This window comes from Bombyx mori, chromosome 17 (genome assembly GCF_030269925.1).
Source record: "Bombyx mori chromosome 17, ASM3026992v2".
Taxonomy (NCBI): domain Eukaryota; kingdom Metazoa; phylum Arthropoda; class Insecta; order Lepidoptera; family Bombycidae; genus Bombyx; species Bombyx mori.
Window position 1 is genome coordinate 2386294 of NC_085123.1, and position 125235 is coordinate 2511528.

Below are 125235 nucleotides of genomic sequence, written 5' to 3' on the forward strand. Positions count from 1 at the left end.
ATTATTATCGCACAACAATATATTTTTTATGTGATACATTTTATCTGCTGACATAAATCGGAAAGAACTCAAGTCGTGCCATTACCGAACTTTATTTACCGGAGGAAGGTAATTATTATTTTCATTTACACGTGTTTATAAAATGGTCTTAAAATATATTATCGTTGAGATTTTAATGAATGGGATAAAAATTAATCTCGCTTTTATCTCTATATTTTTATATTAAATAAGCATTGATTTAAAATCGAAATATTTTGGTCAAGCGGATACGTCGATAGATCGACCTCAGATCGCCTCCCTACTTGATAGTAGACGGACGGACATTATGACGTACGGATTTCATGTCACAATTTCAGAGTTCAGGCTCAGTTCAAGTCAGTTCAGTTGAAACTGCCACGAAGGGCGAAACTTTGAAAGTGGTAGTGGCAGTATACAAAAACTTTTAAATTAACACTTAAACTTTATGAAACTTTGAGTAGTACAAAATTTTACTAAAATAACATTAATTTCAGAAATTAAATTCATAGTAAAGTAATTTAATCACTCACTAACATGGCTAAATTGTTATATTTGTTTATGATGTTGTGTTTCGCTTTCGGAAACTCGGATAAAGGCGACCTTAAGTTCTACCAAGAAAAAGTAAGCATAATTTTAATATATATCTAACACTAGTTAAATTTTGTACTTTTACTTGTGAAGGCCATAAATCATTTGAAAAATACCAACAAAGAAAAATGTTTTTTTATCATAAATTTACATTGATCTTTTTACTTAGATGTTTATAAGCTTTTTAAATGATCTTGAATATGAGATAAGCTAGTATTTAAGTTGATATACCCTCGAGTATGAATAACAGCTGTTATACCAAGAATTAAAACAAAACATGAATATGGTCTATATATTATATTAACAATATTGTCATTAATATTTTAATTTATTAAGTGAATTTTCACTAGCTATTAGTTACTGACAAACCAAACTAGTTAACACAATATTCAAATGTCTACACATAAAATTTTACCAAGAACATTGAAGTGCTAAAAATTATAGAAATAATCAAATGAAAATAGTAGTTATGCAAATGCATCCTGCATTAAACAGTGAAGGTAGTTTGGTAGCCACTTAAATAATAAATAAAAAAATAAAGACAAAACTATTGAAGTCATCATTAAAATGCTTGACATACCAAATATAGACAGTATAAATAAAACATGATAGGTATATCAATAATATGTATGCAAATTATTAATTGATTTGTTCTGTTGTACTTTTAGCGCATAATAATATGCTATTGTTCATTTAAAAAATATTTTCAATTGTATGAAGCAATATTATTGCGCCCAGTGATTTTTATATATTAATAAAAACAAACTACAACTCAATCAACTACCTTTTTTTTTGTTGCTTAGGTCGGTGGACGAGCTCACAGCCCACCTGGTGTAAAGTGGTTACTGGAGCCCATGGACATCAACAACGTAAATGCGCCACCCACCTTGAGATATAAGTTCTAAGATCTCATTATAGTTACATGACTACCTATTAATAAAGTCTTATAAAAATATCCAATACGAACATATAATTCTATAATATAAAAAGGATAGTACAACAACATATCGACAGTTGAAAGACTAGTTTTAAGCGACGTTTCACATAATACGCTACATTAATCTTTGTAATTAAAAGTGCATTTTATTTGGTATTAGCATCAACAGTTAGATATTTTTAATTGAAATTCAATTAAGTTTGCTCCTTGAAATTGCTAAAGAAGTTTTTTTTGGTTATGATATTTTCTCCTAATTTTAAACTTTAAATGGCTCTCCTGTAATATCGAAAAAATATCGCTTAAACCAAATACCCTTTTACCCCTCTATATGATATAGTAGGGGAGCCCACTATGCTAAATGGGGATGTACTTGAGCGTCATAGATACCGATTGAGTTGCAAAGCTTTGATGATAATCTATATATATAAAAATGAATTGCTGTTCATTAGTCTCGCTAAAACTCGAGAACGGCTGGACCGATTTGGCTAATTTCTTGAATTATTTATCGAAGTCCAGAGAAGGTTTAAAAGGTAGATAAATATGAAAATTCTCCAAATTAAATAAAGTTTAGGTCTTTTATTTATCGATTGAGGCACTACGAAGTCTGCCGGGTCAGCTAGTAAAAAAAAAATGACATAATGTATACCTTTTCATAGGTGGGGGAAGCAGCTATAGATTTCCAAATTTGTAAAAAAAAACTGTTGCATGGACATACTCGAGCGCGTCAGATATTGATAGCATAAATGTCCTACGTATTTTTAATTATGTGTGTATGTTAATCTGATCGTTTGCAATGATGGGGGTGGTCATAGGTAAGGGTTGAAAATGAAAAAAAAAACAAAATTAATCGATCGCGTTTTTTTTGAGGGTTCTTAAGTGAACCTTAAATAAAGATCTCATGCAATAATTTGACGATTTCGATGTGACGCAAACTCGCGGCCGTTATTCATCATCAACATCATCATTATCCTGCCCTTCTCCCAGTCACCTGGGGTCGGCGCAACATGTTTTCTCCTTCCATACTCTTCTATCATATACCATTTCATCGCTCACTCCCCTCCTACCCATATCGTCTTTCATACAATCCATCCATTTTTTCTTAGGTCTACCTCTTCCTCTAAATCATTCCACATTCGTAGTTAACACTCTCTTAACAACCTCATTTTCATTTCGTCTCACCACATGTCCATACCATCCTAAACGTGCACTCCTCAGCTTCTCTGTTACAGGTGCCACTTTCAGACTTCCTCTAACATATTCATTCCGTATTCTATCCATTCTCGTTACTCCAGACATCCATCGCAACATTCGCATCTCTGCTGCATGCAATCGCCTTTCATCCGCCACTTTCGTTGTCCAACAAGCTGATCTATACAAGACGGCAGGCCTTATTAAGGTCTTATATATCTTCCCTTTTAGGGGAAGAGGAATGTGCGAGTCACATATGGTGCCCGTGACCTGCCGCCATTATTATGATATGAAAAAAAATATCGCAATTTTAAAATACTCAAGCGCGTCAGAATAAGATATATATGGTTCATCTTTATGTCCTAGACGTGCTGTCTCATAATCTGACGATTATCTAAAGAGATTTGCATAATCGGACAAAAAAAAATTTTTTTTTAAATCAATGATCCTAATTAATTGAAAAGCTCAGGAAATAGCTTGCAAATAAAAAGTTTATGTTTTTTAAGTAACATCCTTGTATTTGCAAGAAAATAATTTAAAAAAACATGCTCAAAAAAACGCGGAGAGGGGAATATAAGCATTACGACGCAGCTGCACAAATTCAACTTTAACGACGAATTTTTGTTATTTCAGCTTGTGGTAATCGTCAGATTATATATTTTTCCTTATTCTTCAATAATTTCCTTCAAAATAAAAGAAAATTGAGCCAAGCTCGAGAATGTCCACATGACGTTTGTTTTTTTACAACTTTGTAGCCCTCCCCTTTCTTTACGTCACTCTCAGTCTTCTTACGTCATTGTCAGATTAGTGGAATATACACTTTTTAGCATGTAATTAACTCACCCTACCTTAATCTGACGCGCTCGAGAATTTCAGATGATCAATTTTTTTTTACTAATCTGATCCTTTATCCTGGACGCGCGGCCTTATTTATAAGGTTCATATTTGGTGGAGGTACTTAACCGAGTACAAGGTATCTCCCTGTATATTAATCTGCCGCGCTTTAGTAAATCCCGAATTCTCCGCTTGGGCTCCCCTACTAATGCGTTTGTATTCTATGCATGTGCATCAATCAACTTAATTGTGTACACCAGCTCTGTATTTACTTTGTAGCGTGCTAACAATCTACTGATCGAAAAGAGTTATAGGGTACGATTCAATTAACTCAATCAAGTGCCGATTTTCAGAATTTCCACGAACCGCACGATTTTACCGACGACGACATAAAAGCAATCGCCAACCTGTCCGATTTGGATCACTTTAAGGCTGTACTTAATGAGATATTAATACCGCGAGTGGTCGGTACACCGAATCACGAGAAAGTCGGGAACTACATAGCCAACGAGATGCGGACCATGGGCTGGTCAGTGACCGAAAACGTGTTTCCCGATCACACGCCGGTGTTCGGAACGTTGAATTTTAAGAATATTATCGCTGAATTGAATCCTAACGCGGACAGATACTTGGTATTGGCATGTCATTATGACAGTAAATATACTAGGGAACATGTTTTTGTTGGTGAGTGTTTTATATTGCTTATGCAAGATCTTTAATGCTATCAGACATGTTATGCTCATCCTCGGAGTTTATAGACAGGATAACATAACTACCCAGCCTGGGAGACGAGCTATGAATGCTTTCGGCAAAAAGTCTTACGTATCATCTGCTCACTCGATCTCGTGTGAGTCCAGCATCGATAATGACGGAAATTCGTCCATATTGCCGATTTAATTTTGTTAAACGATGTATCTTTTTAGCATGTGGTACGGCGTAAGCCCTCACGCGTAGGTAGCGCCATCTTGCCTATTTCTACCGTGAAGTGGACGGATAGAAAGTACGGTGCTAACAATGGAACAACTATTAAACGACATATTATTAAATTTTAATATAGATATTTTTTTAAACAATAAAACCTTTAAATTTTGTTAAGGTGCAACTGACTCCGCGGTGCCCTGCGCCATGCTCTTGAACCTGGCCAAGATGATGAAAAAACAGCTGGAGAGGCTGAAGGATGCCAACCTCAGTCTCATGTTCATATTCTTCGACGGTGAGGAGGCCTTCCGGCAGTGGGGCCCCACTGACTCCATCTACGGCGCCAGGCATTTGGCCAAGAAATGGCACGAAACTCCGTACAGGGATGGCGCTAATAACTTGCAGAGAATGGTACGTACCGAAATTTCCAAGTCCTTACGGATTAATCAGATCCAATAAACCTTGCATTAGACGCCTTCCCTTCTAATACTAGGAGTAGAGACCCCGGTAACCGTACTCGTCGAACTCCGCATTGAGTTGAGTTTCTCGCCGGATCTTCTCAATCGCGATTCCGATCCGGTAGTAGATTTATTAGCGAAGCAGCTACTCTTGAGTTCTTAGATCTCCCTTGGAGGCGCTCGTGTAGCTGTTAGCAAATCCCGCCCCTCCTGGCTGAGCCCTTGCTCGCCCACCTGTCCTTGTGAAACTTGAAAGGCCTCAGGGCCACCAGTAAACTCCCAATCATAAAGAAAACCTATTTCTCAATGCCCATAACTTACTTAAAGTAACTTAAAATTTTCAAAATATGCTTGCGTCTTTAAATATTTATTTCAAATCAGATAATAATGACCCAATAATGAATGATATACCTCGTAAGATTAACGTTTTAAAAATGTTATTGTAGTAATAAAATTAAATATGTATATAGTAGTTTAAATAATAGATTGTTATTTCGATTTGTTCATTCAAACAAATCCACATTATTAGACTTCATTTTTTTTACATTTTTCACTTACCAAGCTTATCTTTGTAATTAAAGGAAATTATAATTGAGAATTGTAAGTTTAACCACAACATGTAAACGAGAAATGGGTATTTTTAAATTATCCTCTTGTAATTTATATACACGATTAGACTTTCTTAAAGTGTATTGGCATTAAACGTTTGTTTACTTATTATTACGTATAACGTTGTAATAACTTTTTAATGACGGCATCTTTATTTTTAAAACTATATCTTCTTTTTGGTCACAATAATAAAATCGTAGATAACAAAGAATTCACCCTGTTTTAGGAACATTATGAGAGTTGTTTTGCTGTTATATTTTTATTCGAACACATTCAAAGCAATCAGTGTCGTGACCTTTTCATTGGGCCTATCATAATATGTACGTTTGAAATAATGAAAACCCAGATACTTTATCTGCGTTATAGTTTTCGATGGGCGATAAACAATTCCGAGAAAATTGCTCATATGCATTAAGGAAGATTTTGTTTGTTAATCAGTCGGTTTTTTCGAACTGCAATTAAATTTATTTTCCTTTCTTAACCGAGAGAGGCGTCAAAGCAAATACGTTTCACTCAAAAAACATCGACAGTCAGTGATATTCGTGACATTCTTTTGTCGTGTATGTTTTTTTTTTTTTTTTTTTTTTTTAATTGCTTAGATGAGTGGACGAGCTCACAGCCCACCTGGTGTTAAGTGGTTACTGGAGCCCATAGACATCCTACAACGTAAATGCGCCACCCACCTTGAGATATAAGTTCTAAGGTCTCAATTATAGTTACAACGGCTGCCCCACCCTTCAAACCGAAACGCATTACTGCTTCACGGTAGAAATAGGCAGGGTGGTGGTACCTACCCGTGCGGACTCACAAGAGGTCCTACCACCAGTAATTACGCAAATTATAATTTTTGCGGGTTTCATTTTTATTACACGAGAAGATTTTGAGAAGATTTGGATTGCCTGTCTACCTGAATACCTAACTTTGCTTTATTTTGTTTTTAACGTATGCTTTAGTCTTAGGAATATGTAGATTAATTCTCAGTATCTTCGGATTCGTCTTTCCCAGAGTACTAGATATTCCGGCGCCTTAGTAACAGAAATCAACATAATTAGTTCAATTCACCACCATCCGTCACCGTTGTAGCCCGTAGACACAATCCAGTGAGTCTCTCGCCAAATCTTCACAGTGACTCGCGATTCTGATCCGTCGCTAGATTTAACCAAACATTGCCTTTGCTTGGGCCAATGTTAAAAAGTCCTCCCAAGTGTAGACGCCATAAGCTCAACTACCAATTCGCGCGATGCTATAATGGCTCCTTAGGCTACCAACGATGACAGAGGTTTTTTTTCAAAAATATTCTGTTTCAAGTACACAATACAGGACAACTCATTTGAAAAGTACACAATAAAACCGTGGGGCTTGGCTCCGACTAAATCAGTATCGCTGTGAATGTTTAGCATTCGATAATCGCGGTCTTAGTCAAAAAAATCGTCGTGGCTTAAAGGGTAAGACGTCCGGTGCATTCGTATCTGTGCCAGTGTTCGAACCCCGCAGGCGGGTACAATTTTTCTAATGAAATACGTTAATGCTCTCAATTGATTTCCACGGTGAAGGAATAACATCGTGTAATAAAAATTAAAACCTGCAAAATTATAATTTGCGTAATTACTGGTCGTAGGACCTCTTCTGAGTCCGCACGGGTAGGTACCACCGCCCTGCCTATTTCGGCCGTGAAGCAGTAATGCATTTCAGTTTGAAGGGTGGGGCAGCCGTTGTAACTATACTTGAGACCTTAGAACTTGTATCTCAAGGTGGGTGGCGGCATTTACGATTGTATATGTCTGAGTTCCAGTTACTGCGAGCTCGTCCACCCATCTAAGCAATAATTTAAAAAAAGAATGGTCCGGTAGATTAGCAACGTTTAAATCTGTTATTCGTTTTTAACATTGTTTTAGGACGTTATGGTACTGCTGGATCTCCTCGGAGCACCGGATCCGGTGTTCTTCAGTTATTTCCAATCGACGGAGAAGTGGTACGTCCGTCTCGCCTCCGCCGAACAGCGCTTAGCCGAATTAGGAATGTTCGATGCGTACACGAGAGGGAAATCGGAGCAGACCTACTTCAGGCTGATGAGTTCGGGGGCGGTCATCGAGGACGATCACATTCCATTCATGAGACGAAGTAAGCGACTTCTGTTTTATTATTTTTAATACGCTTTTATTAGCTTCAGACGTATGTATGTTGGTATGTAACGGAATCTTTGAACAGCTCACCATCAGGTAGGCTGTACGCTCGTCTGCCTACAAGGGCAATAAAAATAAATAAATAAAATATGATTTTGATCCCCCTTCAAAACGTCGGATTAACGAAATTTGGAAAATTGAAAAAAAATATGTAGGTAATTAAGGACTAATGACAATTCAATAAAAAAAAATTAGTAAAAAAAATGATATTCTTTTAAAAAATTAAAAATAAATAATAGTTTTACTATTAAATACTATTTTTAGTGGGAATCAATTGTGTGCTCGTAATCGTATATAATAAACAGTTTACAAATAATGTCCAGATGCGTTAATAACGCTGCCACTATCATAAGCCAAATTAATAAAAACAAAAAATAATAGTTTATAAAAACTAACCAAATACGCTTTACGTATATGAATGGTTACATAATGAATAAACTTGTTTTAATTATTTTACATTAAACATGTGACAGAATTTATGACCTGACTAGGTATACATATAGACATTTTGCTAAAATGGGTAGACGAGCTCACGGCCCTCCTGGTGTTAAGTGGTTACCGGAGTAAATACCTTGGGACATGAGTTACTCTCTGTTTTTCCAGTACGATGGCTACCCTACCCTTCTAATCGAAACGCATTACTGCTTCACGGCAGAAATAGGCAGGGTGGTGGTACCTACCCGTGCGGAAATGTCGCAATTCCTGATATTGGGGCGTATTCTAATACCTGCACGACTGGATAACGCCATCCTCTGTATTAATATCGCGAAGCACTGGTGAGTTCAAGATTGAACGATGGACCGGCCAATACAATACAATTAACACATTGAGCGCCGTGTAGGACACCGGTGCCCTACGTAGCGCACTCAAGTAATTATGTCAATTTCTGTTACTAAGCCCCCAGATTTCCTTACTTTTGCCTTCTATTGTATTTAATTAAATCTTCTATGTATATAAAAATGAATTGCTGTTCGTTAGTCTCGCTAAAACTCGAGAACGGCTGGACCGATTTGGCTAATTTTGGTCTTGAATTATTTGTAGAAGTCCAGAGAAGGTTTAAAAGGTAGATAAATATGAAAATGCTCGAAATGAAATAAAAATAACAGTTTTGTTTTTCCTTTGATGTCCCCTCAGTCGGACGGATTCAAATCAAATAAAAAAAAAATTATTCAACATAAATGAAAGTGCATTGGTACTTGTTGAACGTCAAAAGAACTACCGCCAATTCACAAGAACTAGCCTCCGTCCTGAGAAGAATTGGCAAGAAACTCAGCGGGCATGTCTTTTTTTCTTTTCTTTTGTTCTTTTGTTTGTTTTAAGTTTATACAAAAGTTTAGGTATTTTATTTATCGATTGAGGCACTACGAAGTCTGCCGGGTCAGCTAGTGATCGATAAATAATAAAACATAAGCCAATTCAGTGATAACAGTCTTTCAGACTCCATTTACTAAAGGGTAAAATCACGAAGTGGAACTTACAATTTTGGTCTTTTAAGGTCTCTTAGAAATTATTTCATTCTCAGTACATTCAGATTCGTCTTTCTCAGAGTCTACTAGATATTTCGCCACTTTAGCCACAGAGCAGGTATCCCTGAAGAGTGCGCCACGCAAGGTACCGGTGACCCTATATACTGAGAACTATATGAGATTCTATAAAAAATAGAAAATAAATTTTATTAATTTTTAATTAAAAAAAAGCGTGGGGTGCATGGTATCAGTAGTTATAAATATTTTATGAACAGATATGAGTAGAAAGGTTATTTTTATAATATCCTGAAAAGCACCCCACGATTGTTTTACAATAAAATCATTTTTTCTTATATTAATTTTAATGCAAATTTCTTAAAATTTATTGTCTATTTTTTAGTTGGATTTTCTATAAAAGCGTATTTTGTTAGTTTTTTAAAACTATTATTTATTATTAGTTAAGTAGATGAGGTCAGGGCCGATATGGAACAACAATAGCCTGGGCGGCACCACCGATCTTGGAACAAAAGGAGGAACTCTTTAACCCTTTGACTGCCATGTAGGTTTTTTTTTATTTGCTTAGATGGGTGGACGAGCTCACAGCCCACCTGGTGTTAAGTGGTACAAGTAACTGGAACCCATACACATTTACAACGTAAATGCGCCACCCACCTTGAGATATAAGTTCTGAGATCTCAGTATATAGGGTCACCGGTACCCTGCGTGGCGCACTCTTCAGGGATACCTGCTCTGTGGCTAAAGTGGCGAAATATCTAGTAGACTCTGAGAAAGACGAATTCGAATATACTGAAAATGAAATAATTTCTAAGAGACCTTAAAAGACTCAAATATAAATTAAATTAGCTGACCCGGCAGACTTCGTAGTGCCTCTATCGATAAATAAAAGACCTAAACTTTTGTATAAAATAAACTTAAAACAAACGAAAGGAGTCCATCCGACGGGGGATACATCAAAGAAAAACAAAATTGATATTTTTATTGAATTTCGAGCATTTTCATATTTATCTACCTTTTAAACCTTCTCTGGACTTCCACAAATAATTCAAGACTAAAATTAGCCAAATCGGTCCAGCCGTTCCCGAGTTTTAGCGAGACTAACGAACAGCAATTCATTTTTATATACATAGAAGATTTAATTAAATACAATAGAAGGCAAAAGTAAGGAAATCTGGGGGCTTAGTAACAGAAATTTACATAATTACATGAGTGCGCTACGTAGGGCACCGGTGTCCTACACGGCACTCAATGTGTTAATTGTATTGTATTGGCCGGTCCATCGTTCAATCTTGAACTCACCAGTGCTTCGCGATATTAATACAGAGGATGGCGTTATCCAGTCGTGCAGGTATGAGAATACGCCCCAATATCAGGAATTGCGACATTTCCGCACGGGTAGGTACCACCACCCTGCCTATTTCTGCCGTGAAGCAGTAATGCGTTTCGATTAGAAGGGTAGGGTAGCCATCGTACTGGAAAAACAGAGAGTAACTCATGTCCCAAGGTATTTACTCCGGTAACCACTTAACACCAGGAGGGCCGTGAGCTCGTCTACCCATTTTAGCAAAATGTCTATATGTATACCTAGTCAGGTCATAAATTCTGTCACATGTTTAATGTAAAATAATTAAAACAATTTTATTCATTATGTAACCATTCATATACCAAAAAGAACTTAACAAAACATAGATTCTTATGACACTAAAGTTTATTCAAAATGACCTCCGTGATTTTGAATACAGGCCTTCAATCTGCGCGGCCAGTCGTCTATCGCAGCACGAACGAGGTCCATGTCAATATCGGCGGCTGCCTTAATCAAGGATGTCTTGAGTGACTCCAAATTGGGATGAGGCTTTGAGCACGCCTTTTCCTCCAAGTGTTGCCATATCTTGTAATCTAACGGATTCAAATCTGGACTGGAGGAGGGCCAGTCTTCGTGCCGGATGAAGTCGATTTCACGCGCCGCCAGCCAGTCTTGTGCTCTTCGCTCTATGAGCTGGCGCCGAATCTTGTTGGAATACCCAGGGCCTGTTATTGAACATGGTATGAGAAACAGGTTCCACAAGGTTCGTCAGGACTGTATTTTGATACACAACTGCATTCGTTTTTACACCTTTCTCACAAAAATGTACCTCTGTTAAGCCCCAATAAGAAACTCCCAACCATACCATGAGCGAGGATGGAAAATGACCTCGTTGGACACGCGGAATACAGTTGCTCGCTTCTTCACTACTGTGTGCGTACACCTTATCATTTTGTTTGTTGTAGCTCTCTTCTACGGTAAAAAATTTTTCATCCGAAAAAATAATTTCCCGATATTTTTTTCCCGCGTACCGCTTCAACAAAGCGCGGCATCTCTTCAGTCTCAGGTCCATTAGACGAGCATTCAAACGATGTCCTGTTTTTCTTCGATATGCCCGAAGCCCTAAGTCTTCATTTAACACCCTTTTCACCGTGGTTCTGCTTAACCCCATCTGAAGGGCCAACAGTTTCTGCTTACGTTTGGGATTTCTTTGAATTCGCGCCTTCGCAGCTTTTATCACAGCTGGAGTCCTAACAGACCGAGGGCGACCACTTCTTGACCTGTCATCTACACTAGAGTCTTCATTGTATCGTTTGATGGTACGATAAACGAATCTTTTGGTTATATTCAAAATTTTCAGTATGTTAAAAATTTGAATTGGCGCGTAACCGCAACGATGCAACGCAATAACTGCAATACGGTCTTCTTTAAGCGTCCACTCCATATTTAAAAATGAGTAAAATTCTAAAAGTATACATTTTTATTTTCATGGACAATTCGAAATTCGAATTCAATAAACTTTTTTGTGGCCAGCATTCTAAAAGAAAAGTTTTTACTGTGTGACAATACTTATGACCTGACTAGGTATATCGAGGGGTGAAACGGTATTTGGTTTAAGCTATATTTTTGCAACTTTACGGGAGAGCCATTTAAACATTACAATTTGGAAAAATTATATAAAAAAAACGTCCTATTTGAAGGGGGTATACTTAATTGAAGTTCAATTAAAAACATCGAATTGTTGACGCTTATACCAAATAAAACGGACCTTTAATTAGAAAGATAAATGTCGCTTAAAGCAAATAGCTGTTCTCCTCTCGATATATAAATAAAATGTATGGTTTTCATTATTTGTTCATCACATAATATTTTTCTTTCATCGTGAAAGTGGTTTTATAATTTATACTTTGACCGTTTGCCTTCAGTGATGGAATATAAAAATAAATCAACGAAGGTTTTTATACTTACAATTCGAATTCCCACAACCTGAGTTTAATTCGGTTTTCTACAAAATTTACATTACATTATACATTTATATTATACTTCGGTTTCATTACGTCGTAATAAAGAATCACAAACAAGTATACGGTTCATCAGGTTTCTTTCAGTGAGCTCGTGAGGTACCCAAATATTGAGCTTTTTTGTGTAGCCAGTTTTTTTTTCAAATGCACCAAAACTGTTTTGTGGTCAATTCCCAGTTCTTCAGCTACGTCGTAACTACTGATATGCCTATCTTACTCCTCTTTTTCAAAAATGGCATCCATTTTATCCGTAATGCCCTATTATTAGTCTATCCATTAAGTACATGTATTTTCAACATGGATACCAAGTTTCAAGTCAATCGGATGCATGGTTCAGTAGTTATAACGGAACATCCGTAAAAACCACTGTAGATTTGTATATTAGTATAGATAAAGAATGTATTTATAACTAGATTGTTGAGTTTGGAGGTCAAGTTTTTTTTTTTTCTAATCTATATTTCCTCCTTTCTTAAATGTTAATTGTGTGTTTGTGTGACCGCGTCACCTCAATCACCTCTCGACTAGTTATCTACAGGCTAGCGATTGGCGACTGTATACAGCTGAAACAAGGCTGCGTATTTAACCGGAGACTGTTTCAGTTGACATATTGACTGCTATGTATGTCACCGGTGTCCTACGTGGCGCGTTTCACTTTGAGAAGGCGGCACGACACGAAAACCCTCTTGTCGTGGCCGCCGGGAATTACATACCCGATCCTATGGACCGAATGGTAAACAGTCGACTTTGCCCTAAACACGTCATTACGGATCCTCTCGATCCACTAATGGTGCTTTTAGGTACCACAAGCACCGGTCACCGTCCTTTTCGAACCCGTCGCTTGCGATGAAGGGCTCGGAGAGTAAATTAACCCAGAGACACAGCCCACTGAGTTTCTCGCCGGATCTTCTCAGTTTGTCACGTTTCCAATCCGGTGCTAGATTTTGCGAAGCACTGCTCTTGCTAGGGCCAGTGTTAGCAACACTCCCGGTTTGAGCCCCGTAAGCTCACCTATACGTCAAGGAGAAGCTGAAATAGCCTCTCAAGGCTATCAGCATAGGTAGGAAAAAAAAAACTCTACCGTTTTTATCTAGAGAAATTCTGAAAAAGATACGGTAGATAAATTCCGATGTCCTACAACTACCTACCTCTGTTTGACCTCTGGGTCTGCGGAGGGACTTCGGTTCCCTCTGTATTTTGTACCGTATGTTCCATGGGGAGTGCTCTGAGGAATTGTTCGAGATGATACCGGCATCTCGTTTTTACCATCGCACCGCCCGCCACCGGAGTAGAGTTCATCCATACTACCTGGAGCCACTGCGGTCATCCACAGTGCGTTTCCAGAGGTCTTTTTTGCCACGTACCATCCGGCTATGGAATGAGCTCCCCTCCATGGTGTTTCCCGAGCGCTATGACATGTCCTTCTTCAAACGAGGCTTGTGGAGAGTATTAAGCGGTAGGCAGCGGCTTGGCTCTGCCCCTGGCATTGCTGAAGTCCATGGGCGACGGTAACCACTCACCATCAGTTGGGCCGTATGCTCGTCTGCCTACAAGGGCAATAAAAAAAAAAAAAAAAAAAAAAAAAAAAAAAAAAAAAAAAAAAAAAAAAAAAAAAAACCTAAATTTTTAGGTTCTGTGACCTGATAAAATGAATTTTCTTTTTTTTATTGCTTAGATTGATGGACGAGCTCAAGGCCAGCCTGGGGCTAAGTGATTACCGAAGCCCATAGACTTCTACAACGTAAATGCCGCCACCCACCTCGAGATATAATATGAATTATAAGGTCTCAGTTTTAACAGTACAACGGCTGCCCCTCCCTTCAAACCGAAACGCATTACTGCTTCAGGGCAGAAATAGGCAGGGTAGTAGTACTTACCCGTGCGGACTCACAAGACGTCCTACAATCAGTAAAAAATTTTAACACGCCGCGTTTGACCGTGAAGTCAAGTTCCCTCCCATAGATCTTAAGTCAGTACATATACCTATTAGTAACATATTTGTGTATTGATAATTACGTGTTCAGGACAACAGTTAATTTTGTCATTTCGATTTTTTATTGCCCCGATAGCGCGACATTGACGCTGTAATTAAAACAATAATATTAATTAATTACTCCACGAACACGTGTGCAACTTGTTTCCTAATATTCGTTATCTATGGTTTTAGTGCTCTAATAATATTGTGCATTTGTAAACATTGCCACAGATGCAGATAGAATTGCTGAATGCCCGATAAAGACACATAGCCAAGTGTTTTTTTTTTTTTGATAGCGTATTTCATATCCGCGTCCGCGCGGCCTATCTTTCTAAACAAATTTGACATATTTAATTGGCCATTAAATTTTTAATTTAAATTAAAAATTATTTCCTGCATATAAATAATTGAAACAAATTATTATTAATTGAAACTTAAATACTAAAAAATAAACTATACATATGTACCAACTTTAAATCATTTTGACTGACTCGGTGGCGCAGTAGTTGCGGGTGCGCACCCGACTGTGGCGCCGAGGGTCGTGGGTTCGATTCCCACATCAGGCAAACATTGTGTGATGAACAGGTCGGTTTTTAATTTTGATCTGGGTTATTATCTAGATACGTATATATATTTAAACGTATATAAGTATGTATGGGGTTGATTGTATGGGGTTGATTGTATATATATTTAAACGTATATAAGTATGTATGGGGTTGATTGTATGATAGTATGGGGGGTTGATTGCTTCCCGCTTCCGTAGGTTTAACCCGCGATTCCCTACAAGTAACCCCTGGGTGGTGCAAAACGGGAGCCGAATACGTAATCGGTGGTAGGACTTGTCCGACTGGCTGGCGACCACCCTCCAACTAGAGTCCGCCGCCAAATAGCCTAGCTGTGTTCCGGCGTGTGGGTTGGAGAGCCAGTGTTATTCCTACCCTTTCCTCTTCCTTGTTGGGGGTGAATCTTGGCGATACCTGGAACATGCGGAGCAGACGTGCGTGTGAGCTCGCGGGACGTGATTGTTTGACGGGGGTATAGGGAGACCCAGTGAAACGGTGTTCGCCGCCGCCCGCCGGTCAGTTGGGGACCTGAACCCGGGTGTCACTACTAAACTCCGCCCCGGGAAGCTGTCCCACCAACCGGTGTAAAATCCTGTCGTGCGGTCGTCGTGCCGGAGTCGGAGACCGGAGTGGATCCCGGCGATCGCACGCAGGGTGGACTGGGGGCCCTTCCATGCCCTGCGTCAGTCGCTCACGCAACCCGTGGTCGAGCACGTACTGTGCTCCGCGCTTTATTCAGGTATTGTCACGATTTCGCCTCGAACATCCTACCCCGCCCAATCCCACTCTCCAAATAAAAAAAAAAAAAAAAAAAAAATGAAAGTTCGAAAAAGGAAAAGGGTTTTGTCGGCGACTCCCCATTCCACATTTAATGTGGATTTCAGCAATGTAAGGGGTCTACATAGCAACCTCGACGCCGTACACCACCATCTTGAGACGGCGCAGCCTGCCCTTCTTTTTCTGACGGAGACGCAGATATCTGCTCCGGATGATACTTCGTACCTTGAATACCCCGGCTACGTATTGGAGCACAACTTCCTGCGTAAAGCCGGGGTGTGTGTATTCGTCCGGGCTGATGTCTGTTGTCGCCGTCTACGAAGCCTCGAACAACGGGACCTGTCCCTCTTGTGGCTGCGCGTAGATCACGGGGGCTGTACCCGAGTCTACGCGTGCCTGTACAGGTCCCACAGCAGTGATGCAGGTTCAGCTCTGATAGAGCATGTGCAAGAGGGGACTAACCGCGTGCTTGAGCAGTACCCATCTGCGGAGGTGGTGGTTCTTGGAGACTTTAACGCTCATCACCAAGAGTGGTTGGGGTCCAGAACCACTGACCTCCCGGGTCGGACTGCCTACGATTTCGCCTTGGCCTACGGCCTCTCCCAGCTGGTGACACAGCCCACCCGTGTCCCAGATATTGAGGGGCACGAGCCTTCTCTGTTGGACCTTCTGCTGACCACCGATCCAGCCGGATACAGTGTGGTGGTCGACGCTCCACTTGGATCGTCTGATCACTGCCTTATCCGTGCTGCCACACCACTCTCTCGTCCTAGTCGTCGAACGACGACCAGGTATCGAAGAGTTTGGCAGTATTTGTCAGCAGATTGGGATGGATTGCGTGAGTTTTACGCATCCTACCCATGGGGGCGGTTCTGCTTTTCCTCTGCTGATCCTGACGTCTGTGCGGACCGTCTTAAAGACGTGGTGCTCCAGGGGATGGAATTGTTTATTCCCTCCTCTGAAGTGCCCGTTGGGGGTCGCAGCAGACCCTGGTATAACAATGCCAGCAGGGATGCTGCACACCTCAAGCGGTCCGCATACGTTGCATGGGATGATGCTAGGAGACGTCGGGATCCTAACATCTCAGAGGAAAGGCGGAAATATAACGCCGCTTCCAGGTCCTACAAGAAGGTTATTGCCAGGGCGAAATCGGAGCACGTTGCTAGAATTGGCGAGCGACTGAAGAGCTATCCCTCTGGGAGCCGTGCTTTTTGGTCGCTCGCCAAAGCTGCAGAAGGTAACTTTTGCAGGTCTAGTCTCCCACCACTACGCAAGTCCGATGACAGTCTGGCCCATAGTGCGAAAGAGAAGGCCGACCTTCTGGTCAAACTCTTCGCCTCGAACTCGACTGTGGACGACGGGGGTGCCACACCACCGAACATCCTCCGGTGTGATAGTTCCCTGCCGGAGATCTGCTTTACACAGTGTGCAGTCAGGCGGGAACTCCGACTCCTGGACGTCCATAAGTCGAGCGGGCCAGACGGCATCCCTGCAGTGGTTCTGAAAACGTGCGCCCCTGAGCTGACGCCTGCGCTAACGCGTTTGTATCGCCTCTCTTATTGCGCTAACAGGGTTCCGTCTTCATGGAAGACTGCCCACGTCCACCCTATCCCCAAGAAGGGTGACCGGTCGGACCCATCGAGCTACAGGCCTATCGCGATAACTTCCTTGCTTTCCAAGGTGATGGAGCGAATAATTAATATACAACTCCTGAAGTATCTGGAGGATCGCCAGCTGATCAGTGACCGACAGTACGGTTTCCGTCGCGGTCGCTCAGCTGGCGATCTTCTTGTATACCTTACTCACAGGTGGGCTGAAGCCTTGGAGAGCAAGGGCGAGGCTCTTGCTGTGAGCCTTGATATTGCGAAGGCCTTCGACAGGGTCTGGCATAGGGCACTTCTGTCGAAGCTACCATCTTACGGAATCCCCGAGGGTCTCTGCAAGTGGATCGCTAGCTTTTTGGATGGGCGGAGCATCACGGTCGTTGTAGACGGTGACTGTTCTGATACCATGACCATTAACGCTGGCGTTCCACAAGGTTCGGTGCTCTCCCCCACGCTTTTCATCCTGTATATTAATGACATGCTGTCTATTGATGGCATGCATTGCTATGCGGATGACAGCACGGGGGATGCGCGATATATCGGCCATCAGAGTCTCTCTCGGAGCGTGGTGCAAGAGAGACGATCAAAACTTGTGTCTGAAGTGGAGAACTCTCTGGGGCGAGTCTCCAAATGGGGTGAATTGAACTTGGTTCAATTCAACCCGTTAAAGACACAAGTTTGCGCGTTCACTGCGAAGAAGGACCCCTTTGTCATGGCGCCGCAATTCCAAGGAGTATCCCTGCAACCTTCCGAGAGTATTGGGATACTTGGGGTCGACATTTCGAGCGATGTCCAGTTTCGGAGTCATTTGGAAGGCAAAGCCAAGTTGGCGTCCAAAATGCTGGGAGTCCTCAACAGAGCGAAGCGGTACTTCACGCCTGGACAAAGGCTTTTGCTTTATAAAGCACAAGTCCGGCCTCGCGTGGAGTGCTGCTCCCATCTCTGGGCCGGGGCTCCCAAATACCAGCTTCTTCCATTTGACTCCATACAGAGGAGGGCCGTTCGGATTGTCGATAATCCCGGTCTCACGGATCGTTTGGAACCTCTGGGTCTGCGGAGGGACTTCGGTTCCCTCTGTATTTTGTACCGTATGTTCCATGGGGAGTGCTCTGAGGAATTGTTCGAGATGATACCGGCATCTCGTTTTTACCATCGCACCGCCCGCCACCGGAGTAGAGTTCATCCATACTACCTGGAGCCACTGCGGTCATCCACAGTGCGTTTCCAGAGGTCTTTTTTGCCACGTACCATCCGGCTATGGAATGAGCTCCCCTCCACGGTGTTTCCCGAGCGCTATGACATGTCCTTCTTCAAACGAGGCTTGTGGAGAGTATTAAGCGGTAGGCAGCGGCTTGGCTCTGCCCCTGGCATTGCTGAAGTCCATGGGCGACGGTAACCACTCACCATCAGTTGGGCCGTATGCTCGTCTGCCTACAAGGGCAATAAAAAAAAAAAAAAAAAAAAAAAAAAAAAAAACCTAAATTTTTAGGTTCTGTGACCTGATAAAATGAATTTTCTTTTTTTTATTGCTTAGATTGATGGACGAGCTCAAGGCCAGCCTGGGGCTAAGTGATTACCACTCACCATCAGGTGGGCCGTATGCTCGTCTGCCTACAAGGGCAATAAAAAAAAAAAAAAAAAAAAAAAAAAAAAAAAAAAAAAAAAAAAAAAAAAAAAAAAAAAAAAAAAAAAAAAAATGTACTATCGAGAAACTTGTTGTTCAAGGTAGGGTCAATGGTAAAATATCTCGTGGACGAAACCCCGTGCGCCTGATCAGATGAAAATCCCTATCAATATCCCACTTAATGAGTACGTGCGCTCAAGCCTCGTTCGTAAACTATGGAGAACATCTGGCAAGGCAAGCCTAGGCTTTAATAATCAAGAAATCCACGTTCCGCTCTGCCAAGACTATGATGATGATGATGAAGACAGAGTAGACCTATGTAACACAGGTATTCCTAATTGGGAGCCCGATGACCGTGTCTGATCTGTTTCCAGTGATTATTATTTTATTTTAAAAAACACTACAACACCTTAAATCTCGCGTGTTTATTGTTTCCGACGTTTTGAGTCCTTTACAGTTTTCGTGGTCACGGACGATTGATAAGATGAATGAAGATATTAAAAGTGAGATTAAAATGTAAAAGTAGTTCTACGTTTATAAATCGCGGAAACCGAAGGATTAGGATTTCCTTCGGTTTAATATATATAATAAAACTATTATTAGACATTCTAAAGCAGTGTTTCCCAACCTTTTTTGTGCCACACCCCACTGTAACATTTCTGAAATTTTTATGATCTACATCCCTATACATCATTTCAATCATTAAAAAATTTATTTGTTTACTTTAAAAACATAAATGATAGCTTTTAGCACGAAATCACTGTGAAATTGTTATCAGAACACATATTTCAAAACATATAATAGAAAACTGAAATTCAAATTCAAAATAATTTTAATACAGATTTTCTATATTAATTTAGTGCGATTGCTCCCCTTAATTATCAAATTGCCCCTTTGTGAGGCGTGGGCCCCAAGTTGGGAAACACCGTTCTAAAGTCATAGTTTCAACAAGGTTCAACAACTAGGGTCTTCATTCGCGAAGCAGCTGCTCCAGAGTTGTTAGGTCACCTTTGGAGACGCTCGGGCAGCTGTTAGGAAATCCCTCCCCTCCTGGCTGAGCCTTTGCTCGCCCACCTCTTCTTCTTTGGCTCCACCTTATCCCACTAGGTGGGGTCGGCACAGCGATTTTTTCTATTCCATTCTCTTCTATAAGCCGTTACCTCTCTCTCTCTCTCTCTCTCTCTCATATCATCATTCACACACTCCATCCATGTCTTCTTCGGTCGACCTCTTCCCTCTCTACCTTGCTCTACCATTTTCACACATCTCCTAGTCACATGCATTGCTCGCCCATCTGTCCTGGTGAAACTGGAAAGGCCTCCGGGGCACCGGTGACCCCCATTCATAAAAAAGTCTAGGTTCCATGAGAATTTATCTTGCTTGTTTATAGTTATGTAGAGCCTATTCCTTACAGTGTTTTAGAAGGTCCCTTTCCTACCGCATTTTGAAGTGCTTATTTTCTACGGCTTTTTAGTACCTTCATTAATAGGGAATAAGGTCTACTTCCCCTACTGTACCTCACATATTACCTTAAAATTCTCACTCTGATCTGCACTTCGTTTAACATTATGTAACGCAAATTTATCTTTACGATACGTATTGATATCATTGTCATAGATAAGTTTGCAGATATACAGATTTGACGCTAAATCAATATAATAATAACCCATTGTATAGAGTTCTAAGGTCTTACTTTTAACAGTACAACGGCTGCCCCGCCCTTCCAACCGAAACGTATTACTGCTTCACGGCAGAAATAGGCAGGGTGTTGGTACCTACCCGTGCGGACTAACATGACGTCCTACCGCCAGTAATTACGCAAATTATAATTTTGAGGCCTTAGAACTTATATCTCAAGGTAGGTGGCCCCGTGTTCGGCGACCCTTAATAGCAGGGTTGCGCTGATATTTATATTCTTTTTTTTTTTTTTGTTTTAGACGTGGACATCTTGCACGTGATTCCGTCGCCTTTCCCCAGCGTGTGGCACACGGCGGACGACGACATGACCGCCCTCGACTTCAACACAATAGAGAACCTAAATAAGATATTCAGGGTGTTTGTTGCGGAATACCTCCACGTCACCCCCTAACGGTACGCGAACGATTTAAAACGTATTCAAATCAATAGAAATATTAGTGAACGAAAACAAAAAAAAATTGTAACTGTATGATATTTCGTAGCGGACCGTAGAGACAAGGCTAGAAGCAGAAACTGGGTTGTCTTGATAATAGATAATATTATATAGACATTTTTATTTTAGTAATTAATTATCGCTTCATTATTGCCTTTTATGTAATGTGTAACATTAGAAACGCAAAATTATATAAAACATGTCTTGTTGTGATGTGATTTTTAATAACATATTTATTGACGTACCGTTTTTGTAGGAAAGCAACTTTTTTTTTTTTTAATGATAATGTTCAAATTTTTATTTCTTAGTTAAACTGACGTTACGTTATTATCGTGACTGGAGTACGACGTCTGGTACTAATTTGTTACCGAGGAACGATAATTAAATTTCTATAGTAAAAGAAACGCCCTGTACATTAAAGTAATTTAAAGTAAGCGGTAATAATATCGATCAAACTTTTAAATCATCCTGTATATAGATGGGTGAAAGGCTATTTGGTTTAAGCGACATGTTTGTAATATTACAGGAGAGCCATTTAAAGTTCTTTTTTTTCTAATTTGAATTCTAATGAATTACGTACTCAACAAATGTTCACTATTAACTTCCACGGTGAAGGAATAACATCGTGTAATAAAAGTGAAACCCGCAAAATTATAATTTGCGTAATTACTGGTGGTAGCACTTCTTGTGAGTCCGCGCGAGTAGGTACCACCGCCCTGCCTATTTCTGCCGTGAAGCAGTAACGCGTTTCGGCTTGAAGGGTGGGACAGCCGTTGTAACTACACTTGAGACCTTGGAACTTACATCTCAAGGTGGGTGGCGCATTTACGTTGTAGATGTCCATGGGCTCCAGTAACCGCTTAACACCAGGTGGACTGTGAGCTCGTCAACCCATCTAAGCAAAAAAAAAAGTTTAAAATTTGGAAAAAATTATCATAACAATTTCTTCTTTAGCTATTTGAATGGAGTAAACTTAATTGAAGTTCAATTAAAAACATCGAACTGTTGATGCTAATATCAGATAAAACGCACCTTTAATTACAAAGATAAATGTCGCGTGTTAAGCAAAATGGCGCTTAAGCTAAATAGCCTTTCTTCGCTCCTCGATATAATAGAGCTTGGTCAAAAGATTAAGCGAATTTCAATTCATCATCTTATTAATAGTTAATCTTTTATGCGCGTTATAGCTATATGTAATATTTATTTTAAGAACGATCTAGATTAATTTAGTTCGGCTTGCTATTGCGATGGTTGTCAAAGAAATTTTTTTTGTTCGGAACTATCTAAAATAAAACACGTGCATTCGTTAAAATGAGCATTTTGGCAAGAGAAGCGTCTAAGCTCTATCACAGACAAAAGTTGTATCTTTTATTTTATGGCATAGACAATGATTTTTATATAAACTACCAATTTCTAATATTATATTGAATGGTACCATAATCGATCATAAATTTGTGGCCTTTTTTCTATAGGTCTGTGATGCCAATTTTATTGACCACATAAAATTATATTACTGATTTGAATTATTTTTACGAATCAATCAGCTCAGATTGATATTTATTTATGGCTCTCATCTGTCATTTTTAATGGCAGATTTTGAAAACGATTGGCAAATGAATACTTATGCAAAGATTAAAATGGTCTTTTATATATATTTATGATTCAAACACATTCCCATTGGCGATTTTTTTTTAGTAGACTCTGTGTTCGAAAATTATCTTTTTTTTTTATAGATATGTTAAACGAAACCTTCTTCTTCTCTAACTGATGATAAATGAAAAATAGAAACAAAATGTGTTTTCGGTTAATATTTTTCTAGGTAAATGCTTAGCTAGAGTGTTTACGGCTATTTACAAATCGGAAAGCCCGATTGTTATACAGCGGGCGGATAAGACGTTTATCCATCGAGTTAATAAACGGATGCTTTCAGGGTCCGGTGTCAGGGCCGGGCGGGAACGCGCCCCAGTTCCATAATTTGCTGTACAACTCTGTATTTCAACTAGTGTAATTTGATTGGCTCCTTATGACAGTAATACGATTAAATGTCATTCCTTAAGTTCGGCTTCGATTTGAGAAGTTACAAAATTAAGAGACAATGTTTCGCTTCCTTTTTTTATTTTACAAAAATCGATTCTGCCTTTTATATCGATTTGCTCGGAAATATTTACGAACAGACTAAAATCGATTTTACCTTTTAGATCGATTTGCACGAAAATATTTGATTAAATATTTACATACAGACTAAAATCGATTTTACCTTTTAAATCGATTTGTACGGGCCAAAGATAACCCATAAAATGTTCGATTGAATTTTTAAAAATGGTCCGCGATGATCCCCCTTAGTTTATTGTAACTGGAAGTATTCAATGTAATATAATTTTATAGTAAGGTGACGTAAAAAGCTGTATTTTACTACAGGCTTTGAAAATGGTCAAAGCATTTATAATAAGACATCAGAAATTGTGAACATCCGACTTTATGACTCTCGCGTCGAGCATTGTTCAACGTTATTCCACGTGGCAACTAATATCTTAGCTTATGTACTTACGCATTATATTAGTCATACATTCCATTCGTTGATTATGTTAGAAACGCCTTTATAATATTATATTTTATTTTAATAAATTCTAGCAAGTAAGAGTTGAATTATATTAATATTTATACCTAAACATTCCTCGCAACTTATGATCATTTGGGAACTCAAAACTTTTAAACTATATGAAACTAATATAAAAATAACTGAATTAAATGCGATTTTAAAAATATATGAACGGCAAAACATATATAACGAGAGATCGCCTTAATCCCAGTTATTAAGAAAGTAACTGTGTGTTCATGAGTGCTCAAGTTTGGCAGCTGATTAATAACAATGATATTGTTAAATAGATTTTTTTCGGCATAAAATCTGCCAAACTGTAACTGCTAAAAATTGGTGAGCAATTTATTTATTTTTTTAAACGAATGTTAGCTAATGTGAGTTAACTTCGTGAGCAACTTGTACCTGGAAAATAGATTTTTAACTATTTTTATATATTTTAAATTTAACTGACTACTTATTGGTAGTGTTATAGTTTTATATAGTTATTATATTATATATTGACGCGGTTACAGTTAAACTATAAATTAATTCAACTAGTTTTAGTTATTAAGGGGAAAAACATATTTTTTTTATATTATTTATTATTATATGTATTATATCTGTAGCGGGTTGGGTACGCCGCTAGTGTTGTCATCTCCACGAGTGATGAAAAGGATAAATACTTTTGCAATTATACTTGCTTTTTTGCAATTAAAAAGATAATTCAATACTCAAACGAGGTTTTCCTCAAATTTGGCCTAAATATTATACATTTGATTAGCAAATGCGATTTGGTTAAAAATTTTCATTTGTAAATTAACAAATATGTATTTATATTATGTAAAAAAATCCTTTATGGATACTAGTTCGTTTTACGAGGCATATTGTTACCTAACAAATAAAACAAAAATATTGTTGATCATAGACAAATTTATTTAACAAAATATATAGATATTTAACATTACTTCGAGGGTAGAAAAAAAAAGAAAAAAAAACGTTGGCTTATTCGTATTTTAAGAAAATTGTTAAATATATTAAATGAATATAAAAGGAAGAAAAAAAACGTATTTTTATTTCTTTGAAATAAATTATCACTCATTTCTTTTGAATAATCTATCCGATGATATTTATTAATCTTCCCAGAACATATTATTACGTGAAATTTCACAAGTAGACTTGTTTTCGCAATATTTATTAGTCGTACACTCTATTATTTATTTTAAAAAATTACAAACGTTAACTATGTACTAGATATTATATTAAATTTATATTCTCAGTCGCACATCACTAGTCTACATCAAGGATTTTGTTTATCACGAGCCAGCGACGATGGGCATAGGGTATTCTTGTCTATTCCAACAATTTCTAGACCTAATTTTAATTTTTGATGCATATGTTTTTCATTACGTAATAAAATACAATTTTGTTCAAATACATACGTCATATACATAACATGAGCACTTATTATACGAACAGTCGAAGTCATTCCGTTTCACACTGCGCCACATTGGTACTATCATGAAAACCCAATTGCATTAGTACATCGGTTTTGGAAGTTCGAGAATGGATTGCGTCAGGACTATCCGAGGCGGCTGCAAATACACGATGCCTGTGCTTAAGATTGAATTTTCGACTGACATTTAGAATTTTTAGAGTTGCGCTACCCGGAATGTGTACCCCGGGTGGGTAGGCACGTCTCTCCTATTTATTTTTGCCACAACGTAAGCTTATCCCTATTTATTTTTGCGACAGCGTAATCACAATTTCTGGTGTGAAAGATCAGGCACGTTATGTATTAGGACTTCAACCCAAAATTTCTAAGTTGTGGTTTTCGTTGTAGGGATGGGATCCGGTAACCACTTAACGCCAGGTGGCCCGAGAGTTTGGCTATTCATTAAGAACAACAATAAATCTTGATTACGACCCGAATGATAGTTACTGAAGAAGATTCACAATTGTAATTGGTATTGACATAATTGCGACCAAGTACATTTTGCTATGTACGTATTATAAATTAGAAATAATGCATTCATGGTAATTTATTTCGTAAAAAATAAATTTATTTCATTATCTATATATGCAATAGCAAAAAGAGTTAAGTACAGTTTAATTTTCTCCTCTATTGTTTGTATTTAAAAATCACAAGTGCAGTTCAGTGTTTCCAAGGATTGAAACTTCGTCACGCGTCATTCGACATAATAATCCAGTGTTCTCAAACGTTTTTTGTCACCACACTACTGTTGTAACAATTTCAAATTTTGACAGCACACAAAGGAGAAGATAAGTTTAAACATTGTTTATTTATCTATAATGACACATATAAAGTAGAAAATATTATAATAATAGTATTGAATTTAAAATACTGTAAACTTTACAAACAGTATATTAATGAAATGATTAATTACAAGTTAGATAGTTCATTGTAATAATAATTTTAATGGGAAATTGGTGTGAGAAATATAATTTGAGAATCACTGCCCTAACTACTAATGAACAAATGTGAGACAAAATTATTTTCATAAAACTAAATACTTAAAATTCAATTACAAAATACTAAAATTTGCTTTTTTGTCAAATTGATTTGAAAACGGAAAAACGTCCAATAATTATAATAATTTCCTTATTTTAGGCATTCAGAGATAGCATGTTTTGTAGATAACAAATTAGTAAAAAAAATTATCAAAAACTATGTTAAAATTATTCAACTATGTATTGCATTTTTAATCTACTAACTTAAATGTTATAACATAACGAATTTTACTAACAAATATGATCTTAAAAAATTCTGTACATTATATTTGCTACTCATCAAATTAAAATACATAACTTAATTAAAAACAATACAAATACTTTATTTCCGTAGTCAAAGGAATGAAAAAAAAAAGAAATTGCAAACATTACATTATGTACTTAAATTAATTATACCTTTTAAAAAACGCATGTTTTATTTCATTAATATATCTGTTAATGCATTAATTGATTTATCTAAACCCAAGGATCGAAGTGTGAGGCTAACAGTCGCCATTGTTCGTAATAAAATATGATAATTAAAAAATGCAATAATTGTGTGGGTGAAGATGATGATGAAAAAGAAAGTTGACATTTATTGGTCACGTGGAACCACTCCGAAAATTTTGGTTATTGTTTTTCAGTTTTGGTTTGCTGAATTATATATGAATTAAATAATTTATGTGTATAATATATTAGTAATTTTGGAAAACTGAAAAAACGATAAAAAAAAACATTCGACATTTCTAAAACCATCAATTCAATAAACCATCATCAATAAATAAATAAAAATTATTATTCATCAATCAAGTAAGGATGGCGTGGATGTCCTTTATAGTCTATAAGATATAGTAAAGATTTTTCATAAAATAAAATACACAATTGACATTAAAAAAAAGTACTGTCATAGAATATTCTAACTAGTGCAATTTATTGAATGACAGTCCCATTTCATTTCCCACTTCTGTTCACCGATGAAAAGTTTAAAATGTTAATATTTTAAAATACATAAAATCAAACGGAAATATCCTTCAGCTTTGGGTTTACTGTGCACAAGCTTATCTTAATTAATTGTCATTTTTTGGACTATACTATGGTAAAAGTTTGCGCGTTCGAAAACCAATGCTCAGAAGAGGTTAAAAGAAGAATATCGTCGATTTTATTTTTAGAACTGTTTTTTTTTTATTGGCTTAAGCGGGCACAGGACGAGGCACTTGGTTTTAAGCGGTCACAAAAACTATGCGTACAATTTGTGTGCCGCAAAACGACAAATAAAATCTTTAAATCGAATAACAGCTTCTATTGAAACGAGAACTCACTATTGAATCACCGACGATACAGATAGAACAAATATTTTTAAAATAAACTATCCAGCAGCGAGCCTTTGAATTTGTCGTATATTTTATGTTCGTATTCCTTCATTATCGTGTCTATACTTTTGTGACTCTGTGTACTGTCATTTGGATCGTCAACTTCAGATTCTTCTACACTCATTTTATGATCATCAATTACTTCATTATCGTCTTTATTTAATGATACTTTATTTGTAGTATCTACTGTATTTTCTGATACTTTATTTGTATTATCTACCTTATTTAAAAGTAGATTACAACTGTTTTTAGTTTCAGATTCAATATTTTTTATTTGATCATCATTCACTAAATCACTTTCTACATTTATAATCGCTTGTTTTACATCATTATAACTAATGTTATTAAAACCTATCATTTCATCGAGTTCAAACAGATCTACCGAGTCCATATTATTAACAATCTTATCACACAATTCGGGTACTTTCACTTCGGAACATGGTTCTTTGAACGTTTCAACATCCATTTTTAATTGATCTCCAGTATCATTAACACCATTTTCACTCTTACTATTATCATTCTTATTTGTTACATCAGCATTATTATGTTTAATATCACTATTTACTTTAATATCATTATCATCATCATCGTCATCTATAATTGCACGTTTAGTACGTTTTATTTTAGTACCAGTTATGTCCTTTCTCTTTCTTGATTGTTTGACCGAAGTACTAGGTTTCTAAAAACAACAGAATGCTTTTAAAATTTTAATCTTAAAGTACGGTGTTTTCGGTGAGACTCGTAAAGATGTACACAGAATCTTACCTTATTAACAGAAAAAGGCGTTAAGAAATCCTCACTCCTCTTCAAAAACTCTTCGGTGAAAGCATCGAAGAGTATCGTTTTGGTTACGTAATCAGATGCATCACCATCATTGATTTTGAATTTATCGATTTCTACTTTTTCTTTTGGAAATAACCAACTGTATACCCCAGAGAATAGATCTAGATTTTTCTGGAAGTGCAAAATAAAGACGATTAACAGATTTGTCTATCAGACTGTCATAATTTTCGCTTAGACTCGCTGGTGTAGTAGTTAGTGGCCCTGACTGTTGTGCCGAGGGTCGTGGGTTCGATTCCCACATCGGGCAAAGATTCGTGTGATGAACAGGTTTGTTTGCTCTTTGTCTGGGTGTTTATTGTCAGTATATGTATTTATTTAAATATCTGTTTATCAGTCTCTGGTACCCATATCATAGGGAATCGTAATCTGTGGCTGGATGACCTTGAGTGATTTGTTCCCAGTTATAATATATTTATTTATACTGATATAATTAAAACTAGTTTTATGGTTTAATCGTGAGTTTTTTTTAATTATCATTTTATTATTATTTTGGACATTTCAAAGACTACAGTGATAATCTTAAATAAGGTAATGTTATTTTGATTAGGTCTACGAATCGCGAAAACCGTAGAAAATAAGATACTGATAGCTGGATTGCGGCTAAAAAACTTTATAACATTAACATTTTCATTAAACTGCCTAATAGATGAACAATTTTGCTGAAACGCGACAGTATTCTTTTGTTTTGTATTAGTTTTATTTTATTTTATTACATGTATTTTTCAATAATATCAATATGTGAGTGCTTCTATTATTTATAGTAATCAGCATTATCTACTTAACATTCTTGTAATAAAAGGTTGGGGAAAAAGTCTTCGCATTATAGTATGTATGAACTTGTAATAAAACTATTTCGGTCTCTTCAGAATTCTTTAGGCAGTGTAAGGTTAACATCACGAGAGGATTGCCAAAACCAATTGTCGCGGTATTTTGATCAGAAGGCCCAAAATTTCTATAGCAATAGGATCATGTCCCTACCTACAAGATGGCAAAAAGTTATCGAACAAAATCGTACCTACATACTTTAAGTTAAATGTAAATAAACTATATTTAAAAATGTTGAGATTTTTTTTTAAAAATGCGAAGAAACTTTTTCCCCAACCTATTACTTATATAGATTTTTTTTAAATCATATCGTTCTCGATTTAGGGTTTTTTTATTGTCCTTGTTAATAGAAGAGTATACACCCCATCTGATGGACTTCACTGATACCAATGGCACAGTCAAGCTGCAGGCAGGTAGTGGATTACCACTACTGCCTCTTGTGAAACACTATTATGTTACAAAAATGTTAATTCTTAGACTTAATATGTGACCATGTTCAAGTTGGATCTCACAGGTACGATTATAAATAACGTCAATTTTATTTCAATATTTAATATTATTGAATAAATTAATTTTGTGTTAAAAACTAATTAAAAAGATTTCAATTGTTCGATCAGACTTACTTTCATTTCTACGGATGTCATCCATATCTTGAAGTTGCATCTGTATGAAAGCTTCAACATTTCCTTTGTGACGATATCGTTGTCAATTATAATGACACTTCTCTGTCGGCTGGTGAATGCTTGAAGATTCTGCATGGTGTTTATAAAAACAAACTTCTTCTTGTAAGGATTAAAATTCTCAATACACACTTCTGAAAATAATAGAAAACTATATTAGATTAAATTGATGATGTTCTGTAATTAGATATTTTGATCTTAGATAATGCGCAATGTGTTTTATATGTCAATACTGCCACTGCTATTCTCGTTGAAATGGTGTAATAGTTCATACATGATTTAAAGCCTCATGTCTAAGGATGAGTCAGTGAATTTCATATTGTGATATGAGCTCCAGTGACCACTTAACACTAAGTTAGGCTTTTTTTTATTGCTTATATGAGTGGACGAGCTCACACACCTGTTGTTAAGTGGTTACTGGAGTCCATAGACATCTACTACGTAAATGCCGCCACCCACCTTGAGATAAGAGTTCTAAGGTCTCGGTATAGTTACAACAGCTGCCCCACCCTTCAAACCGAAACGCATTTCTGCTTCACGGCTAAATTAGGATGGGTGGTGGTACTTACCTGTGTGGACTCATAAGAGGTCCTAACACCATCGATCGATGCGATGCGACCGTTCACCTTTTTTTATCGTTGATAGCTTAAAGGGCTAATCAAAATATGCAAGGATTGGTAAGCGAGCTCGACCACCGGTTTTTCACCCGAGAGAACTGACTATAACTAGCCCTAGTAAGAGCAGTGTTTCGTTGAATCTACCACCGGATCGGAACGCGATCCACTAAGAAGATTCGACGAGAAACTCAGTGGGTTCTGTCTAAGGGATCATCTTTGAAGAAAATCGCAATCACAACTAACTCATAGCTGTATATATTTCCTATAGCCAAAGATATTTTATTAAATATACCATCATAGAAATCAGTCCACTCCCTGAAGTGTTCCAGCCAAATGACTGCATCATTGTCATTGCAGATGATCAACACCGAGTCCTCAAGAGCATGTCTAATTGCTTTTATGAATAAGACAACTTGTAATTTTTTTCCATAACCTGATGGATCATTTAATATTATACCAGGGTTTTTCTGAAAGGTGAAAAGTATATATACAAAAATAAAGCACATATCAGTGAAGATTCTCAGACTAAAGTAAGTACAATATGCAGTCTCTCTGTGATTGTTTCGCTTGTGTTCTTCAGTGCAGTAATTGTTTCATAGTAGTAAAACTAAGTGCATGATAGAATCAGGGTTTCATTACCTGGGTTAGGACAAGGTCATTTATAGGGTAGCTCCTTAAGATTGTCTTAGAAATCTGTTTAAGAATGAGTTTAATGATGATGTTATTATGTGTACAAAAAACAAAATGTTTACTGCAGTTGAGGCTGGCGGTTAGTCATAGTTCTATAACACAAACAGTATAATATGAATGTCACCACTCATCTCCAAACTTGAAGTTGAAATCTCAATTTTTATATATAATATATAACTGTCCGAGTAGAATGCATAACTCCTTTGAAATGAATATATACGAAATAGAGGAACATGTGTGCTCTCAGCATATGTAATACTAAAAATCTAAAAAATAAATAAATTTGCATAGCTTCTACTCCTGGACATGTTGGGAGCAAGCAAGTTGATCTACCACAAATAAATCTCATTATCTGGACAGATAAAGTAATTATCACCTACGAGGCTTATCTATACTAAACATCAGAGGCAATGTTTACAATCTAATATATAAAATTCTCGTGTCACAGTTTTCGTTGCCATACTCCTCCGAAACGGCTTGACCGATTTTGATGACATTTTTTGTGCTTATCCGGTATCTATGAGAATCGGCCAACATCTATTTTTCATCCCCCTAAATGTTAGGGGTAGTCCACCCCTAATTTTTTTTATTTATTTTTTAGACAAAATTTTTAATTTCTATTTTTTTATGATACAGTATATAAAAATACATACAACCCTAAATTTTCACCCCTCTATGATCAACCCTTATTATTTATTTGCTAATTAAAAAATTTAAAATTTTTTGCGAGAATTTTGTTTTTATTTTGCCATGACGTATAATAAAAAAAATCATATTACTCTGAAATTTTCACCCCTCTATGATCAACCCCTATTTTTCCACCCCGATTAATATTTCTTTTTCTATGCACAAATCTGCAATAAGGTTGCAAGATGGCAATCAAATTTTATAATTGTAGTACGATAAGTTCTTATTCAGAGTTTACAATGTCAAGTTCCTTTAATTATGATTTTTTAAAAATTGAATTTGATCTCCCGCCCTCGCCGGTCGACTACTGATCAACTATCAATTGATCAGCTATCCCCGCCAGGTGTCACCACTCATCCAGCAAACATCACGTAGTAGGGATGAGGACGAAGCCGGTCTCCTGTCTTACTTACTCACTATACATCATAGATTATACACTTAATATATAATTTGAGAGCTATACAATACTATACATTTTTCAGCCATGTTTTTTTGGTTTTATTTGTGTATCAATAGTATGTTCAGTAGGTCTGAGAATCGGCTACTATCTATTTTTCATACCCCTAAGTGAAAAGGGTTGTCCACCCCAAACATTTATTTTTTATTTTAATTTTTTGGATATTTTTTTTGTTTATAATGAGGTATTATGTGGTTAAATGAGGTTTTTTTTGTACAGTAGAATTTCCCTAGAAATCTTATTTAAGGCAACACAACGTTTGCCGGGTCAGCTAGTTTATTATAAAATTTAAGAAAGTTGAGAAAAAAATTTACAAATCTTCCGACATTAGTTTTTTTACGCTAAGACTGTTCTTATTTGCTAATTCAAAGAACAAAAAGATAAGTTTCACCATTAATACAATATAAATAGTAATATACTGTCATTCTAGGAATATAAAAAGTGCTGTTTATTTATTTGTGATCAATTCAATAAGTATCATACAAAGAATGTTAAACTTACCAGTTCAAATTGTCTGTAAATAAATCTAATACCATCTCTTTGGTGCTGTGGTAGATTACAGTTGTCTATATAGACTCCATTGCCGTCTTTGCTGAGATACAGTCTTCTTCTAGGACTACTCAAATTCATTACTAAAGACATTTTTATTTCATTTCATCTACTGTAAAATGAAAATATTCAATTATAAATTCAAATTATGTTACTTGAATTGTTAATTGCATTTTATTTATTTGAACATTTCATCAGTAGGAGTCTAGCAACATCAGAATTCTGTGACATGTGTCTAGTTATTGTAAGTTTCAAATTTATATAACACAGAAATGAGGTTTCTCAGAGAAAATTTTAGAAATTTGTAATCTTCTAAAATCAACAAAAGGACCTTGTGTTTTGTAAAATAATAATGATAAAACTTTATATTGACTCTGAGAATTTTTCACTGAGTATTGACCAATAAGGCTTAGAGTACATAAACATTCTTAGTAATTATTTTATTTAATTATGAACACATGCTGTCAAAATTAAGTTTCATAGGTTCAGGGTGTTGAACTTGGTGCATTAGTTAGTTGAAGACAAGTATTTGTTTTGTTTTTTTATTATTTATCTATTATTATTTGGTATAGGCTAAATCCCTACCTAATAACTACATATTTACTATAATAATAATATACTTGTTCAGAAAACACACTGCATGTTCAAACCTGTATTTACAGTAAAACTGACTTGAATTGTAAATTTAAATCTTGTAATAGAAGAGTTAATTGTATGTCTAATTTAGCTTGTTTATTATGGCTGTAGGTTTCATTATATGCGTTGCATATTGCTTACTGTGTACAAAAAAATGTAGAAAAAAGTTACCTTTTAAATATTATGAAGCAATGTTTTGATTCAACCTATGTAATATAGATAAAGTCATGATCAATATGTATAACATTTCTAGATAAAACAGCGCTACGAACACCGAGACACTAGTTTTGTGCACTTCAGTGTCCTGAAACTCTTGCATGATATGCCGATTACGGTAAACATGATCCCAAAACATGGAAACTGTATTGTCACGATGCACTTGTTTCATTCGATATAAATAATTTATATTCTTGCATTTAGATACTCATGATGAAAGTTTCATAACTACCATTGTTCCACGAGTTAGTATTCACTATTTACTGAACTTAAAGAAGGAATCTTGTTTGAAGTATTTTATTTTTTTTTTTTTTTTTTTCTTCTTTTTGGACCCAACACCAAGTGTTATTTGCCACTTTCAAAATAAAGGTTAGGAAGCAAAAAGCAAATCAGAAAATATAAGTTATATAAGGTTTAGGCAGGAAAATTGGATTAGGATTAATATAATTAGGAAGAATAAATAATATATATAATTATAATTTTAGTTTAAAACTGTTGAGGAATAAGATAATAATTTTATAAATAACTGGGTCTACTGTATGTAATAAATAAGGTACAGATATAGGGAAAGGAATACTAAGTGATGATAAAGAACTATATAGAAGTGAATGATCAAAAAGGGGACATGAAAGAATAATGTGATTTAAATCGCCAATGTCCGCACCGCATTCACACTTATTGCTATCCAGCACTCCGATCGTCGCTAGATGTGCCGGACTACATGTGTGGCCTAATCTCATCCGTATCAAACTGGAAGTCTCATGGCGTTTAAAATTATATTTGTAGAACCATGGTTTGGAAGGAATGGTTGGTTGTACCCTTCGGTAATATTTCGCTTTATCGCCATTATACCACTGTGCACTCCAAGCATTATTCAAATATGTTTTAGGGAGGCTAACTAAATCATGACTATAATTTTTGAAACTATAAATATCACCACAATTGATAGCCTCGTTTGCAATTCTATCAACTATTTCATTTCCTTTAATTCCGCAATGGCTAGGTATCCATACAAATGATACTGTAAGATTTTGATCCATACATCTCATTAACAATTTTCTGCAGTCTAAGAGAATAGGGTAAATAGGTTGAGATTTAAAAGGAAATTTTGCAAGAGCCTGTAAAGCACTCTTTGAATCGGTTAGTATTAATGTTTTCTTTAGTTTAAATATTAAAATGTATTCTATGGCCTTGTATATTCCAAAACATTCACCAGTGAACACTGATGTTTCAGATGGTAATTTTATCTTTTCAACTATTTTTGATTGCGAATGATAGACTCCTACACCAACACAACCTTGAGGGTGTTTAGAAGCATCTGTATATATATGGTTATAGTCATTCCAATCTTGGTCTATTACGAAATTAAAGTTAGTATTTGGTTGCGGTTGGTACTTAGAAACACCCATGTCAAGATGAATATCCGGCTTTAAAATCAATGCCTTATAGTTTACACAAAATAGAGGGAAAATATGAGAGTGATGAGTTGGAGTTTGAATAGACAAATATTTTCTATAGCTAATTATTAAACATGGTAACTGTTTATGTTTCCAAAATGAAGAGGATTCTATGAGCTCATTTAGAGTTTTAAGTTTGGTAATAATGTGATTATTTTGGATTTGTAGGGATTTGAAAACGAATTTATCAGATAAATATTGACGTCTCAAATGAAGAGGAGGATCAACACATTCTACCTGTAATGCTGTAACAGGACTAGATTTCATGGCTCCAGTGATAATTCGGAGCGCTTTAGACTGTATAGAGTCTAGTTTTTTGAAAGCATTCACATCCCCTGGTTGAAGTAAAAAAGTACCATAATCTAAAACTGATCTTACTATGGCATTATATAAAAGTTTTAAATTGAATGGGTGGGCACCCCACCATACACCGGCAAGAGAACGCAAGATATTCATATTACTCAAACACTTGTTTGTAATGTAATTACAATGTTGAATTCCATTTAATTTTGAATCTAAAATTAAACCTAAAAATTTAACATGACTGTTTACAGAAATTAATTCATTCTCATAGAATATATTAATTGGAGGAAGAGAACGTTTTCTAGAGAATACAACAATAGAACTTTTGGAGGCAGAAAGGGAAAGTCCATTATTATCTAACCAAGATTTAAGAGTTAGAAATGAATTCCTAAGGGATAAGCAAGCCTTATGTATGTCTTTATTGCAAGTGTACATAAGGAGGTCATCAGCATATTGAAGAATTCTTACTTGATTTCCAAGGGTCTCTTCCAAATCACAAGTGTATATATTGTATAAAATTGGACTTAACACAGATCCTTGAGGGAGACCTCTCCATAAAGTTCTAGATTGTTGTGAATCTGAGGAGGAAGTATTTTATTTACCCTTAGTTTATTTATGTACTGGCTCTATAATCAAATATAATCTATGACCAAACTAGTGATGCTGTTTTGCTCGGTAAGTATCGATGCCACAAAAACTTTCGTTGACCTTTATCGATATACTAGCTTTTGCCCACGACTTCGTCCGCGTGGAATAGTTCATAAATAATGCTTTATTTTAGAACAAATTTGGTTAGCATAAAAAACGTTATAGTGAGCCAACCTTAACATATAGACATGCTGTCGCGGACTTTTTTTTAGATCTGTTAAAGGGGAACAATTCTGTCATACATTATTTTAGCGAAACTAACCGTTTCTGCAGCGCACGCAGCGGAAGCTCTTAAAAGGAAAAAAAACCCGATTTTGAAACATTCTATATATCAACGATAAAAAAAACTAAAAAGTACGCTTTTTTACAAAATCCCACTAAAAAATAGTAAATAAATCTTAATAAATTTGAATTAAAAGTGATTTTATTGTAAAAAAAGTAGTTATAAATATTTTATGAACAGAAATGAGTAGAAGGGTTTGATAATATCCTGAAAAGCACCCCATTTTATTAGTTTTTTTAAACTTTTTTTTTTCATTTTTTAGTTGAATTTAAATTTTTTCATAAATATTTTTTTAACTTTTTTTCAAATATTGAATTGTCATCGGTCCTTATTAAGTATACCTTTCCAGTTAAACCGACGTTTTGAAGGGGGTCAAAATCATATTCAAAGATTCCGTTACATACTAACGTCTGAAGCCAATAATAAAAGCGTATTAATATGGCACTTTTGGATTAGTTTCAATTGTGTATTACGTATATTTGACTCTTTTGGATGTCAAGGTTGCTGACCATTGGCCTATACGTGTAAAGACCAAAGTTTTATCCTTCTCTGCTATGATATAGAAAAAAATGAAATTGCATCTCATTTTAGTGGCTGTAATTCAAAGAGATTTAAATGGGTTTTTGAAAAAAGCAAAAATCTTCGATTTTTTTTTGTTCTTCCTCCAACCTACGATTTTTTTATTTATTGCTTAGATGGGTGGACGAGCTCACAGCCCACCTGGTGTTAAGTGGTTACTGGAGCTTATGGACATCTACACGTAAATGCGCGACTCACCTTAAGATATAAGTTCAAAGGTCTCAGTATAGGTAGTTAAATCATATTAAAGCTAAATCATATTGATTAGGATAGTATCGATTTAAAAACAATATTTTGGATTCAATAGGCTAATTGCAAATAAATGGAGACTAGTTAAAAATAAATTCGTTTATTTCAGTGTATAAAAAGATTTTGCACGATTTTTTTTGTCAATATATAAAAGTTATAAACAATATTATACTTCCCACTTAATTTCACTTACTGCCTAACAAATAACAAAACATTTTCAACAACATAGAAAACTTGAAAATAAAGGAAAGATTTATTCATTCTTGAAATTCGGTGGTCTCTTTTCAACAAATGCTGTCATACCTTCTTTGCGGTCCTCCTGAAAATTAATTTAATTTAAAATGAATATAACATATATACATTATTTTAACTGATTTCAAAAAAAGAATTAGGTTATCAATTCGCCTTTAATTATGATGTATGCGAATCAATTCCTATATTCGCGATCTAATCGGTACATCGGTACATACACATTGATAAAAAGGATTCGAATACCTATGTAGGTATCCGACCGAATATCTTTTGTAAGCGCGCTGTCAAATGAACTAATAAAAAAGTAAAATAGTCCTTATTACAACTATGCCTAAAGTATGTTTTTATTTTGTCTCCTAAGAACGTATCCCCACTAATCCCATATATTATGTAAATTACAATTACATATTCACGGTTTCTGTATTCGCGGTATATTTACTGAACATATACGCCTTTTCGAGACAGCAGCACGACACGAGAACCCTCTCATCGTGGCCGCCGGGAACTGCATTCCCGATCCTGCGGACCGAATGGAAAGCAGTCGACGTCGCCCCAAACATGTCATTACGGATCCTCCCGATCCATTAACGCTGGTTTTAGGTACCCCAACCACCGATCATCGTTCTCGTCGAATCCATCGCTTGCGACGAAGGGCTCTACGAGTGAATTAACCCACAGACACAGCCCACTGAGTTTCTCGCCGGATCGTCTCAGTGGGTCGCGTTTCCGATCAGGTGGTAGATTCTGCGAAACACAGCTGTTGCTAGGGTTCGTGTTAGCAACATCATCAGGGCGAATCTAGAATAACCTCTTGAGGTTACTAGAATAGGTAGAAAAAAACATATACCCCGCGAATATAGAATTTGTACTGTACATTTTTGTAAGTGAAACGATTCGGATGACTTTTAATTTGCAAGCTGGTACTTCTTATGAGAAAGACGATATGGGTAGGAGGAGAGTGAGCGAAGAAATGGTATATGATAGAAGAGTATGGAAGGAGAAAACATGTTGCGCCGACCCCAGGTGACTGGGAGAAGGGCAGGATAATGATGATGATGATGGTACTTCTTATGAGGTCCTCGTGATTAAATTTTATCAAAATCTGACTAACGGTTTACGAGTTATCACAAATAATGGATATTTAATTTACTTCGGATATATCGATTAGATTAGATTCGGTAAGATTCTTATTTTATTTTGTTGTAGGTAGTCTGTTTTCATTTTTATCCAAATATTGGATTATGTTGTAATAAATAGCAGCTATTCTGAAGGTAAACATGAAGACCCAGAACTTTTAGTTCAGAACTGTAAAATATGGTTACAAATGTTATGTATGAACTACTTTCATTTAATGATTTGGGCGTGTAAAAGGCAAATATGAGACTAACCGTAGCAAAGGTTCCATAGAAGGTGGACTTCTCAAACTGCAAGCCCGATTTGAGGGTGGTCTCGTAAGCTTGGTTCACAGCTTGTTTGGCCAACTTCACAATTAACGGGGAGTGGGTTCCGATCCTTTCAGCCAGCTTGATGGTTTCTTCTAAAAGTTTTTCCACTGGGAATACTTTACTGACAAGACCTGAATATGAAGATTTTGTTGTTTAATTTAAAGGTTAATAAAAACTTTAATACCTAATACCTTTTTTTTTTTTTTTTTTTTTTTTTTTTTTTTTTTTTTTTTTTTTTTTTTTTTTTTTTTTTTTTTTTTTTTAACGCTGGGGAATCCATTTACGGATACCCGGTCGAGGGGGGTAACGAACCGGGTTATGTCGGACTCCGGCGCCTCCTGAGAGGAAGAAGGGGAGAAGAGAAGGGCCGAGGTCCTTCACCTCCCCCAATTTCTCACAGGAGACTACGCCTTGAAAAAGGCGCGCGAAGCACTTGCCCCGCAGAACGACTACCGACTAAACCCCATCGAGCTCCACCACACCGACTACACGAAACTTACGGTACCGCGATGCGCGCCGAAAGTCTCGCCTTAGGCGGTACCCGTACCAATGTTAAGACGGGATTTCATCCCCGGGAAAATCCCGTAGAACCTCGTCTCGGGCGACACACCGTGAGCGGCGCACAGGAGCCACCTTGCACCGCTTCACCACCGGACCAACAGTCGAGTGCCGGGAGCCCCCGCACCCGGCACTCGATAGTCCCTACGAGGGCTGAGCGGCGGCCTCTCGCACGCGCCGTCCACCCCGCCCTCTGCGCTGAGGAGCCGAAGAGGGATCCCATTCCCTTTCGCGCTCCTCAGCCTCACGAAGCGCCATGACCAAGTCACAGAACCCAGCCATGGCCTCCCACGAACTCCGGTCCTCTACCATACGGGCGACGATAGCCCTCAAAGAGAGGTATAATGATTGTTATAAATGTTAAATACTAATGGCAAACTTGCGTATATTTTATAATAAATCTTTTAGTTTTTATTCCTAGTTTGCACTAGTATTCTATCATTGCATTGTTATATCTGTAATTATTATAATGTATACTTTCAATTCACGACATGTCCCTCAGTCAGGTGGAGTAATGACGTGCAAAGGACTAGCAAGAAATAAATAAGAAGAAACGAAAACCGGTTCAGTGGTGTAAATTGAGGGAGGCCTATATCCAGTAACTGTAGCAGCAGCAGGTAGTGGGCGGCTGCTGCTGCCGAGGATGATGATACTGTACAAACTTCCAATAACATCTCAAAAGATGGTAACACTGTGCTATCTCACCATATTACTAATGAATTAATAATATTACCCATTTTCTCGGCTTCATGAGCATCAAAGAAGTTTCCTGTCAACACGATCTCCATTGCTTTCGACTTGCCAACGTATCTGGGAAGACGCTGGGTGCCTCCGGCTCCGGGGATGGTGCCAATGTTGATCTCGGGCTGACCGAATTTCGCCTTTTCGCCGGCATAGATGATATCGCACAGCATTGCCAGCTCACAACCACCTCCAAGCTGCACGGCATCAAAAATATAGATTTTAAGTAAAATTAGCAAGTTGGTGCTTACTGACTTTCTCGCCGGAACTTCTCAGGGGGTCACGATTCCGATCCGGTGGTAGATTCTGTGAAGGACTTCACAATCACAAATAAAAACGTCGTTGTGTGAGTAATAAACTGATAAGAAAGTGTTTGTTAAGCATTACGACTGCTCGTGTTCAAATCCTGTAGTAGTGTAATGAGGAGTAGGGAGGAGAGTATTTTTTTCCTAATAAATTCATAATTATAATAGAACATGTTCATGAAAGACTTCTCCAATGAATTCTAGAAATAACATCATTTAATAAAAATCAGATACCACAAGAAGGCAATTATTTATATAGATAGTAAAGGTTACAATAACGATGAATGTGATGTAACAATGCATGTTATCTCAAAACGTTATCATGTAATCACAATCGTGCACAGAAAATGAACAGGCCATTTATGTACAGTGTGTTCTTGTCGTTAACAATGTCAATTAACTATTAATAATAACTATTAATATCCTGCTAATCGAGAACACTCCTTATGTTACTTAAGACTTCTGTAAAAATCAGAAGTTCAGACAGGTACCAAGTAAGTATTAATATCCTGTCTATTCCTACGGCAGTCATGGGGTCCTGTTTGAAGGATAGTTGTAATGCAATTGAGACTTCAACCTCTCGTTTCAGGTGGATGATGGTATTCATGCTGTAATTTCTATGGCTACGGTGACTACATCAGATTGGACTATTGTTAGGTAATGTTGCCCACTATTAGTAAATGTCCTTCTTCACTAACTTGGAAATTTAAAATTACTATATACTATGAAACTAGCTGTATTCGGGAATAGCAAAACCAGTTATTGTGGTGAGTAACACATAAGTCCATCTGTAGATGTTTGTGAGCTAGATAGATGTTTGGTAGATAGATCAAACTAGACCGGTTATCTAATTTACTTGAAACATCTTTTTTTTATTGCTTAGATGTGAGGGCGAGCTCACAGCATGCCTGGTGTTAAGTGGTTACTGGAGCCCATACACATCTACAACGTTAATGCGCCACCCACCTTGAGATATAAGTTCTAAGGTCTCAGTATAGTTACAACGGCTGCCCCACCCTTTAAGCCGAAACGCATAACTGCTTCATGGCAGAAATAGGCAGGTTCAATTTTACTAACATTATACTATATATCCACTAAGAATGGTTCTGTTCTTTTCGTGTCTTTTTGAAAATCTTTAAGCCCATTACTGGTCAACAGCAAGAACCACTTCATAAATTAACATTATAATGAAATGCAACATACAGCGAAACCATTAACAGCGGCAATGATGGGCTTCCCACAGTTGGAGATGTCCTCCCATTCACGAAGGAAACCCTGTTTTGTGTTGCTGCTGTATGTATTGTTTTGCATCTCCTTAATATCAGCACCAGCCGCAAACGCCTTCTCGTTACCTGTCAGTTAAATAGTCAAAATGCAGTGTACGTGTTTCGAATGCTATTATTTGAGTGACTTCACAGTATAAGTTTATACCAGCAAAGTTTTAAATAACTTTAGCTCTTACTGTTGACATTACTAATAATATATGGCAATAATAAATAATATTTGCGGTAGTCAGCGGCTTGGCTCTGCCCCTGGCATTGCTGAAGTCCATGGGCAACGGTAACCACTCACCATCAGGTGGGCCGTATGCTCGTCTGCCTACAAGGGCAATAAAAATAAAAAATAATAATATTTCAGATCTTCGTTCAAGATGCGGTTTATTAATTTGCTAACACATAAATGTGATTTGTTCTTTAACTAAAACAATAGTCATTGTCTAATGGTTGAGATGCCTGGTGCATTTGTACCAATTTGGTACAGGTAAGACTATGACTATGAAGTCGTCGTGGCCTAAAGGATAAGACGTCCGGTGCATTCTATGTAGCAATGCACCGATGTTCGAATCCCGCAGGCAGGTATCAATTTTTCTAATGAAATATGTACTAGACAAATGTTCACGTTTGACTTCCACGGTGAAGGAATAACATCGTGTAATAAAAATCAAACCCGCAAAATTATAGTTTGCGTGATCACTGGTGGTAGGACCTCTTGTGAGTCCGGACGGGTCGGTACCACCACTCCACCTATTTCTGCCGTGAAGCAGTAATGCGTTTCAGTTTGAAGGGTGGGGTAGCCGTTGTAACTATACTGAGACCTTAGAACTTATATCTCAAGGTGGGTGGCGCATTTGCGTTGAAGATGTCTATGGGCTTCAGTAACTACTTAACACTAGGTTGGCTGTGAGCTCGTTCACCCATCTACGAAATAAAAAATAAAAAAAAAAATCATATCCTGCAGGTAGATAGATACTAAACATTCTATGCAAAAATTAAGTAAAGGGTGTTCACGACTGATTCCTACAGAATGCATAACATAAGTTCTGGAAAATTTATCTAAGTGTTGATGTTTATTTGAATTACCAGTGATGATGATGGCAGCAATGTTGCTGTCGGCGTCAAAATCATTGACTGCCTTCCCGAGTTCGACAAACAATGGTTTGCATAGAGCATTCAGTGCCTTTGGGCGGTTTAACTGAATGAGTCCGACATTCTTCTTGGAGCCGACCACCTCAACCTTGATGTTCTCGTATGATGCTGTTAAACAACCAGTTATATTTCATTATGTATGTTCACATCTCTGAGTATTGCACATGGCAATATTATCATTATATTAGAATTAACCACATTATTTCATGTAACGTCACAGATTTGCAACATGCCATTTTTGTCATATGTTTGTGTGATTTAAGTTCTACTTGTTTGCTCACACTAAGTATTTTTACCTTTAAAATACAAGTCTCTCTTAAAGAGAATATCAAGCTTAAAAATTTAGATGACATTAAATTCAATTAACTGATTCAAAGAAAAAAATATGATAAAAAGAATTTAGTTTCATAATAAAGAGGTCTTAGATTTAATAAATAAATTATACTATTGAATCTTTAATTACATTCCAAATTTGAAAACTTTAAATATTGGAGCCAGTCTTCATACTTACAATACTACACAACTACACAAGCCAAAATAACACAACAAAAGAACATGGTTAAACTTTTTTTATTGCCCTTATGGGCAGACGTGTACAGCTCAATTGATGGTAAGTGGTTACCGTCGCCCATGGACGTTAGTAATGAAAGGGGCAGAGCCAAGTCACTGGCTACCTTTATATACTCTCCACAGGCCTAGTTTAAATAAGAACATGTCATAATGGTCAGGAAGCACTGTAGAAGCAGCTCATTCCAAAGCCAAATGGTGCATGGCAAAAAAGATCTTTGAAGGCACAGGACTATAGATGAATGCATTGTTTGTAGGTAGTATGGATGAACTCTACTCCGGTGGCGGCTAGTGCAATGTTAAAAACATGGTTAAGATAATGGGATCATCACCAATAATTGCCCCAACACGAACATTTTAACTGTGTAACAGTGCTTGCAGTACAGGACATGTTAGTCCAATTTCATGATAAAGGAATGAAATTGGGCATCATCTGCCCATTTGCAGGGTTAAAAAACAATTTTTTTTTTTCACAAAACTTTCTTGTATTATCGTTTTGGAACTTTCATCTGTGTTCGTTTGTAGATAATAGTACATATACCTACCTACCTACCAGGGACATGGGTCCTGGCGAGGTGGTCGCGAGTTTCTGGTTAAAATATATATTTTATGGAATATTTTAGCTTTGGCACATGTTATATAATATTATTAAAGTTCATGTAAATAAATTTACTTTGATATTTGTGAAGGACCTTTGGTACTATGATTCGTAGTACGCAAATGATTTACAAGTTCCAAATTCATACTAGATATATGTTGTATTTAACGCAACTGCTAAATGCAAGCCGTGCCGAGTTACCTGTGCTATAAAACTTTATGGATGCTTGGCTTGTTGCGGATACCACTTTGCACTTGTTCAGTACATTCTTTCCCAGCAAAGCACGAGTTACAGTAGCGACAGAAGCCATTTTAAGAAATATGAACCACCAAGTACTAGGATTTATGCAATACTAATGATAAGGACAAAGGCACCGGCGAGTATGACACTCGTGAACTTTGATACATACGCCGGTGCGATAAAAGATAACTACAAATTGTTGCGAAGCGAAGTGATAACCATAGATTAGTTATTTGGTAGGTATAAAGGTAGACGTTGAAGAGAGTTAGAAAGGGCTTGCCTACTCTGTTAACGGAGATCTACGCTGAATTATTTTTGTAATAAGAGAAAACCTTTACTGAATATAAGGTTTTAATAAGCTAAAATTAACAGTAAAATTTGCTTTGATTACATTAGGTACATTGACAAATAACGAATAAAATAGATTGACAATGACGTCAACTTATGGCTAATAATTTCAATTAAGAAGTTTACATCATTCTCCCGCACTATTTTAAAACATAATCTTTTAAAAATCCTGGCGTTTTATGGACGCGACCAGATCTACGAAGTGTTGGCTCCGGCGGTGGTGATGATGGTAATTCTGTCTCTAGCTCTCTGTTATTATCAAGTACCACAGGTCCCGTTTCATTAGATGAAGGAATCTCCAAGTTTTGGTCTTCTGTTTCCGGAAGTGGTTCTGCGACGTTATGATAATCAATAGTGTGTTCATTATCTATTCGCAGATCTACCCTTTCTGAACCCAATGGTGCTAGATGACGATTCGACACTGTTGTTTCTCGGCCATCTGGAAGCCGAATGTATGAAAAGTCAGGATTGCTGTGTATCAATTCAACCTCTTCTACTAATGGCTGATATTTATTTGTACGATTAAATTTCTTCATCAAGACTTGTCCAGAATTTGTAAGCCACGATGGAACAGAAGTGCCGTTTGTAGATCTTCGAGGGTGTCTAAACATTCTTTCATGTGGAGTGCAATTTATGGTTGTACAAAGTAATGATCGGATTGAATGTAAGGCTTGTGGTAATACTTGTTCCCAATTTTCTACCGAAAGATTCTTCGTCTTCAGCGCCAAAAGAATCGTTCTCCAAAGAGTAGAATTCAATTTTTCTACTTGACCGTTACCTTGAGGGTTATAAGCTGTAGTTCTACTAGTGGCAATACCTCGAACATGTAAAAATTCCTGTACTTCAGCAGAAAGAAATGCTGTTCCGCGATCTGAATGAACATAAGAAGGCATGCCAAATATCATAAACAAGTTGTTAAGATGTTTAATCACTGTTTTCAAGCTTACATCTGAGCATGGGAATGCAAACGGAAAACGTGAAAATTCGTCAATCACGGTAAGTATGAATTTGTTATTATTATTTGTTGGAACTGGTCCTTTAAAATCTATGCTAAGGCGTTCAAAAGCAGCCGTCGCTTTAACAAGTTTCCTCTGGTCATCAAAGGTATTTCGGAAGAATCTAGGTTTTATTTCAGAGCAGGTTCGACAAGATTTTGTCATTGTTCTGACTTCTTCAATAGAATAGGGAAGGTTTTTAGAGCGAACCCAGTGAAACATTCTTGTTACCCCTGGATGACAAAGAGCCTCATGCAGCGAGAAAAGTTTTGCAGTACGTGTTTCTACAGTGGCACAAACTCGGGATAGTGCATCAGCAGCATAGTTCTCTTTCCCCGGTCTGTATATAATATCGTATTTGAAAGCAGCAAGTTCCAGTCGCCATCTTTGAATCTTTTCATTCTTTATCTTACTTGAATGTTTCATATTAAACATAAAAGAAACCGAGCGTTGGTCAGTTACCAACTTAAAGTGTCTACCAATAAGGAAATGTCTCCATTTCTTCAATGATTCCACAATGGCGTACGCTTCTTTTTCAATGGCGGAATGGTTTTGTTCGCTTGAATTCAAAGTTCTTGAGAAAAACGCCACTGGTCTAGAATTTTGCGTAAGTACTGCTGCAATGGAATGATCGGAAGCGTCAGTTTCCACTGTAAAAGGTATATTTTCATCAATTGCATGTATAGAAGACTTTGCGATATCATTTTTCAAGCCTTCGAAACATTTAATTTGCTCGCTTGTGAGTGGAAAAATCGTCGTATTAGCAAGTGAGTGGATCCGTTCAGAAAATTTTGGAATCCACTTAGAATAATGTGCGAACATGCCGAGTGTCCTTCTTAAGGTCGGTAAATCGCTTGGTGGAGGTAAATTAATCAGTGGCTTGAGTCGCTCATTGTCAGGTTTAATTATGTGGTTTTGAATATTATAGCCTAGAATATTAATTGACTTTTGAGAAAATTTGCATTTTTGTATACTCAGTGTTAAACCGTATTTCTTTGCGGCATTCATAAAACTTTCTAAGTTATGATCGTGTTCTTCAAGAGTACGGCCAGAAATAGTTATATCATCAAGATACGCATATGTGTTTTGAAGCTTCTCTTTTCTTATAATCCAATCGATTGTTCGTTGGAAGCTCGAAACACCATTTGTTACTCCAAAAGGAATACGCCTGAACTGGTACAAATTTCCCAGTGCTTCAAAAGCGGTAAATTTCCTTTCTTTGGGTAGTATAGGTACTTGATGGTACGCGTTTTTTAGGTCTATTAGGCTGAAAAATATATTCTTTGCCACTTTCGAAACTAAGTCCTCAATGTTTGGTAAAGGATACGCGTCGAGTTCTGTGTAACGATTAATTGTCTGAGAGTAATCAATTACAAGGCGTTTTTTATGAGTTTCGCTTTTTGTTATTAGTACTTGGGCCCTCCACGGTGATTTACTTTCTTCAATCACGCCCTCTGCGATAAGATTTCTGATTTCTTCTTTAATAAATTCACTATCCTCTTTGTTGTGCCTTCGAGACTTTATAGCAATAGGTTTGCAGTTGGGAGATACATTTGCAAAAAGCGGTACAGCTGGTACTGATGCTTCAGCTACGTTACATACTTGAAGTGGATGTTTTGGCCCACCGAAAGAGAACTCTAGCGATGAATGTTCTTCGAGGACGTCATGGCCGATAATTATATCAGCACAAAGATTTTTCACGATAAGAAGATTCACATTATCATATCTATGATTTCCGATTTTCAAGGTTTGCCAAGTTTGACCTTCTACTTGTGAAGTATAATTAAGAGAGGCCATAGAAATAGTCTGATTACAGGATTTTCTTTTAACCCGCATAGTCTTGCAAAGTTGTCATTTATAAAACTGATGGAGCTGCCGGTGTCGAGAAGTGCTTCTGCTCTTATTCCCCGAATATAAGCGGGTACAGTAGCTTTACGTAATGAAGAAGGTGACGCTGCTGTGATACAAGCGGAAAGATCTTCAGTACCTACTACCACAGAATTTGTAGATTTAGAAAAGCTTCTACAAACAGTGGCAAAGTGCCCCTTCTTGTTGCAGAGCTGACAAGTCTTTTCAAATGCAGGGCAGTTCTTACGAGGATGTATTTGACCCCCACAAAAGAAACATTTTTGTCGTCGAGGAGTATTAACAGAAGAGCAGGTCTCGTTGTGCAGAGTTTGTGATTTCGAAGAGACTAATGTTGGTTCTTTTGGAGGAACAGCATTTAAAGAGACAGTATTGAAGTTTTGAGAGTTGATCTCTGCAGTTTCTAGAGAGAGTGCTTGGTTGTAAGCTTGATCAAGTGTTAAAGTTAAGTTTTCTAAAAGCCTTTGTCTGATTTTATGCGATGATATACCGGATATGAAAGCATCACGTACGCTATCGTTTTTGTTTGTTTCTGCATCAACAGCCACAAAATCACAATCTTTAGAAAGTAGTTTCAAAGCTTGTAAATATGTGTCAATACTTTCTTCTGGACGTTGTTTCCTTGTTGCTAACATGTGTCTAGCAAAAATCAGATTTTTTGGTTTTACATACAGTTTTTGCAGTATAGTGATCGCTTCTTCGTAGTTCGTAGCTTCGCTTATATATGTGTAGATATTTGGTGATATATGGTTTACCAAAAGTTGAAACTTTATGCTGTCCCATTTTTCTGGCGGACGAACCGACTGTGCATCTGTTTCTGAAACGGCCGGCTTCTGCACGAAAATGAAGTTTTCGAAGGTTTTACGCCAATGTATCCAAGCTCTCGTACTAGAGCTATCTGACGGGTCGATATCAAACCTTTCAGGGCGGAGATATCTATCCATTTTTTATTTATTTAGCTTATTAAATTGTAATAAGAGAAAACCTTTACTGAATATAAGGTTTTAATAAGCTAAAATTAACAGTAAAATTTGCTTTGATTACATTAGGTACATTGACAAATAACGAATAAAATAGATTGACAATGACGTCAACTTATGGCTAATAATTTCAATTAAGAAGTTTACATCAATTTTGGTAGCCGGTTCTTTAATAGGTACCGGACAATTGGTTTTGAGGTTCAAATGCCGGCCACTGACATGCGCGCAAATATTCGTACATTGTACGAATGTTTGCGCACGTGTGAAGGGCCGTCAAACATTCATTCGCAAACCTAGCGGCTGTGCAAATGGGTTCGCATACTCAATTTGCGAACCCGTTTGCGCTTCCTCCTACACTTGTTTACGAATGTCTCACGAATTTCTCCTCCTTTTTAATTCGTCAATAGAACATTGAAGAGAAAAAGAGTTTTTAATTCTTTCCCAGACATCATTATCAGCCATGCTGTTTTTATGGGATTTCTTTTGATGAAGATACGCTACACAGTAGACGTCACGAACTATGAAAATGGCGTTTAATATACGTCCGTTACCTTCACAATCGTCGGCGCAACTGGGCAAGCGAATGTGTGGGAGACTACGCGAAGGTTCGAGGTTCGCGCGCTTTGATGTGAGTCGTCTATTATCAAAGGTGGCAATCTGTGCATTTGGACAAAAAAATGTTATTGATATGTCAATACAGATTGATTTGAATATAATAGTCTCCTTTAAAGAATACGGTTCAAAACCTGCATTAAATAAAGGTTAATAGTTAACCTGTTATTTATCTAAGATGTCGTTCAGAAGAGTTTTGTGACTGCCAATGGAATACAAAGTCAATAATTCGTTTTTCTGATTTACCAATCATTGTCCAAAAGTCACATTGCCGGCTTTGATAATAGTCGACTCATGTCTGTTAAAAAACCGACACAGCTTGGAAAACCACGAATGCAGCGAAAACTTTGCTCATTCGCAAATGTCGTCCTACACTTGTGGGTTTGCGTATTCGTGCGCATGTGAGTGACCGGTGCAAGCATCATAGTCAAGCTATGGAGCTACTTAGTATATCAATAATATATTTTCTATGCTATGGAAGGAGAAAACTCGAATGGGACGTCAGCTATAAAAATAATAATATTAAAATAGTAAAAGTCTCCTCCAAAAGTATGTATTTGAATTTTATTTCTTGTTCAGAAATGCGTTTCGCAATATGTTAAGATCAGAATTTGGACATTTGAAATGTAAAGGTAAATCAGGTGTCGATCAATAGAACTATAGTAGTTATGGAAGTTGAGTTCCAGAATTAATATTAAATAATAAATTCAATTCAGTTGCAGAAATAAAGAAAGATTAACTACGAAATGTAGAGATCAAAAAGGCAGTAGAAAAAAAAAATTCACAAAATATAAGTTTATAAATTTTTTCTTGTAATTAAGATATAGTCTCTGGAAGTGCACAAACGTGGGGAAATTGATTAATGTGTCTAATTAATCAACTTTATTTCATTTCGTTTCATATATTTTTTCATCAACCAGAACAAATAAAAGTTTAGGCTGTATGGTGTTTAACCTTCGCCTTTTCTATTGGTAGGTACTGGTACCTACTTACCTACTACCGGTAAAATGGGGCGTTTAGGGATTGAGAGGCGAATCGGGAAAAAACCGGGAAAATCTTTCGACGCTCAATATAAGTTTTATATTCGTTGCAAAATCTTCCATTTTTTGTAGTTTAATAGTAGAATGTTGAAAGTTCACAAAACAACTCTGAATATGCATGATAATAGCTGCTAACTTATAAAAAATCGCGTTTCAAATTAACTTCCTGTGGTGGTAATTATTTTAGTGCTAGAAACTTTGCTCTCTTTTATTTATTTGATAATAATAGAAGACGACTATGATTTATAAACGTTATTTAGTGTTTGAACCAGCATATATATTAAAGGTAAGTCCCAGTTGTTATTGGTTTTAATGTATTTGATTAAATAAAAATACATGTAAAAATCTGTTGTTTTTGGGGATATTAGGGACGTCTTAGGTACAAATAACAACGAAAAAGGGGTCAATTGGGATGAGCATACGTGAAATGGAAACGACCTAAGTATAAATAGGTACAGGTTTGTAGGGTTGTCTATGTAGTTATAACAATATTTTTTTAAATTTGTTGTTAAAATCTGGTTTATTCGAAGCGAAATTGGGAATAAGTCTTTAGTTGAAATAGATAAGCAATTTAATATAAGTAAGTCGATTTTGCAGAGACATGTAACAAGATCAATGAAATCTCAAGGTGGACAAAAATGTCTAAGTAGTACTTAATAAAATATTAAATATTTGTTCAGAGTGGGGGTATTCATCTGATTAATCCATGGAATAACCGACACACCTAATCTCTTAACCCAGATAGAAATATCAGCACTGTCGATTGCACCTATAATTGAGGTGATGTCTGCCATGTACTTTTGTCAGTTTTTAAATTTTTTTTATTGATGATCACTTTGTTGGTGCAACTAAATAAATAAATTAATTAAAACTATATATAAAAATAAAAGTAGTGCCAACCCTAGCAAATTTCTCATTTCATCCCAATTAACCGCAATTTTCGGGTAAATAGGGATTACACCTATTTTTGCATTTTTTGCTTAAACTGGAATGCTAGTTGCTTATTTTTAAATTGGACAACAAAGATGCCCCCAAGACTCAATCATTTTGATCCTGATATAGCATTATATACATCAACAACTACCTTAAAATTGCTCATAAAGTTGGAATTTGTCCCTAATCGCCCCATTTTACGGTATAGGTCCTGTAAATACTGATTATACTGATTGAGTATTTTAATATTTAAGGATAGTATTACGATAGATAATAAGTACACTATTCGTATTACAAAAATGTCTAAAAATCCTAATACAACAATAAGGTTTTTTATATTAACAGGCGATCCTGGTTAGCTTATCTATCAGCTTTCAGTATTTACAATTGATTTTACTTGTTCAGTTGTAGGTATTGCTTTGAACGAAAATTTTTACAGGCATCGGTAAAACTACTCTGACCAAGAAAATATCTTCGCTCTTAGAAGCAGAAGGTGTAAAAGTTAATGGTTTTATTACTGAAGAAGTCAGAAATAAAGGAGTAAGAGAAGGCTTCGATGTGGTTACTAGTGCAGGAGTCAGGGGCCGTTTGGCTAGGGACCAAGATCTCATCACTATCCCTATTAAGCGCAAAATTGGTAAATACGGGGTTTTTATTGAAGAGTTTGAAAATATTGCATTGCCATGTTTAAACGAGGTGAGTTCCGTGAAATGTGAAATCACTAGTATTTTCATGATATTCAATTCAATCAAGTCCGTGATCATTTATACTTTTTTAACCTTTTGCTAAGGTCGTCTTCGCTCCAAAGTATTTCGTAGGAAACGGTGGAAAGTAAGCTAACTCATGGTTTATTGTCGTTGTTTTTCAGCCGGTACTTATAAGTACAGGCGGCGTTTTGTGGGTTAACTATTATCAGGTTAACTATAGTCACTAATAGTGGCGAAATGCTTAAAAACGTTTAGTAATACATATTTAAAATGTTTTTCACCAATGAAATAAGATTTCACACTGTATTACACTAACATGCATGGAATTTTTGTAAAAAATGTAGACCATTACTTTACCTATATCAAGAATGGAGAACGAAAAATTATGTCAGTGTATTGCAGTTGACATCATTGGAAAAATACTTCTAAAGTTTGTAGCTTTCATTTATTGCTTGAATGGGCCTTATATCTCACAATTAGGCTGGTCTTCTTAAAACAATTATTGAACATTATCATACTTTTTCTTTTCAGACAACATCACAACCAAACTTACTAGTAATAGATGAAATTGGAAGCATGGAATTATCTAGTAAAAAGTTTAAAAATGTAATCGAAAATATTTTTAGTTCTGAGCAAAATTCTTACAATGTTGTGTTGGCAACCATACCTGTTAAAAACAGGTCTGCTCTTGTGGAGAACATTAGAAGTCATCCTAAAGCTAAAGTTTGGGTGGTATGTATAACTGAATACAAATTTTACCAGTGGTAAAGACACCCCAAATATATGACACTTTATGTATTGACGTCCTTTTACTTGTCTAACTTTGATCTATAGACACACTTTATTGTATAGTTATATATATGCAACAACAAAAACAATTTTTGTTTTAACTCTTCAGTTTTTAAAAAGGATTTTTCTTCAGTGTCTTTCAGTGCCATGGAGTGAAGTCTGTCATTCAGTAAAAAAGTGCTCAGTTTTGTATAATTAATTAATACTGTTTACTGTTTATTTTAATTTTTAATAGTAATTTTAAAAGAGATTTTAAAGTAGGTAGATAATTTAAGGCAGATAAGATTTTAACATAAAAAAATGAACAATGTAGAAAATTTAATCACAAGTGTTCATACTTAAATGAAAATTCAATTTTAATCAAATGAATGAAAATAAAACTGAATGTTTAATTATGAAATATATCATTTTAACAAATTATGATTACATAATATATTTATTTTATTTTCAGATTACAAAAAAGAATAGAAATAAACTACATGAAGAAGTTATAAACGAAATGAAATCTGTTTTGAGTTTGATTTAACTTTATTCAGTTGCATGATATAATGTAACAATTATATGAATATTTTAAAATTAAATAGCAGTGGTGAAATTGCAACAAATTCTTAGGCAGTGTGCTAAGAGAGCTCAAAGATTTTTTAATTTAAGGATGAGAGAAGTTTAGAGCAAAATTTCAATTAGCAGAAAGATTAAGTTTATGCTCTTGAGGCTTCTTAATTTGTCTATAGAATACAATGTGGGCATGTATGATGATTTGGTGGGATGGGAGTAATCAAAAGTAACTTACACATCAATTCAGATGTATCAAGATATAATTCTTTAGACAGTAATTAACTATCTTAACAGATCATGATCCATACCTAAAAACAGTTCTTTCAGCAAGAAAGGTCATAAGACTCACTCCTTGCAAGTGTTGTTATAAACTTTTCTGACATCATCAGAGTTGAAGACTGGCTATATCTAGTCCCGATTTTAATCTGTTTGAATATGCTCTATGATCAATTTTAGAGAACAAAGCTAGCTATAATTTGGCTCTTAATAAGATTGAATTTTTCCATATGATACAATAGAAAAAAAAAAAATTGTAGAGCAGAAAAATTTAACAGATTTACTATTTATTGTTAGAATTAATGTTGTAAATTAAAACTAAAATGGACTAATTAAAATAAATGACTTTAAACTAATGTTTGTAATACAATGCTAATTACCTATCCTACATTTATATTGATAATTATTCATGTATTTTAAATCTGCTACCTATGCCATGTTTTGATCCAGTAACATTAAGTGCATCTAATAAGACACTAATTCTTTAAATGTAGGTACCTAACTACCTACCTACTACTATGGAGGGTAGAGGTAAGGAGAACCGTCTCATATGGTGGTGGTCTTTACTGGTGGTAGGAGCTCTTGTGAGTCCGCACGGATAGGTACCACCACCCCACCTATTTCTGCCGTGAAGCAGTAATGCATTTCGGCTTAAAGGGCGGGGCAACCGTTGTAACTATGTATACTGAGACCTTAGAACTTATAGCTCAAGGTGGGTGGCGCATTTAGGTTGTAGATGTCTATGGACTCCAATAACCACTTAACACCAGGTAGGCTGTGGGATAGTCCACCCATCTAAGCAATAAAAATAAAAAATATATATTATATGGGCTTGAAAAAGTGTCCCACGTTCAGCACTAAATAACAGTTCAAAAATCCTCGAGAATGGCGCTAGCATAGGTATGGGGTATGATATGAATTGAGCAGTTATTAACTGATTGAAGTAGGCTGAGTTAGGAAATTTAATATATTTAATGACTAGAGTAGTTAGTCACAGTGTAATATGCAGGACCTCGCATATTTACGTAGTCGAAACTAATTTCGTCAATATAACCTAAAATTATTGCTGTGGTAAAACGTGGAGACATCGATTGCATTTTCTTATCAGCTTTAAATAAAATACTTTTTGTGATTTTGTAGTGCTTACAGTTCTTTTGTCCTTTTTTAATTCTCTATCCTAATCCTAATAACTTTCAGCGCCTTTTTTTTTAATTTACCCGGTTGCTACTGTAGCGCCACCCATATTTAGCAGATTTTAACGGACACTTTTTACACATAGACGGTTCTCCTTACCTCTACCCGTCATGGTCTTAATTGATAAATTATTATTTAGTTTTTTAAATCAAATTATTTCAAGGAATAAAACCCAGAAACGATATTATCTCAGTAGCAAATTTTAGGGCAAGGCATACATAAAATACCATAAAAAAATCGAAACCATTCCGAACCATCAAATCATAAATCGAATTAATTTATAATTTATATGTACATTCGGTAATTCTGTTATAATGATTTAAATTTAAAATCATTAAATAAAATCTGATAATTCAAATAAGGGTAATTGACCACGATATAATGTTAAACATTTTATTTTAGTGTATACTCCATGTTTAAGTTTTATTATGTGCAAATATGTTGTTGCCGAAATCACAACACAACACAACTGTGTTCAATTTTGGCGCGGAGTTTGAGTTAAGTACTTAGATTTAAATAATTAAATACAGCGTTATTTGGAACAGCGAACGGTTTGTCATAACATAAAGATATGAATATGGCTCTAGCCGACTTCTTTGTTTTTCCTAAACTTAAATTACCACTTCGTAGCACCCGTTTTCATTCGGTAGAAGTAAAGGAGAATTCGCGCGAAAACGAATCTCAATTCCGGAAAAGTGTTTGCATGTATTTGTTCTTTTTTTTTTGTTTTTATTACTTAGATGGGTGGACGAGCTCACAACCCACCTGGTGTTAAGTGGTTACTGGAACCCATAGACATCCACAACGTAAATGCGCCACCCACCTTGAGATATAAGTTCTAAGGTCTCAAGTATAGTTACGACGGCTGCCCCACCCTTCAAACCGAAACGCATTACTACTTCACAGCAGAAATAGGCAGGGTGGTGGTACCTACCCATGCGGACTCACAAGCGGTCCTACCACCAGTAAGTTCTGAAAGAGTATACTTTGATAGTGATATAAATTTGGATGAATAACTAAGCATTTGTGTATTATTGATCTTTTCGGTACTTTCCTGTCAGAGTAGTATTATTTAGAGATCTGACCATAATGATCATAATTTTGATTCATGATAACATTGAATTAATACATTGCAATGCTTGTGCATTCATATTGGGATTAAGGAAAAACCAACTCAATTATTTCAATTAACCGTTTTTCAAACTATTTTTCTTCTTTTTTATTTATTAAATGCTTTTCTTTTCATAATCAATAAATTTTAAAACATAATAATGTTTTTTGTAACATGGTTTAATAATTTTCATATTGTATTTTTAAGATAACACCAGTACTCATCGGTCAGCTATTGTCATCAGAATAGTCATCAAACTGTCCCTCCGATTCATGGTCCTCTTTCGGGCTTAACATGCGTTCCTCATTAATCTTGTCAATCACTGATGTAACATGCATATCTATTGGGCAAAAGTTTCCTTCTTCCATTTTTTGCTTTATGAAACAGAGCCATTGTGATGTTGAGGGAGTTGATAACTTATAGAACTTTGGTATCCAGTACTCATCTGAATCCCAGTCTTCTGGTGAGCTCGGTGGTTCGTTTTGTTTTACAGCATCTATGAATCGTAACAAATGATCTTAGAATAATTGCACATAATATGACTAGTATGAAGACATTAGAATAGTAATGACTTTTACATCATTGTAGTTTATTAATTTATTAAATTTGGGTATACTAAATTCATATCTAATATACCCAAATTTAATATGTACCTTACTAGTAGCTATTTAAGGGTAGGTTCACTAACATTACTGAAGGGGATCCTCATCATACTATGTGCATGAAACATATTTAATCATCATCCATCCATATTACATAGTATACTTGGAAAAATTTCTTATCAAATTCAATCTACATTGATAAGAAAATTTAAAACGAAAAACTAAAAAGAAAAAAAAAACAATTTTCTTTTTCGTTTTACCAGATTACATCAGGATGTAAGGATTCTTCAGCATTAGTATATGTTCAGCAAAACAATACAATACAAATTTAAGTCAAATTACTTAAGGCATTTTGAAAACACTAAATCAAACATGAAATTCCATATTAGTATTAATTCTTCCAATATTTACCTTCATCCAAATTATCGATTGGATACGAGTCCTCTTCTGCATCACTTAATGAAGAACTTTCACTTTCAGAAATTGTGATTTCTTCTTTTCTGAAAGATATATAATATTTTATTCATTTTATTATTTTAATATTTTATTAGTTTAAGTTTTTAAAGTGGAACAAAAGTGTGTCTGTAAATTGAAGATATTTCCAATAATCTTTATGGATTATGAGAAAATGTTTAGAGGTACTCTTTTATTTATAATCATAGATGGGTAGGTGAACTCATGACCTACCTGGATTTAACACTATTGACTTCTGGCATATTAATCTGGTGTTCCATCATCAACGCTTATTGATTGATAGCTTACCTCTCTTTATTGATGATATTAATAAAAAGCTTCAATTTAAATGCTATGACTTAGTCTTATATGCCATCAGTAATCATGCCAAATCATCATTACTTGCCTAACTTTAACAATAAAAAGGTTGTTTGTCTATTTGTTTGAGCATCATATAAAAACTGGAGATTTTAAAATCTTCATACATTCAAAGGTATCTATTAAAATCAATAAAACTACATATTTTCAAAAGCTGTAAGAACCAGATTAAGGTGCATTTTTGTTTCCTATCTGTTAGTAATTTTAAACATATTGAAACTATAAAGTAATTTTAGTAATCTTCAAAGAATTGTACATATTATTTATTATACCTTCCGTCAACTCGCACCAAATTTAGTCTTAACTTATTCCTTTTGGAGAGATAAATTTCATCAGTTGGTTCATCAAAATAATTTTGTGCCAAATCCAATTTCTCTATGTTCTCAATTTCTTCAGGTACCTCATAAATATCATTGTCATACAAATCTAATAATTCAAGGCTGCCCAATTTTGTACAGTTCGGAAGCATACATAGCTTGTTCGTATCCAAACGAAGCACTTTCAGTTTTTCTAATTTGTAAAATTCCTCAGGCAAATATAAAATTTTATTACATGATAATATACATACTTCCAGGTTATATAGATTGCAAAATTCTTTTGGTAAGCCTGTTATGTTGTTTAGTGAGAGGTCAATTTCAATTAAATTCTTGTGAATATCTATGTTTGAGTTGATCGTAAATATGTTTGTATTGCAAACATTCAATTTTTGTAAATTAATATATTTATCCAAGACTAAATTGGGTAGTTCTATTAAATTATTTTTATTCCTATAAGTGAAATCCAAAATACCAGCATTTAGAGTTTTTGTGTTTTTAAATAATGTTAGAATTTGTATGTTCTCTCCTATTCTACAGTTACTTACATCTACATCAGTGACTAAAGTTGAGTACTGCATTAACTCTTCTAAATATTCTTTTTTTAATGATTTCGTTATATTCGGATTATTACTGAGATTAAGGTTTCTTAATTTTTGAGGGGTGTTCGACCAGATCCAATACGGCGGGCCCTCCAGTGCATTGTTAGATATGTTCAGCTGTTCGATAGTATTGCAGAAATCGGGAGCGTCGTCAAAGTAAGTTATACTGTTATGGGAGACGTTAAATGTTTTTAATTTTGTAAGTTTTAAGACTTCACTGGGAACCTCTTTAAGATTATTGTTCGACAAATCCAAGTCATATAAATTCTCCGGGAGCGTGTAATTATGCGTTAATTCACTGATCCCTTTGTTGCTTAAATCGATTGCAGTGATATCCTTAGCCCATTCTAGGGTTGTGATAGGTTTTGTTAGACCATTCTTCTTACATTTTTTGTCTGTTTTGTCCATTTGTGAACGAAGGTTTATAAGCTTCCCTTGAAAAACGAAGCCAAATTTTGTAGTAGAAATGATCAAATGTTTAATGTCATATTTTTTTTGACGCTTTTTTTATTGATTTATTTGATAGGAAAAGCGAGTGTGGTCCATATGCGGAAGTGTTTTGATATAAGATACCGAAAGTCATGCCTTATACGAACACTTTAAATATTAGGCGCGTTTAAGCGAAAACTATCAAATAAATTAAATTTAAATGAAAATTTCATCATGAAATGACAAAATGACATCTAAAGGCACAGACAATATAATTAATATGTTCAATGTTGTAAAAGGATGGTAGGATTTAATGAATGAATGATTTATTTTATTTCAGACAAACAAGTTCATATATAATTATGTGTAGTTACATAGTAATACATAGTATCATTGAAACATTCTTAAAATTACCAACACCAATCAAATAAAAAAGACACATATATTAAAAATAATTATCAGTTGAATAAATTTAAAATATTCCATTCAACTGATATGTACTTCGAACCAACCATTATTAATATTATTATTATTTTTATTTAATGACGGTTGTACGAGAAGCGAAGGTGTGTGAATTGTTATATTTTATAAATTTAGTGTTTCTTCCAGTTCAAAATCTTAATAATGTAAGGTTATTAACTATTTGGCATGTATTTAACACAATTGCACAATTGTGGGTAAATAAAACTAAACTCGCTTAATATGGGCTTTCGGATATTTTCAAAAACTTCATTCAATTTTCTATCAATCAGTTTTACTAGGATATATTTTCAAATTAAATTTATATCGTTACGCTTCATTACTTTTCATATAATGACGTATGTAAAAACTAAAAAGAAAAAGGGGGAAAAAATATATTGAGACCTCAATGAATTGTTTGAAAGAATGCGTTAAATCACAACCCTCGCATTTTTTGAAGTGAAACTTTTTTAGGTGCATGAGGGTAAAATTTTTACAGATGTAACGTCACGCAGGTATGCAACGGAAGTATCGAAAAATTTTAATCCAGCGCCACCTATGAGATTTTTTAATACTAACGTGCGTATGAAACCTCTTGTAGTGAATTTCAATTTAGGATTATACGTGACGTTAAAATATCGCTTCACAGAGGGCGCTACCTCATACTATAAAAGATGATTTACAATTATTTACTAATGACAAAATTTTACATAATAATATACTTAGACATTTAGGTTAATTGTATTTTAATTTTTGAAGGTTTCACTCCTAACACGTGTGAATTGCACACATGTTTTTTTTTTTTATATGTCACACTTATGCACTTTAACTAAATTATTACACGTTTAAGCCCGAAGAAATAGAAAATTAACAAAATTAAACGATTCACATAATTTCACTAATCGCGTTTCCGCTAAAAAGCATTGACGTTTTGGGATTTAATTGGATGGGCTTGAATGGCATTATTATATTAAGCGAGTCGTACTCGCCCGCTTCGCTGCGCATTTAAAATTAACAATATTATTTATTGTCATTATTATTAGGGAGTCCAACACATATTAGCCTAACATATTAGCCTATCCATTAAGTACATGTATCTACATGGATACTAAGCTTCAAGTCTATCGGATGCATGGTTCAGTATTTATAACGGAACACCCGTAAAAACCACTGTAGATTTATATATTAGTATAGATTAATGGGGATTAAATGAAGTTTTTGCCTGTATTTGTGTCCTCAGAAAACCTTACAACGTACCTATTTATAAATCGTTTCCATTCGAGTATGGATTTGGTTTTGGTGTAGAACGCTAGTGATGTTTTTTTTATTCATGTGGTTATCCGACTGTTAGCTTGGATGCATAATATCACCTTAATGATGAGAAACCTTGATTGCTGTACTACGGTGTCCTCTTTCTATTTCTGGTCGAAATCAGTTACTGCTAAAAATATTTTTTACTAGTGGCCCGCCCCGGCTTCGCTTGGGAAGTAGCGCACGCGATGTAAATAATTTTAGGTAATTTTTTTACACATCTGGTTACATTATTGGAGCTTTAGTGAGGATCCCTAATTTTTTTGAAAATATAATAAATATAGCCTATGTCACCCGGAGATAGCGTAGCTATCCAACAGTGACAGATTTTTTTAAATCGGTTCAGTAGTTTCGGAGCCTATTCAATACAAACAAACAAACAAACAAATCTTTCCTCTTTATAATATTAGTATAGATTCTTAAATTAAGTAATAATATTCATGTAATATATGTATGAAAGTTCGGGGTACTTTAAGTATACATTTTGTATTGTACTTTGCTAACTTATTTAATACTAGCTGACCCGGCAGACTTCGAAGTGCCTCAATCGATAAATAAAAGACCTAAACTTTTGTATAAAATAAACTTGAAACAAACAAAAGAAATCCGTCCGACGGGGGACACATTAAAGGATAAACCAAATTGTTATTTTTATATATTCCGAGCATTTTCATATTTATCTACCTTTTAACCGTTCTCTGGACTTCCACAACTAATTCAAGTCCAAAATTAACCAAATCGGTCCAGCCGTTCTCGAGTTTTAGCGAGACTAACGGACAGCAATTCATTTTTATATATATAAATAACGGGCAGATCTTCCTCTCATAATGTTTAGGTTGAAAGATAAACTTGTGGGATTGATACGGATATGTAATATGCGTCCAGGCTGAACTTAATAATTTATAAAATCAGTTATGTCTTACGAACTGACAAAATATTCACACATTGTTAATTCTTGCGGTAATTGCTTGAATTTTAAGTTAAATCCAGCATAGCTTACAACAAAAGCGTTAGAAAAAGAAAGGTATCGATAAATTGTATTGTTGCATAATTTGTAAACAATCTTTAATAAGAATTACAATCATTGTTCGATCGAAACCAATGCATTTCCGCTCGTAATGTTTGGCAAACATATTGATAGCCAAAAATACTGTTTCCTTCTGAATTAAAACGTTGCAATCAGTCGACGTTTCTACCACAATGCTTTTGCAACGAGTTGCTTATTTAGGTATCTTTCTGTTTTATATGTTAGTTTTAGTTAACAGTAGTAAGAATTCCGATGAATATACTAAACCAGACAACGGCAGGGGTAGTAAGTCGAAAAAAAGTAAAATGGGTAAGTTTGTTTTTCCTGTTGTATTAGTACCTTTACTCCATTTCCTTTTACGGAATTGTTACAAACCATAAATTTTAATTTATTAGAGTCATAAGGTCGAATTTGAATAATCCCAAGTTTTCAGATTATAATTAGTTGTACTATTATACAGTATGTATTGCAAGCTTTCTCAAAGTCGAAAAGTGACTACTATTCAATACACGGTACCAAAGTTTCATTCATTCAATAGTTACGAAGTTATGAAAAGTTAAAATAATTAAAATGATAAATTAAATAGTATTAGAATAAAGCGCAGTAAAAAATAAAAGAACGTCAATTTTGAAGGTGTTTTTAATATATAATTAAATGTAAAATTGTAGCTTTTGAAAATATTTTCAGCTCAGAATACAGCAACTGGTACATTTTCGAACATAATCACACAAATTCAGAATTTGCCTACCATGGATCTAGGCAGGAGATTTCGAACCCCGTGCAAAACTGGAAACAAATGTGGAAAGGTGTGTACCGCTATTCGCGTTGTGATGTCTAAAGGCTCCGATCTAATGCTGAAGTGACACTTGCACAGTCACTGTCAAATTTATGGCGCTAAGATTCATTTCTGCATTTTCAAGATGAACGTCAACGCTTGTGTCGATTTTGCCTTTGCTTACAGGATTAAAAGAAATTAAATTACTTTTTGATCTGCCGGTATTGCCGGCTCCGTTCAAAATATACACGAGATCCCTGTGGATCACGGTATCCATTGTCCAATGAGGGTGGCCGTTTCAACGGTAAAATTATGGCAATAAAAATTTGGATGCTTAGAAAAATGTCACGACTTGAATTACTACCTACGAGTTCAACGAACAATTAGCTACTGTACTGAAAAATACTTTATATCATACTATATTACTGCGATCTCACCCTTTTTTTTCCTCGCGAATTTACACGTACATACGTAATCATAGATTATCAATATATATTTAATGTTCCGCCTTTAATAATTAGCTTACAATAAGTAAACAATGCACACACACACCACAACAATTAATGTTTGACTTTCGAAACATGGCTGTTTTTATTTTTATTCCTTTTAGGTTATCAAAAGGCTGATGGTACCTAAATTGGCCCAATTAGAAAATACTATAATGGGTATCATGAAGGAATTAACTAAAATGCCCCCAGGGTCTCGGCTTCCTGATAAGTTTACTAAAACTGAACCAATTAAGTTGTTACTGGATCAAAATTACAAGTAAGCTTTTGTAACTCAAATAAAAAATATTTCGTAGGTATGTCAAAACTGGTATGATTTCGCGCTTAAAATTCACCGACGCTGAATAATGAAAGTGAGGTTATGTGGTACATTTTTCAAATATGTTTATGACTGGTCAAATCTCATGGCAGTTTGGTAATTAAAGCCACTTCTATTTGTGGTTTCATTTGTTTAACATCGCAGACTCTCAATCTTTTTAACTCGTATTAGCACCTGATTAAAGTGAAAACAAATATCTGCTCATAAATTTCAGAGAAGACGTGTGTATGGACAAGCTGGAGTCCTGCTTGAAAGAAGATAAACGTCGTAAGCGCATTCTGAAGAAGTTGTTCTTTAAGAAGTACAACTCTTTGAGGCAGGATCTGATCGGATATGGTGGCAGAAGACTGTGGGGTGGCGAAGGAAACTTGTTCTACTAAAGATGTTAAAAATTAAATGAATTGAATAAATTGTTTGTATTTTTTTTGTTAAACTTTGAGACATTGGCAGTGATTAATTATTTGTTAGTAAATTCCAGAACGTAAGCCGCATTGGTGATGATTAATAAAAATATCAAAGAAAAAAAATCCAAATGATTTTATATAACTGTTACAACATTTAGAACAATATTATAATAATAGCTAGTGGTCCCGACAATTCTTAACCTATACGTAAACACGTCTTATATCTAAAAATTACAACTTTTTTGAATAAGAACTTTTTTATAACAATCGAGACCGTCTTGAAGAATATTTTATTAAAAAAACGTTATTACAGTACCGCATTGTGAATCTAAATCAGTAACAGACTCACTGGAACACAGACAAAAAAAAAAACATCAAAATCGATCCAGCCGCTTAGGAATTCCCTAACATATCTACATACGGACAGAATAATTTTATTTAATTACATTATTTCCTGTGTACTTAAATCTTATGATAGTTTGAAAAGATCCGGTTATTACCCTTTCGAATTATCCGAGGGCAAGAGAGGGCCAGATTAAGAAACTAGGGTCACACTGTTTTTTAAAGGGCTCTTACCACGATTTTCATATTTAAAGAGTTGCCAATATTTATTTCCTACCTATTCTTCGGTAGTCTAGGGAGCTATTCCTGACGAGTACATGTGCTCACGGGCTCAACTTGAGAGAGTTTGCTAACACTAGTCCTAGCAAGAGCAGTGCTTCGCAGAATCTATTACAGCATCGGAATCGCGACCCACAGAAGATCCGGCGGGAAACTCTTTATTTCTTTCAAATCACACTACTTACTATTAACAATTGTAATAGTTATGTTACAAAAGGTGCGAATAATAAATAATTATAAATTAGTATGTATTGAATATTTTAAAATTTGATTTCGAGCACTATAATATAATACCTAATACAAATATAATTTGAATAAAATCTAAATGGAAACGTAAATAGTTCAATGAGCGTACTTAATCACCTATTTTATTTAAAAAATGGTTTATTCTCTGACCTCATCATTTTACCTCGTTTATTTCTTTTACAAGTTGTTGAGCATTAGGCTTTCCAGTCGTTTATGTAAACGCCTTCTCAACTAAACCTATTGTTTCTATTGGACCGATCTGCCCAAATATTTTGGCAAACTCTCAATTTTTTTTCTTTACGCGTTTTCGGATTGAGTATAATTTTGATGACCCTTCAACAATTTAAAGATTGTGACTGTATAGTTATTTTGAAATCACAAAAAAATATATTTAAGAGAGATAGAGTGAGCGAAAGGGACATAATGCTTGAACATTCTTAATGGCTGTAGCTGCATCAATTTATTTACGGTTTTAAATTAATGTTTAGTTAAATCTAAACTCATTAGTCACGTGTTACTATAAAACACAATAATAATCTCCATTAATATGAACAATACATGCTTTTTGCAAACAAACCCATGTTTTGCAAATAAGCCCGCCGAAGGAAGTTGTTACACGAAGTCTGGAAAATTTACAAAAAGCATTTTATGATTCTAATTACAATTTTCAATTCACGTCCAACCTGTATAATGATTTACGAATTAGCATTTTCATAAAATCGTCAGGAAAATCCAATAGAATTTTAATTCGTGTTCTAATCAACTGGTTCTCTTTTTATAATTCTTATTAAGTATAAGTTTTAGAAATGAGTGAAGTTAAATTAACTTTGTTGATTGTTTTGATATTGTTTTTAAGTTTTAGAAGCATTTGGGCGGTCGATGATGGTACGTTTCTAAAGATATTTATTTTATTTTTCAATTTAACACGTTTAGATACATACATATGTATATAAGTATTGGTACATTGTCGTAAATGTTGTCCTTGGCATTGTGAGTAGGAGGAGCAAAAATAGAAAACGACTTGTCGTTGCCGAGTGTTGTGGCATCGATGTTCGGCGACGACGAGTCGTGGAAGGCGATGCTCGACTTCTGCGAGTGCACCATCTCGCAGAAGGAGGCCGCGGGGCGCGTGAGAGACGCACAATCCCGCCGCCGTCGAGCGGGGGCCAGGGAGGCGGATCTCGCCCAAGCCCTGGCCCTCTAAGTGTTTCGGGTCCCCCTCACATGTCGGTCTGGGGACCGGCGAGGGGGGCCTAAGAAGACGACGTGCAAGCTGCTCTGCACGCGTTTTACGCAAGAGCATCCGGGCTATGGAGGGCCGGCTATCCTCGACCCACGTTGGTTCTGGTCCAGCGGGGTATTCCGTAGGATAGCTCACTCTAACCGGCGCCATCTAAGCGGGCTTCGGATAGCCTGCCGACCGACAGGGCTGGTGGTCGTGGCGCCGACGACCGCCAGTCCGGCGTCCCGAGGGGGAGGGTGATGGGAGAGATGTGCTCCGCACTAAACGCTTCACTTTCCCGCCTTTGCCTCTTCATGAGTTCTGTCTCATGCGAAGTTTGGACGTTGGTTGTAGAGCGACAGGAGGTTTTAGTCAGTTCGACTCTGACATGCTCCGCCCTCCACTGGGGATGGAAGTCTGGCGATTTCATCATGACCGAAAAAAAAAAGTGGTTGGACAAGCTCACAGCCCACCTGGTGCTAAGTGGTTACCGGAGCCCATAGACATCTACAAGGTAAATGTCACCGCCCACCTTGAGGTATAAGTTCTAAGGTCTCAGTATACAAACCGAAACACATTACTGCTTCACGGCAGATATAAGCAGGGTTGTGGTACCTACCCGTGCCGACTCACAAGAGGTCCTACCACCAGTAAAAAAATGTTCTCTGGCCCGAAGAGGTTAATAAAAAGATGAAAAAAATGTTTTGAAACACTAAAAAAATCGCATAAAGAAAATAAAATGAAGGCGGTTTGAATTCAAACAGCGTAGTAGTTATTCAATAATTCGCTTAGTAATTTCCATTCAAGGGTTCTATTGCGAAAAATAACAAATGGACTTTCCTGGTTTTTCCCTCCAAAAACATTACAAGTCGTTAGTCGGTCGTCGCCTTAACTCTTGAACGAATTTGAATTTTGATGTGAAATGTGTTTTGTTTTAGGTGATTAATCAGTTCATAGCTATATCTTAACTCATCCCTAATAACGAAAGTGATAGTATGATTTTATTTTTTGTACTCACTTAAGAATTACTAGACGATGACCGATAACGCCATCTTGTTGTGACTTTAAGTTAGTTGCCCTCAATTAAGAAAAATAGTATTATTATTCGCCAATAGATGTCGGGAAGAGTTGATTATTGAAAACACGAATAAAACAACATTTTCTGAAAATAAATCGTAGCTAGATCGATTTATCGCCCCCGAAATCCCCTGTATATACTAAATTTTATGAAAATCGTTGGAGCCGTTTCCGAGATTCAGATTATATACATATAGGTATATTAATATACAAGAATGGCTCGTTTAAAGGTATAAGATATGAAATATGTTATTATGCTTCCATAGCTAATGTGCCTAACATAAAAAACAGCTCAAAATGTACTAACAAATTTCCAGGACTATTGTTTTCTGTGACTCGAGCACCGCGGTACTTCGGTATCTTGCAAGATCACAGGGGACAGCCCCTCTCTGTGGAAGTCTCAGAGGAATACATGGATCAAGACTATATTGCTACTAATCGGTAAATATGTTGAAACAAAATTTATATACTACTATCTATAAACTACGTGAAGCAAAAACTTTGTACCCCTTTTTACGAAAATTGCGCGGACGGAGGAGTATGAAATTACTCACTTATAGAGAACATAGAGAAGGAGTGCACAATGCTATTTTTTTTTAAATAATGCATAATAGATACTTTAAATCAATAAAGAAAACATTACACACACTACCATGTATTTGACACAACACCTACATAAAAATGTACTCTTTGTTTATTGTCAATTGGGAAACTTTGGTTGTTGTTTAAGGTCTGTGGTCAAATTGAAAATAGATTAATATTGTTTGTCTTTAATATTATTGATCTATAGTGCAGTTTTGGCGAATACTGTGATTATATTATCGAAATATAATAGTGTTTGACGATAGAATCATATTAATGTTTAAACTTTTAATTTCAATTAATTATAGTCGAATCTCGACTACTGCGGGGCCCCTATTTTACCTAAAATCTGTTATTTCCGATAAGCTTTTATAGACGTTTCAAGAAGCTAACATATGAAAGCGTCTAACCCGTCTGGGCGTAGCTGGAATAGCCTCCTAGGCTACCAGAGAATAGGTAGGGAAAAAGGCGGCAATGCTTATTGTTCCGAGATCAGATATATTGCATTTGGTTCATTTCATTTAATGAATGCTCATAATTACATTTAAAAAACGGTTAATTAACAGTAAATAAAAAAAAAATTCTACTTATATCTAGGTACTGATAGCCTTGAGAGGCTTTTTTCATTTTTTATTTGCCTAGAGGGGTGGACGAGCTCACAGGCCACCTGGTTTTTAAGTGGTTACTGGGGCCCATAGACATCTACAACGTAAATGCGCCGCCCACCTTGAGATATAAGTTCTAAGGTCTCAAGTATAGTTACAACGGCTGCCCCGCCCTTTAAACCGAAACGCATTACTACTTCACGGCAGAAATAGGCAGGGTGGTGGTACCACTAATAATTACGCAAATTATAATGTTGCGGGTTTGATTTTTATTACGCGATGTTATTCCTTTACCGTGGAAGTCAATCGTGAACATTTGTTGAGTACGTATTTCATTAGAAAAATTGGTACTCGCCTGCAGGATTCGAACACCCGTGCATCGCTCAACACGAATGCACCGGATGTCTTATTTCTTAGGCCACGACAACTTTTCTATTCTAGGCTATTTCAGTTTCACCCTAACGTGTAGGTGAGCTCTCGGGGCTCAAACCGGAAGTGTTGCTAACACTGGCCCTACTTCGCAGAATCTACCGCCGGATCGGAAACGCCACCCACTGAGAAGATCCGGCGAGAATTTTTATTAACATTCAAGTTAACATTTATATTATACTACATGAGATAGATATTATTGAGTTTGGTTTATGTTTGTTCAAAGGCACACGGGTTTTTTGTTTCATTCAGTAACAGATTACATTTCAAATAACGTTGACCAGAACGATGCCTTTCCATTATGCAATAAATACATGGGTTATATAAAATGACTATTATAATGAGTATTATTTAAGGAAGTTGCATTGTAAATTAAGTTACATAAAACTTTGTTTCAGGAAACGGCACAAAATGGACTGGAATAAGTGAGTTTTTCATTTATTTATTTATTAGTTTAGATTAGTAATAGGGGCTAAAGTAGGAAATTGACATAGAACCTTCATGGTTTTAGATTTTTGCGTGAAACTTTTTTCAAATGGTACCCTTGATACTTTTGAGGAATGTTTAAATGAGTAAATAATTTTTTTATTGCAAAATGCCCATGTAACATATGTCGTACGAATGATTATATCTTCACGATTCAGAAGTCACAAGCCTGATGATAAAAACATAATAATTTGAAAATAACTTTGCGATTTAATTTCATGCCCGTTTTGTTTAAATCACGGTTTAGTATGGCATCCTAATTTTTTATTTCCTCGATGGTTGAGTTTACCAGAAAAAAAAGACGAAACTTAATTCTTAATTCAAAACCACTTCTTTCATACAATATGAACAGTGACTTCGAAACTGGCATAAAGTTAAAACTATTGCCATAAAGAAAAAAAGGAAAAAAAAACATGGATTTCTTCTTTTTTTTTCCAGAAATACTTTAGACATCGATGATTTTGATGACGACGACACGGAAGAAATATTCGACGAAAAAGATAAAGACGTTAAATTACCAAATAAATACAATCTTCAAGCGGGACCAGTGTAGTCGGACATTAATCTAATATTTACTTAGTAATTAAGTTTATTTTATCAATAAATTCACTGTTGACTATTGGACGTTTAATTTAGTAGCATCAGTATTATCAGTTTTGTTACATACAACTCTTCAGACACTTCGCCTGAAGTCGCATGTTTTCATCTATCATTATGTTGCTCATGGCTTTTGTACCGCAATTTCTCTTTTTTTTTAAATACTCACCTGACTCAGATACATGATACAAGAATAGTTTTGTTTAATTGCCTTTGTAGATAGACGAGCATACGACCCACCTGATGGTGAGAGGTTACCGTAGCCCATGGACGCCAGCAATGCAGGGCAGAGCCAAGCCTCTGTCTACCGTCAAGTACTCTTCACAAGCCTCGTTAGAAGAATGACATGTCATAGCGCTCGGGAAACACTGTGGAGGGGAACTCATTCCATAGCCGGATGGTACGTGGCAAAAAAGATCCCTGGAAACGCACTGTGGATGAACGCAGTGGTTGTAGATAGTATGGATGAATTCTACTCCGGTGGCGGGCGGTGCGATGGTAAAAACGGGATGATGGGTTCATCTTAAACAATTACTCTGAGCATTCCGGAGAGCAGGCACACTCAAATATCAGTAACAAAGATTAAACTCGAATCCTATCGTACACAAATTACCTATAAGCTTATGTGTATGTTGTGTAATATTTCCCGCCTATTTCTGCCGTGAAGCGGTAATGCGTTTCGGTTTGAAGGGTGGTGCAGCCGTTGTAACTATACTTGACACCACCCACTCAAGGTGGGTGGCGCATTTATGTTGTAGATGTCTATGGGCTCCAGCAACCATAACACCAGGCGGGCTGTGAGCTCGTCCACCCATCTAAGCAATAAATAAATAAAAAAGTATATAAGTATGTTTATCTATCTCTGATTCCCAAATTTAAACGTAATTCGGTTTGATTCCAAATTGCATGTGATTTGTTGAAAGAAAAATAGCATATCAATACGCTTGACTGACTCAATGAAAAAACATTGTAATCGAAAACATTGTAATCACATATAAAAAGTATAAAAAAGATTAACGTAAAACCGTTCTATGAAGACTACCGCTTGCCATCGTTAATGTCGCTGTACATTTTATCCATGCGTTCTTCCACCGACTGTGGCGGGATGTCTTGAGGGAAGAGCGGCATTCGAGCCATCTCTAGCGACTCTTCCGAGTAGTCAGCCGTCTCATCGGAGTAAATCTCCGCTAGATGCTCTTGGTAGATTTTCTCGCACTCGCGAGGGTGCTCGCTGCTGATCGTGCTCGGGTGGTATCCGATAGCTTCGATCGGCCCGACGGTCAGGTAGGGAACTGAAGTTGTCACCTCGAAATGTTTGCCTGAAGATAATGAACAAATTACACCAATTATATTTTGAGAGGAAAACGGAGCGTACAGAAAAAAAATCACACATGGTTGAACTGTGAAGTAAAGAGTTACTCGTTAACGTTTAGCGTTCGTGGCTTAATGGGTGAGCTACACACTGTTATTTAAGGGCTATGTCATATTTTTTAAGAATATTGATACTTTTAAAACTATTTAAAGCAAGTAGGAGCATCATTTTGTTTTTTAAACTAAAAGGATCAAATCATGATTTTGATATTTTTTTGCTAAGCGCCATGGTCGGGGGTAGACTGAAAACTGCGGGTGGGATGTTGGGAGATAAATCGTGTATGTTCTTTCTAGTTCGTTATTTGTTGTGGCCGCTTTAAGTCGATGGTTCACCCGGACAATTATATGCATGATTATATATTATCCACACCTGTCCTAAGCTGTCTAAGCTGAACGTGGTAAAATAAAAGATGGGCAAAAGGCTCAGTAGTGTGGATTGGGAGAGGCCTATTTCCAGCAGTGGACGACTGTGGGCTGATGATGATGATAATGATGATGATGAGTGTAGAGAGGAAAGTTTAAAGCGATTTGTGACAAGTAATCATATTGTACAGTTGCGTAGCTACTGAGTATGAAGTAAGTTCACCTGGTACCAAAACCAGCTTAAGGACTTCGATGGGCGGACCTTGTGACGTGGTGTTAAAGTTTAAATTGCCTTGGCGAAACGAAAGCATACTGCAGACCAGCGCCCCATCTAAGCCTGTGTACTAAACTCTGACAGCGAATGAAGAAAATGTTAGCTTTCATTTTACTCACGATCGATGTGGTCCGGTATAATAACAGTAGCCACGGTCTTAGATACGTGATCGTCGTAATATTCCCCGAAAAACTCTACTTTAGCTCCTTCGTCGACTTCCTTGGCTTTAGGCTTGTCTCCGCAGTCTTCGAAGTGTCGTCTCCCGGAGGGACTGTGAGTGTGCGGTCTCAGGGGCGGTGGGATCTCAGTCAGGGGCACGAATACCTTGGCGAAATCAGGCCCGACAGGTTTCACCTTGATTAGCCTGTCAGAAAACAAATGAGAATACTTATTATATGAATTGTCGTTTTTATGCAATGTAGTGGCCCGCAGTAGTCGAGATTCGACTATAATTAATTGAAATTATAAATTTTAAAAATTATTATGGTTCTATTGTCAAACACAACATTGTATTTCGATAATATTATCACAGTATTCGCCAAAACTGCACTATAGATCAATGATATTAATGACAAACAATATTAATCTATTTTCAATTCGACCACAGACTTTAAACAATAACAAAAGTTTCCGAATTGACAGTAAACAAGGAGTATATTTTTATGTATGTGTTGTGTCAAATACATGGTAGTGTGCGTAATGTTTTCTTTATTGATTTAATGCATCTTTTATGCATTTAAAAACAAATTAGCATTGTGCACTTCTTCTCTATATTCTCTATGAGTGTGGAAATTTCATACTTCTCCGTCCGCGCAATTTTCATAAAAAGGGATACAAAGTTTTTGCTTCACGTATTAATATATAGATGTTTCCGATACATCAAAGCTTTACTGGTCGTTAGTGACCACGTAAAGTATTCGTAGCATTCGATAGTTTCTGAAACGTAAGTTTATTACCAAAACTTATGAACAATATAAAACGCGTACTTAAGCCGTAAAAGTGGTTTTGTATCAACAGCTTGTAGAAACCGTAGAAAATACTATGTTTATGACATTACGTAAGTTCAATTCCGAACCTAGCTTTAGGAAGTACTGTTGTGACGTCACTTGGCCTCTAGTTTGTTCAAAATATAAAATTGTGGTAACTGAGACGAAGCGTAGTAAATGTATTGTTTTTTTTTTTTTATGTTTGAGAGATTACTGGTGGCCCGAAGGCCTTTCCAGTTTCACCAGGACAGGTGGGCGAGCAAAGGCTCAGCCAGGAGGGGTGGGATTTGCTAACAGCTGCCCGAGCGCCTCCGAAGGAGACCTAACAACTCAAGAGCAATTGCTTCGCGTATGAATCTACTACCGGATCGGAATCGCGACCCGCTGAGAAAATCCGGCGAGAAACTCAGCGGGCTGATGCATGGGCTAGGTTGCACGTCGACCTCTTTGTCGAGTTCGACGAGTACGGTTACTGGGGTCCCTAAGCCTGCTCCTAGTATTAGAGCTGAAGGCATCTAATGCAGAGGTTATTGGATCTGATGGATCCGTAAGGACGTGTCTAGGGCGTCGACGGTGACTGGCTCCTGCATGATCAGGATTCGGTGAGTAGTCAGCGGCGGCAACGATAAGGCGATTATCATGACGCATAGCCTTATCGAAGTACCGTTCCGACGCTGACTTCATGTATTTCTGGATTGATTCAAGGTCCAGGTCGTCGTGTAGGTCAACGTTCCTCACGAACCACGGAGCCCCGACGGCTAACCTGCAAAAGCGGGATTGTAGGGATTGGAGGGTGTCTATGTGTGTGCGGGCCGCGTGAGCGAACACCACACTCGCGTAAGTCATGATGGGCCTTATGCAAGTTTTGTAAAGTGTCACCTTGTTCCGAAGGGACATTTTACTCCGCTTACAGATCATGGGATAGAGTCTGCCGAGAATGAATGCGGCACGGTCGCGGACTGTTTTTATGTGTGGGCGGAATGTTATGGATGCATCCAGGGTGACTCCCAGGTACTTAACCTTCCTGACCCAGGGTATAGGTTGGCCGAAGAGGGTGATCGGGGGAGTGATATTTCTCCTCCTAATGCGGGAGGAAATAAGCGGTGAGTTTCCCCTTTGAAATAACACTGCTGTGCTTTTCGCCGGGTTGATGTCTATGCGCCATTTTCGGAACCACTGTCCGAGGGCTAACGCTGCGCTCTGGAGTTTACTCGCGATTAGGGACTTGTTTCTACTTGAGTAGTAAACGGTTGTGTCGTCAGCGAATAAGGCTAGCTGGGTCGGCGGCGACCGGGGAATATCATTAATAAATAAACTAAATAGGAGCGGCGAGAGAACGGAGCCTTGCGGCACTCCAGCCGTAAGTGGTCGCGGGGAGGAGCGGGTTCCCTCTACTCGATATCGAAAAGAGCGGTTCGACAAGAAGTCCCGTATGATGAGCACGAGACTATCCGGCACGCCCATGTTGAATAGTTTGAAAATCAAACCGTTGTGCCAGACTTTGTCGAACGCTTTTGCGACGTCGAAGAAGAGAGCTCCCGTGTATAACGGTTTTGGTCGATTAAGTCCCACAAGAATGTGCTCCGTGAGGCGGTGCACCTGTTGTACGCATGAGTGATTTGCACGGAATCCGAATTGTTCATCGATGAGAATGCCCTTGGATGAGACGAACTCTCTGAGGCGTTTGTAGAGCAGACGCTCATACAGTTTGCCTAGAGACATGAGGAGGCTAATCGGGCGGTAACTCGTCGGATTATTTTTTGGTTTACCGGGTTTGTGTATGCCGATAACGTCCGCTTCTTTCCACACCGTGGGAAAGATACAGTTAGCCATAGCGGCATTGAAAATAGATGCCAACATCACGATGAGTTGGACGGGTAAAAGTTTAATAACGCGGTTAGATATACCGTCGGAACCGGGAGCCTTGCGAGGACGTAGGTCTTTGATCAGGTCTTTAACTTCCATTGAGGTGACGGGCGGTAAGGCGTGCAAGGGTGGCAAGGAGGCTCTGCGTTCTACCTCACTGTCTACTAATTCTACATGAACAGGGTCCGCGGATTGAATGCTGGGCATGCACTGGGCTTGCAATGTATCGGCCAGCAGCTCTGCTTTTTCGTCATCAGTAAATGTATTGTCAGAGTGCCAGAGTAAATATTACAAGTTTGATCTTCCTTTTTCTGTAATTGTTGGTTTAGGTAGGACAGAATCTTTAAGCACCGGATATAGGTTTAATTAGGAACTCTGAAATTTTGGAAGCTTATGTTCAGCTGTGGTTCGGAACAATTAGTAACCTTATAAATAGAATACAGACATCGGTAGATGACAATTCTATTAAATCTTCTTGTCATCCAAACACGGGCCCTTGTGGAATAACACTCTGCTAAAAATACAATCTGCGTGCTTCTATACGCTGTGCAGAGAGGTTTGAGGAGTACGGAGAATGGACGCGACCGTGTACCCACCGGCATTATTCTTTCGAATAATATAAGTTTAAATTGTCACGGCCATAATTATCATGTAGCACAGACACAGCCCACTTTCTCACCGGATCTTCTTAGTGGGTCGCGTTTCCGATCTGGTAGTAGATTCTGCGAAGCACTATTCTTGCTAGGGCCAGTGTTAGCAACACCTCCAGTTTGAGCCCCGAAAACTCGCCTACACGCTAGGGTAACGCTGATACATATAGCTTCTCAAGGCTATCAGTATAATCAGGAAAAAAAAATGGCAACGAAACACGTAAGACCCAACGAATTCCACAATGAAGGAATGACATTGTGTAATCAGAACAGAAATTATAAAGTTGCGTAAATACTAGAGGCTTAGTGAGCCCTTACGGGTCTAACACGATCTTAGCTATTTATGCCGCAAAACATTGATGCATTCCGCTCTGAAGCATGGATGACTGTTATATAATATACCTAAAATTCAAATCCCATGTTCCCAACTACCACGGTTGGCGGAAGTGGACTTATGGTAGGTAAGGTCACAGAGAACAGACAGGGGTTTTATATGAAACGGTTATTAAAAAACATGGTTACTTACTTGTTCATGATACCACCATTTCGTATTTCAGCCTTAACGCACAAAGCATGTAAAAAGAAAACGTATTTAACTACATATATTATACGTGAATCCATGTTTGCGAACATTTCATAGCATAGTTCGACAATGCCTTATATCGACGAAGACGTCAATTCGCTAGAGATTAATCCTTTTATAGGTTAAATTACAATGAAACGTCAAGTGATCTGAACAATGGAACAGGTGTGATGTTACTTTTTGTTTTAACTTGCCTGTGGATTACGAATGTATGTTTTCAATTAGCTATTTGCTTCTTGCTCCGATGCTGGAGTGCGTACTAATATTTAATATATTGGGTCAAGATGCGGTTAATGTGGCCTGGGTACCTAGAGATGCTAGTGATGAGGCAAGAGCGCACATGAGTTACCAATAATAGTCTTTGGTACGTAATGGACTGAGGGTATCTCATCTCTAGCCCATGAAGCGCTCGTGTGTCACTCTAGCGCTCTCTAAGAAGCGCGCGGTCAACATGGAATAAGTACAAAAGTAATAGGGTCATTGAAAGGGCTGAGACTCGCGCCCCCTAACAATGCTGCGCCCGTTTGCAAGCCCTGCATCATAGCTAAAGCCACCTCTGGGACTATGCCGAATACACCATAGAATGGTATTTTAAGTTAAGACATGCCAAAAATGAAATTAACAAAAACAAAGTCAAGGACCAATTAATTGTCTTTTGAAGATGAATTGATGCTATTCTAAGCCGAATCCATAAAGCCGTAGTGCCACAGAACCGTCTGTCTTAAGGGTATACGTGAAGAATTAATTACCAAGATCCAATTTATGCACATATAAAAGTCGTGTCTATATTCATTGTAGACTCCGAAACAGCTGGACCGATTTCGATGAAAATTTCAGGAAATCTCTAGATTGGAGTCTCTAAGCTGGAGTCTCTAATATAGGTTACCCTGTGAGTTGACACCGATAGTATCAGAGTCATAACAAGCTCAGCCATCAAGACCAAGATTTTAATCACCAGTGTGTTTGAGAAAAGAGTTCGCAGCAACGTAATTCAAAAGACTTTATATTAAATTTTATTTTCGGTAAAATCTGTATTGAACTAAAACATTCTAGATTTCTTTTTCTTGTAGACAACGGGGTCCAGGTGCCAGGTTTGGTTTCCGCCGCAGGAGACCAGCGTGTAGCATCCTCCTATCACGATCGGTGGATCGGTGTCCGGAACACAGATATTGTCTTGGCAGAACGTCGCCGTGCCTGGAATTATTTTTTAAGAACTCTCAAACTACTTTAGTATTCGTCTTTCGTACCTTCACCTGGTCGCAAGTGGGCATTGTGGCTCATTAACAGTAACAGTGGCATGGATAATAGCATGTGGGCATGGTAACGTCGCTGCACGCCTTCGAGGTGACTAAAGCCTTGATTAAGAAGGTCATATCGGTCGGGAAATAGTGAGATCAGTCCAGTGTGCTTAGTGCGAGTTTTTTAACGCTCTCTATTGAAAATGTAAAAGTTAACTTAAATTTAAATGCAGTTGGAACAGCGCCCTTAGCGGCAAATGTAGGCAAAAGTTTCAACTCCATACAAATTTGAGTTAACTTTTAAGCAATCGAGAACTTTAGAAAACTCGTTCTAGGCACACAGAGCTGGATGATACGTGGTAACAGCGGCTGTAGAGACGCGCTGTGTATGGGATTTTCACTTTAGCACTACTCGCGGACGAGGAATGATTTATTTTTTCTGTGGTCAATAAATTATTTTTGACATTACGAATACTCTACAGTTTTCGTGGCCATCGACTGATTTTAGTCTGGACTATTTCTATGCTTTGTTGTTTAAGCGCGAAATTAAACAGTAATGGGGTTTGAGATTTAAACAGAGCCTATAAAGAAAATAACGTATCCTCACCAACATATCCAGTGGGCCGTGCTTGGCGTTTATTCTTAACATAGTCTACCACGGCCTTGGCGAGCGCATAGAAGTGCTTGCTAGCTTTATAACGCATCTTGGCCAAGGCTGCGTCGCAGTCGGTTTTATCAGCGCGACAATGGTATACCAGGTTTCGGGTGTTGGCTTTGATCATCTCTTCGCGTAGTACTTGGTATTTCGTGTCCGTGTACAGCATTTGAGCGAAACGTACGTTCACTGCGAATTAATAAAAAGAAAGATTGAGAATGCCGACGCTAATAATATATACGTCTTTTTCGGAGTAGAGTTCATCCATACTACCTGGAGCCACTGCGGTCATTCACGGTGCGTTTCCAGAGGTCTTTTTTGCCACGTACCATCCGGCTATGGAATGAGTTCCCCTCCACGGTGTTTTCCGAGCGCTATGACATGTCCTTCTTCAAACGAGGCTTGTGGAGAGTATCAAGCGGTAGGCAGCGGCTTGGCTCTGCCCCTGGCATTGCTGAAGTCCATGGGCGACGGTAACCATTCACCATCAGGTGGGTCGTATGCTCATCTGCCTACAAGGGAAAAAAAATTTTTTTTTTTAAAAGCAACTAAAATTTCGCGCCAAAAATGTATATTCATTAAACATTTTATCTGTGCTTCTTCCAATTCGATTTTTTTTTCATTACTATGGGTAGGCAAAACAGTAACCACGACGGTGATAAGTGGTTACTACAGCTTGTGGACATTTCTACGTGAATGTCACCACCGAAATTGAAACACGAGGATGAAGACTTCATTGTACTTTAGTCTATAACATTTAATTCACCGCTAGAACATAAAACTGCTTCGTGATGGTAATGATACTACTACACGTGCCCCCTTCCGCTAAATAATATTAATTATAACTTAGATCCAATTACAGTGGATTTGGTATTTGCCGCAAAAATACATCATATTAATACGCTTTTATTAGCTTCAGACGTAGGTATGTATGTTTGTAACGGAATCTTTGAACATGATTTTGACCCCCTTAAAAACGTCGGATTAACTCGAAATTTGGTATACTTATAAGGGCCGATGACAATTTAATATTTAAAAAAAAGATTGAAAAAAATAATTTGAAATATTGAATATCAACTAAAAAATTAAAAATAAATAATAGTGTAAAAAAACTTAACAAAATACGCTTTTATAGAAAATGTAACTAAAAAAATATGAAATAAATTTTAATAAATTTGATTTAAAAATAGTGTAAGAAAAAATGATTTTATTGTAAAAAAGCGTGGGGTGCATGGTATCAGTACTTAGCTATAAATATTTTATGAATAGATAGGAGTAGAAGGGTTATTTTGATAATATCCTGAAAAGCACCAGCAAAGATAGGCACAGACGCATAGCTCTATACGAATGCATCGGACGTCTTATCTTTTAGGCCACGACATCTACAATCTGTCAATTGTCTAATTTTAATGAATCAGTGAAAATATAAATTTAAATGTTTTTTTAAATTCCCGCGCTGTTAAATAAACTGCCCACACAGTAACCTGTGTCTATATTAAGTAAGTTCCCTTATTCATTGATAATTTGTATGTAATTTTGTTTTTTATATTCAGCTTACAGCGGTTAGACCACGAAAAGCGTGCTCATTTGAAAGTCTGCCGTAATTGATTTCAATCGTTTATCGTGTAATTATGTATATCACGTAGCCGTGAGAAAGCTACTTAATATTTGTTCTAACAAACACTAAAACAAACTTTACGGTCAATCAATATTGTTGTTGTTTTACTGCGAGCCATTAAATATCATTGCTAGGGTGATGTCGTTACAACCGCCATTGTAATGAATACCATTGAATACTATAAATTAATTGAGCGCTCGGCGGAGTGCTCAATTTACTTAATGTTCAATTGTCTATGACGTTCTTATTTTTTTAGAATGGTAATCGATTTCTTCGGATGTCAGTGACGAGTGCTTATAAAATGCTCAATTAATATTAAGTACATAATCCTATATCTATGCCCCGGATATCACACACGATCATCTGGTCCTTAAGAAACTGATTTACGTGTTATAATATACGAGCATACTTATAATTTATACATTTAATATAAATACATAGGTCCAATAATAAATACACCATTTACTGGTGGTAGGACCTATTGTGAGTCCGCACGGGTAGGTATCACCACCCTGATAAACTTCTGCCGTGAAGCAGTCATGCGTTTCGGTTCGATACTTTAGGGCGTATTTTTGAGTACTGTAATCGCAAATTCGCGCATGTAATCGCAAATTTTGTAGTGATTTTTTAAAGACTTAATCTAAATTGGCGGCGTTATTAATGACAGCCACAAATCAACGTAGCGAACATTATTAACTAATTTATTAAGACAAATTAAGTTTTATTAAGGCATATAAAAGTATAGTCAGTTTTTTTATTTTTTATTGCTTGCACCTGATGTTAAGTGGTTACTGGACCCCATAGACATTTACAACGTAAATGCGCCACCCACCTTGAGATATAAGTTCTAAGATCTCAGTATAGTTACCCTTCAAACCGAAACGCATTCCTGCTTCACGGCAGAAATAGACAGGGCGGTGGTACCTACCCGCGCGGACTCACAAGAGGTCCTACCACCAGTAATAAACTGACTTTAAAACTTCATTTTGGAAAAAGTATCATACTATTCTTGGGCAAGCTATTTAAAAGAATAACTAACTTATTTGGCAGACATTTCAAAATGGCTAAAGACTTGACAGTTTTCTCGGTATTAAAAGTGCTATTTTGTATATTTTGCAAAGTAAGCTTATTTCGAACAACCCGATTTTTGCGAATTTTTGTAATTAAGCATTTATTACGGCATGTCGTTCACACAATTTTGTAAAGCTACTTTCTATTCTTAGGCATATAATTTTGAGAAATAAATACTGAAAAATCTTGCATTTGAAACAAAATAACATTTGGACTCGTGAAAATTAAATGATATTGCTATTCATGGTCTTTGTAAGTATACTTTAAAAATGCGTGAATTGCACTATTTGGTGTAATTTGACTTTTATGTTAGACATTAGCAACGTTAGAGGTACAGCCAAACCTCTGTCAATCCCGTTTAAAGTCGGATAATTTATTAAAATCTATTAAAATCACTCACATCCAGCCCCAACAATGTATCCATCACTGAAACCAGTATAATAAATTAACAAAAAACTTAATATTACTTTCATTTCACGTGGCTAGCTTGTTAAAACTCTAAGTTGCCAAGCTGATATACAAAATGGTCATTTCCTAGTCGTTGTAACTTAGTTTTCATTGCCCAATTAATTTAGTTCTTGATTGCTAGTTAATGGCCGATAAAAGTCGGCGGTTTGTGCTTCTAATTGGCGTTTTGGTGATAGCACTCAAAAGGATCTGTTCTGTGTTTCAGTTGGAATCGCATGTGTGTGATTTTGTGGTTATTGTACAGTTACATACACAAGTGGTTAACCAATTTTTTTAACTAATTTAAACCAATTCCACCGTATGCTGTGACTGCCTTCAGATTTTTTTTGATACTTAGATGGTTCGACGAGCTCACGGCCAGCCTTGTGTTAAGTGGTTATCATTAGCCCATAGATAACTACAACTTAAATGCCGCCACCCACCTTGAGACATGGGTTCTAAGGTCTCAGCTTTTACACTACAATAGCTGCTACCCTTCAAACGGAAACTCGTTACTGCTTCACAACAGAAATAGGCGGGGTGGTAGTATCCGCTCGTGCGGGCTTACAAGACTCCCTACCACAAGCGATATTTGTATCCATCTTATCCCACTAGGTGGGGTCGGCACAGTGAATCTTTTTTTTCCATTCTCCTCTATCAGCCGTCATCTTAACACTCACTCCTCTCTCTCTCTCTCTCATATCGTCAATCACGAACTCCATGTATATCTTCTTTGACCGATCTTCCCCCATTACGGTCATTACCAAACATGTCCTGGTCACATGCATCTCCTCTCTCTTTCATCACATGTCCATTGCACGCTAACCGTCCGCTCTTTAATTTATCAATTTCTGTGGCTATTTTCACACTTCCACCGATAAACTCATTCCTTATCTCGTCCATTCTTGTCACTCGACTTTCTATCTATCTCCACACACCCTACCACCAGTATAAAAGCACAAATCCGCGCTCCTCCGAATATTCAATAGGATTTATCGTTAACTTCTATTAAGCCCATATTGAGCACTCAGCAAGCATTTGGCCCTATCTAATCCCTTTGACACTTTACGCCTTACAATGAAATCTAGTCAAACTGTTACAGTCGGACACTCAGTAATTAACGACTGGAAACAAAGACATCGTGGACCGAGAGTGTGACTCACTATTGTTAATTTCAGCGGAGTTGTTTATTATCTGGGACATTCCTAGATAGAAACAATCGAAGATACACATATTTCGGTCTATATTTTGTTTCGAATTAAACTGGTTTCGCTGTTCTATGAGATTTATCAACAGTTTGAGGCATATTTCGCTGTTAATAAAGCGTTTGTTGCTTTAATTGAAGGCTTAAAAACCGCTTCGTGGATTTTGAGATGTTTGTACAGTTCACGTTGACAACATTAGCTGCTATGTTTTAGATTCAAATTGTTTCTTTTAATTTTATTATTATATTTTTATTATTATTATTATTTATTCTTTATTTGCACACACAGTTAATATAATACAGTAATTGCGATAAGATATAAAAAATAGCGAGCTTAACTCAACAATTGAGTTATCTACCAGCTAACCGTTCTTAAGGAAGGAAAGCTTTACATGAGTGGGTAGATGAGTACAATCTAATTAATTTACTTATTGATACACTACACAGTAACAATAACAATAATAAAAATAAAAAATTTAATGTCGTCATAGCATATTGTTTTTGAATAACAACGAATTAATAAATAATTCTACCGCCGTTTAAAAAATGCCTCAGTTCAACGAAGAACCCGTGAAATAAATTCAGCTATTTATTCAACAATTATGTACTTGTCTATATAGTAGTGACGGTTGAGTAATAATGCATATTCGAAAAAAATTAATTTGGAATGAGACATGATTTTTTCATTGCTATTGTAGACGAACAGGTATGCGGCGCATACCTGATGGTAAGTATTCAAGTAAGTAAGTATGGAATTTACAGGCAGCTAAATGTATGAAATGTTTTTTTTGGTCAGAAGTTATCCTTAATGTTTCTTCGACAGATTTCTCACAAACTTGCAAACTTCTTTTTCCTCTTCATTCATCTACACCACAATATTACAAACTATTGTCTTATTAACCTTATAATATAAGTATATAATAACATAATTATTTAATATTTTAATACTGTCAATATACATTATAATTTCCCTCGACAACAAAACAATGTTGCCTAGACCATTCTATCTCCCTGTGACATCCCTGACGGGAGCTGATTCGCCTAATGTCTATCCGTGCATATGTTTCTGTATTGTGTACATGTTTCTAAGCTTTTTACACCCGGCTAGTATCGGAAGTAATAACAACAAACCAGTGTACATTTACAAGCGCTAATTGCGACCTAAAATAATAATTCAATTTCTATTTATCCATAAACCCAAACATGGTTAGCACAGCTAGACTAACTAATTAATCTCTCTGTCAATTGTCGCGACGTATTAAGGAATCTTGACTTCATTTCGTAATGATTTAGAAGTTCTACAAGTATCCGACTTGTAATCATGTATTGTTATGAATTACTCAAAATAATGTATTATACTTAATTAATTAATAATAGATTACTTTTACGTCATTGTTGAAGTCCATGAGTGGCATTGCTGACGTCCATGAGCGACGGTAACCGCTTACCATCAGGTGAGCCGTATGCTCGTCTGCCTATATAGGCAATAAATAAAAGATTAGTCACGTACATCTGACCCCAAATTTGGATATATATAATAGATATGAAATAGCCAGAAAAAGAGGTGGTGAATCTATTCTTCACACGGATGTGGAATGTGGATGAATCCACGACCCTCAGCTCAGCAGTCGGGGGCGCTAATTACTGCACTAACGAGTCAGTCCAATGTATGTGTTTTTTATGTTTGTTTAATAATGTTTTGATAGACTAACAATTGCCCACTGAGTTTCTCGGCGGATCTTTTAAGTTAAATTTTCTACGGTTGTTTGCAGTACTCCAAAGATTTTTTCAGTCAAAATACCGTCAATGTAAGATAGAGGGGGTCCTCCTCCTCCTAGCGTCGATAATTCTTAATGCTGAGAGTCGTGGCCTTCTCTAACGACTTTCTCCTGTATTATCCTGCGCCATTCCTGCCTATCCTCGGCTGTGTGGGTAGCAACGTGGACTGAAGTATTGAGGTTGGAGGGCGTACGATTACCGCATTTAATTAGTACATGCATAAATTAAATTCATATAATATTAGAATAAACATATTCAACGAGAAATGTTTACAAATTTTATTTTCCTGATCGATCTAAGCTAACGAGATTTGCACATTAAAATTGACACCGACTGTACATTGATATCATTGCGTGGTGTGTAATCTCATTTTACTAATGGAGAAGGTATTTTATTGCGGTCGACCACCGAGGCATGTCTATGTTATATCGTTGATCATTTAAATTTTATTCAATTAGTTTCAAATGATCTTTGTTAATGTTATGTATCCACTGTGTAATTGTAATCTGCTCGTTTTGAGTTATACGACAAAAACACATTTTTTTAGTGATGAACATATTAGAAAATCTCTGAGAAGTTTTAAATACTGTTCTGTTAATCATTTCATCTGCCAACCGTTTCAGAGATTAGTCCAGAAATACAGAATACGGCATTAGTAATCTTATTAGACATTAGCCGCATTCGCCGGCTTCGCTGGACATTTAAAATTAACATATTATTTATTGTCATTATTATTAGGGAGTCCAACACTCATATAAATATTAGCCTATCGATTATGTACATGTATTTTCTACATGGATACCAAGTTTTAAGTCAATCGGATGCACGGTTCAGTAGTTATAACTGAACATCCGTAAATCACTGTTTATTTATATATTAGTATAGATTTTATGACTTTGAACGAAAATGTTTGGAAGCGCGCAACGCCTGGAAATGTCTTTAAAATTTCTATTTCCGAACTTTCAATGCGAGGACATTATTAAGAATTAAAATCGCGCAAAAAATATAGATTTTTTATTCAATTAATCATTTTCGCACGCGTTAAACGATAGTACTCTATTGTTCATGTAAATACCGTTGCCTCTGTGCTTGTAGTAAATTAATCCACAGACAGAGCCCACTGAGTTTCTCGTCGGATCTTCTCATTGGGTCACGTTTCCGATCCGGTGGTAGATTCTGCGAAGCACAGCTCTTGCTAGGGTTCATGTTAGCAACATCGTCAGGTTTGAGCCCCGTGAACTAACCTACTAGCCCGGTGACGCTAGTATGGTCTCTAGACCGTCAGCTTAGGTACGAAAAAAAAGTGCTTGAAACGTCTCTAGTGTTAGCGTTTCAATAATAAAAATAATTACGTAGGTACATTTAGATGTCAAACAAACAATCAATCTAAAAGATTAGAAAGTTAAATATACTTGAAACTAATTTATTTGCATAGATAAATCTTTCTATCCGCAATTAAAATGGTAAAAATACTAGTATTAAATTCTTTCGCACCGGTAAGAGAACCGGAATGTGCATCGACCTAAAATAATTTAAATACGCTTCCTATTCAGTAAATAATTACTGCCGAAGGCTTTGGGGTCAATCTATACCCGTCTACTTTGAGTGTTTATATTTTTTTAAATATTTTAAATGTATGAACGCTTGGTGGTTAGAAGCACAGGAAGAAGGCTTCGCTAGTATTTTATTCGTGGCCATCATGCATTCTGATTGAGTCTTCGAGAAGGTTATTTAATATTCTAATAGGTATATCATATCATATGATTTTTTAAAGCGACATAATCAAACAGCAGTATTCTGCCAGTGTGGACTGGGCTGTTATAATTGTATAAGGATTACTTCCAACTTGAAAGGGATACGAGCATGACACGTAAAAAAGTTTTTTGAAAGTTTGTTTTTAAAATATCATTAAGCCGTTTTTGACTTAATTTATCTGTATTTAGTAGGTAGCTAACGATGTTTTCGTCTTTACTGAACTTAATTTAACTGAATTGGTTGATTAAAACGAAGAGTTGGACAAGCGAACTAATCCATAGACACAGGCTACTGAGTTTCTCGTCGGATCTACTCAGTGGGTCGCGATTTCGATCGGGTTGTAGATTCTGCGAAGCACTGCTCTTGCTAGGGCTAGTGTTAGCAAATTCTCTCAGGTTGAGCCCGCGAGCTAGCCTACCCGTCCGGGCGTAGCTGAAATAGCCCCTTAAGCTACCAGCGAATATGTTTGCAAAAGTTCCAAACAGTAATACTTGTACCGCCCTTCTATTGAACAATTCCTCCCGTTCAGTGGAAGATCTTCCTCCTGTCGTTACACAAAATTAAACACCTGTTAAACCAGAAATGTTATTTAAAATTCACATTCCACATTCAATTGGGACAAATTCAACAAAACCCAATCGTTTCAGTGATTTGGGTGCCTCAAAAGCGTAAAAATAATATTGTTAATAACCACTTAACATCGTGTAACTCGTGACCTTGTCTGTATATCTTTAAAAAGAACTAAAAAGCGTACACAATTCTAATGAAATATAAAAAATTCTATATTTTTTAAATCCGTATTTTAAATAATACGGTGAACGAAATTTACACTATGAATACATCGTTTGAACTAGCAGTGTACCAAATCCGTGAGCTAATGGGGTGAGACGGTTATCGTTTCTATTGTTCAACTATTAGCAGATGTCCGCCATTTTATAATAGCATTGTTTTCCACAAATCGAGCTGCCGATAAGGCACGAGCCTCGCCAGAAACTGAGAGCGTTTTTTATTCGAAACATTTAATTTATCGTTATTTATAACGGCTATTTTTCATTAAAAACTTCAAATTCAATATTTTTTATTTAAATCTATGTGTGGCTATTTATGGCTTTTGTTTGTAAAGTATATTAAAAATGTTTGAGTTTTCGTAATTTGTCTTAAACAGCGGTATCGTACGCGAAGTAAAGTTTTTGGAATTGTGTTAAAATTTCGTAGAACGCGGGAAATATACGGCTTATAGAGGACGCTAAACCAGACCTCGAGGTATCAAAAGCTAGTTATAGTGAGTGAGGGAAAGCCCGAGTTTCTGAATTTTTTTTTTTTTTTTTTTTTTTTTTTTTTTTTTTTTTTTTTTTTTTTTTTTTTTTTTTTTTTTTTTTTTTTTTTTTTTTTTTTTTTTTTTTATTGCTTAGATGCGTGGACGAGCTCACAGCCCACCTGATGTTAAGTGGTTACTGGAGCCCATAGACACCTACAACGTAAATGCGCCACCCACCTTGAGATACAAGTTCTAAGGTCTCAAGTATAGTAACGACGGCTGCCCCACCCTTCAAACCGAAACGCATTACTGCTTCACGGCAGAAATAGGCAGGGTGGTGGTACCCACCCGCGCGGACTCACAAGAGGTCCTACCACCAGTAATTACGCAAATTATAATTTTGCGGGTTTCATTTTTATTACACGATGTTATTCCTTCACCGTGGAAGTCAATCGTGAACATTTGTTGAGTACGTATTTCATTTGAAAAATTGGTACCCGCCTGCGGGATTCGAACACCGGTGCATCGCTCAACACGAATGCACCGGACGTCTTATCCGTTAGGCCACGACGACTACAAAATTCAACAACAACAACAACAACAACAAAACTTTATATTGATAATTGTGATAATCCACTGTCTATGTAATCCACTGAAGTATGAAAAAGGTCTATGTGATAATCATATAACAAATGTCAATTGTATAAGACATTACAATAAAAATGTGAAAATACAAATTGCCACGTTAAAAATTTAACATTAAGTGCTATCAAATTCCGTATATTTTTGTAAATACAAATCACAGCTCACAACACACTGTGACTTTCGTATAAGCAAGACATAAATGCGATTTTTAAAGTAACACTTCATTTTTTAATAATTAGTAAGATTTATAAGTAGGTAGTAAGACTTTATTTTTATGGTAAGTGGTTACCGTCCCCATGGACTTCAGCAATGCCAGGAGCAGAGCCAAGCCGCTGCCTACTGATTAACAGTACCGCTGCCCACCAATCCATTGGTACCATTAGCTTTCGTCCATAACGTATACCAAATAATTATCGACAATCGAACTGTCTATAAGCATTTAAAGAGACATCAAATAAATATTAACAAAAACAGGTATTAGAAGATTGTTAATTAGGGCCACATGTTTTTTTTTCTAAGCTATTTATTTGTCGAAAGACAATACTTGCTGAAAAATTAATCACAAAATTCATAATATGAATAATACAAGTCAATAATACTCGTATTTACATGAGAACTGCATCCATTTAACGTTTCCAGAACAATAACTAGTGTTTACGATGAAATAATTTACGTTGGAGAGTTACTAGAGGTATCAGCTAACCTGGTAACTTTAGCGTTAACTTTCAAATAATATACATGAATCGAATTAACCTGCATAATAATGTTATCTCTAAAAAGTGAGAATGAAAGCGAATACAATAGAGTAAAAACAAATAGAGTATTTAATATAAATTAGTGGTCCCTCAGTAGTCAAAATTCGACTATAATTAATTGGAATTATAAGTTTGAACATTATTGTGGTTCTATTGTCAAATTATACTTGTATATCACAGATTTCCCAAGGCTACACTTTAGGCAAATATTAATAAGTGCAGTAAAAAAACAAACAAACAATATTTAATCTATTCTCAGTTTGACCACAGACTATGAGCGATAAGAAAAGTTTGACATTAAACAAATAGTACATATTATGCATGCCAACATTTTTGCTTTACTTATTTAATATTAAGATAAATCGAATACATGCACAGTTTGATATTGACTGACTCGATGGTGCAGGAGTTAGCGCCCCTGACTGTCGCGCCGAGGGTCGTGGGTTCGATTCCTACCTCGGACAAACATCGTGTGATGAACAGGTTTGTTTGCTCTTTGTTTGTATGTTTATTATCTGTATATGTATATATTTAAACGTATTTAAGTATGTAAGTCCGTCTTTGGTACCCATAACACATGGAATCCTAAATTAGGACCGGATGATCGTGCGTGATTTGTTTCCATTTCTTATTATTATTAATTAATATTATGTTTGCTCGAAGCAATCTTGAAACGAAACGAGATAGCTAGTCGTTTTTGGCGGGCTTTGTTTTTTAAAACGTTTCAAAATATTCCATTCAAAGTTCAGTTTGTTACATAAAAAATAAAGCATAACTTCTTTTAAAATAACTTTTTTTAAAAATTTCTGTTCATAAAAGTACATAATTAATAAAATGCTAGAATGTAATAATTATGTTCTGATGTGTAAATAAATGCACAAAAGAATCGCAGCAATTATATTTACTTCTTTTTTTCCTACCTATACTGATAGCCTGAGAGGCTATATCAGCGTTACCCTAGCGTGTAGGTGAGCTCACGGGGTTCAAACCGGAGGTGTTGCTAACATTGACCCTAGTAAGAGCAGTGCTTCGCAGAATCTACCACCGAATCGGAAACGCGACCCACTGAGAAGATCCGTCGAGAAACTCAGTCAGCTGTGGCAAGCCTTTGCAATGACCAGACATCATATAAGACCATCAGCGCAAAAGTGGCCTACCCAATTTTCCATATTCGTGCTTATACATTATATATTCCAATTTACAAAATAAGAAATTTTGTTGCAAAACCGGCCTATCCCTAGATTCACCCACAAATAACAGAGATGGCTTTGTAAACATTATTATTGTGCGTATTGTTTTTGTCCACAAAGCAGTGTGGAAGTATTTTTTTTATTGCTTAGATACTAGGGTATATGTTTAGGCAACTTTTGCCCTGACGGCCTCATATATAAGAACAATACTAGCCGGACATTAAACATGTTTGTTCACCTAATTATTACAAATATCTTTAGGCTGTTTATAGTAAATTTAAAATTATGGTCTACATATAATCGATATTGTTAAACGGCTCATTAAATAGAAGCTATCGGCTACGAAATAATGCAGTTGTCTATTAGGAAGCACGCGAACAAGCGACGAAATCAATTATTTCAAAGATGAAACTAACGTATAATTTAATATCGAATAGTGTTTCGAGTCTTGTAATTTGTTTAGGTAATATTTTCTCGAATCTGAAGCTTTTTTTCTCTATTTACTAGCTGGTAGTTTAAGGGACTATTCGAGTTACGCGCGGATGGGTATATTATATAAAAGGCTCACGGCTTAAGCCTGAGACAATTTGCTAACACTAGCCCTAGCAATGCTTCGCGGGATCTACCAATGGATCGGAATCGCTTTCCGCTGAGAAGATCCGGCGAGAAACGATCAGTGGGTTGTTTCTGTCAGTTACGTTGTACGTCGAACCCTTCGTAGCATTTGAAGAGTTCGACGAGAACGGTGACCGATGCTTGGAGTGCCTAAAAGTACCGGCAGTGGATTGGGAGGATCCGAAATGACGTGTTGGAGGCGACGGCGGTTATGTTGCCCGGTCGTTCGGGCTTTGTAATTAGACGCGGCTAATAAGAGGGTTATCGTAATAATTTGAAGCTGGTTAATGTTAAGAAAACTCGATTTAAGGGGGAATTTTGATTAGAGTTCGACAATATATCACCTGCTGGACCTTAATAACTTACTGGTTCAAATTCACACTGATCTTACATCGGTTTCCGTACTGCCAAAATTAAGTAAACTTTTAGAAAACAATATATTTATTGGAACGACATTAAAATTTAATTCATTTCGGTTCGAAAAATCTGATTTAAAATAAAGATTATATGGATTTCCCATGGGCCTTTGTACGACGTTGGTATATTACAGATATCTTTAGGCTTGGCTCACACCAGTCCATATGTATGTGCCGCAAAGAATTCGCACGTTCTAGTCTGAAGGCCCACGATAGAGCAGTACTATTGCACTTTGAAAGTCCCACCGGATATCTCATGATATGTGTCGAGATTCACATAGACCACGGGTCCTAGTCATTCCCGAGCTCACCAGACAATCTAGAACAATAAGAAACCTAATCTACAATCAGCGGCTGGGTGAAGTGCTGCGTGACTGTGCGACTTGTGTTGTGAAAATTTGAAAAAGGACATTTCCAATTTTATCTTTTGCTTATATTCGTCGTTCAGCATCGAAAAGACAATTCAAACGTGACCTTTAACTTCGCTAGCGGCTATCTGGATATTATTATGCCGCGAGAAATCTTCATCTCTCATAGACCTAATATAATTTCATTTATAAGAAATCTGCTATCAGTAATATACATATATGAATATCTATGTTAATAACAATCAATAAATTTTAATAAGGTGTGTTTGTCCTCTATGCGTGCCCATAAAAGTCATCCGATTGTGATGAGACTTGGTATAGTTGTGGTTGGCATTTTAGGGATGGTTCTGTAGTAGTACAATTGGCGAACGATAGATAGCGCTAGTGTTATTTTAAGAAATGTCCATATTTCAGATAACATATTATGTTAATAAATAAAAATTCGGTCTCGCGTCTTTGATTGGTTTGTACAGTTGTCAGCAACTTAACGAATGTATCAGCCCGCTGAGTTTCTCGCCGGATTTTCTCAGCGGGTCGCGATTCCGATCTGGTAATATATTTATTCGCGAAGCAACTGCTGTTGAGTTGTTAGGTCTCCCTTGGAAGCGCTCGGGCAGCTGTTAGCATATTCCATCCCTCCTAGCCGAGCTTTTGCTCGCCCATCTATCCTGGTGAAACTGGCAAGGCATCTGGGCCACCAGTAAGTTTAAGTTTAGAACTAGTTATTAGTAGTAGAGTATGATATATTTTTTTAACGGCTTATAAAAGGTGGACCATTTGAGCTCACAGTCAACTCATAGCCAACTCAACGCCATGATCATGAATATGGCTTTAATGAATAGTCTTTCTAATATAGATAGCCAAGACAGATTCAAACAATTCGTAACTAATAATCCTATCGACGAAATCAAGGCCAATATAAATAAAATAAAAAAAATTCTAAATCATCAAGCACTACATAGAATAGTGTGTGCATCACAGTCCTCGGTCCTATATTAGCTCGATGTCCGTTCTGAATCGCGAGACATCGGAAGTTCTTTCGTATCGACGATCTCGTCGACCCGCAGGTTGGAAACACCAGATTTACATCTACGCAGGGGATGTAAACTGTCGCTATCTGATCAAATTGTCATATTTATACACGTATAGCGTACTCGCTATCTCGCGACTCGAACATAATAATATGATTTTCGAATATAAACGTCCGTTTTCGCCACCGCTTTAAATACAATCATTATTATTTTCGTTGCAAGTATGCGCTCAGAAGTAAGTGCAATAATTTAGCCTATTTCTGCCTCGAAGTCATTTTTGTTTGAAGAGGGAGTAAGGCAGTTTTAAAAAAAAACTGTGCGTCTTGGGACGTCCGACCGAAGTGATAACTTAAAGTAATCTAATTTGAACTATTTAATATTAAAATTGTTTAACTTGAGAAAAGCTTAGGTTACTACTTAAAAGTTATGTATATTAATATGATAATGTAAGGAAATTTGTAATTTATAGTGAAAAAAATTATAATATAAGTAGTTAGGAGTTAGGACTAGGAGTTCTCAGTATCGCTGCCGTATGCGCGAGAGAAAGGGATGCCAGACAGAATGGCGCCGTAACGCGTTACGTAACGAAGTGGTCTACCGTCCCATAAGAAGTTATCACTTCAAAAATTATTCAGATTTTAATGTCATGTCTTAAGTAGGCATTACGTTATACGTAGTATTCACGTTATGACGTCTATTGTTTATGTTAAAATCTTTTTATCGATAACCTATCAGGCAGATTGTAAGTTCGATCTTTAGATCAATAATAAGAAGAATTGGTAATGAGATATAATTCATTTCATTTCTTGAACGTTTTAATCCTTTTTTAAATTGTAGATTAATACACCTAATAAAATTCCGTCTCTTTCTTTCCAGTTGTTTTCTCTATCTATTATATTTAAAATGATTTATAATCCTTTAAAAGACTTCTAGTTTTCAACTTAACGTATTCCATTATAGTCCTCTTATCAATCGCCATCCGTTTGCGGGTGGCATTCTTAAGCAAACGGTCATTTTCACATTACCAAATAAACTGTAGCTCTTATTGTTTAAACGATAAAAAATATAATTCTTTAAATACCATTTCAATGTTAACAAAACTAAACTTGTTTAGCGAGGAAAGTGTAAAGGCTCGTTGACTTCGGAACATGTCAAATAATTGAAGAATTTCCTTAGTGTTAAAGGCTATTATTGTTTGATAGAATTGCTGAAGCTTTAGACTGATTGTCAGTATGTTATTCTCGGCGGTGTATCCGATTTTCGGTCTTATTGTCGTATTGGTTCAGATAAAGAGGTTTACCAGATAGGGCAATTGCCGCTTTTAGTAATCTTAGCGTAGAAGGTGTTTAGTGGGATTTAATTCAATCATTTTAGCTTATAATCTGATAAACAAAAATGATTCAATATAAATCCTCCTAGATGAATCAACTGCATGAATGTTTTCATCAGGAATAATGCTGTCGTCAATGTCATTAAATATAAAAAGTGTATATTTCTCTTTGGTTTTTTTTATAATTATTACTCTTGGACAATGAACTATACTGTAATGGACTCAACAATTCTTCAATAATTAATCAAGCATTTATTATGCAGTTTTGCGTGCGGTCAAAATTAGAATAGTTTGTAAGGAAATCATAAGTTTGTTTACTTCTTTTTATTGCCTTATTATTAAGAACTAAAATTAGCTTAAGTAACTTTTGTCAGAGTTTTGTTTAAAGCACAGCTTGGTAAGTTCAAGGAGGAAAAATTACGAAATCTTTTACTTCTTGTTAGGTTAAAGGTACTTTCTAAGCTTTTGCTTAACTCTGGAGTACAATATTATTAGGTCCTTACCTACGAAATTGCCGTTTCGTTTATAGAAAATAAAATAAATTCAATAAAATATAGTAATTTTTATATTTCATTTTTGGTATTGATGCATCTCTACCAACGCAATGGTAATTGTTGGATATCCTTCTTGAAGAATTCAGTTGTAACGGAGTTTTTTTTATTTTATTGCTTAGATGGGTGGACGAGCTCACAGCCGATCTGGTGTTAAGTGGTTACTGGAGCCCATAGACATCCACAACGTAAATGCGCCACCCACCTTGAGACATAAGTTCTAAGGTCTCGAGTATAGTTACAACGGCTGCCTCACTCTTCAAACCGAAATGCATTACTGCTTCACAGCAGAAACACACCGATCAGGACTATGCTCGCTATTTATGTCTGTTCACATATTACATGTGCTGCTGCGCCTGGTACCACCTCTTTCGCCGTCTTAGCGACCGAGGTGACAGGCTCAGCAGAATCTTTTTCTCCGCACCATAGTCGGGGCTAAGCGATACGTCACGAATGACGTCATCACCCGCGATCTGGGCGTGGAGTCGCTATGGTAAAAACAGACTGAAATTTTTCAAAAATTTCCGCGTACAATGCCGAATTAGACAAACTATAGGAATATAATAACGTTTTTTAATTCGAACGGAAAATGGGGCAGAATATATTTACATCTTTTTCTATAACTCAGGTTAGAGAGAGACAGGGAATTTTTGGATCGTCACGTTCTATAATGAACTTCAATCATTAGCTACCATAGCCCACTGAATTTCTCGCCGGATCTTCTCTGTGGGTCGCGTTTCCGATCCGGTGGTAGATTCTGCGAATCACTGCTCTTGCTAGCGCCAGTGTTAGCATCACTCCGGTTTGAGCCCCGTGAGCTCACCTATACGTTAGGGCGATGCTGAAATAGCTTCTCAAGGCTATCAGCGTAAGTAAAAAAAAAAAGCTACCACATGAATACATTGCGAATGAATTTTTTTTTTTTTATTGCTTAGACGTGGACGAGCTCACAGCCCACCTGGTGTTAAGTGGTTACTGGAGCCCATAGACATCTACAACGTAAATGCGCCACCCACCTTGAGACATAAGCTCTAAGGTCTCAGGTATAGTTACAACGGCTGCCCCACCCTTCAAACCGAAACGCATTACTGCTTCACGGCAGAAATAGGCAGGGTGGTGGTACCTACCCGCGCGGACTCAAGAGGTCCTACCACCAGTATAAAAATACATCACAACCGGTTAAAACGTTAACCTCAAACATCTCGAATTCGTTATAAACTCTATTATTATGTTAAATAAAACGTTAAGCTATTATTTTATAAATCGGATTCGAATCTCACGATTCAGTTCTAGGTACCATATTAAGGAGGAGGCGGCCGTGCTACCAACATAATAGTATTGTTTAATTGTGTACAAAAGGTTGTAAAGAAAACTTATCTGGATCTCTTGGATTTGTACGATAAATATAATATGCACGTGTTTAAAATGTAAATTTGTCTGTTTGTCTTTGATTTTTATTTTATTATTTCTAATTTCTTAGATCGGTGGATGAATTTACAGCTCATCTGGTGTTAAGTAGTTACCGGTGACATCAACAACTTAAATGCCGCCTCTCACTTTGAGACATGAGTCCTAAGTCTCAATTTTTCAGTACAATGCCTCAGCATTCAAACCAAAACGCATTACTGCTTTAGAAAGTATAGGCAGGGTGGTGGTACCTACCCGTGCGGGCTCTCAAAATGCCCTTCCCCCTTAGGTACAATCACTTGGCCTATATTTTCTGCCGTGAACCAGTAATGTGACAGCTGACAACCCTTTTCACTCGACTCAGCGATACAGAGACATGAGAAGAGTCTGTCCGGCTTTTTAGAAAAAGATAGAAGATTGCGACTCAAATCAGCTCAAGTGATATCATCAAAATCAGTCATTCAGACAACGGTCCCTATCAGCTTGGAAATAGCTTGGCATTAGTGAGCTTGACATTATAAATTCATTTATGATTCTAGTCGGCAAAAGCTGGACAATTAAAACATTATTTAGTGTAATAACTTGCAATTGAGTATGTTTGATGTCTTATTCTACAGCGGATCACAGATTAGTACAATAGTTACTACGTACAGCTGAACAGTTTTGACATTTGTGTGCAATCATAGTTTTTTTTTTATTCGAACGGAATCGAAAACTTACAGCCTAAGTATTTATGCATTTGAATGCTTAAATAATCAGAAACTTCGGTTTTAAAAGAAAAATACCAAATGCAAGGGAGTCCGCAAGTGCAGCCATGTTTAGTATTTACAATTGAATTATATAAAGTTAACAATGGTTATTGTGGAGTGAGTGATGCGAGGTCTTGTCGTGAGGAATGTACGATTATTTAACTATTCATGCTTACAGTTTAGAATTATTGTGCTTATTGTGTTCGATGGTGTAAATAGTTTTATTGTTTGAAATACTCAAATGTTTCCTAGTTTTAAGCTGCTGGGTAAAATTTTAATAAAAAAATAATATTCAAATGTTTATATTATTTTCTTATTTCTTAACTAGCTTTTTTTTTTAATTCTTATATGAGTGACAGAGCTCTTAAACCACCTGATGTTAAGTAGGAAGTGTACACATTGAGTCAACTTATAAATAGAACAGATAATCGATCATCACTTTATTCATTCCGTAATAAATCGATACTTAATTCGAGCATTTTAAACTACTACAACCCATTCGCAATGCTGTAGGTATAAATCTGAACTGCACAGCGTTTATCTAAGAATCGTGTTCAGAGGAAGCAATAATGAATCGATCTAATTAAGCGATTAATACGTCACTAGTCATGGGTTGAGCTTGGCAAAATAGTGCTGTGTTACAACGGATAATATTGAGTCATTCGCGAATGTGTCTACAATGCTTTAAGCTATATGCACAAATATACTATAACCACCCACGGTCTAAATTAAAATTCATTTCTTAAAATAAAATAAAACATCTCATTAAAAAGAAAACTAGCTAGAAGTCATGTCATTTTTTATTTCATTATATAACTTAAAAAACGAGTATGTAGTACAATTAAAAATAACAATTGCAAACTGATTTTGATATGTCAAAAATGCAAGAAGCTTAAACTATGTTTTTATTTATTTATTTACTAGCTAACCGGGCAGACTTCGTAGTGCCTTAATCAATAAATAAAAGACCTAAACTTTTGTATAAAATAAACTTAAAACAAACAAAAAGAATCCGTCCGACGGGGGATACATCAAAGGAAAAACAAAGTTGTTATTTTTATTTAATTCTGAGCATTTTTCATATTTATCTACCTTTTAAACCTTCTCTGAACTTCCACAAATAATTCAAGACCAAAATTAGCCAAATCGGTTCAGCCGTTCTCGAGTTTTAGCGAGACTAACGAACAGCAATTCATTTTTATATATAGAGATTTATTTGTACTCTGTATTCCCTGTGCTGTGATTAACTAATTGTTCGAGATTATTCAGTCACTTTATTTGCCTGATTTGCCGAATCAGCCGTCAAAAGCATTCAATCCATCGATACACAAGTATAGTAATTAATGTTGTATTTAAAAACGTTTATAGGATTAAGTTAAACTTACAAAGAACTGCCTGCATCGTGTTCTTATAGTATACTGATATATCACTTGGAACGAATGCTCATTCAATACATCCATTATGCACTTTTGCGTCATTAAGTTTTGGAGTAAGCTCCCTTTCTCGGTTCTAAGCAGTGCATCTCCAAGTGAGATTTGAAGAGTCGTCTGTAGGTTGCTTACTAGACTTGTATACTTGGCGTTCGTGATGTGAATGAGTGTTGGAGGAAAATTTATAATTTATTATTTGAAGAAAATTAGACCTTGGCCTCACATTAATTCAAGGTCACCATTTTTAATGTCATCTGTTCTATTTCATTTTTCAATCAAACAATTAAAATAAATTAAAAGTCCTTTTGAATCATTCCTTTTTTTCAAGCCGTTAGAATGAAATAGATATGTACACACACGAAAAATGATAAAATCCTTCTTGTGTTGCCCGGTAAAATTATATTTATATTTATTTGAGATTTTGATATTTAATAATCTTTAAATTCGAAACATCATAGGTATATCATGTGTTAGTATTACACATAACTTAAGACCTAAAAAATTGTATTTTTTTTTAATTAATGTAAATCTAATGCGTCCCTGACAGCTTCATTAAGCAGCAATTTCTTGAACCTATCCAAGGTCGGTCCATCCAGCCTAATTCATCAAAATGGCGGAACAAAATTTAATCTGTTCCAAGTCAGAAACGAGAGTAGGTAATCTTGAATTAAATCACTATTGTGTACTTGATCAAAGAGGTTTCTTATGTTCTGCTTGCTCTCGAAAACGAAAACCCTCAAAGCCTCCGTTCAAAAATAAGATGTCGCGTAATTTAATTGCAATAGTTATAAATCACAATTCTGCCGTTTTAGAATTTCACAACGGTATTGTAAACAATACGGGCGTTGTTCTAAAATCTCGGTCGCAATACTGTAACACAAACTAATGCAAATAACATGCATATTGTTGAAACTTCACAATATCGATCCTTGCCCTTTTGCTTTTAAATTTAGGACGTGTACACACAAAAATATTGATTACGCTGTTACGTCTTTTTTTTTCTCGATGAAGGCGATTTCGGCTGCACGCACGAAAAAGTGTCACGTTTCGCCTGAGCCTGAGCGTGTAAACGAGAGCCCGGAACAAGCGATAGAGCGGCACGATCGGGCAAAGCGTTGGCTTGTCACAAATTTATCTCTCTTCTCGCGTGACGTCACGCTAGTAGTTCGAATAGTTCTGCTACTGACGTTATCACGTAAAAATATTGTCCGTAAACCCACTTTACAGACCACCAATTTTTTTTTAATTGTTAAAGTACTGGATATGACTCCATTAGCCTTCCTTAATAGTTACATTTATACAATGAGCAAAGGGAATTAGAGTGGAATAAAATCAATTTCAAGATATGTATTTTTTGTATTCTATGATTGTTCCTATCTATAGGACGCGTGTTGAGGTCCATTGCGTTATTCGCATTTGTCATTATGCAGACTCGATAATTCTTATTCTAGTATTACAAACCACGATTGAGATTAGGCTCATCACCGATCGTAACACTGCGAGAAATCAAAACACGATCGCGTGAAGTTGCTTTTGCAGGCTAAGGCAAGAAAATTTATAAATTAATTGCGGGGCGTCTGGACACGTCCTTAGTAGCAAAACTGCGAATATTGTTAGACATCATACAACCTTTCACTTCGATTCGAACAAAGAGATTCAGAGTAAAACCTTATTAGAGATCGTGTACACAGATATTATATCTTTATTATTATTTCGAATTTAATGAACAATTCAAAGTCTGTGGAAGAAGTGTTTTCATTATGTTTTTTTCTCTACCTATTCGAGTCGGCGTGCAAATCACGGAGACAGGTACTAGATTTATAAATGAAATACGTACTCGACATGTTCGCTAATGGTTTAAGCGATAAAAGAATAGCATCCCCTTATAAGCATCAGGTATAGCGTCTTGTGAGGCCGCACGGGTAGGTTTTTTTTATGTTTGAAGGATTACTGGTGGCCCGGAGGCCTTTCCAGTTTCACCAGGACAGGTGGGCGAGCAAAGGCTCAGCCAAGAGGGGTGGGATTTGCTAACAGCTACCCGAGCGCCTCCGAAGGAGACCTAACAGCAGTAGCTGCTTCGCGAATGAATCTATTACCGGATCGGAATCGCGACCCGCTGAGAAGATCCGGCGAGAAACTCAGCGAGCTGATTCATGGGTTGCACGGCGAACTCTTTGTCGAGTTCAACGAGTACGGTTACCGAAGTCCCTAAGCCTGCTTCTAGTGTTAGAGCTGAAGGCGTCTAATGCAAAGGTTATTGGATCTGATGGATCCGTAAGGACGTGTCTAGGGCGTCGACGGTGACTGGCTCCTGCGTGACCAGGATTCGGGGAGTAGTCAGCGGCGGCAACGATAAGGCGATTATCATGACGCATAGCCTTATCGAAATACCGTTCCGACGCTGACTTCATGTATTTCTGGATAGATTCGAGGCCCAGGTCGTCGTGTAGGTCAACGTTCCTCACGAACCACGGAGCCCCGACGGCTAACCTGCAAAAGCGGGATTGTAGAGATTGGAGGGTGTCTCTGTGTGTGCGGGCCGCGTGAGCGAACACCACACTCGCGTAAGTCATGACGGGCCTTATGCAAGTTTTGTAAAGTGTCACCTTGTTCCGAAGGGACATTTTACTCCGCTTACAAATCATGGGGTAGAGTCTACCGTCGCGGACTGATTTTATATGTGGGCGGAATGTCATCGATGCATCCAGGGTAACGCCCAGGTACTTAATCTTCCTGGCCCAGGGTATGGGTTGTCTAAAGAGAGTAATCGGGGGTGTGAGATTCCTCCTCCTAATCCGGGAGGAAATCCGTGTGGAGCTTCCCCACTGAAATAGCACCACAGTACTTTTCGCTGGGTTGATGTCTATGCGCCATTTTCGGAACCACTGTCCTACTGTGTGGCTGCGCTCTGAAGCTTCTTCGCTATTAGGGACTTGTTTCTACTGGAATAGTAAACAGTCGTGTCGTCGGTGAATAAAGCTAACTGGGTCGGCGGCGAGCGGGGAATATCGTTGACGAATAAGCTAAATAGGAGGGGTGAGAGGACAGAGCCTTGCGGGACTCCAGCTGTGAGAGGTCGCGGGGAGGAGCGGGTTCCCTCGACTCGATATCGAAAAGAGCGGTTCGACAAGAAGTCCCGTATGATGAGCACGAGACTATCCGGCACGCCCGTGTTGAATAGTTTGAAAATCAAAGCGTTGTGCCAGACTTTGTCGAACGCTTTTGCGACGTCGAAGAAGAGAGCTCCCGTGTATAACGGTTTTGGTCGATTAAGCCCCACAAGAATGTGCTCCGTGAGGCGGTGCACCTGTTGAACGCATGAGTGATTTGTATGGAATCCGAATTGTTCATCGATGAGAATGCCCTTGGATGAGACGAAGTCTCTGAGGCGTTTGTAGAGCAGACGCTCATACAGTTTGCCTAGAGACATGAGGAGGCTAATCGGGTGGTAGCTCGTCGGATATTTTTTTGGTTTACCGGGTTTATGTATGCCGATAACGTCTGCATCTTTCCACACCGCGGGAAAGATACAGTTCGCCATAGCGGCATTGAAAATAGATGCCAACATCACGATGAGTTGGACGGGTAGAAGTTTAATAACGCGGTTGGATATACCGTCGGAACCGGGAGCCTTGCGAGGACGTAGGTCTTTGATCAAGTCTTTAACTTCCATCGGGGTGATGGGTGGTAACGCATCCGAGGGTGGCAAGGACGGGTAGGTATAACCTTTTTTTTTTTTTTTTATTACTTAGATGGGTGGACGAGCTCACAGCCCACCTGGTGTTAAGTAGTTACTGGAGCTCATGGACATCAACAACATAAATGCGCCACCCACCTTGAGATATAAGTTCTAAGATCTCAGTATAGTTACAACGGCTGCCCCGCCCTTCAAACCGAAACGCATTACTGCTTCACGGCAGAAATAGGCAGGGTGGTGGTGCCTACCCACGCGGACTCACAAGAGGTCCTAGCACCAGTACACCAGTAACCTACTGCGAAGTTGTAAAAAAAAAACCACTAATATTCTCTTTTTCGTTTATTGCTTAGATGGGTGGACGAGCTCACAGCCCACCTGGTGTTAAGTGGTTACTGGAGCCTAAAGACATCTACAATGTAAATGCGCCACCCACCTTGAGACATAAGTTCCAAGGTCTCAGTATAGTTACAACGGCTGCCCTACCCTTAAAACCGAAGCGCATTAGCACCCCAACTTATGATTCCCTGTGCTATAGGTACCAGAAAATTATATAAAAAAAAAAAGTTACTTTTTCAGTGGACTTTTTGGAGGATCCCCAGAAGTTACGTCCAGCGGCTTTGCTTTATTTTCCCACATTTTTGCATTTTCACAGATAATAAACAGTTAATAAACCACCGCTATTACGCATTTAAACCTGAAGAAACACTACATACTTAGATTAAATCAAATAAATCCCACAACTTCTACTTGCGTTCCCGCCAAAAGTCCGTATTTTAAATCACTTCAAAACGACGACAGTAGCTGTGAGATTATGAACCATAGATATTCCTTATGAGACCGCTAGTGTTAATGTTGCCAGACCACCGGCATTGAAAGTTCTGGATTCTTAATGGACTGTTTTACATATAAATTACACCCTGAATCTAGGCAGGCCGCTGTATGTCGTGTAAGCTACAGAACTAAATTTGTTCTTGCTCTTTTCGCGGGTTACGAATAGAGACAGCTAACTCAGATCCGAGACCGGTGACCGGCGAGCTAAATGGTCTTATATGACGTTTACTAAACATTAAAATGATAAAATGTATCTATATATTAATACGTGAAGCAAAAACTTTGTATCCCTTTTTACGAAAATCGCGCGGACGGAGGAGTATGAAATTTTTCACACTTATAGAGAATATAGAGAAGAAGTGCACAATGCTAATATATTTTTAAAATAATGCATAAAAGATACATTAAATCAATAAAGAAAACATTACACACACTACATACCATGTATTTGACGCACACACGCATGCATACTATTTATTGTCAAACTTTTGTTCTTGACGTCAGTGGTCAAATTGAGAATAGATTAAATATTGTTTGTCTTTATTTATATTTTTTTGTAGTGTAGTCTTAGCAAAATTTGTGATTATAGAAGTATAAAATACAATCATAATAGTGTAGAAACTTACGATTTCAATTAATTATAGTCGAATTTCGACTACTGCGGGACCTCTAGTGTTAATTAATTCATAAAATACAATCATTTCAAAATCGATGCAAACTTTATTTGATAATTAATTATGTCTGATGATTTAATATGATAAAAGCGTTATCGGATTGAGAGATTCGACCTAGCTATTGATTCTAGTGAGCTAGTTGACCTATTCGACTTACCTACTAGATCATTTTTTCTCCGATCTCATTATTAACTCCACGCTACATCTTTGTCAATAAATTTTTTGTCGCAATACCATAGAGGTCACGACTTTTAGCTGGTGCTCAGTGGAACACACCCGCACGTTTTCATGCATGAGCGGGAAATCTCAATAGTATTTCAATATGGCTGCTATAGGCCTCAATTCGGAACCCAGGAATGCTCCCTTATCGAAGTAAAAATAGTGTTGGTCCGGCCCTTTGTTGTCAGTAAAAATTCGAAGGTAGGTAGACGAAATTTATACCGTAGTCATTCAAAGAGACTCAGTATCGATCACTTCTTGACCATTGAATGGTTAACAGACGCAGTGGGAACATCGTAACTTTTTTTTAAATTAGGCCCGAGTTATCGCATGGTTATAGCTGCTTATTGTATGATGTGGGATTATTAATGTATACAAGCAGGAACGTGCTATAGTTTTGTCGTATTAGCAAAATATAGAAAAGTAGAGTCGATTCGTGAGGATTATGGGTTTCGATCGCATTCATTAATTTAAATGAATATGGTATGACTCCTCGAGGTCATTAGCTATTCTAGTAACATTTAAAAAAAAACATATAAAAATGCGCTAATTTTCGTTCTTATGTTGTATTACTTCTAAATAGCTTCTAAATAATTCCGAGAAGCACCTATTTAATTTCGTATTATCAATGGCGCCACTCTCAGAACGATCGTAAACCGTTACAGAACGTGCTGTAGCGAATGTGACCGAGAAAAAAAAACAATTATTCGATCTTGTCAGTTTAAATGACAAAAGTTTTTATTTTGTTCGAATCGTGTTGCCATTCATAAAAATCAAAACTAGCCGAAATACGCATTTTTGAGTTTTCGTAATTACAAGATTTTTATAACTGAAGTACGAAAGACCAGCTCGAGTCCTATTTGGCATTAAGCGGTTACTATGCATAGATCCTATACCATTAGGTATTTCTGCTCTTTAATTCTGCTAAATAATGTGAAACAGTCATTGCGATTAATCTATATCCCTACTTTTCAAACAGGAACACATGTATTTTCATAGAGGCAGGAAGCTGTTATAGGTCTGTGGGCTCATAGCTGATATATCCAATATAATCAATGTATCATTATTAAATCTAGAACACGTTTTGATAGTTTTTCTAAAGGAAAAAGACTTGGCATATTTTGTTCTTTTTAGTTATTATTCTACGATCGTTTATAAATTTTATGTCAACCTTACCTAGAGCAAAAACTATTTTGTTATTGTGGTAAGAGGTATGTTTATAGGAAAAAAGGGGAAAACTTTTAAGGGAAAATAAAGGATATTTGTTTTAGATTTAATTTTGAGTAATACTTTATATAGTATTACCTGAAAAATGTACTTTCCAAACAATTACAGAGTTTCCATAAGACTTTATATATTTTCACGAAAATAAAAACCAACTAAACTTATTTTATGGTACTCCGAACGGGACCAGACGTTTGCTCGTAATTCTTTCCAATAAAAAATACCCGGATATTAATAGAAAAAAAATAATTAAATTCTTAGTATAATCTGTGCCTTCCGCAACCAGTCTAGAACTCGTTCAAAGCGACATCGACGGCTATTGACACGATTTAGCCGGAAATTTCATATAAAAACTAGGCAATAAGCTTTTTTATTGTGTTTGAAAGACCAATCAATTTGATGGTGTTATTTTTTGTGAAGTCCAGCCGGACACGCGCTGACTTCTTCTTTATTGGTTTTGTTTACTTTTGAAAATTGAACGTAATTTACTGGCTGGAATTTTCGAAATTTATTTATATTTAAGAAAGAATTATTCATCCACAGTACATACATATTTTTTTGTTATAGCCGTTTTTTAAGTTATCGATCGATTAATTTTTGGCCGTTTAAAATTGGGAATTCATTTGGAAATCGCTCATTGTAAATATTGTTTCAACTGCAATTGTGTTTCTTGGTTGGTAACGACAAGAATCTGGATATGCCTAAGGTTGAACCTCTGTTCTTTGACAATGACAACTGTCGGGCTTAATGCAATTAGTGTAGATTTACAGACGTTAGTGGCTATCCGAGCCCATAGACCCGGCCAATATTAATTAAGACATTAGGATTAGGATAGGATAAAGTTCCAAATGCATTGTTTACCTTTTAGCCCCTTAAAGAAGTTACCCGGCAGTAATATTTAGAGTGGTGGAGGATTTAAAATGTAAATTAGGAAAATTGAGGGTTTTTTAAGCCTTAGCTGTAGATCACATGATTACGACGCGAACTTAAAACGCATACGCATGCATCAGGGACCATTTCATCATACTTCAACAATTTTGTTACTCTTTAAGGTCTTTGGCTAAGTAACCAAGGCAGCCAGCCTTTTTTTCCATTCTTTCGGACCTTGGGCCGAACTTCCTACGAGGTCGGGGCGTGGTACGCGCGCGGGGTATGTGGGATTTGACAAGGATATTTTTAGGGCCCAACCGTGGCAGCCAACCTAAGATAACCAAGAAAGACAACAAAGCGATAACATTAATATTTATATCGGTTAGTTATTCAAGCTTTTTTTAAGCTACGTACGTTGCTCTTGTCTGCGCAAGAATAAGAGAGAATACTCGTAAAAGTTTGTTTTTCCGTACCTATTCGCCAGTAGCCTAAGGGCTATTTTAGCTACGCCCAGACGTCAGGTAAGTCCACGGGTTCAACTTGAGAGAATTTGCTAACACTGACCCACCGTGTCGGAATCGCGACCTACTGAGTAGATCCGGCGAGAAACTCAGTGGTTTGTGTCTATGGGAAAGGTTTGCTTCTACCACGCACAGACGCTCATTAGCTTTAATTTAGTATAGATCCCTAGCGAGTCGTCGACGTTGTCAAAAGTACTTTTATAGTATAACTAGCGGTACCCGTCCGCTTCGCTGGCCATTTAAATTTAACATTATTATTTCTCATCCTCACAAAGATTCTCATTATTAACGCCCCCCGAAACTGGTGTAGGGAGTCCAACACTCATATAAAGATTAGCCTATCCATTAAGTACATGTATTTTCTACATGGATACCAAGTTTCGAGTCAATCGGATGCATGGTTCAGTAGTTATAACGGAAAATCCGTAAAAACCACCGTAGATTTATATATTTGTTTAGATTTCGCGTGTTTCATTTCGAATACTGTAGTTTTCGTGGTCACCACGGACGACCAACGTCGACAGTGCAGCTTTAATTATAACTTGCATTTAAATACAAGAATAAAAAAAAAAACTTAAAACTCGGCATGAGAATGAAAATGGAACATGATTTATACAATGCTAATGTTTATTCAAAACTTAATTGCGAGTGCCAATGAAACTGTGGAACGGCCATTACAATTCTTTATGGTCATAGTTTCAGGCATAAATTATCATCAATATTTTATGGCGGGCACAGTGATAAGCCTGCGTAGTGTAGATTTATGCGGCCCGATGCCGGAGAATCTTGAAGAGTTGGGGCCGCGTCACATGTGAATGTATTAATTGTAAAAGTTAGTTAGTAATTTTTGTAGGGTTTTTTGTACTGGAAGGCTCGCGTTGCCTTATTACTAAGGGCCATGATTCATCCAATAAGAGATGATGCTGTTTGATGATGCTCCTCCATTTTTCCTTCGTATCTTGGAGAGCATCACGTAATATGGTGATCGGAGTTGAGTGAGTTTGCACAGATTTATGATCAAATTGTGTCATCATGACTAATTGACCTTAGGAATCATGAGACGCTCCGGAGCAGACCTGTGGACAGTAATGATGGGAAACGTCACATCTTTGTGGGAGTCTGATTAATAGATAAATACCACCTACCATAAATATTAAAGGTTCAGGCTAAAATGTTGTTGTTGTAGTCCTAGGATACCCCGCTGGTAATAGGGCCTTCATAAGTTGTTTGCACTTCACCCTGTCTTGCGTTTGTTCTTTAATATCATTCCAGGTCAGGCTAGCAGTCCTCATTTTGCATTCCATGGTGTGTCGCCAAGTGTGTACAGGGCGGCCAAGTTCTGTCCGGGGGTAGTTAGAATAGCCTCTTTGGTTACCAGCGAATAGGTAGAGAAGAAGTCTTCTGCTGCCACGCGGTTACCACTCAAAATCGATCGATACTGTTTTGACTCCGCTTCTCAGGGTCAAAATAAAAGTGGAAAATTATCCTAGATTACAAGTCGGAGATATAAACTAAATATGACAGTAAGACCGATTTGAGAACCATTTACTGAAGGACAGAGGTCATTGAATGAGCCTTTTGCCGAAAAGTTCTACCAATGAAACAATTTAAGAAATTGTTGTTTCTATTTTAATTTTATATATTATGAGCCCTCACAATTCTGTAAAGTCACCATTGTATATTTCTGCTTTTTATTTCGTCTAAAAGCTGCCATGCGCTTCCAACTGAAGGAGGTAGCAGTATTAGCGTGAGTTCGAAATTTTTATTAACAGATGGGCCCGGATCTTCATCTACAGTTATGAAATGGCAAAACACGATATAACTGCTTTTAGATGATACCGCTTTTTATGAACAATATCGCAATGATATGCGTGTAGATAGCAGTTTTAATTTTAATGTGCTGTCAGAATATCGTACAGCATTTAAGTTGAGTATGGTGTTGTCGCAAAGCAATCACGCGTTGTTGCTTAAATGGTAGGGTTACTTCCAGGCAAATTCAGGTTCAAGCTAGGTTAATTTCAAGCAAACCATGAGTTCGCTGAATAAGCACTGAAAAAAAAACGAAAATGGACTATCACTCTATACATTTGAAAACGTACCATTGAGAATTGTATAAATGTAATCCCGTGTGTGGACACGTCCCGATGCTCGCAATCAGACATACAGAGCACGCGAATCGGAAGCCAACAATGGCAAACAATTTATTTTAATGGGCATTTATTAAGTTGGCTATATAATATCAGAGCATGCTCCGCGGGTGGCTGAGATTATCTATGTCATGCGCGCACCCGGAGATGTGTATCGGAGCGTTCGGCTGCGCTCGGTAATCTTCGGGCATCTTCGGAGGCATTCGGTTTTATTCGGCTGTTGCAAGTAGACGCTGCAATGGTGGATCAATACAGCATAATTTATCATTAATTTTAATCGGAGGTAAATCAAGTGGGAAATCTATTCCTAATCTTGTTCTGTGGGGATCGGAAACTGTTATATACTTACTTATGTATATACGATAAAATTTTATATATACTTAGATATTACGCATCCAGATAAAGTGCAAATAGACGTGGTTGTCCTCACAGTCCTGCGGTCAGGGATACTATTGCGTCATTCACTCAAATCTTCATCATCGAGTCAGTCAATAGTTCTGCATAATCATTTCCACATCGTTGAAACAGGAAATATAAGTTCGAACACGAGATATTTTTATATATTAGAATTTTTCTATATCTACTCGGGCTCACGATATAACGCTACGACGCATAGAGTCTGCATCATTTTTGAGGCTTATTATGGTGACGCAGGTAGACCATATGGGTAAGGGTAAAAGTAGATAAGATTAAGAAAATAACCCGTGTACCCTCAAGAGGCGCCTTTCGATCTGTAGCGTCATATCATGTAGGATGACGGACAAGAAGTTTGAAGAGAGCAGGGTGTCCGTCATGTAATTAAAATGTCAGACCAATGTTGTCTTCTAATACGTACGGTGGACGTAGAATAACCACTTGAGGTTACGAGTCTATACTATGTAAACATGTAGGCAAAAGAAGAAGGCAGGCAGGTGTAGGTAAAACTTTTTTGTGCCCTGCATTTTTGGTGACATAAGACTAAACTAACACTTCTTTGTGTTAATGAAAATATAGTTTTAACTTAAAATAACAATTATTGAAAGATACAAATGTCCTGTTATTGTGAATATTAATTAATAAACAACAGGAAAGATCAGGAAGAGTGAAAATCGAAATTAGGTTAACAAAGGAAAAACCTTTCCACAGAGCGGGTATTTTTGTTCGGTGAACAGAAAATATCGAACAGTTATCGAGCTATTTAAGATTTGCATATTATTAATTTGAGAATCTGGTTAATCTGATTCCGGTTTATGACATTTGAGATTACGTACATACCGCTACATAGTTAAAACAGCAATTGGCGTTTTAAATAAATATAGAAGGGAGAATCTATGAGTAGAAGCACCTACTCGGGTAGCTGTTAGCAAGTCTCACTCCTCCTGGCTGACCTGTGCTCGCCCACTTGTCCTGGTGAAACTGAAAAATTGAAGCATCTGTTCGACGAAGCCTCATAGAATATCACTTTTGTTTTTGTTTAAAACAAAAAAGAAAAGATCTCACAATCTACGACGATACAATTTAAAAATTTTAGATGAGCATAGAGTAAGTTCTGCACAGGAAGATGCTTAGCATCATTCATGTTTTACAGACTGGATATTTTTTGATGACAACTAGTGCTGTAAATAAGACCTAAATAAGAGCGATTCGGCTGTGTCGGTGTTCGAATCCCGCAGGCAGGTCCACATTTGTCAAATGATATACGTACTTAACAGATCTTCCCGGAGGAGTTTGAAAAAAAAACAATGTGAAACTACGTGTCTTTTACTGGTGGTATAACGTCTTGTGAGTCCACACGGGTAGGTACCACCACCCTGTCTACTTCTGGCGTAAAGCAGTAAAGTGTTTCGGTTTGAAGGGTGGGGCAACCGTTGTAATTTAAAAACTAAGACATTAGAACTCATATCTCAAGGTGTATGGCGGCATTTAAGTTGTAAATGTCTATGGGCACCGGTAAACACCTAACACCAGGTGGGCCGTGAGCTCGTCCACCCATCTAAGTAATAAAATAAATAAAAACGTGTATGCCTTTTTGTTTGTAAAAAAACTTTGTTAATTCCTACAGGATAACGTAGCTCAAATATCAGAAATAAAATGACACAACATCCTTAATATACAAAACAGATGGCTTAGGAATTAAACGCGTGTGTTGGGTCGCCATTTCTAGTTTAGTACAGGACATTATTTCAGTAATTATGTATCGTTTATACAAACGGCTGTACTTAACGTGAGATATGCATTAAACTGACCTTACTTGTAGAATACTTCGTTATAATGTGCTTAATGTGTATGGCTGGTGTTGGAAGCGGTAGCGGATATAATTTGTGAATGACCGCACACAGTTCTGTTACGATTTCGATATTTTAGTTAAATCTATTTGGTTGCATCAGGTCAGATCTAGCTATCGGTGTGGACCAATATCATGCGGGCCACGCCACCCATGATCGAACACTATGGAGGAAAGTCACATGTGGTCGCGATCCTCAGCAGTGAGGGAACGGTGAAGAAGAAGAATTTGATTAGAGTATTTGTGTCTTTCTTTCTTCTGTGTCTCGTTTAGTTCTCGTGTGTGTTCCGGTATATCTGACGTAGGACCAAATCTAAGCTTCGGGTCGTAGGTTTGAAAAAAATTATGGAGAAAAAATTATTCTTTACATTTAATATATCGATTGATTCGTTGAGTTTATGCAATTTAGTGCCTTATTGTATGTATAAGGAGATTTTTTTAAACTGGCATTTGATATAAATAGTTCTCTTGTGTATTTTATTTGATGATCTAGAACGTGTTTTCCACATAGTCATGGCAAACAATAACTCGCAGACACAGCTCACTGAGTTTCTCACCGGATCTTCTCAGTGGGGCGTGATTCCAATCCGGTGCTAGATTTGACGAAGCACTGCTTTTCCTGAGGCAGATGTTAGCATGTTCTCTCGGACTGAACCCTGTAAGCTGACCCACTAGTCATTGTGAAGACATAACCCTCCTTCAAGGCTACTGCCAGTTAGGTAAGAAAAAAATGTAAATCTATTAAAAAGTAAAACATTTTATTGCTTAGACATGTGAACTAGGATTGGGAGAGGCCTATGTCCAGCAGTGGACGACTGTGGGCTGATGATGATGATGATGATGTGAATTAGCCCTCCAGATGTTAAGTGGTAATCGAAGCTCGAAGCTCACCAACACTCTCTTAGTTTAACTCTCAATAGTATTGTATAAAGCAATCCCGAAATTCAAACCGCATTACTTCGTATTAGAAATAGGCTGTGGTCCCTACTCGTATGGGCTTACAAGACTTCATACCACGAGTGGTGAACTGTCGGTTAGTTCTTTTGTCGTCTATTTTATGTACATATGGGAACGGTCAATTCGTTCCTTGTCGTCTGGTTCGTGTCCGTTTTTTAGGAAGTCAAAAAAAGTACCGCCTGCCGCTAGTCACGTACACTCTCGTTCCATTTCTTTCTTTATTTTTGAATTCTTGTCAAGTGTCTGTCTTAGTTTGTGTCTAGTCGTTGTAGGTCTTATGTCCTGTCAAAGAGGTTGCAGGCCACGGCAAGTGAATTTTTAACTGATTATATTTAAGCGCATTACCGCTGTCTCTCGTCACTTGTCACACGAAATCACAACGATTTAAGACTAGTCGCGGGTAAGTTCTTAGTTCGGGCAGCGCTCGCAACTAGAGCTGTTCAGAGCGACCGTAACTCAGGAGCACAAAGGACGATGTGTGATAAACGTGCCCTCATTCATGCTCACTCCGTCCGTACATGAGGACTTTGAACACCGAAAGATCGCTTACCGATAAACCTCCAAAGAAAAGGCGTTTGTAAATGTTTATCACGGTAAAGTTGCTTAGCGAAAATTCAAAACTAAACACGAAAAATATTAAAAGTAAAAAATACATGTACTTAGTGGATAGGCTAATATTAAATGGGTGTTGTACTCCCTACACCAGTTGCGGGGGCGTTAACGATAAGAATCTTTGCGGGGGTGAGAAATAATAATGTTAACTTTAAATACCCAGCGAAGCGGACGGGTATATCTAGTCTTTATTATAAATCTCAGTAGCAGGTAACCCCCAGGTATCGATCTCGTATTAAAAGATTCAGACACAGCTTATGGTATCTGTGGTCTTCGGCTGGTGGTAGTCGAGTCACGGCCGTGTTCTCATCTGGTTCATTTTATTGCCGTCCTTAAAAATCTTATGATAATGGACCCGTCGTAGCGTTCATGAAACAACGTGGAGGGAAATTCAAAGCTAAATGAAAGCAGTGGTTCTGGAAAGTATGAGTGAATCATGCTCCGATGGTGAGGGATGCGATGGTAAAAATAAAATGATGGAATAATCTTAAGCAATTCAGACCACTCTCCGCGCGACATTATAACTACAAAACACAGAGAGACTGATTCCTTCTGTAAGTCCAAGGAAAACTTTATCCACACTGATCATAATAAAAACAAACGCAAAGCCAGTGCATTTTGGTTACTTAGTTGATTTTATTAGTTCGTTGTTGTAACTTAGAACAGATTTTGTAACAAAATCGACTGTATTATCACTACATAGTATAAAACAAAGTCGCTTTCTCTGTCACTATATTTGTCTGTCCCTATGTATGCTTAAATCTTTAAAACTACGCAACGGATTTTGATGCGGTTTTTTTAATAGATAGAGAGATTAAAGAGGAAGGTTTTTAGGTATAATAACATTCAATAAATGGTGGAAAAATCAATAATAAATTACAATTTCCGAAGCGAAGCGACGGCGGGTCGCTAGTATGTATTAAACTACAAATGTGTAATGAATAAACACGCTTGACTCAAAATTAGAATCTTTGTTTTATTTGAAATTAAAACTAGACTTTGCCCGCGGCTCTGTTCGTTTTAATCGGAATTGATGGCGCATATGTTATTGGATGAATGTTTGAATAAATCTTTTCAGACCGCTCGATAAACTGAGACCGTTGTTGGTATGATTTATGAATGAAATACGACGTTGAAATTGTATTTTTATAGACCGTCGAAAGACTAGACTCGCCGGGGACATCTCGATACTCTGTTTGGTCGGCGGGGTTAGTGGTAGTCATTAAAAAAAGCGTTATTTTATTATACAGAAATGGGTTTTGAACACACGTTTTTGATTGCCTTAGTATGTATCTTAGTTCGTTTGTAACGGAATATTTGAATGTCACGCCTTGAAAATTGGCATACGCATCAACAACTGATTAAGATACAATAATTTTATAACTTCGCTTTGATATTCTAACCTAAATCAACATGGTCAAAAAAAAAAGAACTGAAATTAATAGTTAGTTTGGTTTGCTATTTAAGTTTGTTTTTTATAAAGTTTTTACTACATATATCACTTATTTTTTCTCTAAAAGTATTTTTTATAGCTCAGATGGCTGGACAAGCTCACGGCCCAACTGGTATTAACTGGTTACTCTACATAGACATCAATAACATAAATGCCGCCTCCCACCTTGAAACATGGGTTCTTGATATGGTTTAAAGATCTTACCAGTGTCCTATCTTCAAATCGCAGAGCACAGGCAGTTACGAAATAATATATTAACACACTTATATAAATTAGAATTAATTACGCTATGTTTTAGAATTTTTTATCGAAATCACATGGCAGCAGAGCATGGTTTAGAATGTTTAGATTTTTTTTATCGAAATCACAGTTTTTTTATTTTCTTTTACTTCACGAACCGACAGATATTTTTTCTTCACTAGTCAAGACACCTATTGTCACTGTCTATGTCTATGTTTACTTTTTTTTATTCAGGAGTTTCTATATCTATCAACTCCAACAGTTCTAAGGTCTCATTTTTACAGTACAACAGCTGCTACCCTTCAAACCTAAACGCATTACTGCTTCACGGCAGAAATAGTCAGAGTGGTAATTACCTACCCGTGTGGACATCCTATATATAACCAGTAATACCCCATTTTTTTGCGTGTTTAAATTTTTATTACGCGAAGTTAATCCTTCAATGCCGAAGTCAATCTTAACATTTGTTTAGTACAGTCTTTCTCAAAGTGGGCGATAACGCCCCCTGGGGGGCGTTGGAAACCTAGAGGGGGGCGTTAAGGGGCCCAGGAAAAAATGGGGGGCGTTGATGTGGGTTAGGGGGGCGCTGTAAAATTTGTAATTTCATTTACTTAATTTACCCATTACCGTCCAATTTCAAAAAGTAAAGTAAGCCTAAACAGCTCACTTATTGTAAACATTGTTTACTATTTTATTTCTATATAATAATAGGTTGGGGAAAAAGTTTCTTCGCATTTTTTAAGAACATTCTCAACATTTTTTAATATAGTTTATTCGCATTTAAATAAAGTATGTCGGTACCATTTTGTTCGATAACTTTTTGCCATCTTGTAGGTAGGGACATGATCCCATTGCTATAGAAAATGTGGGGCTTCTGATCAAAATACCGCGACAATTGGTTTTGGCAATCCTCTCGTGATGTTAACCTGACACTGCCTAAAGAATTCTGAAGAGACCGAAACAGGTAGAAATCTGAAGGTGCAAGGTCAGGACTATACGGCGGATGCATTAACACCTCCCAGCCAAGCTCTCTTAATTTTTGCTGAGTGGCTAAAGATGTGTGAGGTCTAGCGTTATCGTGATGAAAAACCACACCCCTTGTGTTGATTAATTCCGGCCGCTTTCTCTCAACTTCTTGCTTTAATCTCATCAGTTGTTCGCAGTAGAGTTCAGAATCGATGGTCCTGCCTGGTGGTAACAGCTCATAATGTATAATGCCCTTCCAATCCCACCACACACACAGCATCACCTTGTTGCGAGTTAACCCGGGATTTGCCAGAGTCTGTGAAGCCTGACCGGCCTTTGACCACAACCTTTCTTGTACGTTCTTGTCGTACGTGATCCACTTTTCATCACCAGTTATCAGCTTCTTCAAAAATGGTTCGGTTTCATTACGTCGTAATAAAGAATCACAAATGAGTGAGTACACGGTTCATTAGGTTTCTTTCAGTGAGCTTTTTTGTGTGCCCAGTTTTTTTCAAATGCGCCATAACTATTTTGTGGTCAATTCCCAGTTCTTCAGTTACGTCGTAACTACTGATATGCCGATCTTGCCCCACTTTTGCAAAAATGGCATCGATTTTATCCGTAATAGGGCGACCAGAGCGACGTGCATTTTTGACATCAAAATTTTCGGATTGAAAACGCTTAAACCAAATTTGTGCTACTCTCACAGATACTGCACTAGGTCCATAAACATCACAATATTTTTTCACGACTGGCGTTGCTTTTTCACCTTTTTTGTAGTAAAATTTTAAAATGTATCGAATATCTTCATTAGATTCACTCATCTTGACAGTACGAAAAATAAATAAAATCATACATCTTCCTAATTTTAATTTGGAATTATCTTCTTTCGAACTTAAACTTTTAATGATACCAAAACCAGCCAGATACAAATAGTATAGCCAAGGAGATTTTATTACAAGTTCATACATTTTTAAGCTATTGCATAGCTTTTATCGCGGGCCTTGAGCGCGGCGACCGAATCATGAAATTCCGTAACGAAAAAAACCTAACATCCCTCACTCCGCCTACCATGTAGCTCGCGTTCAACACATTCACACGTTGCGCTTGTGTAGTGTTTGTGAATAAGCGCGTGGCGTGACGTCACACTGCATGCGCATCATGAAAAGTCTGCCCATCTCTCTCGCGCGCGGTTTAGCTTATGAATATGAAGGGGACAGTTAAGGTTTTGCCTTTATTAAGGTTTAATATAGCGTGGTCTTGTTTTATTATTGTTTTAATATTAAATTATCATTGTATAATTATAATGTCATAAGTTGATAAAAAATGCTATGCAATAGCTTTACCGTCGCAGTTCCCGAGTGCCACACGTTTTTTTTTTTGTCAAGAGGAAATCGCCAGACTCCGCCCTTCACTGGGGATGGAGGGCGGGGCATGTCGGAGTCGAACCGACTAAAACCTCTTGTCGCTCAACAACCAGCATCCAAACCTCGCATGAGACAGAGCTCATGAAAAGGCAAAGGGGGAAAGTGAAGCGCTTAGTGCGGAGCACATCTCTCCCATTACCCTCCCCCTCGGGACGCCGGACTGGTCGTCGTCGGCGCCACGACCACCAGCCCTCTCGGTCGGCAGGCTGTCCGAAGCCTGCCTAGATGGCGCCGGTTAGAATGGTCTATCCTACGGAATACCCCGCTGGGTCAGAACCAGCGTGGGTTGAGGATAGCCGGCCTTCCATCACCCGGATGCTCATGCGTAAAACGTGTGCAGATCAGCTTGCACGTCGTCTTCTTAGGCCCCCTTCGCCGATCCCCAGGCCGACATGTGAGGGAGATCCGAAACACTTAGAGGGCCAGGGCTTGGGCGAGATTCGCCTCCCTGGACCCCGCTCGATGGCGGCGGGCCTGTGCATCTCTCACGCGCCCCGCCGCCTCTTTTAGCGAGATGGTGCACTCGCAGAAGTCGAGCATCGCCTTTCACGACTCGTCGTCACCGAGCATCGATGCCACAACACTCGGCAACGACAAGTCGTTTCCTATTTTTGCGACGAGGACACGCCGCCGCCCCTCCCATGCGGGGCAGGCGACGAGCGTTTGCTCTGCCGTGTCCAAGTCGCAACCACGGTGGCACTCTACCGTCGGCTCGGCTCCGATCCGGTGCAACCATGCCCAGTGAGTACCTGCGTGAGCCGGAAAGTGAGGCGTCTTCTGTCACGATTCACCCAATTCACAAGAACCGGGCGAATCGCCTCGACGGTCCTACGACCAGCCGAAGGATCGCTGGAGCCGCCTGGACCATGACTCCAGCATAGACCGCCGAGATTGGGCCCTCCGCGCTCTGACCACACCGGGGCTTGGACGCGCCACGCTCCGGGCACGAAGGTTAGCCCGCCACTGATAGCCAGCGGCGGGCGCCTCCGCCTCCAGGACCCAAGGCGGCGTCCCAGTACACACGCCGGCTCGAAAGAGATGGTGCGATAACCACGGATGATCCTGACCGCGATGCGGTGCGTTGCGGCCGTTGCAGCAACTTCGCTACCCCCACGGCCAGTGACTGGCCCTACGCGGGCGCCTCGTATAAGGCGCGTCACCTGGTCAGGCCCCCCGATGTTGGGAAGAAGCCGGCTTAACACGCCGGCCACCCCCAACAAACGAGGGACCAGGTTCTGAAAGTGAACACGGAAGGTCCAACGACTGTCCAGAATGAGGCCGAGGTACTTCAACTGCACCCCGACCCGATACGGACGCCTCCAACAACGATATGGGCATCGACAGGTGGCACTCTCCGCGGCCTGTGGAACCACATGGCCTCGGTTTTACTGAGTGTCACGTCGAGGCCTAATCTCCTGATTTTGCCGATGACATGCGCCACCCCAGCGGTGGCAAGACGAGCAAACTCAGCAAAACTCCCCCCCAGGACATGACCAGCGTGTCGTCTGCGTAACAGATTACGCTTAGGCCCGGGAGGAGGGCACCTCTCAGTACCCAGTCATACCCGATATTCCACAAAAGGGGGCCGAGCACCGACCCCTGTGGAACATCGCGCACGGCCGGGAACCTGTGTACGATCCCACCGTGCTCAGTACACGTGACCGATCTGTCCTCCAAGTAGGAAGCCACCAGTTGGCGAAGGTAGGGGGGCACTCCGTGTCTTACCAGGAACATTTTTTAAATAAAAGAACACTTATTGCGGCATAACTATAATAGTTAGACATATGCTGTCGCGACACTTTTTGTAAATACTAATGTTTTTTACAAAGTCGTAGTACATTATTTTATTCTGTCATCAATAGTTTTCGTAGGGCACGCGACGTAAATAATATTTTAGGTAAAAAAAATTTACACCTTGGGTTATTGGAGTTTTAGTAAGGATACCTAATTTTTTTCAAAAAAGAATATAGCCTATGTCACTCGGGAATAGTGAAGCTTCCAAATAGTGAAAGAATTTTTCAAATCGGTTTAGTAGTTTCGGAGCCCATTGAATACAAACAAACAAATCTTTCCTCTTTATAATATTAGTATAGATATTAATTATTACAAATAATAAAAACGCTGACTTAGGCGGCGGTTTTTATTTGAACCAGTTCTAAATTATAAACTAAAATTCTATGAAAAATTACCCATATTTATCTATAATACGAAATGATATTAATTTATTTTTCGCAGTTTCCTTCCTTCTTGCGTCGATAATCCTCAGTGCTGAGGGTCGTGGCCTCCTCTAATAACTTTTTCCTGCATCATCTTGCGCCATTCCTGCCTGTCCTCGGCTGTGTGGATAGCAACGTGGACTGAGGTATTGAGAGTGGAGCGTATTTGGTCCGACCAGCGCATTGGATTTCTGCCTCTGTGTCTTCTCCCGCATACCTTGCCTGTTACCAGCAGCTTTTCCAGATTGTCACCTCTCTTTCTGGCGATATGTCCAAAGATCTCGAAACTCCTCCGCGCGCATGTAGTGCGGAGGTGCATTGGAATCTTGAGCTCGGTAAGAATGGATTCGTTGGTTCTGTGTTCTGTCCAACGAATCCCGAGCATTTTCCTCCAGCACCACATCTCAAACGCGTCGATGCGTTGGCGGTCGGCTTTCTTGAGGGTCCAAGTCTCTGCGCCGTAGAGAAAAATGCCACCCAAACACGGTCCATTTGGGCCATACTGATTCGCCTTCTGAGGTCCTTTTCGGAGGATCCATTACTAGCTATGACGGAGCCCAGATAAATGAAATCCTCTACGAGTTCCAGGTTTAGCTTATTCGTAGTTTAATAAGTTATTATTGTTAGTAGTATTATTTACTAGTTGAAATTATTGTTAGTAGTATTATTTACTAGTCGAAATATAATTTTTTAATTATCTTATGATGAGAATCTTATATTAATGAGTAAGATAATCAACAAAAATAGTTTCGTTCTAATAAATTAGCATAGTAATAGAGTGAACTAGCAATTTATTTTGGTAATTCTGAATTTAAACAAACATATTGATGAGAAGAATTCATTTTTACTTTGCAAATTTGTAAATACAGGCTCTGTAGCAATGCACGGACATATAATAATATGAAGAAACAATAATAGCATCTACAAATATATATGTACCACGTGGTACTACATTTACTAAAATTGATACAACATTTATTAATTAAATTAATGAAATTGTGGTTTTAAAGTTTTAGGGGTGTATAAAAATGGGGGGCGCTGAAAAATAATTGATATTCAAAGGGGGCGGTAAAAGAAATAAGTTTGATAATCACTGGTTTAGTATGTGTTTCATTAGAAAAATTGATACCTGCCTGCGGGATTCGAACACCGGCTCAGTCGCATCGCTCGATACGAACGCACCGGGCGTCTTATCCATTAGGCCACGATGACTTCAAAAGCTTATTGGACGCTAATGAGCCACTTTTCTCCTTTTATGTTTTGTTCTGGCCATCAACTTTGACATACACGACGTACGCGGGCCATTCCACTGATTCGGTATCCTTAACTATGAAATATATTTGAATCTGAGGAAGGTGATACTCAATAAGAATCTATTATGGATAAAAAGTAGGTAGGCTGTGCGTTAATTTTTTTTTCTACCTATGCTGATAGCCTTAAGAGGCTATTTCAGCTTCGCCCTTCGTAGGTGAGCTCACGGGGCTCAAGCCGGAGTGTTGCTAACACTGGCCCTAGCAAGAGCAGTGCTTCGCAGAATCTACCACCGGATCGGAAACGCGACCCACTGTGAAGATCCAGCGAGAAACTCAATGGGCTCTGTCTATGGGTAAATTTACTCGTCGAGCCCTCTGTCGCAAGCGACGGGTTCGACGAGGACGGTGACCGGTGCTTGTAGTACCTAAAAGCACCGTTAATGTATCGGGAGGATCCGTAATGACGTGTTTTGGGCCACGTCGAACCCAGTAAATAGCGAATATGAATGGAATAAGTGAATCGTAATCGCGTTTTGAACAAAGCTTGACTGCCCAAAAGCGGATTGTCGATAATCCCATTCTCACGGATTGTTTGGAACCTCTGGGTCTGCGGAGGGACTTCGGCTCCCTATGTATTTTGTACCGTATGTTCCATGGGGAGTGCTCTGAGGAATTGTTCGAGATGATACCGGCATCTCGTTTTTACCATCGCACCGCCCGCCACCGGAGTAGAGTTCATCCATACTACCTGGAGCCACTGCGGTCATCCACAGTGCGTTTCCAGAGATCTTTTTTGCCACGTACCATCCGGCTATGGAATGAGCTCCACGGTGTTTCCCGAGCGCTATGACATGTCCTTCTTCAAACGAGGCTTGTGGAGAGTATTAAACGGTAGGCAGCGGCTTGGCTCTGCCCCTGGCATTGCTGAAGTCCATGGACGACGGTAACCACTCACCATCAGGTGGGCCGTATGCTCGTCTGCCTACAAGGGCAATAAAAAAATAAAAAACTAGCGAAGGTTTTTCTTTCGAAGGGATGAGTGAATAGCTTAGCGCAATGTAGGTTTACATTGACTTGACTCTCAGTTTATTTCTAGACGTTCCCGAGGCTACGTTCTATGCGTGCAGAGATAATTCGAGCAATCATTCACGGTTGGAGGTTTGCTAACAATGAATGGCATGAATGACGGTTGTTAATTAAAAAATACTTGTACAAATAGTTTTAACGGTCAATTGTAATGCAGAATTAAAATATCGGTAACAAAAACACATCCGTTGCGAAGTCGGTAAACAACAATAGAAACCTAACCTATTTCTTGTCACCAACAATTTGTATGTAATGAAAAATCATTAATTAATGTCACAGTAATATCATTAAATGTTTAAAGTATCGTTATTGTGTGTATTGTATGTATTGTTGATATAAAACTATGATGCACCGGCTTAATTACGTATTAGCGCAAGTCGAGAACTAGGCGATCTGAAAAATCGCTCATCAAATTATTCGCCAGCCAGCGCGCGTGTGTCTTATGTTCCACAATATAAGATCGAAAATGGTTATCTGTTGGTTTTTTTACGTGTTTGTTATAACTACAGTCGATTGCAGTACGATTTCAACTTGTGCCACTATCGAACGAAGTCGCCTGTAACACGATCTAAGGTACTCCTTTGTGATGCCGACTTCGCCAGGGTTGTGGACATGTTTCTTTAAAAAAAATTTATTAATTCTATTCGTATGAATATTAATGTGATGTGACATTTTTCTTTCCGAATAATTAAGTATGTGCATGTGTTAGTTCTTCTTGCTTTAGTCAGTTGTTTTATTGAAATATCGAAAGGTGAAAAGAGACTTTTAGAATTTATAATTACAACTTGAATTTCATTTTGAATGTTTATTGTCGACGGACGTAAGCGGACATAATGGAGCACTACTTTTGATTAAGAAAAGTTTAAAGCAATTTGATTAAAAATTAAAAACAAATACGGTTTAATATCGCGTGTTTTATTGTCATTATATTAATTTTAAATACTTTATTTTTCCCGCTCTGTTTTTATTGCTTAGGTGAGTGGACGAGCTTACGGCCGATCTGATGTTAAGTGGTCACCGGAGCCCATAGACATCTACAATTTACCGCCACCTACATTGAGATAATAGTTTTAAAGGTCTCAGTTTTACTAGATCCTTCGATATTCGTTCGACTATTCGGCGATAGATGGCGTTAATCTTACCGTCGTAACAATACGTAAGGCTATATCAAAATTGTTTTAAATTAGCTATAAGAATATTTATAGCACTGAAGTGAAACCGATTGAAGGGAGCAACAAGCAATAGGTAAATTTATTTACGACACCGCATCGATGAAGCATTAAGGTGAAGTAAATTATTCAAACACATGACAGCCCTGCCGTCCACTGAATGCGATATGAGACGAGCTTTGTTTGCTTGTCAAACAGACCCATGTCGGTATTAGAGGTGGCATTTAATAAAATAATATTTTTAGTTAAATTGGATGTTTTTATTTTAAAATCGATTAATTAATTAATTAATTTATTTATGTACACACAGAAAAGAAGACATAGTATAGAGTAATAGGAAAATTATGTACAAAGGCACTGCTTGTTTCTTTAAGAAATCTCTTCCTGCAAGACCTGCGAGAGGAGTATGAGAATAATAATTAAAAGCGATTAATGTGAAAATCTCGTTAAATTTGTGGTCACTGGTTGTGCAATATGATCTTAACTTAGATTTATCAATAATGTTTTATTATTTTAGGGAGCCGTCTCACCTTTAGATATAGAATTGAAATCCTGATTGCATTTTAAGACGACTGTCCCCTATTGAATAAAGAACGATGAGTCTTACATATTAGAGCTAGGATTCCTAAGTTTTGATTAAGTTGGATACTTGACCAACAATTCGGATTAATTTTGCTACTAAATTGTTTTTTTTTTCGTTTTTGGACTAAATAAAGGTTAAAAATGAAAAATTTTAATTATATTTTTTAGAATTATATTTATACAGTTTTTCAAAACATTATTTATTGGTTTTGTACTATCGATACTACTGATACAATTGTTTTAATGGAAAACAAACTTGCAATGCTAATTATTTAATTCCAATTAACTCTAAAACTAACTGAAATCAAACGCCAACAAATAATATAGATTTAATCACGCACAAAACTTAAGGACATTTTATTGTAACGTGGCGCGTTCATTTCTAATATATTTTTAAATCAATCGCAAAATGTTTCATAGCTATAAATATAAAGTGTAATGCACGCACTACAATTAAATTATCATAGGGAAGTCACCGCACGCGACCTCTGAGTTATAGAGATGGGTCTCTGATGTCGTCTGTTGTGGAAAATAAAGCGGCTAACTTATTATTTTTAATAAATAAAGAATTAAGTGAGAGTGTAATGATTTTTGTAATTAACTAGCCGCAAGATTTGTACACTGTTTTGTACTTCTAAGCAATCTGGTGCTGATTTAGTAAAAGATGCTAGAAAGATATGAAAAGTGGCAATAATGTGCAGGTGTCATTTTTTTTCCTAATCGTTGGTAGCGTAAGGGGCCATTCCAACCTCGTGCGGATTGGTAGGTGAGCTCACGGGCTCAACCTGAGAGAATTACCAGCACTAGCCCTAAAAAGAGCAATGCTTCGCAGAATTTACTACCGGATCGGAATCGCGACCCACTGAGAAGATCCGGCGAGAAACTCAGTAGGTTGTGTCTATGGGAGGGAGGTCAGTTCGATGCCTGAAAGCCAGGACGCGACGGTGTGACCAACAAACAGTTCTGTACTGAGTTCATTCATTGAGAAAACCGATAGTGACGTAACCGTTTATTGCTAAATACAATGATAAAATATACTGTCTTAATTAGGAAGATCAACCTATTTTATTACATGACACTTTTTAATGAGCAGAAAAGGCGTAGATGCGACATTTCATATTTGACACGGCAAAGATTAAACATTTGACAGCTATTGTGTGTCGACAAAACAATAATATGCGTATAATAATCGGCACGAGTCTTGGTCTCTGGCTTTGACATGAGCATAAGTCCATTTTTGGGTCTGTTTGAGGGAACGAGGCAAGGGGCGTAGGTGGCGACGACCACGTTGATTATGTGATTGGATCTTCCCGTGTCGCGTCACGTGCCGTCAGTTGTAATTGGTTCCCTGTGTTGTGCACGCGCACTGCAGCAAACTACACTTTCGTCTAATTTTATTAGCCACACTTTTTTTAGCAACCTCATTAATTTACATAGTTTTTGGTAAGTATTTATCAACAAAGTATTATTGTAATATTCTAATAATGTAATATATTACACTTTATTCTCAAAATTACAATTTACACTCTTTTGTCGAAATCTCACGACTCGTGCCGATTACAATAACTACTGTCTTCGATCGATGAAGTTTAGGTTTTGCGAAATTCAGTTAAATCGTCATTTTCGTACGTATTCCCTTCTACAATCGAAGGCACGTCTGACTGGGTGGCTAACGTCAATTACTCGAGTTATTGCGGGGACAGATCGTGAGTCGGTGCTGTGTCGCGGAATGCATGTAAGGTGCACGACGTTACTGTCCTGCTATCGGATAGACGGCCCTGGAAACGATTATAGTAAACTGTTCTACTAATCGATTTTAAAATCGATTGATCCGGATCATGATGGGCGAAGAGGAAGAAATAGAGAGCGTCGAGATTTAAAAAAAAACATATATGTGCAATTCACACGTGGCAGAAGTGAAACCTTCAAAAACTTTGGCTTAAAGATAATGAGACGAATGTAAAATTTCGGAAAGAGGATAATTGTAGGTTTTATTAATGATCATAGTGATACAAAGTTTGATAATTGTTTTCATTTTACGAATATTAGGTACACAGAGAACCAAGAAAATAAGAAACACTGTATAATGCATCCTATCTCATTTTCTCCCACGTTAAATCTTGTGAATTTATGTGTCTGTCTTTTTTTACTGTCGCTTTTTTGTTTCATCGAATTTCGAATCACAATGATGCTACAGAAGTTTTAACTTAAAAAAATAGATTTTAAAACTTATACGGAATAGAAGTTCCCGAACTTGCTCGGTGGTTGTTTTTGAGCGAACTTTGAATACATTAGAATCTGAATTGATTAGCGATTTTGCCCAGACCGGCTAATAATATTCAATGACACTTGGTGTGATTGGTAGCTGGAGCCACTAGACGTCCTCCGAAGTCCTCTGAAACCGAACGTATCATAGTTTCAGAGCAGGATCAGATAAAATAGTTAAATGGGTTGCATATGCGAAAACCAAACCAGCTATAACGCGGCCTAAGTTTTTTTTTAAATCAGATAATAAAGATGAACAGTTCATTTAGTTGTTTATTGTAAGTAACAGCGTTACATAATCAAAATTACCGGCCTAACATTACAAAAGAAATACAGTATATTTAAATCAAGCTTAGGTAAGAACCTAACATATGAAGGTCACATCACTATTTACGACTACGTGTGTGTGTGTGTGTTTTTTTTCTTTTGCAAAACTAATTTCTACGCGTTCTGGGTGCACAAACAAGTCCGGGTTAAAGGTTTCGCCCACGTCGAGCGTTTTTCAGTGACATTGACAGCTGTCAGTGTAACACGGGCACGCTAATGAGAGCGCTGCCCACTGCCACAGCTTTACGCTAGCACTGTTTTAAGTATTTGCGAATGTGCATTCTAGAAATGTTTAAGCTCTGGTACAGTCGAGTCGAGAAGCGCTTGTTTCGATGTTGCATTGCAACATTGTTGCATGTTACTATTTACCTACGTACTATTTTGAGTAATATTTTAAAATATATTGAACCCGTAATCAATTCGGCATGCTTACATATTTACCAATTATAGGTGAAGCAGCTTTCGCTGAGTGGGTAGTTTTACTATTCACGGATACGCACAGATTGCAGTGTAAGTTTGTTCTGTAAAGTACACAATATGAACACAATAGTATTATTATTAAATTACCATTATTTTTTTATTATAATTATTTGTAAAATAGTAAAATTATCATTGTATTATTGATCTCTATATTATTTATTCATACGATAAGTGAACTGCGAATAATTTCATTCCCTCAGAGGATTCTTGTCTGCCTGATGTTTATCTTTCTCTTTGCGATAAGACCGTCTATTGTATTTTTTTGTTTTTGATCTATTGCTTTGTTATTAAATTATGGTCTACAATAAAGCATACCCCATTCCACTATATGGCCTATTAGATTATTTATTCTGTTAATATAAATTATTGTTGTATTTCAAGCAGTTTTCTTCCCGCCTGTACTTCAGTACGTCTCGTGGGTAATATCCACAATCTAGCCGGCAGCGTTCGCGGAATAACCTTAAAATTTTATTGTTATAACATCCAGTTCGTTACAAATCGTGCTAACTCCATGAACGATCAACGTAATTGTTCTTTGCTTTTAACTTAAAATAGTTTCACTTGTTAATTCAGCTAGGACCTTGTTAGTGTTCAAAGAGGTTTTAGTTTAAAAAAAAAAAGAAAAACTATATAACTGGCATAGGGATTTTGTATCTTACAGACGTGGACGAATAAAAATTGAAGGAATTCGTTCCTGCAAAGCTGATTTTGGGCCTCTACAGGGCTTCTTGGTCCTTTGAGTTTCTGTGGGGGCTTGGTTTAAAATGCACAAATTAACCATG

The 125235-nt window shown here is 37.2% G+C and overlaps 9 protein-coding genes and 1 long non-coding RNA gene across 13 annotated transcripts; 5 read left to right on the forward strand and 5 right to left on the reverse strand.

Annotated features, from left to right (window-relative positions):
• The first annotated feature begins 289 nt into the window (after positions 1 to 289).
• On the forward strand, positions 290 to 24853 carry LOC101745987 (glutaminyl-peptide cyclotransferase). Its single transcript, XM_012691040.4, has 5 exons — positions 290 to 639; positions 3919 to 4249; positions 4662 to 4894; positions 7446 to 7671; positions 21019 to 24853. Exons 1-5 carry the CDS (start codon positions 553 to 555, stop codon positions 21168 to 21170), a joined length of 1029 nt encoding a protein of 342 aa, XP_012546494.1. The 5' UTR covers positions 290 to 552; the 3' UTR covers positions 21171 to 24853.
• Positions 24703 to 34167, reverse strand: LOC101745751 (uncharacterized). Of its 2 annotated transcripts, XR_009975316.1 has the most exons (7): positions 33824 to 34167; positions 32969 to 33128; positions 30926 to 31100; positions 29960 to 30150; positions 28434 to 28622; positions 25162 to 28347; positions 24703 to 25082 (listed from the first exon to the last, which is right to left on the reverse strand). XR_009975316.1 is itself a non-coding variant. In XM_004921930.5 (6 exons), exons 2-6 carry the CDS (start codon positions 33107 to 33109, stop codon positions 27655 to 27657), a joined length of 1389 nt encoding a protein of 462 aa, XP_004921987.1. In that variant the 5' UTR covers positions 33110 to 33128; positions 33824 to 34167; the 3' UTR covers positions 24703 to 27654. The 2 variants fall into 2 exon arrangements, 1 of the variants encoding a protein (XP_004921987.1); XM_004921930.5 differs by having other exon boundaries at positions 24703 to 28347.
• Positions 34168 to 34807: 640 nt separating this feature from the next.
• LOC134200411 (uncharacterized) lies at positions 34808 to 35912 on the forward strand. The gene is made up of 2 exons (XR_009975317.1): positions 34808 to 35008; positions 35494 to 35912. It is a non-coding gene; the product is annotated as an uncharacterized LOC134200411 (long non-coding RNA).
• Positions 35913 to 37471: 1559 nt separating this feature from the next.
• On the reverse strand, positions 37472 to 44834 carry LOC101745599 (probable enoyl-CoA hydratase, mitochondrial). 3 transcript variants are annotated; one of them, XM_038016633.2, is made up of 6 exons: positions 44481 to 44834; positions 43049 to 43222; positions 41892 to 42040; positions 40376 to 40580; positions 39028 to 39215; positions 37472 to 37706 (listed from the first exon to the last, which is right to left on the reverse strand). In XM_038016633.2, the coding sequence occupies exons 1-6, from the start codon at positions 44587 to 44589 to the stop codon at positions 37641 to 37643; spliced, it is 891 nt and encodes a 296-aa protein (XP_037872561.1). In that variant the 5' UTR covers positions 44590 to 44834; the 3' UTR covers positions 37472 to 37640.
• A 6578-nt stretch (positions 44835 to 51412) lies between these two features.
• On the forward strand, positions 51413 to 53923 carry LOC693091 (ATP binding protein; the record flags this gene model as incomplete). The annotated part of the gene is given in 4 exon segments (NM_001046844.1): positions 51413 to 51647; positions 51733 to 51989; positions 52532 to 52732; positions 53241 to 53923. Coding segments are annotated over 4 exon segments (588 nt in total). The 5' UTR covers positions 51413 to 51592.
• A 187-nt stretch (positions 53924 to 54110) lies between these two features.
• Positions 54111 to 63510, forward strand: LOC101745209 (uncharacterized). The gene is made up of 5 exons (XM_004921927.5): positions 54111 to 55177; positions 61726 to 61809; positions 62188 to 62306; positions 62886 to 63040; positions 63315 to 63510. The coding sequence occupies exons 2-5, from the start codon at positions 61806 to 61808 to the stop codon at positions 63478 to 63480; spliced, it is 444 nt and encodes a 147-aa protein (XP_004921984.2). The 5' UTR covers positions 54111 to 55177; positions 61726 to 61805; the 3' UTR covers positions 63481 to 63510.
• LOC101745457 (leucine-rich repeat protein soc-2 homolog) lies at positions 55993 to 59226 on the reverse strand. Its single transcript, XM_004921929.5, has 3 exons — positions 57631 to 59226; positions 56939 to 57027; positions 55993 to 56421 (listed from the first exon to the last, which is right to left on the reverse strand). The coding sequence occupies exons 1-3, from the start codon at positions 58680 to 58682 to the stop codon at positions 56153 to 56155; spliced, it is 1410 nt and encodes a 469-aa protein (XP_004921986.2). The 5' UTR covers positions 58683 to 59226; the 3' UTR covers positions 55993 to 56152.
• A 1504-nt stretch (positions 63511 to 65014) lies between the features above and the next one.
• LOC101745060 (uncharacterized) lies at positions 65015 to 69391 on the forward strand. The gene is made up of 4 exons (XM_004921926.3): positions 65015 to 65256; positions 66988 to 67111; positions 68685 to 68711; positions 69211 to 69391. Exons 1-4 carry the CDS (start codon positions 65178 to 65180, stop codon positions 69323 to 69325), a joined length of 345 nt encoding a protein of 114 aa, XP_004921983.1. The 5' UTR covers positions 65015 to 65177; the 3' UTR covers positions 69326 to 69391.
• A 948-nt stretch (positions 69392 to 70339) lies between these two features.
• LOC110385103 (uncharacterized) lies at positions 70340 to 75552 on the reverse strand. The gene is made up of 3 exons (XM_038017070.2): positions 75406 to 75552; positions 71497 to 71741; positions 70340 to 70688 (listed from the first exon to the last, which is right to left on the reverse strand). Exons 1-3 carry the CDS (start codon positions 75510 to 75512, stop codon positions 70408 to 70410), a joined length of 633 nt encoding a protein of 210 aa, XP_037872998.1. The 5' UTR covers positions 75513 to 75552; the 3' UTR covers positions 70340 to 70407.
• A 907-nt stretch (positions 75553 to 76459) lies between these two features.
• On the reverse strand, positions 76460 to 112839 carry LOC105841610 (uncharacterized). The gene is made up of 3 exons (XM_021347622.3): positions 112647 to 112839; positions 77308 to 77544; positions 76460 to 76656 (listed from the first exon to the last, which is right to left on the reverse strand). Exons 2-3 carry the CDS (start codon positions 77522 to 77524, stop codon positions 76502 to 76504), a joined length of 372 nt encoding a protein of 123 aa, XP_021203297.1. The 5' UTR covers positions 77525 to 77544; positions 112647 to 112839; the 3' UTR covers positions 76460 to 76501.
• Positions 112840 to 125235: the final 12396 nt, after the last annotated feature.

Excerpts from the sequence above, each read along its gene's own strand:
- LOC101745987 (XM_012691040.4), top strand. The coding sequence starts at position 553 with ATGGCTAAATTGTTATATTTGTTTATGATGTTGTGTTTCGCTTTCGGA. Across the intron at positions 4,250-4,661 it reads TAGGGAACATGTTTTTGTTG|GTGCAACTGACTCCGCGGTG; the intron begins GTGAGTGTTTTA and ends AATTTTGTTAAG. Across the intron at positions 4,895-7,445 it reads CTAATAACTTGCAGAGAATG|GACGTTATGGTACTGCTGGA; the intron begins GTACGTACCGAA and ends ACATTGTTTTAG.
- LOC101745060 (XM_004921926.3), top strand. The coding sequence starts at position 65,178 with ATGAGTGAAGTTAAATTAACTTTGTTGATTGTTTTGATATTGTTTTTA. Across the intron at positions 65,257-66,987 it reads CATTTGGGCGGTCGATGATG|GACTATTGTTTTCTGTGACT; the intron begins GTACGTTTCTAA and ends ACAAATTTCCAG. Across the intron at positions 67,112-68,684 it reads GACTATATTGCTACTAATCG|GAAACGGCACAAAATGGACT; the intron begins GTAAATATGTTG and ends ACTTTGTTTCAG.
- LOC101745209 (XM_004921927.5), top strand. Across the intron at positions 62,307-62,885 it reads CTGGAAACAAATGTGGAAAG|GTTATCAAAAGGCTGATGGT; the intron begins GTGTGTACCGCT and ends TATTCCTTTTAG. Across the intron at positions 63,041-63,314 it reads TTACTGGATCAAAATTACAA|AGAAGACGTGTGTATGGACA; the intron begins GTAAGCTTTTGT and ends CATAAATTTCAG.
- LOC105841610 (XM_021347622.3), bottom strand. The coding sequence starts at position 77,524 with ATGCTGTACACGGACACGAAATACCAAGTACTACGCGAAGAGATGATC. Across the intron at positions 76,657-77,307 it reads ACGGCCCACTGGATATGTTG|GCACGGCGACGTTCTGCCAA; the intron begins GTGAGGATACGT and ends AAATAATTCCAG.
- LOC110385103 (XM_038017070.2), bottom strand. The coding sequence starts at position 75,512 with ATGTTCGCAAACATGGATTCACGTATAATATATGTAGTTAAATACGTT. Across the intron at positions 71,742-75,405 it reads AATGGTGGTATCATGAACAA|GCTAATCAAGGTGAAACCTG; the intron begins GTAAGTAACCAT and ends GTTTTCTGACAG. Across the intron at positions 70,689-71,496 it reads TATACCGGACCACATCGATC|GCAAACATTTCGAGGTGACA; the intron begins GTGAGTAAAATG and ends CATTATCTTCAG.
- LOC101745599 (XM_062673196.1), bottom strand. The coding sequence starts at position 44,589 with ATGGCTTCTGTCGCTACTGTAACTCGTGCTTTGCTGGGAAAGAATGTA. Across the intron at positions 43,223-44,480 it reads CATAAAGTTTTATAGCACAG|CATCATACGAGAACATCAAG; the intron begins GTAACTCGGCAC and ends GTTGTTTAACAG. Across the intron at positions 40,581-41,891 it reads CCGCTGTTAATGGTTTCGCT|CTTGGAGGTGGTTGTGAGCT; the intron begins GTATGTTGCATT and ends GATGCCGTGCAG.
- LOC101745751 (XM_004921930.5), bottom strand. The coding sequence starts at position 33,109 with ATGTCTTTAGTAATGAATTTGAGTAGTCCTAGAAGAAGACTGTATCTC. Across the intron at positions 28,623-29,959 it reads TGACATCCGTAGAAATGAAA|AAAAATCTAGATCTATTCTC; the intron begins GTAAGTCTGATC and ends TTGCACTTCCAG. Across the intron at positions 28,348-28,433 it reads CGCCTTTTTCTGTTAATAAG|AAACCTAGTACTTCGGTCAA; the intron begins GTAAGATTCTGT and ends TGTTGTTTTTAG.
- LOC101745457 (XM_004921929.5), bottom strand. The coding sequence starts at position 58,682 with ATGGACAAAACAGACAAAAAATGTAAGAAGAATGGTCTAACAAAACCT. Across the intron at positions 57,028-57,630 it reads TTGGTGCGAGTTGACGGAAG|AAAAGAAGAAATCACAATTT; the intron begins GTATAATAAATA and ends TATATCTTTCAG. Across the intron at positions 56,422-56,938 it reads AATCGATAATTTGGATGAAG|ATGCTGTAAAACAAAACGAA; the intron begins GTAAATATTGGA and ends TACGATTCATAG.